This window comes from Pocillopora verrucosa, chromosome 11 (genome assembly GCF_036669915.1).
Source record: "Pocillopora verrucosa isolate sample1 chromosome 11, ASM3666991v2, whole genome shotgun sequence".
In the NCBI taxonomy this organism is placed as follows: Eukaryota; Metazoa; Cnidaria; class Anthozoa; order Scleractinia; family Pocilloporidae; genus Pocillopora; species Pocillopora verrucosa.
The window spans coordinates 15,834,113-15,942,563 of NC_089322.1; the positions used below are offsets into that span (position 1 = coordinate 15,834,113).

The 108,451-nt window shown below is 37.8% G+C and overlaps 7 protein-coding genes and 1 long non-coding RNA gene across 11 annotated transcripts; 3 read left to right on the top strand and 5 right to left on the bottom strand.

The window, feature by feature from the left end:
- Nucleotides 1-1,396: 1,396 nt before the first annotated feature.
- LOC131771093 (lysine-specific demethylase 5A) lies at nt 1,397-22,001 on the bottom strand. Its single transcript, XM_059086845.2, has 29 exons — nt 21,765-22,001; nt 21,583-21,660; nt 21,241-21,300; nt 21,022-21,084; nt 18,915-18,983; nt 18,507-18,623; nt 17,027-17,140; nt 16,334-16,460; nt 15,146-15,420; nt 14,318-14,476; nt 13,702-13,821; nt 13,320-13,382; nt 13,081-13,170; nt 12,336-12,428; nt 11,851-11,939; nt 11,225-11,507; nt 10,244-10,438; nt 9,858-9,975; nt 9,468-9,534; nt 9,028-9,149; nt 8,427-8,577; nt 7,791-7,908; nt 7,101-7,247; nt 6,881-7,001; nt 6,663-6,750; nt 6,274-6,412; nt 5,487-5,666; nt 4,006-4,968; nt 1,397-3,378 (listed from the first exon to the last, which is right to left on the bottom strand). Exons 1-29 carry the CDS (start codon nt 21,918-21,920, stop codon nt 2,662-2,664), a joined length of 5,082 nt encoding a protein of 1,693 aa, XP_058942828.2. The 5' UTR covers nt 21,921-22,001; the 3' UTR covers nt 1,397-2,661.
- Nucleotides 22,002-23,372: 1,371 nt separating this feature from the next.
- LOC131771095 (coiled-coil domain-containing protein 77) lies at nt 23,373-26,200 on the top strand. The gene is made up of 4 exons (XM_059086849.2): nt 23,373-23,566; nt 23,665-23,989; nt 24,358-25,076; nt 25,899-26,200. The coding sequence occupies exons 1-4, from the start codon at nt 23,375-23,377 to the stop codon at nt 26,046-26,048; spliced, it is 1,386 nt and encodes a 461-aa protein (XP_058942832.1). The 5' UTR covers nt 23,373-23,374; the 3' UTR covers nt 26,049-26,200.
- Nucleotides 26,201-26,222: 22 nt separating this feature from the next.
- On the bottom strand, nt 26,223-42,221 carry LOC131771094 (IQ motif and SEC7 domain-containing protein 1). 2 transcript variants are annotated; one of them, XM_059086847.2, is made up of 18 exons: nt 41,884-42,221; nt 38,801-39,717; nt 38,292-38,457; nt 36,567-36,728; nt 36,234-36,315; nt 35,668-35,700; nt 35,414-35,576; nt 33,868-33,932; nt 33,623-33,706; nt 32,640-32,759; nt 32,302-32,410; nt 32,012-32,055; nt 31,770-31,847; nt 31,565-31,592; nt 31,101-31,313; nt 30,483-30,544; nt 29,703-29,820; nt 29,118-29,256 (listed from the first exon to the last, which is right to left on the bottom strand). In XM_059086847.2, the coding sequence occupies exons 1-18, from the start codon at nt 42,132-42,134 to the stop codon at nt 29,249-29,251; spliced, it is 2,703 nt and encodes a 900-aa protein (XP_058942830.2). In that variant the 5' UTR covers nt 42,135-42,221; the 3' UTR covers nt 29,118-29,248. The 2 variants fall into 2 exon arrangements, with proteins under 2 accessions (XP_058942829.2, XP_058942830.2); XM_059086846.2 differs by lacking the exon at nt 29,703-29,820 and having other exon boundaries at nt 26,223-29,256.
- Nucleotides 42,222-43,050: 829 nt separating this feature from the next.
- On the bottom strand, nt 43,051-51,400 carry LOC131771096 (phosducin-like protein). Its single transcript, XM_066158590.1, has 8 exons — nt 51,183-51,400; nt 49,860-49,985; nt 48,579-48,709; nt 48,000-48,105; nt 47,631-47,693; nt 46,888-46,938; nt 45,954-46,078; nt 43,051-44,928 (listed from the first exon to the last, which is right to left on the bottom strand). The coding sequence occupies exons 1-8, from the start codon at nt 51,357-51,359 to the stop codon at nt 44,832-44,834; spliced, it is 876 nt and encodes a 291-aa protein (XP_066014687.1). The 5' UTR covers nt 51,360-51,400; the 3' UTR covers nt 43,051-44,831.
- A 3,739-nt stretch (nt 51,401-55,139) lies between these two features.
- LOC131771099 (rap guanine nucleotide exchange factor 1-like) lies at nt 55,140-60,897 on the top strand. The gene has a single exon (XM_059086853.2). It carries the CDS (start codon nt 55,808-55,810, stop codon nt 58,601-58,603), a length of 2,796 nt encoding a protein of 931 aa, XP_058942836.1. The 5' UTR covers nt 55,140-55,807; the 3' UTR covers nt 58,604-60,897.
- A 3,060-nt stretch (nt 60,898-63,957) lies between these two features.
- On the bottom strand, nt 63,958-66,267 carry LOC131771112 (uncharacterized). Of its 2 annotated transcripts, none has more exons than XR_009339162.2 (3): nt 66,136-66,267; nt 64,954-65,115; nt 63,958-64,816 (listed from the first exon to the last, which is right to left on the bottom strand). It is a non-coding gene; the product is annotated as an uncharacterized lncRNA (long non-coding RNA). The 2 variants fall into 2 exon arrangements; XR_009339161.2 differs by lacking the exon at nt 66,136-66,267 and adding an exon at nt 65,299-65,594.
- Nucleotides 66,268-66,653: 386 nt separating this feature from the next.
- Nucleotides 66,654-79,793, bottom strand: LOC131771114 (cyclin-D-binding Myb-like transcription factor 1). Its single transcript, XM_059086867.2, has 14 exons — nt 79,264-79,793; nt 77,198-77,340; nt 76,451-76,703; nt 75,223-75,299; nt 74,632-74,710; nt 74,143-74,364; nt 73,279-73,432; nt 72,766-72,840; nt 71,981-72,049; nt 71,793-71,875; nt 70,640-70,825; nt 69,403-69,674; nt 68,431-68,860; nt 66,654-67,635 (listed from the first exon to the last, which is right to left on the bottom strand). Exons 1-14 carry the CDS (start codon nt 79,427-79,429, stop codon nt 67,004-67,006), a joined length of 2,841 nt encoding a protein of 946 aa, XP_058942850.2. The 5' UTR covers nt 79,430-79,793; the 3' UTR covers nt 66,654-67,003.
- A 60-nt stretch (nt 79,794-79,853) lies between these two features.
- Nucleotides 79,854-105,803, top strand: LOC131771116 (early endosome antigen 1). 2 transcript variants are annotated; one of them, XM_059086870.2, is made up of 44 exons: nt 79,854-80,013; nt 80,121-80,171; nt 81,563-81,667; nt 82,179-82,277; nt 83,561-83,881; nt 84,000-84,066; nt 84,548-84,654; nt 85,559-85,645; nt 86,038-86,096; nt 86,582-86,722; nt 86,817-86,879; nt 86,978-87,083; nt 87,313-87,399; nt 87,599-87,681; nt 88,198-88,291; nt 88,648-88,701; nt 89,628-89,729; nt 89,811-89,939; nt 90,482-90,616; nt 92,759-92,887; nt 93,645-93,779; nt 93,913-94,011; nt 94,742-94,831; nt 95,086-95,145; nt 95,551-95,658; nt 96,916-96,963; nt 97,334-97,393; nt 97,705-97,773; nt 97,936-98,025; nt 98,451-98,534; nt 98,971-99,033; nt 99,625-99,732; nt 100,244-100,333; nt 100,454-100,506; nt 100,894-100,963; nt 101,076-101,171; nt 101,752-101,841; nt 102,249-102,453; nt 102,556-102,610; nt 103,329-103,449; nt 103,891-103,989; nt 104,546-104,565; nt 104,904-105,015; nt 105,617-105,802. In XM_059086870.2, the coding sequence occupies exons 1-44, from the start codon at nt 79,972-79,974 to the stop codon at nt 105,650-105,652; spliced, it is 4,122 nt and encodes a 1,373-aa protein (XP_058942853.2). In that variant the 5' UTR covers nt 79,854-79,971; the 3' UTR covers nt 105,653-105,802. The 2 variants fall into 2 exon arrangements, with proteins under 2 accessions (XP_058942853.2, XP_066014831.1); XM_066158734.1 differs by lacking the exon at nt 82,179-82,277 and having other exon boundaries at nt 105,617-105,803.
- The last annotated feature ends 2,648 nt before the right edge of the window (nt 105,804-108,451 follow it).

Sequence of the window (108,451 nt, forward strand, 5' to 3'; positions counted from 1 at the left end):
CCCTCGTACAACCCTGCCATCCAAAACGGTCAAACAAGAGCAACCAACATTTTAGCTTTGGCTACCAGGCATTAGGACTGTCGAAGAAATGTTAGGCAACCATTCTACCCGCCTAGAATGTACTGTACGGTAAGTAGCTTGAAAATAGGCGGTTAGCGAAATTTTGCAAGGCTCCGCGTGGTTGAAACCCTATCAAACCTAAAATGAATATTAAATGAGGACAAAATCTATTTGCAATGCAAATCTTACACTCCGCGAGCCTTTTTGTCATTAGGGAGTTAAAGCTGTCAGAGCCTGAGAGATGAATTTTTTCCATAAGTATTTAGCGCGCGGGTCAATTTTCTATTCTTCATGGTTAGAACTGGTACGCGCGTTGATTGGTCAATTTAGCAGGCCGTATTTCTTTGTACAGCCCGCAAACCCAGAGATATCATAAATATCTTATCAACCTCATTTTTTCGGTCAGCACTGTAAGTTACGGAACCTCGTCCTTTCTGCTCGGATTTATGGCCCGCACGCTTCACGCAGGGGCTATAAATCCTAAAGAATAAATAATAGGTCAGTATTTAGCGAGTAGGTCAATGTGTTCAACGTCTCTCATGGCGGCAGATGTCTTAAGCATAACATGTGATCACAGTGTTGAGCTGTTTGTCTTCGGAGCTTCGGGTAAGATTACGCAAATTTATATCCGAAATTTTTAGTTTCGCTACGTTCTCGTTGCAATCGCCGTTGTGGTTTGCATTTTGCTGGTGAGGATTGCTGATAAGCAGAAGAAGCGCCAGGTAAGGGCGGCATGCACGAGGCAAGCACGAGACTAGTACATGGTACGCGCAGGGTCAGACCAAGGAGAGCGCGGGACGGGGGTGAGACGCACGAGTGGAGAGGTGAAGACGTGGAAAACAATCGCTTAATAGTCTTCACGCATAATTGCGTCATTTCCAGGAAATTCAGATTTTCTAAAGCTAGAATTGCTCTGGATATGTAAGATTTAGCTAAAGCTTCTACCATAAGTATAGGGATTTGAGGGGACTAAGGAGTCAAGTCCCCTTCGCAAGCTCAACTCATCCCCAGATTTCTTTAAGACTCAGGCAACCGGCGTAAACAGGACTAGAGCGCGATGTGCAAGGGGGGCCATCACCCAATTCGTAGATCAGGAACAATCAATCGAGCAGTCTCCCCTTCTCGGCGATATCCATTGCGCGAGTCAAAAGAAAATCAGCGGGGGGGGAAAAAAAAAAAGAAAAGAAAAAAAGAACTGATGTTGGCCGATTCACTCCTAAGGTTCTGAGCAGCGCGCCGACATTGTTTTCCCGCCGAATTGTGTTTTCACTCGCGCGACGGAATTCGCCGAAAAAGAAAAACTTCTCGTAGTCTAAACACTCAGTGAACACGAAAATTGTTTTCAAACTATTCTTTTAATTCGCGCAATTTATTCACAATACTTTAAATATTATGAAAGTTGTTCGCAGCAAACGATTTGTTGAACAGGTCTACAGTGGGCAGTAAAATTCAGTGAAAAACGAGATGAATTGGAGGTGGACATGATGGCACGGGGGGAACAGACCAAACTAAATCGAATACGAGGAAACGGTTTAGAAAAATTTACAATCGATTACATCAATGCTGTGGCTATTTACAAGGCTATAAATAAGCTAAATTTTTTTTGTTATGATAAATTTTGCAACAAAGTAATGATAGTCTTGGTCCTTTTCCGAATAACCAAAGGTAATGATTTCGAAACTTGATGTTATCAACAGATTGCTGTGGAAAATTTCATTTACAACAATTAAGATAATGTTCAAATCAATGTGCCAATTTCTCACCACAAATTACATTGATTGACAAACTTTTAGTGAGAATATGACCGTTTTAACTCAGCGCAAATTCTCCAACTTGAAATGCAACAGGCTCCAAAAAGAATCTGTGAACAGATCCGAGTGAACAAAGTTGCACTGTTGCTAAGTGAAAAAATACCGTTCCTTGGTGAAGTCGCGAACGACATTTTGATAATTCATTTCAACAGCTTGAAACCAAACTACACTCAGTTACTCTCTATAGGGCCATTTTCATCGTGTATTGCTTCGTTCTGATTAGTCTTAACTACCCAAATTATATCTCTAGCCCTGTGTTTCTTTAAAAAGGTCGTAACTGTTCTTTGTTTTGGTAAGTAAATCAAGGTAATTAGATATTCAGTATATCATAAGAACAGTCAGCAGTTATAATTTTATCCAGTTGGCAAACTTGCCTCTACTTCACGCAAAATTCTCGATACACTCGAGGCCGCTTAAACTACGTCGAGCAGCTTTCTAATTGGTAGAAGGAAATCGGAAATAGATAGAATCTTCCGAAAACGACCGAGTTTTAATTAATTATTAAATTAGGCACCTTTCGGAAGTGGAAACGGTTGAAACTCTGCCAAAAACTAACGCCGCTGGTTGAGATTTGCGACGACCCTTGAAATACACAAGTTATCCTACGTGGCTGACAGAGGATAACTTCTCTCGAATAATAATGGCAAACAGTTTTATAAAAACAGCCTTACCCGGTAACACGGGCCTCGGATTTGGTCTGAAAAATTGCGACAAAAATATGCTCATCAATATTCCGTCTTTAGCTGGAGCAAGTTAAATTTAGATTTTTTCCCATCTTGAATATGTGATTTTAAACCTGAGCCGTAGATCCCGTTTCAATATCCACGACGTTGTCATCGGTTTGCATGTCTTCGTGCGCACTTTCGTCGTCCGAACACAAATCGATTGTCGTGACTGGGCGCACCGAGTCACTGTTGCCCTGGCAATTGACAGTACTTTCCGCTGGCTCTTGTTCCTGCGGTTGCGTGGTCTCCGTGCCTTCAACATCTACTATTGAGACCGGAGGTGTCGGGGAGGTCGGTGTGGTACCGTCCACGTCAACATTCTCTGATTCGGGTGACGCCCCGGGTGGGGTCCCCACTGCTGAATTAGTAGAAGAACCCCCACCCCCTCCGACACACATCCGACAGTTGTAAGAATCAATAGCTTTTGCACGCTCCGGGCTTATCTCCACGCACGCGAAATGATACCACTTCTCACAGACGTCGCACTGCACCCATCCCACTTGATCCCCCTGGGGTCGTGTGCACGTCCCGGCTGCGCATATCTCATCATCATCGTCATCGTCTTCATCGTCTTCTTCGACATCAACCATCTTTTCTTGTTTCACTTTGACAATTTTTTCTTTGTCTTTGCGGCGACGTTTCTTTGGTGTTTCTGCTGTGGCAGGAGCAGAGTTTGTTGAACTGGCATTTGATCCTCTTCTCACCGGCTTGTCTTTTTCTTCATTGTCTTTTTTCTTGCGCTTCCGTTTGACTTTCTCTTTGATGGATTTTGTCTCGAAAAGCTGCCAACAAAAGCAAGATTGCTCATTACAAAGTAAATTTCAAATTAAAACCCTATTTTGCAATCTGTCAAACAGAGGTTACAGAACGCAAACACAGTTTCTAAGTGAAATTATGTTATCTTTTTGAAACGTGGTCACTGCTAAGTAACAGACCGTCGGGCTTGCTTCCTTGAATAGCAAATGATAAAATTCAAAATGATTGCTGTCGCATGAAGACAATTTCTGATGTGTTCGGAATATCTCAGGGACATTCACAGAATTCTATCCGTTTGGTTCTCAACTAACCCTTTAAACCCTGAGTGACCAGCATCTAATTTCTCGTTACAGTACTACTGCCGTATCATTCATTAAGATCATGAGAATAAAGGAAATGATCACCAACCTAAGGAGAATTGATTATAAAACGAATTCTCCTTGTCAGTACTAAACGAATTGTAGGGAGAGGAGTGGGGAGAATATCAATACTGATGTGAAGGTGTAAAGGGCTAAGTTGCGCACAGTCGTGGTTCATTTACATTTATAGTTTTATATTGCTTTGGTAAAAAAGCCGTTGATAACGATGATTTAAATAAGGTTTGTCCCCGAAAAAATAACACTCTCTTTGAGAATTTCTTTGGAGCTGCTCACCTGTGTTTCTTGTTCCTCTTGGCTTTTCTGACTGAGCAGTATTTTCCACAGCTGTTCCGTTTCGTCAAGCGACACTTCCAAAAGATCCCCCTCCATCATCATCGTTTCGGCTTGCCGTCGTATCTCCTCCGATAAAGTCGGCCTAACTTCGGCCTGCGGACTGTTGTTCGCATCGTCCGTGACAGACACCTCACCCGAGGCGGATTTGTCGGCGTTTTCCGGTTCAGGTCCCACTTGAGCAAGACGAAGTAACGCAGCCGACGCAGACAAGTTCTCTGCACTCACTCCTTGCGGCCAGGCCGCAGATGTTCTACTGAGAAACGCGAGTAGACTCACAACATCTTCGTCTGTCAGAAAATTTCTGGCTCGATCCTGCCAGTTCATTGCTCTTTCAGTGAGAAATTGTAGCGCCTCTCCCTCAGGGAGCCGGACAGGAAGCTTCTGTAGCGATACTAACAGCGACAATATCGTTTCCAGGCGGGGTCGCCTCGACCTTGAGCAGAGCGGGCACAGATACTTGAGCTCCTTTGCCGCTTCCAGCGCAGCGGAGCCTTTGCCCATGGATTTACCACCCTGGGTACGCGGAAGGGGAACACAAGAGCCATGATACCACTCCTTACAGAGCTCACACTGTAGCATAAACCCGTCGGGTCCCCGCCGGCATGTACAGTACTGTCCGTCCATGCTTTCTCCAAGCTGTCTTCTCTTATCTTCTTCTTTCTGTCTTGCCATGTTAACTTGTCGTAATTGCCGCATGCTTTGCATCTCTTTGATTTCCGCCTCTCGGAACTCAGCGATCTGTAGAGCAGGATCCCTCCCAATGTACTCGTCCAATGCCACCAGTTCAATTATAACCTCCCGTTCTTTTTCGGTTTTTTCTTTCTCGGCTTTGTCTCTTTTTTTGTTACCACGAGTTTTGAGACAAGCTTTGTATGATCCAACGTCTTTCCGGGGTGATAAGATCTGAACAGTGAAATACAAATTGAAACAAGTAATTGAGACAAGACACCTCTATATTATACATTTAAGGAAGATATTTTTGGTTCGTAAAGTACACATCTTCGAGTACAAAGAATTTTTCAAACCACAATATTCATTTCACAGACTCAAGGTTATAATTCAAATTACCTGTGGGTTACCGAGGACTTGCTCCAAAGCTGAAAATTTTTCAATCGATCCAACAAAGCGCAGTTTTATGTACAAAATAATTTTTCAAATTTTATCCTAAGCCATGACTTTCATTTTACAGGCTCAAAGTTATAATTCAAATTACCCAGTGGGTTACCGAGGACTCGCTCCAAAACTGAAAATTTTTCGATCGATGCAACAAAGCGCAGTTCAGTTTACACGAGGTTTTAAAACTCACTGCCATTCTGAAGAAAAGCTCTAAACTTCATCCCATTTTTTAAAAAATTTTTCAGAGTCTGCGCAAACCATGAGATCAAAACGATAGTGAACACACATTAAATGATATCTCTAACCTCCAACAGAGTAGCTGAAGAATTCTTTTTGAGAAACGTCCTTGCAGCACGGTCCCTCCAGGCGCGCGCTGCAGCTACTTGGGACTCCATCTGCGGGAGCTGTTCCAGACGCACGGGAATGGGCCTACCTCTCATGACCAGGGCCTCCAGGACATCAAGGTAAGGATAATAGTCATCATTCTGTGATTAACAAAGAACTCAGCTTAGCACCTGAAAGTGCTTGTTAATCATAACATAGTAAGGCGAGTTTGTGTTGAGGCCAACTCAGTCAAACCGCCAGAATTTGTCCCTAACGCCAAGCAACCAGGAACACTGACTCTTCCTCGAAGAGAAATTTAAGTCTCGCGCAGGGTAGCCATCTACGACCACCCTCCCCTCCGCCCACAATTCAACGCAATAACACTAGTTGATAAAAGAAAACATTGTGGAAATAAGGGTAAACACCAAAAACACAACACTTTGGCTCAAACCTGGACAACTTGATTTACAATTCAGTTTACAACCCACTTAGACCACGAGCAGTCTTTGCTTTTCGGCGAAGTTTGTCCCACGAGTCAAAAACCAAATTAATTGATGATAGCAAGCCCCGGGGGAACTCTGCGAGTGAGGCGCACTTCCAGAGTTCCGCTCAGAACCTTAATTTTTCTCCAATCGCGCGGCTGACTTAGCCGAAAAGTAGGAAGTGCTCGTAGTCTACAAACCACTCTTACTCGTTGTCCGCAACACGGTTTGATCTTTCAATTCTAATATCCTTAAACGGAGCTCGACATTTTCACTACCACCATACCTGCACTTGATCAACCTTGTCAGACCATTCACGTGCTTTGCGTAGTGCTTCTTTGAGCGCACTCACGTTTGGAAGATACAGCGGGACACGTGACGCTTCTTTTACTATTGCTTCCACTGTAGTCATCACATGACGGGGCCTATAAAAAAAGAGAGTAGTGCATTTAACATGAGGTGCTTGACAAATATACATCACTAATGTGACGAACTGTGTGTGTGACAGCTGAATATAATTTTAGGACCTTCATGGGCCAGAGAGCAGTGCGTGACACTGCAGCTTATCGGGTGCGTTATTTGTTTTGATTATCACACAATATTGGCTGGCAGAATTTGGTCATTAATATACTGGATAAACAGTAAAAGTATGAGTTGGACGCTGTTTGCTCTTACCTGGCTTGAAGACAAAGTTTTGCCTTTTCTTCCCACCGTTCACCAAGAGCGACCAGACCACGAAGCTCGCTAACGGCTTTCTCAATAGCTAGGCAAAAAAAATGCCAATAAATGTTAACATTCTAGGTTTCTGTAATTCTGAAAATTTTAATCATAAAAACGCATTCAATTACAACGTATCAGTCGCTACATAGGTTACGGAAAGTTCACGAACATACCAGCTTTTTGCGGAAGTGTGTTTCCAGTCTCAAGAAGCTCTTGAAGTGTATCGAACGAAACATCTTCAGTGTTCGCTAGGGTAATGTTGACTTGTTCCAACCACTTGGCAAGTCGTAACTCCTAGAGAATAGAAGTAACCTTCATGGTCAAAGAATTCACAAGAAACAACATCGTATACGACGGCAAACCATTATGGAGCCACGCAGAATCAAGTCAAACCTGTTTGAGTTTTGGAATCTCTGGTAAGTCAACATCTAGTGTGTTTCCATTGTCCAGGAGTTGTTGAAGTCTTGTTGCATCGGTTGTGCCACTTTGAATAACCTTCTGGGCTTCACACTGGAAACTCTCCACATGTGTCATAAGTTCCTGAAGAATTGTAAAAAATCACACCATCAATGAGGTACCAACCATTCAAACTTGACGTCCTACAGATAGGTGCCACACCACTTAAAAAGTGCTAGGTTACATTACTCAAAGATTATAAAATCCATGAGTGACATCATCTAACTCTTTGAGTCTAATTATTATCGCGTTGAGCAACGGATTAAGAGTTTTAACTCTTTAGGAAATCACCACAGGTGGCACAGATGATCATTTAATTATCATAATATTCAATTAAGTTAAAACTTGGTGGCATAAATGGGGAATAAGTCATTAGTGCGCGAAAAAAAAATCGATGCAGAGCAAGGGTATTTGGAAGCTAGAACTTTGAGCTCTCCGCCATGTTGGGTCGTGAGACGCGTAACGGTTACCAACTATAAAATGTCTACGATCCAAATGGTGCCTACCAGCAAATTCTTTCATCCATATTTCTCATTTTTTATTCTAGTTTTTATACATTTTGGTTGTTATTTCCCAATTTTCCTCGGTTTGACGACACCTAGGTATAGTACAGAGTGCGCCACTTACTTGTACGAGATCTGCTTCTCTTACTACACAAGGTAAGTTCTGTAGTTGCTGCATGAAGCCTTGAAGTTCATCAAGACTTAAACGAGTGGCTGCCACGGTATCTGCGCCACCGTGGGGTCTGTGAACAAAACAATAAATGTTTATAAGCCTGCTTTGATGAAATACTTGGGCCAAATTTGAAGACTACAATTGGTAGTCATAAGCATACAACTCAAAGATCACTAGCCTGTCGCGCAGGCGTCTTATTCGGGCGACTTAACGTTACAGGTTCGCAATCGTTTATTCGATCGGCTATGTTTGAGTTAGAGTGGACAGTGGGGGAGGGGTGCGGGAAAAGGCGAGAAATAGTTTGTTTATTGCCCCACCCCACTCCCACCCTCTCCTTCCTTTTTTCCCCGTCGTTCACCCCTTGGTAAAAATTTCTCGCTCTTCCCGGACTCACACTGCTATAAAAATAAAAGATGGCAGTTAAAATTTTCACCAAGAAAAGACTGGGAACTCAGTTGTCAAAATTGGTTACTGGTGATCATAGCAGGCATGATTAACCTCTCACTATTTTCCCCCTTTCTGAATCTCCTCATCACTTCTACACCTTAAAATTGCAAAACTGAAGTTGTGGTTACAGTCGTTATTTACCTTGTCCTGTGTTTCCTACTGACTAACTGCACAGCAACGCTGGCACATCGTTCAGCTTCAGTGACAGCAGCCTTCAGCTGTTGGAACAGGTCACAATCTGGAAACTGGCTCTGTTCCGCAGTGTTCACCAGTTCCTTAAGTTCTGATACATCTGTGAATAAGCATTGAGAACAAGAGTTATCACAGCCCTTAGAGATATGACAGGAGGGAAAAAGTCATTGCCTTGATGAGTCTTTGTTTCATCAGTATTCAGAAAAATGTTTCAATCGAGCAAAAAAGTTAGCAGAGAAGTAGCAAAAGAAAGGTTCTCTAACCATATGACATACTCAAGAGGTTCTCATGCAAAGAGTGGGGTCAAGCTGACCGCGTGCTACTGGGTAGTATATCAGGTTCATGGCTGTTTCGGTTATTCTACGTCTTGTAACGTAAAGCAGTAACCCCAGTAGCAGTAACAAATAATACGAGCGGACAATTTGCTCACGGCTCGCATTTTTCAGGAGCCACGTGTGCAACTCGCAAAAAATACACCGGTATCGTTTATTAAACTATCGAATAAGGAGCATTAACTGACATGGAGGTATTCGATTCGTCACAGACATACCAACTTTAGGATCTGATGGATCTAGAGACCTCTTTACTTCAGTTGCCCAGTTATCAAAGGAATCAGCTCTTTTCTTTAGACGCAGAAGCATTGATGGCAATTCTTGCAGAGTGTATCGATATCTGTTGAGAGTGAAGATCACCATGAGTATGATCAGTTGGTAAATTGCAGTTTGGAAAACACTCATGGACTTTGAAATCCATGAACCTTTCAACGCCCAGAATTGGTTAGCATAAAACCTCTCCCTAAAAATCCATACGGTATCTAGCAACCAGGTGATGAAAATACTCAAACTTATCAGATAGAAGTTTCTATCTCGATCTAACACCATTTTCTTGATACCCATTAACAAGGAAATGTGTAGCACCTAGAGGGGAGAGTTGGGAATTAGATCTTGGGAGTTTAAGGGGTACAGATGAAGTGGAGATTTCGAAGCAAACCTTAAGCTCTTGTCGGAAGGTTCACAGGGGCAGATGTCTGTGATACAGTCAAGACAGACGAGTTTCCCTGAAACGAAGAGAACGAAAACATTACTTCTCTATCATGAAAGCCATGCAAAACTTGTTAAATACAATATCATCAAGTAACGTAATGATCTTAGCAAGTGGGGTGTAGTTTAAAAAACTGTAGAAAAGATGCGTGGAAAAAATTCTAGCTACGCCGAAATTCGAACCCATTCCTCCCAGATGCTAGTTGAACGCTACTGCCAGCTGAGCAACGAAGCCTCACTTTGGGAACGAGGCACTACTTCCCCTGTAGGAATCTGGTCAAAACTTGTAACGAAACGTTCTTGACAATTAAACGAATGCGCTACGATTGTAACAACTCACCCAGACTACAATGGCACTGCACTGCAGACAGGAAACAGGTTGTTTTGCACACACCACATTGTCGTTCATCGTCTGGCAACAACTCAAATGCTTCACCTCGCTCAAACTCCGAGATGCCCTGTCAAGAAAAAGTTCCAAGAAGAAAAAACTCATTTCTGAATGAAGTCTAAGGTGGTCCATTATACGAAAGCTAGTTAATATTTTAACCCCCATGAGTGACTAAGCCATAATTTCTTTTCACAGTATCAACACAAAATCAAGCAGACGAATGATGGGAATAAAGAAAAGTAACAATCAGGGGATTATTACTTGATCCAATACCAAATTCTCAGAACTAACATCATAAGAATTGTGTGGCAAATAGTAAGGAGAATTACTGAACCAACCATTTTAGCCAGCCTATGCCGCCTGTTTGCTTCCTTCTCCACAACAGCCAACATCTCATCATAGACTGCTTTGGCTAAGTCTAAATCTAACCCATCAGGATCAGCAGCCATCTTACAAACTAACTCCTCATGAGAAAATACTGGGTTTCTGCTCATCTCACGGTAGTGTTGAATACACTTGCGTCCAATCGGGAGCTGTAAAGTGAGGAAAAAAACATAAGCTGAGGACAAAAACCAATAAAAACGAAGGACTTAAGGTTATCAGTATGACAGTTACTCACTTTGAAACTAAAGAGGGGCCTTTTTTAGTATTCTGTGACACAAACATTTTTTCATGGGTTATGATTTATTACAATTTCAAAAGAAGTCTTATGACGTTCATGACCTTCTTTCTACACACAGTGGTTTCCATTAAGAAATGAATTAGTAATTATAGTAGAGGCCAAGAGTTAATTCACCATGTCTGGGTAAAAACTAACTCAGGCTGTCAAAATTTAGCTGGAGCAGTCTTTGTAGTGGCTGGAGAATTCTCCAATCTGCAATGCCTGCCAGGCTTTCTGTTCCACTAGTCCACTATTTCACGACATCACAAAAATTACCATCACAAACTTATTACTCCTTTAACCCCGAAGATGAAGAGGCTCCTAATTTTTCCCTAGAGTATCACCTTTGAATCAAATGTGAAAGTCATGACAATAAAGGAAATAACCATTCATTTAAGAAGATCCAGATTGTCAAACAAATTCTCCTTGTCATTACCATAGGAAATATAGAGAGAACAGTGTGGAGAATTTAAAAACTAATCTTTGGGTGTAAAGGATTAAGAGACATAGAGGAGATTTGCAGTGTTCAGAGAATAAACTGGAATGTTTTCCTTCACTATTTTGTCAAATACATACTTCACACCATTGGTTTGCTGATAGTAATAGAAACACATTCAGGGAGCAATACAATCACAACAAAAATATCATCAATACTTACCCAGTCTGCTGTGGCAAAATTGACAGCTTCAGCCAAATTCAGGCCATTGTTGAATCCAGCATGGTATGCTCTGGGGAATGTGATTACAAACTCCCCTGCATATTGATTAGTTCTCACCACAGGTACACCCTTCGCAGTAAGTGCATTGGGATTAATAATGGTAACGAGTTGGTGAAGAAGGTCAGGTTGAGCTTCAAAGAGTTCAGGAGCTGCTTCCTTCATAGAACGTTCAAAATCTTCAGCATTATCACCTGGTACACCATACCATGTTTTGGGCTCACCCCTTAAAAACAAACAAACAACCAAGCAAACAATTAAAATCTCGCTTATCACCCAGAAGTAAGTGAAAAGAGTTGAAAGGAATCACACTGAACTTGTGAAAGCCAAAATATTTTTCTTAGCAAAACAATAATTGCTCATCAGCTTTTCAAAATTATCAACTGAGCAAAAATTTACATATTAGATGGTCAAAGATCATTAGTTCAAATTATCTTTATTTCACATCTACAACAATGTCAGAATGTTATCTTGCTCTTGGTGTTACCTTTGTGAATTAAATAAAAACTAAAGGAAAAAGGTTTACAGCAAACATTTACTTTGCTATAAGAAAAAAACAATGTTCTAACCAGTGCATGTAATTGATTGAATAGCTCCAGTGATCTTCATTATGCCAACAGAAACTGCTGAAACACATGCCAACATATATCCAAGGAACCTGTAGGAAACACAATGGAAAGAAACCACAATCAAACAATTGATTACAAAAAATTAAATAGTGTAAAAAAAAATTTTATGGTATCAACTCTTTCACTTCCAATATCAAAATATCAATTCTCAGTACTGTACTACATACATCGATTACAATTCAATAATCCTGTGCTGATTAAGACACAATGTAAATAAAAAAATAATGCAACAAAATAATAATAATAATAATAATGATAAAAAGAAGATCAGCAATGGCAAGCCAGAAGTTCCAGCTGCCAGGAAGTTGATCAGATGGATCTAACTTCTAAACTTAACAAACTTCAGCATAACATTTTCAGACAATGTATATGTAAATGCAAGCCACATTTTTTGTTTTTATAAGATTTAGTTGTCAATAACAAACCTTCATTCCTGATATATCAGCACTGATGTGGGACAACACTGATCTTTCCAGATTTGCAAGGTTATTGAGGTTCCAACCAGATTTGGCATAAAACTGAAAAACATCCACACAAAGATATAAGAAAATTAATAAAATCAATGCCCTCAGCAAAGAAACCTTTAAACTCTATGATACTGCTAATGTTGTTTTACCAGCTGAGTTAATAATTTACATTGGCTGTTGTGAAGAGTTTCTAAAGCTGGTGTCTCAAGTGTCAGCCCTTTACCTTTGTTCAAGGCTAATGCTGGAAACGCCAGCTTAGCAAATCTTTATGGTAGCCAATTTATATTTTCAACTCATTTGATGAAATCAAATAACTGTGTAATACCCCCTCCCACCAAAGCAGCACTACAGATTCCCTAAAACAACCAAAGAAATCATACATGGCATCAACAGAACCACATAACATAATAGAAACTCTTCCAAACTAAAACTAGCTATCAATTAGGCAACTTCAATCATACTTACCTGAATTACATGTATGTTTATCCCATGAACACAAAGCAGTTACAGTTCATAACTTGCCTTCACATGTCCTTTAATTTATACCCAAGATAACAATTAATCTAAAACACACAAGCACCCTGGCTAAATACAAGCATGCACAGAGTACACACTGTTCTTGTGAATAACTTGAACCATGCTGTATAAATATTTTCAGAGCACTTTTAAGGATGATAATATGAGAAAAAATTGAAGCCCTTACTTCCTCTTCATTGGTGACAGCATTAAATTTGGTTGGGAATCCACTGCCATGCGTTGCTGTATGCAGATCAGCACCATATTCAACTGTCACCTAAGGATATAATCAGGCAAACTGATTAATCTACAGTGGTGAGGATTTGAGCATTTTTCTGTGGTGTTTCTTTGATGCCACTAGAGATTGGTTGATGTCAAGATAAAATGAATCTAAAGAACATTTATTGTTTAGATGAACTAACTTACATCTTCATCCATTGTCGATACTAGCCTCCAGAACTCTTTCTCTACCACTTCAGTAGGTACTTGCTGAAAAAAATGCAAGAAAAAAAATTAAAAATTTACAACCTGCTTCATTTAGTAAAATGAAACAAAATGCACTAGTCTACACTTGGTATAATATAACACAGCCTTCAATGCATGTCCCTTCTGAAACTTTCATTTCTCATGATAATTGGTGAAAATTTCCCCATATTATCATAGGCCACAAGATATTCATAGACAGTTGATCATGCCTTGGTAGGAAGGTTACATCTCAGACAAAACAGATTACAAGTTTTTCTATGTATTCATGCAAAAATGTGCACATTACTATCAAGCATTTCTAGGAAGGGGAAACAAGAAATACCTCAGGTGGGAGTTTAAAGTACTCTTTCTTGAAATTATCTGCCATTTCTCCAAATGATTGCAATGTGTACTCTCTTTTAGCTTGCTCAAAGCCAAAGGCCTCCTGTGGCTTCTTGCACTCCTAGAGACAAGAAAGATTTAACAAAATTACTTTGAATAATCAAATAGTTGTAAAAAAATACATATATTCAGAAAATTATTCTGTAAGCCAAGCTGGTCAATCGAGCTGTCAGCAAAGACAGCAGCCAGCCAGTCACATAAATGAGCCCTTAAGTCAATCAGTCTTCTAGTAAGTCAGTCTGTCTACCACCTGGCCAGCTAAATCAGTTATTCAGTCAGTCAGTCAGTCTGTTGGTCAGTCTGTTGGTCAGTCAGTCAGTCAGTCACTCAGTCTATCTGACTCTCGGCCAACCAGCCAGCTAAACCAGACATTCAGTTTGTCTGTCTGTCTGTCTGTCTGTCGGTCAGCTAGCTGGCTAGCCAACTAAATCAGTCACTTAGTCAGTCAGCCAACCAGCTTGACAGTCAATAAATGGTGGTTATATAATATTTAAAAGAACATTTGGAACAACATCTAAAACATCACACAAGAAAAATGATGAATTCTCCATTCTTACCTCTGCCACACATCTGGGGCATCTCCAGTCTCCCCGTGGAACAGATGTCAAGGGCGGGATAAGACAATATGTGTGGTAGCTGTCGTCACAGCCATCACATAGCAACATGCTTTCTTCAGAATCACCTCGACTGCATACTTGACAAAGGTACTCATCAGGCTAGACAAACAGAAAAATTTTAAATGACTACATCATTGCTGAGTACAATTTGGGAAATTAACCCACTTTTGTTACCAAAATTAACAATATTCAAGGCTTCATATTTTGCATCATTGTTAAATGTGCCAGCCAGTCATGTAAACCATTTAAGTCTTCAAGCCAGAAAAAACTTCAACTACATGTATGACCTAATTATTTAGAATCAGCAGTTTGTGAAATAACTGGAGAAATCAATATGCAGTCTTTAGTTTTAAATAGGTGAAGAATGCATTGATTGTGTACTCCAGTTAAAGTGATGGAGAAAAATCTTAAGATATCCAAAAGCTAAATTTTATCCCTTTAGTCCATGTAATTAGCCTATAGACAAATGAAAATGGTGACTTCAGAAACATTTGAATTCCAATGGCTGGGTTGTAGCTGAAAAAATTAGGTTAGTGGATGAAATCTTAATTGAGGTGGCTCAAAGATTACAATGCTATTGAACAATTCTAAGTGCATAACCTCAGAGTTGCTTATTGTGCTTTTGAGCAATTGCCAGCCAAAAATCCAGCCTGCAAATTTTTCAGGCAGCCAGTACTTAGCAACAACCCTGAAAGGGAGAAACACTTTTGTGTCCTAGCATTAAAAATTCTAAGTGTATTTTTACTCCTTAGTAGCAGCTACACCTACCAAAAGAAGCTGAGAATTTGAATAAATGTTTTTCCTGCTGGCTTGTCTTACAGGTCTTCTCCTTGTCAACTCTGGTTCCTTCTGCATTAAATTTTCCAGTTTAACTTTAACACTTTGTTTCTGTCTTGCCACTCTTTGTTTACCAGGGGATGGTGTAGAATCACCATTCATCTTGGTTTTACGAGGAGATGGTTCTGTTTTCTCTTTCTCTCTCTCTTTCTCCTTCTCTTCCCTACTGCTTGTGATCTCAATCATCACTGGGCTGTCTAGAAGTCCTAAGAGTTGAAAAAATTATGTTTGTAAGTGACTGCTATAAATATGAAATAGCAGTAGTGAATTCTCTACAAAGTTTCTCAAACTACAGTTCAAGCAGCTAAGGTTGATTTGTGTAATTGTTTATCCCAGTAACACATGCGAGAGGGATCATAACTGTGTTACAACAATAGAAACAAAAGTGACTCATTACTATTAAGCTCTTGAATGATGTTTCCAAAGGGTCTTGATATCAGCAGGCAAGTCAAGAATTTAAAGAAAGCAACAACACTTTTGTGTTTGTAAGACATGTTTTGAAAGAAACGTCTGTCATCTTCAGTTGACAGACTGAAGTCAAGTCAAGTCAAGAATTTAAAGAAAGCAACAACACTTTTGAGTTTGTAAGACATGTTTCGACAGAAACGTCTGTCATCTTCAGTTGACAGACTGAAGTCAAGTCAAGTCAAGAATTTAAAGAAAGCGACAACACTTTTGAGTTTGTAAGACGTGATTCGACAGGAATGTCTGTCATCTCCAGTTGACAGACTGAATTCAAGTCAGTAAGCTCTTGAAAATTTCAAAGGTTCTATGTAACACTTAATTACAGCTAGCTTGTAGAGAGCTATACTGTGTTTTAATTTGTAAAATCACAGCTGCATAGCTTTATACAATGTGTAAGATGCCTCTCCACTCCAATGAACTTAAATCTCGTATGAGGAATCTCAGGGAACAAGCATGTTAATGTGGAGGATTCAAAAGGTGCCTTTCTGAGTTGTGAATAGCAGATTGCAATTTTTTTGCTTGAAATAGCTTGTTGGACTTTGAACTTCAAAGTCAACAAGGCCAAATTAATAGTTACATAATTATATAAAAAGTCCATGCAAAATTTCCTACAAGTTTGAAGATCTATACTTTGGCATTTGGCTAGATACATACCTTCTTTTATATTCACTTCTTGTTTTGGTAACAAGGTTCCCTTTGTTACACCAGCCATTTTGGGCCCTGGAGCAAGAAACTGCAGTTTCTTTAGCTCAGGGTTGTTTTCAAAGTCTACTGAATCAAGCTTTAAACACCAAAGTGAAACAGAATAAATCAGTGATTAGAAAGTGATGGCAAGAAGAACATTCAAGTCAGCATAAACATGGAAGCCTCAGGAACTTTTCACTGTAAGGCTTTAAATTCAACTCTTTTAGAATTTGCCTACTGAATTACAGAAATATCTAATGAAAATGTTTATCTTATCTGTAGGAGTGTCTAGCTTCTAATTTTTCCTTAAAATATCACCCCCAAATCACATGCTACGGTCACAAGAATAAAGAAAATGATTGGCAATCTAAGATTAGCTTTGATTGCTAAACAGATTACCCTTGTCAGTGTCGAAGGAGATGTAGAGAGAATGTTGATACTGATGTTGGGGTGTAAAGGGTTCTGTAAATAAAAACGTCACAGCTTAATTAATGCCTAACCACTGAACACCAGTTGATTTCAATGAAATTTTGTGACTTTGTGGCCAAAACATTTCCCCACTTGCCATGGCCACCAAATTAGTAGTGACTTGACTACAAGCACTACCATGACAGCTATAAACAACATGGGTTGAGATCTAAGTAAAACATACAGCTTACACACCTCTTCAGCTTTTACAACCTTCTTTGATCTTCGGGACATTTGGTAGTTAGTATTAACAACACCACCATTTGGAGCAAATTCTTTGTCTTTCTCATCTTTCTTGGCATCAGCACTCTATATGAGAGAAAAGGGTGTATTGACAAAAATATTTAAAACAATGGCACCATTCTTTTATTGCCTTAAGTTGAAGCACATTTACTAAAAAAAGGACCAATTAACTACTGCAAGACTTTTGTTCACATTAACCACTCATCAGTCCCAAAAATAACTAGATTCAAAGAATGGTGGTATTTTACACAGCACAAGACAACAATAAATAAAACAAATGAAACCCGAAACACACAGACAGATAAACAAACCACTCAGACAGAGTCACAGACAAACAGAAACACAATTGTTCACTTCAAAATTAACATAAATAATTAAAAAAAAAACAGTGACAACAATCAATGTAAAGTATGTCATTGACATGTTTTCAACAGTCTACAAGAGGGATAACTCTTGATAAAACCAAACAACTAATAGGTTGTTAGAAAAACCCATAATCTTAATTCAGCAGTATGTATTACACGACTTCCATCCTTAAAGGATCTTTAATAAACTTTTAACCCTTAAGAGTGATAAACAGTTTCTCCTTAAAGTAATACACTGAAATTTAACATTAAGGTCATGAGAATGAAGGAATTTATCACAAACTTAAGAGGCTCTTGATTGTTAGACAAATTCTCCTTCTATGCAACATGGGAAATGTATGGAAAACAGTATGGAGAACTTGTAAACTAATCTTAGGGTGTAGGGGTTAATCTTGCTTCTTCTTCTAATCCAGTTTTTAATTGGGTTTTCTTTTAAGAGATCTCACAGCTGCAACTTCTAAATATAGAAATATGTATACTGTATATATCTCAGAGAGACAGAAAGGCCAAGAATATCATGCAAGATCAGTGATCTCCCTTCTTTTACAAACACATGAAACAAATTTTCAAACCAGTAGGGCAATATCTTTTATCTACCTGATAATTTTAAAGAATTCCAAGCTATTTTAGTTACCCCATAACAGGAGAACACTACAATATGTCCCAAAAGATGGTGAAAAGAGAGATTGATGAGTACCAGCAGAGATTCAGAAGCTGGGCTGGAGCAGCCATGCTTTTAACCCTCTCACTCCTAGATCAAATTTGTAATTTTCCTTACTGTCAACATTACAATTCTTACAATGTTAGTTTGGAGAATTTAGTATTGGATCAACTAATTATCCCCAAATTGATATTTTTCTTTATTCTCGTCACTTATCTGGTAGATATTGTATTGATAATGTAAGGAGATATTATGTCTTAGTCACTCATGGGAGTGAAAGGGTTAAAGAGCAGAGAAGCCTAAAGCCAAAGGGAACTTGGCCCTATTTCCACAGGGGACAGAATGGAATGATGATGATGATGATGATGATATTGTATTGCTCCAGTAAATGAAAAACTTAACTGACCCCTGGCTGAGGATCCCCAGTGAATGCTCCTGCTTGAAAAATATCATATGGGTAAAGGTACTTTTCATAATTCATCCTCAGTAGAGATGGAGCTGACTTTCCAAGGAGATAACCCATCTGTGGAAACAATCAACAACAGCTTATCAATAAAATTTAAATAAAACTGCCTGAGTTGCTCATGGAAAAGAACACATCATCTCTATCTTACTTCCTATCTCACCAATAAATTACAGCCTTCCTGCAAATAATCACCTTTTTCTTTCAGTAATACTGTAATACTGATATTTCTTAGTAGGCTTTCGTAAAAATGCTCTCCACAATTACAGTAGAATTATTTGAACAAACAGCTTGTAAGGCATACCATCTTGGGCTCATGTCCATAGAGGGAAAACAAATCAGTAAGCATACCTTTCTTGCCACAACAGACCACTTTTTCTTCCTTGTAACATATTCAAATCCTCCCTCTTCACTTACAGTCTACAAAAGAAAGTTTTCTTCAACACTCAAACAGACAATAAACTATTAGGTCTGATTCCTTAAAATTAAGGTTGAGCCATTGTATAACAAAACTGTGTCCTAAACAATCCTCAATTAAACTGAACCCTTTACCTAAACATTTATATTTATGAACAGTGGAAGGACTTATTTATTGGAATCAACCCTCTTAGAGAGAAAGCCTGAGGCCCACTGATTGTGGAAGACCATGGTTTAGGTTAGCCTTCCTGTAAATAACCAGTCCTTAATAGTTCAGTATCATTTATTTACAGTACCCTTTACTCTCATATGAGCAAACAGTCTTTGTTACATTGGATGTTCAGTTTCCCATATTAGACAAACTCAAGAAATGCATGGATCAAAGTGACTTTACATGCATTATCAACTTCTCCCTGTGTATCACAAGGCAAACCAAGGTAATTTGAGTGGAGAATTTAGCAGTCTATCAGAACTTGCTTCAGATTTTTCCACTGCATGTATAGATAATACAAAAGAAACTATATTCTGAAAATGTTCACATGTTTGAATACATTTTCGATAATGATTCAGTACATTATCTAAACACATCCCATGGTATGATCACAGGCAACAAATGGTCAACCCAGAGCATATTCAAATCTAGCCACTTGTATAACCATTACTAACCAGGAAATAACCTGCTTATAAGACCAGTCTAAACATCAGTTCTGACAACAACATTTGTGTTTAAATAATAGCTAAAACAAAGTTGATTTGATCAAAGTGTTTGGGTCAATAAAATACATCTAAACATTTGATTTCTGGACAAAATGAATAACAGATAAGGTGACTGTTGATACACTTTCCATTGTACCAAACAATTTGATTCACACCAAATAATATAGCAAACACTCCTTAAGTGATTAAAAATGTTTGCTAAACAAGAGAAAGCAGACATAGTAATATCACAAGAAATTTTCCATCAAAATCCAAGACATTTCCATTTTGGTCATTTCGAATCTTTCAGCATAATTTGTATAAAAATATTACCTATCATCCTCACATGCAGCAAAGCAATTATATTAAAACACAACCATAGGATGTTGATCAAAACAGTTAGCTCATTGACACACTTAACAAAAAGAAGCACTCTTAGACCAAGGCATGGTTTCAGGTTTTGAAGACAGTGTCACACAAAAACAGTTAAACAAGGAGTTGGCAAAGGTGCAAAGATTTCCCTTTGACTGATAGGAATCAGTGAGTTTCTTGATCAAGAACATTTCAAAACTGCATTAGAATTACCTAACATTCCATAAATGGTTTTAACACAAAGTGATTTCTATAATTGTGATATAATTGAAAGAGCTGGATGAGAATTTATAGCAAAAAACTATGCATTTGTCATTAACAATGCTTTTAGTTTCCAGTTGTTGTTTGGTATGATAACTTCCTTTCTTCCAGTCTCAACCCAACTGAAAATGGATCTCTTTAAAACTCTGATTGCCTGACCAACATGCTACAAACTCTGCTTAATCCCCTTCAACGAATATTCACTGATGACAAATGTTATGTCATCCTAAATACGTAAACAAGCTGAAAACATTTCACTAAAACCAAATATTTCCTTGTGATGAAGGAACAATATGGCCAACTAGAAATTACCAACATATGGTCATGATTTTAAGCAGAAATGCTTGAAATTTTCAGAGAAGTGTTGTAGAACACACCCTTCCGTAGTTGGTACCTGGCTTTAAAACATGGCTACCAAAGGGATCGCTATCTTGCGTTTCGTGATGAAACAAAGAAATTTGATAAGAAGACTGGAAATTATGAAAGATTTACTAAGGCAAAGGAGACCAAGAAGTCTATACCCCCATTTAACGAATTATCGCTGAGATCGTCTTTCCTGGTCATGAAGGGTACAAACTTCCTGGAACAAGCCGAGCGGTGCTTGAGTGATCTAAACTTTTAAGGAGATGTAATAATTAAGGCTCCACGTTGCTTACACAGCAACTGGTTCATCAAAGACTTCGTAACGAAATATCTCCCCTAGTTTATTTACCTTATGAAGACGAAAGAGATCCAAACTTTTCCTTTCAACCGTTGGTATTTTAAAAGTTGTGCCCTACAAAACGAATCATTAAAATGGAGGAACCAGTTAGAGCGCTGAAAATTTGTTAAGAATAAGAGATGAGTTGTAAACATGGCTGCCATCGATCTTAAGGTTTCAAAGTTATGAATTTCTCATATACAAGATGGGTAACTCGTGATGTATATTTACCTGAAGTTCCCAGAATTTCGCGAGGCTATCCAAAAAGTTTAGTTTCACCCTTGTTCTCGCCTATATAAACAAAGTATCAGCTATAAACGATGATCGGTTTGGGAAAAAAAAGAAAATTGTGATGGGAGGGACACATGGTTGATTACAGCCTATAGTATAAGATTATTGATAAAACTCCGATCTTCATCAAAGAAAAGAACGTGCATCAACTTTTTCAGATGGAGCAGAATGTACAAATGAAGAATAGAGGCTACTTTATGGGTCGTTATGAGTTAAATAAAACGTTTTGTTACAAATAATATCCAATGGATTTCTTGAAAAAGACGAACAACTATGTGTTACCTCAAGTTCATTGAGACGCTGAACCCTCGGCGTAAATCTAAAAGTTTCCACATCTACTGAAAACGGAGGCTGCCATTCCTACAATTAAACATTGAAATTTGTTTTAAGTCCTCTCTTTCCCGAAATAATGCCTTCACCTGAGATAAATAAAACTTGGTAATCGAAAAAAGAATATTTCTAACCGGGGGAGGCCGGACTTTGCAGATGCCAGTTCTCTCCGCGTAAGGCCTTATCTTTGCAATATACGCCAAAGGGTCCTGGAATTCCTCTTCAGTTGGTTCGAAAACTGGGGCCTCTGGAGGTGGAGTGAAAACGAACTCTTCCCCTTCTTCCTCCATGGCTGTTGTTGAGTCAGGACAGGACCAGCCATTTCAAAACAAAGGACTCACATTTCTTACAAACCAACGCCATTTTTAAAATCGACTAATCATCTCATCTGACTGACGGCTACTGTGTCTTTATATAATAAAAGTCACATGACCAACTTTCCTAGTTGTGATTGGCTCTGTGGTTTTTTATGACGTTGAGTTCCGTTGAAATGGAACGGGATCCGACACATAAAAAACTCAAATTAACGTTAGTAAACAAAACATTTATGTAACAGGAATATTTTCTATAGACACAACTAAAGCCATATGGGAATTTATTAATCGGCTGTGGTTTAACGTTTCTGTTAATCAAGGAGAAGGGTAATTTTCGTGACCTCCCTGTGAAAACGCACGTTTCCTGTCAATGATATAACTTGAATACTAATTTCACGTGATTCATGTTGCCACAAGTTTCAGGTCAGTTTATGCTCGATTTGATCACGGGAATAATAATGATAATGATGATAATGATAATGATGATGATGATGATAATAGGAATAATAATAATAATAATAATAATAATAATAATATTAATAATAATAAAAACAATAATGATAAAAAGAACACCAGCCAACTGACTGTGATTGAAGTTATAATAATGATAATAATAGTAATAATAATAATAATAATAATAATAATAATAATTAGTACTCGAGTGGTGTACAGATCAAACAATTAGATATTCATAAATGACGAGTTTCGGAAATGCACGCCAACTGTAGTTCTCAGCCTAATTAACAAACAAGTCTAAAACTTAACTAAACTTTCCCACTCTTGCTCAACAACGTAGAATATTACTAGATTCACTGACCTCATTTCTGAATATTGGACAAGTTCTTGTAACTCGTATGACAAACGTGACTCTGGACGAAAAGTTCTCAAGGTTCTGTCTATCATCATCACAGCCAGCGTATAAGAGAGCGTCTTGTTCCTGTTTTAATTTACTATCATAACTCTTCACAATTTTTTCATCTAAATAATATTCAGTTTATTTTTCTTCACAATTTTTTGTTCTTTTTCTCTTCTCTATTCTTCTTTCTGTTTTTATTTTTCTTTCTCTTCTATTTGACTTTCAAAGGATCTTTAAACGCCTTACTCAGCGCGGAAGCACCCATACCGGAAATAGCCGTTTACAGGGCTCCTGTTGTTTAGAGGAAAGTGGAGGAGGCAGCTGTGTTCGATGTGGTACAAAGCTACTAAATTGAGAACAACTAGAAATTATTACCTTTCCTGAAGGCTTTCCATGGTGTTTGCCTTCAAGCCAGACAACATCTCTTTTCATCAACAGTTTCATTTTCTCAGTATTTCCTGTTTTTTCGCTTTTTTTTTTTTTGTTTTTCATGAATTTTCTTTTCATTTTCGCGCCCGTCATAGTCAAAATCAGCGGTTTTCCACTCGAAAGTTCGTTTTCCGCCAGTTTTAAAATGGCGACCAACTCACCGGAAACTAACAAGCGACGGGAATCTCCTTTGCCAACGGTAAACGAAAGGTTGGGGCATCTAAAGCCTTCCAGAGAGCTACTAGAATACTACAGAAGAAAAATTGCAGAATATGATGGTGAATATGAAGAGATGGTGAGGAAACTGGAACTGTATAAGTGCACGTATGAAGAACAGGTAAAATGAAGTTGTGTTGTTGTTGAGGCAAAGAGATCACTAATCTTAATCAATATATCGATGGACGCCGACCTAGATTTTTTTTAAAATTTCCGTAGCATAAGACGCAGTGGGAACTACGACAACGTGAAGAAGAGATAGCCGAGTTGCAAAAGGCGCTTAGCGACATGCAAGTTTACTTATTCCAAGAAAGAGAACATGTCTTACGGTTGTACGCCGAAAACGACCGCCTGAAAATTCGCGAACTCGAAGATCGCAAAAAGATACAGCATTTATTGAGCCTGTCAAAGGCGACTGTACCTGAAATTACTTACTTTCATCACCAGCCACCAGCGAAGGCTATTGTCGCGCAACATAAACCGAGAGACAAAGAGAGCGGGAGAAGGCCACTCCCTGGACGTGGCCCCGGGGGACATAAAAGAGGTAATAATGAGATATTTCCTTATCTAATCCATTTCTGTTGTAGAGATTTCAATGAAAGAAGGTTACTCGTAGTCTGTCACTTTCTACAACGCTTCTTGCTACCATATGTTTAAGATTTGTGTGGCCCTCTTGAATCATCCGAGAAATTTTGGGGAGAGGATGGTGATTCTCCCTTAGATCTTTTCTAAGTAAATTGAAGGCTTTTCTTCTGGAAAGGTTCATTTTTGGGTCAAAGTAGTCTTTCCCATCATCACAAGCCACTCTTAGGAGAAAAAAAAAGAGAATTCCCTCAAGAATTGTCATGGGAGAATTTGGATCAGGATCACTTGTTGATATATTTGGTTATTCATTTGGCTGTCTTATTTTAGACTCCACTGGAAATTATCGTCCAGCCAGAAGTACCGCTGAAGCTGATGAAAACCAGACCCTTTTGCTTCAAATAGAATCCTTGCAGGCTCAACTTGAGGAACAGACAAAGCTAGCAAAAGAACAGGTGGATGCCTTGTTAGAAGATCGCCGAGTACATATGGAAGAACAACAGGCACAGAGGGAGAGAGATTCAGACAAAATCAAAACAATGCAGGAAAAGTTGCGGAAAACACAGGATCTTCTTTATGATAGTACTAAGGATTTCCTAGAGCTGAAATATGAAATAAGAGCCAAGGAGAGACACTGGATGGTTGATAGAGACAGATTAGCTCAGGAGATTGACCACCTGAGAGAACAACTTGATGTGAGTGGTGTTAGTGTGTTAGAAGTATCAGGAGAGGTAATGGAGCCACGTCAAGCGCAATTGGTTGCAGTCCAGTCACTAAGACATCAACTTGAACAGACGCAGAAACTTGCAGAAATGTATAGGGAGCAATGTATAGGCCTTGAAGATGAGTTGGCAAGAATACGAGAGAAGACTGATGTTAGTGAAGACATTTTCAAGGAGCGCTCTGAGAAGATGAGCAAGAGATTGGCATTGATGAATTCCAGATATGAAAACCTTGAGAAAAGAAGAGCCATGGAAGTTGAAGGGTTCAAAACTGATATTAAAATGCTAAGAGACAAGCTGAAGAATGTTGAGAAGCAGCTTTATAAGGTAAGAAAAAATGTTTTACCATACATTGTAAAGTGTGATTGGACATTGCTGGAAATCTTGCTTTTTAAAATGCCAAAATGTGTTAAAAACAAAAATAGGCATGTGAGGAGTAGTCAAGTGTATCCCTGACTTCTTACCACATTTTGATACCAGCTGTGCTCTATTACTGAACAGACCCATGGCAACATAGAATCTATATAATTAACCCTTTGACTCTAAGATCAAATTTCTTATTCTCCCTACTGTCAACCATACAATTCTTATAATGTTACTTTGGAGAATTTAGTATTAGATCAACTAATTATCCCCAAATTGGTATTTTTCTTTACTCTCATCACTTATCTGGTTGATATTGTATTGGTATTGTAAGGAGAAATTCTGTCTTGGTCACCCATGGGAGCTAAAGGGTTAATATGATAATGGTGTTGTCATTTATGTGTCTTTCCTCCAATAGATCATAAGTATTAACTAATCATAGCATAGCTCAGCTTATCATATGCTAGATCATGCAACTTAACAACCTGGGACGGTTTTTCAAAAGCTGGGCTAAGCTCACCCAGGGTTGGTGTGAAATTTTATTCCAAGTCTGAAGGCTTTAAAAGAAAATTCATTTTAAATCTTTTTGTCTGCAATTTGGAGATTGGATGTTCCAAACAGAACTGGGAAAATTTTCCCAAAAAGGCTCTTGAACAGAGAAATACAGAAATCTGGATTCAAATTTAACCCTGTGTTAGTGCTAATCAGCCTCGAAACAATTGGACCTGTGCCTTAGACTTGAGTTCTGTTGTTAACATTAAACCATTTTGGTCTGTTCATCTCTAGGTTACAGTTTCCATGGGAGATGATTACGATGAACAAGTACTTAAAAATGTGCGAAAAACAGCAGGACGATCAAAGAAACTTGTTGGTGAACTTCACAATCTTAAAGCTAAGATTTATTCTTTGGAAAATGACATAAGGCATATGGGTTGAAAAGCATGAACAAGAGATGACAATTTTCCACTGTCTAGCTAAGTTTTATTTCTAGCTTCACATTTAGACACCATTTCATCAAGCATTTAGTAATCCATGTAATATATATATTTTAATATCTTTTGAATTAGTTTTTTTTAGTATCAATGTTGCATTTTTTAAAAGTATGAATTAAAAAAACTGTTGTTGTAGAATATTGTCTCACTAATTGGAGGCTCAGATACTCTCTATGTTAATGACCCAACAACTTCCAAGATCCAGTTAGTGTTTCTCATTACTTAATGCTATACTTTTCCTTGTAACTTAGACAAGAGAATTTGGTCTTATTTCAAATACTGCTGATACTCTTTAGCTTATAAGCTTGTTGGTTCTTATAACCTGTTTACAAGAGAACTTGGTGGCATTTCAAGGAGAAGTTACAACTTAATCACTTCTAGGGATTAGAGGGTTACCGGTAAGAGTTCCAAAATTTAAATTAAGCAGAAAAAATTATCAAGCTATTGGAAGACTTGACCCCCTCTATCAATTCCAGCCTTCAACCCCCCCCCCCCCACACACACACACACACACACACACACACGCACGCACACACACACACACACACACGCACACACACACACACGCACGCATGCACGCACGCACACACTCAAGAAAGGGAGAGGGGAAGGGGGGTGTAAACTTGTTTCCTTTATGGCAGCTGGTAATGGAACTTAGGTTGTGATAAGGAGCTGAACTCACCTCATTAACACATTTGGTTTATAGGGTCAATTTGGCAGGCCATATTTCACTGTGCAGCCAGCTAAATTTAAAAGTTTGTTTGCAATCTTCCCTCTCTATTTGAACCCAGAGATATAATAAATACCTGATCTCTTCTTGATCAGTACTTGGGTTAGAAAACCTCATTTTTTCCACTCGCATTTGGCTTTTTTTGTTTCAACCACAGGGCAAGTGGAAAAAAACTTGGTTTGTAATTTACACTATGGACTTTAAACTCAGTTACTATGACATATATCTACAACAACATGGTGTAGTTTAAAAACATTTAATGAGTTCGTGACCCTAATTTACTCCTCAAACTAAAATAGAACAAGCAAATTATTATACTTTCAATAGGCCTTGTCCTGATATTATAATTATAAAGAGAATCAGAGTAATCCTTATTCAATTATGTACACACTCAAAATAGTACATCTATGCAAAAATAGATTGCTCTTGACAAACAAAAATTTTCAATATATAATCCTCTCTACAATCTATTGTGACCTATTGTGAGAGTTTACAAACTGAGAACTCAAATTAATGTCAGGTTTAACACCTATAGTAGTTAATAGGTTCAGAAAATGAAAAAAAAAATGCCCATATTTCTCCCTTCACCAAGGATTCCCAGTCTGTAATTAGAGAAAACCTACAAAAATTGAAAAGAATACTAACCGTCTCACTCCCAAGAGTAACAAAGACTTAATTCCTTAATACTGATACAGTATTAAGCAGACAGATGTTGAGAATAAAGAAAAATATCAACAAGATAATTATTTAATTTTACCCCAAATTCTTAGAGCAAAAATTATTAGCAATGTTTGACAGACATGAAGCAGAATTATTGAGATCTTGGGACTGAAAGGGTCAATTATTACGTACATAAATTTGCTGTGAATTTTTAATTAAAGGATAACTATGTTCTTAATAAATTCAAAACACTCCACTTTTTGCATTGTCATCTAACCGATCACTGCCACTGTTTTAACACTGTAACTCTAGGGTGATTTTCCTTTGCTGTAGAACAAATTTGTCTTATTACTTCTAATCACGTAAAAATATCTTAAATGAGTGGAGTCATATCTGTAAGAATGTACGATGACAGCTGAATAAGATCATAATAAGCAGACAATATCAATGCTTACTGGTAACACCACAGCATGAATGTTAGGCATTTTGCTTTCAATAATATTTTCTTGTTTTGTTTGTTGTTGTTGTTTTTTTTTAAGGGGTAATATTTATTTAGTCTCCTTTGCAGCCTTTGTTGACTTTTTAGACTAAAGAAATTAAATGAATACATCTTGGAGTAACCAAAGTTTGAAAATTATCACTGGAGTCTCTAGTTGAAATTACTCCTTAACAGATCTGCCACTGTTGACTTGTCTTTCTACCAAGGTAGTGTACACACCTGTTGTGTAGAATACTTCTTTTCATGTTAATGGAACAATATTCACCACCAACATTCAATTTTAAGACTACAACCAGCCAGAGTGGATGATCAAATATTCTGACATGATCACTTCATTAACTGTCAAACTTAGAAAACCACAAAAGACCTACCCTGCCTATTTGAGTATTTGGGTAGCCTGTGAGCAGGCAGTCAATAGTTCACAACAGGATGCAGGTTTCTCTCCCCACGGAAAGATAAGATGAGTCATGGAGAGGTTTGCTGTAAGTCTGGCACTATCATTACTACAGCTCTTGCAGACCTCTTGCTAGCTTATGTTGCTCAAGCTTTCCTACTTTTCCATGGGTAAAGAGACACTGATGCTGAAGTGCTAGTATAATTATAGTAATGGTCTGTACACAGGCTAGATTTTGGGTACCCTGTTGATCTTTGATATCTGGACTCACCAGCAAATTGCCAAACCACACACTTATTTCTGTTGCAAGACACATACAGTTTAACTGCTTTGGGCCTGACTGTCTTCTTTCCCTTTCGCCACAACAATCCAGCAGTATTTCCAGTGTTCACAGTTTTCTGAGTTTGACAGTATGGGATTCTCTATCGTACTGTTCTAACAGACATTTCATTGAATAATGAGCTATACCAAATAAGTTATGAAAATATAGCAAGTTTATATGAATTTCCTTCCTCTAAAATAGTAATTTTCAGGCAAGGGATAGTTAAGACTTCTGATCTGTCATTTACCACAGACTGTGCCATCTCTGGCAAATGGACACCTTTCACTATTCTAGTGATATATTTCCCTGGATAAAGTATCAAGATCTATAAAAAATGAATGAGGGTGATGAGTGAATGGGAAATTGGGTATTAATGTCATATGGGAGTCGAACAGTTTCTAGCGGGCATGGACACAGGGCTCATTTTTGGTGAGGGCCTTCCAACACTTTTGCTGTTGTATCTGGAGCGCCATTTACCAAACAATCCTTTTCTGTTAAGAGTTGAATTTGAGCCATGAAGATCGTCGGACATTGTCTGATCAGAACCCTACAGAACAGAAAAAGAGGGAAAGAAACAGATGAAGTGCTGTGTCTTTCACACCTGATATGAATGAAATATAAGCTGTAAATTTTGTTTTTCTCAACCCCAATGCCAAAAAGTTCATAACCCAAGTCATGCTACTGAAGACCCTAGCTTGTTCTTTCAAATGGCATCTCAGAGTTAGGTTTGTCACAGGAAAAGCTGACCAAAAAAAAATATTTTGCAAATCAATCAAGACATTTTGAATGACATAAAAAGATAAAAAATAAAAAGAAAGTATACATTAGATTAGAGTAATTAAAATCACCTTACGTCAATGCCTAGTTATAGTTAGTTATAAAGCTTGCTATGCAATTAAGATGACTCAAAATTGCTTCCGTTAACATCAAATTATAAACTAAAAATTCCACCAGAAACTTTTAATTAATGATTAGTTTCTCTTCTATACTCACTGATAGAACTAAGAATTCTAGTCTTGCTGTCTCTGGATTGGGATTTTTTTCTCTTTCCTTTTTCTCGTTTGCTCTTGGCATCTTTTCTGGCCTTTTCTGGATTAAGCTCCACAATGTACTGTTTTTTTTTTATTATAAGGAATTAGCAGCTGGTTAGCACTATCATAAGAATAAATCATCACTATTATGTTAAACTATCAAAATATCTTTTATCAAATAAATGATAACCTTCAATTTTTAACGTTAGTGTTATAAAATAAAAAAGATAAAAGCTGCAGAACTCTATCACAGCACCAGGAAGAGATTAAAAAAAAAAGAGAAAAAAGGGCTTGACGCTTAAAAATTTCAATTGCAAACACCAGGCTCTCGTTTCTTTTTTCTTTCTTTTTTTTTTTTGGGGGGGGGGGGGGAACGGGGGTAATGGGGTGGGGTATAAATTCACAGTCACATTGACTGCAGATTGTATGGTCTCCTTGCATTTCATTTTGTCATGAAAAATCTGGAAGGCTACTTGCAGTTAGTTTCACTTTCTCCTTATAATCTCAAAGGGGAAAATGTGAGCTGTAATATCAAAAGTGGCTGCTCAGTATCAGGTAAAGTCTAGGGAGTCTGTCAACACTGTAATAAGGTATTGAATGAAAACAAGAAGATAGAAACTGAATTTTGCAGGAATTTGTTCTGACAATTGTGCCAAATAGCAATCTTAGGAGTAAAAATGATAAAAATGACAGGAGAAATAATAAACAGAAAACCTGTTTTATATCTCTCATGAGTACTTACTGCTTCAGTAAAAGCACTATCTAAAGATGAAATACTGCTGCTTTTCTTCAGTTCTGAAAACTCTAGAGGCAAGTAAAAAGAGGTACTTTATGTCAAGACCAAATAAAAAGAGTTGGCAATGATAGAATGACCTTTGAGCTATTTGGTCAAGAATTGGGTATAGTTTAATGGGAAAACAGTTATGAATTTAATAGATGCTTATTTACCAACTTAAATGTTAAAAACTTTGACATTTATAGAGCTATCCGTCTTCTGAGCATATCTCTCGCGAAGGTAAACTTTGCAATAAAGTTTCTGACAATGGAAATTCTGAGAAGTGTTATGGATTTTTTTGTGCTTTAAAATTTGTTTATATCATTTTGGGGGCACATACAAAATTCCCTTTCAAAAAGTTGTAAAGTGCTCAATTCAGTCTGGCCAAAGTCCTCTAAAAAGTACTCTAAAGCACATTAGAGCATATTCCCACGGAGAATGCACTATATAAATTTATCATTATCATTATCAAAATAATAAGAGGTCAGTCTGAGTACCAGAAGCACAATACAGTTCCCACCCCTCCCCATCAAAAACAAAAATTCCAGAGTACCACTCTACCTAATATGGCCTAACATAACACACCTCCAGTCTCATTAATGTTCAAAAGTGAACTAGAAAGTTGTTTTGATCCCATCAAGCCAGTGTTTAAGGAATCCATTGAACCTGCACTGTCAATCAAACTGATTGTATCTGGGGATGGCTGCTTGACTTTCTTTGGTAATGTTAATGATGCGCGATTCATGTCCATCCCTGATCTGTTAAACCTGGCTCCAAGGTGCTTCTGTTTCTCTGTCGCTGTTAATTAAAGGTTAGGACGTAAATAAACTTTATGGTTCAACACAATAATACTCAGGCAAAAAAAAACTTTGCAAGAAATAATCCCATTCACACCCACTTGAACCTCTGTGATAAATATTAAAAGATGACATAAAAACTCTGTGCTTTATCACAACACAGATGTCATGAAACTTTTTTACAAATTTTTGTCTAAAATTAATTGTGAATAACTTGATCAAACAATCTACTAAAGAAGGTTAATTACTTACTAATTCGGTCACTTTCCATTTCATTTGTCTGCAAAAAAAAACCACACACATTCATCAGGAAAGTGCCAAACACCACATAATTCTAAATTCCAATTGGAACTAGAGACAGTGGAATGTCTTTTGCTAAATTTTTATTAATATTATTATTACTGATATTTACCATCCAAATGTCAATCGAGCAGTCACTACTTTAATGAATACAAACCTCCTCTATGCAGTCAACAAGTTCATCGACAAACACCCTTCTTGTTTCTTCATCCTTGGCATTAAAAAAGGCCAGAACCTATAAAATGATACCAAGATATAAGTAACACTAAGACTCCAATAAACAACACATGGCAAATCGTTAACTTCCTGAGATATTAAGTAGAACATGACTGTGACTTTGGTTTTGAATTGGTTGTCAAACATAGAGTGCAAATTCAAGCTGAATAGTTCTATACATACCCTGCTATCTAGTTTTGAATAAATCTGTATTCCAAAAGGATAACCTGCAAAGGAAAGATCAACAGCAACTCAGAGTCAAATCAGGATTCAACTGAACTATTTTTCTACATTCTACATAATACATACTTAGGTAGCTTCAACTGTTGGATATATTAGGGAGGTGTGCCCTTGGATTTGCCACATATTAAGCAAATTTGGATCCTTTTCAATTGACTATTCACGTTCGCAGTCCAGATTTTCTCACTTAGACTCTAGTCCCTTGCTGTTACACAATTGGTTCATTGACTTACAGTCCTTTGAAAAGGTGGATACTTTCAGTCCACACAAGGAGAAGGACACCTTGTAGCTGTAATAATGAATCCCCTCTCCGCGACCAGCTCTACCTCGTTCTTTAGTGGCCTGAAAAAGAATAACACTGATCTTTAAGTACCAATTAAAAGTGCAAAAATATCAGATAATTTCCTGTCATTACGAGTGTTGCTTTCACTTAACAAAAAAAGGTATAACACAGAAAAAAAAAAAAAAAAACGAAAGAGGGTCACACCAAAGCATGCTAGTTCACCAAAAATGGTTTTTGCGAAACACGGAGCAAAAAATTTAAACTGTTGAGTCAGGCATACTCACTCACCACTAGCATGTCATTAAAGAGAAAGATAACTCTGGGGTGAGCTTTCTCCTTCTTGTTTGGATCCCGCACGTTGTACAGAGGGGTCAGCAATCTAAGCTGTCTGTGAAGAGCAGCCAGTGTCTGAAAAGACAGAGATGGCACAATGTATGATCATAACAATCACACCTCAATAAGCAGACCATTCACCATAAATGTGGGTTCACTAGAAAGGGTTGGGAAGAATATTGTCTTTACATTTAAATTTCTTCTGTCTGCTCTTGGAGGCCTAATTCACTACTCAGTGAAACAAAAATAATTCAAAAAGCATTTTTAAATTTGTAACCATGAAGTACACATTCCAGGTACTATTGGAAAATAAACTGATTTTTACATTTTGCATTACTCAAGAGGTCTTCTCTCCAGAGACCTGGACACTATGGGGTGTGAAATTAATTTTTTTTTTTTCTGATAGCCACTTGGCTCCTAAATTCTTCGAAGTGGCAGCCAATTCAAAAAGTTGGTCGCCATTTTCAAAGACAAACAAAACCTTTTGTTACACTGTCAGCATTCTAGATAGACCCTCCAAAATTAAGTGAAGGAAAAGATCTTTAACATGCTACAAAGTGGACAATAGGATGTATGATATACAAAGTTCAAGCTCACTTAGATCCAAGATGGCGTCTAGTTATCGATTGAGATGCATGTGCCGCATTTTGGAAACAAACTTAACAAGGGAGTTTGTTGTGGATTTATCTTTGTAAATCTTTGATTAGATGATGAAACATGCTAGTCACCAATTTGGCAACTAATTTTCAGGATTTGGTCGCCAAAGTTAAAAATTTAGTTGCATTGGTGCCTGTATTAGCCACAATTTCCTCTACACCATGAGTACCCATCAATAACATAGATATTAAAAGCCTTCCTCATCATGTTGTCTCCATCTTGAGACGCTGTAAATTTTTTCAGGGTTGAAAACCCCTCTTCATTATTAAAGGACAACTTACAGTCCAAGGTGATCTTGTTCCAACAATCTTTTTACTCAGTTTCTCAACAGCATTGACATGATCTTTTCCTGGAGAAAATGCTTTCTGCAAAATTGTATATGGTGAGTAGTGAGAGCATGTATTAAATATGCTGAATAGAGAATAACCATCAGATCAGCAGGTCAAGAGCTTCTCCCGCACACCAAAAAACTGATCACCGACTAACTGTACAAGGCAGTGTTCCATTAAAAATTGATGTCAGTTACCTTTTTTACTCTATTGTAGATTGCTAACAAACTCTCTTCTGGAAAATCTCCACCATTGTTGGTACCTAATGAATATTAATACTGAGTTAACCTACAGGGTTTTGAGGTGCACATTTAATAAAATTGTTCTTGCAGATGAAACACTATCACACTGAAAGGAAATTGAAGGAAGCTATTTCTCCCAACAATATCAAATTGATGTAATATTAACCAGATAAGTGATGAGAAAAAGGAAAATCAATTTGGGGATAATTTGTCGATCCAATACCAATTTCTCCAAACCATCATTATGAGAATTGTATGGTTGACAGTAAGGAGAACTAAAAATTTTATCTTGGAGTTCAAGGGTTAAGGGTTTATTCAGCTCAGCCTTTATATCAACACTGATATTGTGCTGAAATAAAAGTTGAACTTTAACTTCATATTACTTGACGTAATTTTTGGCCGTTTACTTGCAAGGCTGATTACCCGCACCAGCCAATTATTGCATGCAGCAAAAAAAAAGCCAACAGATTACCCACACTGGTGGATAACCCGCACGTTATGTTATTCAACTTTTTGGTGGCAAAAATGTGACATTAAGGTGATACATTTCAGTCATTTAAAAGTTGTCTGATCTAAGTTTTGAAAACTTGAAAGCTTTTTTGTTGAGTTTAAAGGTCAAAGAAATTCAGACGCGTGCACAATTCTGTGTCAATACTAGCATGTACTTTATTGATAAAATTATAAAGTAAAAACACAAGCGGCCCATGCCCAAATCTCAACATTTCATACTTGACAGAATGCGAATTTGTGGCCACATTTTGTGCGAGAGATTGTTCAGCGCCATGTTGATTTGTTGAAAGAAAGCTGGGTGAGTGTTAAAATCTGAATTCTAAAGTACTGTCAGTGATTTCAGAAAAAAATTGATATCTCTGGTTCAATTGGGCCTAACAAGTCCCTTAAAATGGGAAAATTCTCTTTAACTCAAGCTGGTGTTATCTTTGGATTATTTTTGTCACCATCAAGGTTTTGTTTTCACGCATGCTGATAACAATTTGTTTGTCACGCAACTAATTATGCGTGAAATAAACTCGAGTCAGCATCATGTTTTCATGACGCTTTGTGGCACTCTTAATACAATAATATTCATTTGAGAGGTGGAGACGCATGTAAGTGACATAACCCGCACCACTCTATTACCCACAGTGGCATGCATTTAATGCAAAATCAACAGATTACCTGCGGGTAAACAGCTGGAGATTATGGTACTTCATTCAATTTATTAACAAATTGACATATGTCTTCACATAGTCTCAGTAAGCAAAACTGTTGATTGTTTTAGAGGTTACCAAATACAAAATGTTCTAGATTATCACTTTTCAAACACTGTAAGCCATAAAAACTGCTGCATTCAACTTTGAAAATCAGTACCATTAGGTATGTCTGTTTGAAACTAACAAAAAAAAATAGAGAGCTCCACCAAAACAGAGAGCTTCTAACATGATAATGAGTTATTTTGAAATCTCAGATGATAAAATGAGAAAAATATTAATAGGAAATGTACCCCTTAAGTTATTGATGAAGTCAGCTTCCGTCATCCTTCGTTTCACGTTGGGACTATGAAGATCAGTGTTCAACATCACAATGGCAAATGCCAGAATAAGGATTGTATCCACTGCGCCCTTTTCATTAACACGGTTACACGCAACATACTGTGTGGCAAACTCCTACACAAGACAAATATATTGGTAAGAACATGTAGCTCTTTGTACTTTGATCAGACTATTGATAGTAACATCAACTAGCATATAGCCTTACCAGCATGAGTTTTTCAATTTTCTGTGCTTCCCCCTGAAATATCAAAGAAAAAACTGTCAACCCTTTTACTCCCATAAGTGACCAAAACAGAATTTCTCCTCACAATATCAATATGATACCAAGCCGCTGAGAGATAAGAAGATAGAAAAATATAAATAGGGGGATTATTGGTTAATCTAATACCAAATTCTTTGCACTAACATCATAAGAATTACATGGCCTACAGTAAGGAGAATTACTCAAAAGATCTTAGGAGTGAAAAGGTTAACTTAATGCAATCACCAGGGCTGAGGTGCACTAAATTAAATTATCTGTTAGATACTGAGAAAGAAGGAAAGGAAGACAACAACAAAAAATAATTTTCACAATGTGCAAACCCAAACTAAATCATGGGAAAGAACAAAAACTTTACACAAGAGACTTCCTTACAGTCTATACTCAAATTGATAGAAAACAGGTTTTGTATATAAAAAGATAAGAAGCAAACCTACTGGTGATCTTTTACAGCATATAGTCAAATTGATAGAAATCAGCTTTTGTAAATAAACAGATGAGAAGAAACATACTGGTAATCTGAACGAAGTCTGGTATACTCGTAGAGCCTCATCAACCTCCATTCCAGTAAAATCCATTGACTGCACAAAGTACCTGTCATGAGAAGGAAAAAAAACAGAGATGAAAATTATGTTTTACTACATAATAATAACATTGAGCAAAGGTTGTAGGTGAACACAGAACCCTATGATATTCTCCTCCCATAATATTAGCATTCCTGATGAATACTCCTTTGGATAAAGCATCTCCATGTTAAGAATTATGCTAAGTTTGAATTATATTTTATGTTTTGTACCCTGTGTGTAAGAGGTTAATTTAAGTTAAAGCTATTGGTAGTTACTTACTTTAAAACTTCCATGTTGAATTCATTTTGCAAATTACCCAAGTACTCTCCAAGTTTCTGCTTACTAATGCCAGGTTCACTCAACAGAAACTTTGCAACCACTTCAGGACTGTCTTCCAACACTTGATGAGCCACAAGATAATTAATTCCTTTCTCTGGCTTCCTATAAAATTGCGTGTTCAAACCATATCCAAATCAGAGGTATATTTAAGGGAGATAAAAGGTGTTTTAAAACTTATTACACAAGTATCAATCTATCAACCAATCAGGTAGTTGCTCTGTAATTTAAACATTCAGTCAATTGGTCTGCAAGTCAATTAGCCAGTCAGCCAGTCAGTCAGTAAGTCATCCATTCTGTAAGTCAGTTGGTCAGTCAGCCATTCAGTCAGTCATTCAGACAGTCATTCAGTTACCCATTCATTCAGTCAGTTAGTCAGTCAGTCAGTCAGTCAGTCAGTCAGCCAGCCAGCCAGCCAGCCAGCCAGCTTGCCAGTCATTCAGTCAGCCATTCATTCATTCATTCAGTCCGTCAGTCAGTCAGTATGGTCTCAGGGCTAAAAATTGGTGGTTGCACAGTCACCAGTTGCGAGTTAAAACTGACAAGGGCCACCTAAAGTTAAGGTTTGAACACCCGATGTGCGACTATGCTACAGAATTTCAAAAAGTTGCAATGTAAATGCGAAGTACAAACATTTAAGTTAAAAATAAAACTCAATATGTAATTCAATTGGACTACCTTCCTCTTCGTTTCTTTGCCTGGACTCTAAGAATCATCCATTTTAGTGAATTTTTAGTTCTGAAGTGGAAATTCCGAGCCATTTTAACAGTGATTTCACAAGCGATCCACATTCACAACATATAGACACCATTTTGATTTTGTGATTGCCACATGACCCTGGACTTTTGTATTCTTTCCATTTAGTTAACACTCCGTTAAAAGCCATGGGGCATTTATTCAAGTTTTTCATTTTAAACTAGAGGAAATCGAGGGCTACTTCATTTTAGGATGGGCCACTAAGAAATCAAGGAAACTAGCCTGACTGGCCACCAAGTACTGGAGTTAATTTTTAGCCCTGTGCTTTGAGAACACAAAACAGTCAACAGTGACATTAGAAAGACCAGAGTCACCTCATTCATTCATTCTGTGAGTCAGTCATTCAGACAGTCATTCAGTTAATCATTCATTCAGTCAGTTAGTCAGTCAGTCAGCCAGTTGGCCAGCCAGCTTGCCAGTCAGTTATTCATTCAGTCAGTCAGTCAGCCATTCAGTCAGTCAGTCAGTCAGTCAGTTCAGCGACTCATGAGTACTTTTTCATGACAAAAAAAACTATAACCACAGGATGAATTCCAAAAATGATCAAATTATGATTATGATCCGAGAACAAAAAACAGTCAATGGTGACACCAGAAAGACGAGAGTCACCTGTTCATATACAAAATTAGCCAATCACTTTAGAGGAAACGAACAATGATTGGAACTAAATTCAATTGTGGCAATTAGACCTTCGGACAAAAGCAAACAAAGCTTACAAAGAATCTAGACTAGAGTCATAGAACATTTCTGCTAATTGGACTGGAAAATTTAATGTATATCATGTGAGTCGAGGTAGTTAAACTGTAACATATTTAAGAGAAAGGTAAAGTACATGTTTTTTTTTGTGTGTGTCTAGTGTTATGTTGAAAAAATCCATCCAACAAAAGGAAATGACTGAAAAGCCAAGCATACCTATTAAAGTGGTTTATACCAATCCTGGTCTCCAACTTCTGAGGTTTTGTTCCAGATTCAAATTCTGAATAAAGACTTGAAGTGTCATCATCAGTGCTAGAAGGAACTGATGTGCAGAGTCCATCAATACTGTCCACACTGCTGAGGTCTCTTCTCATTTCATCCCCTAGGTAAAGTTATAGTTGACGAAGTGATTAACATGTAATGTCTCCCAACAACATCCATACATTATCCAGCAAGCAGGTAGTGAGAATACCTGAACTCAATATGTAGAAGTTGTTATCATGATCTATCATAAAATTCTTGAAACTAATAAAGGAAATAAGAAGCAGCTGGAGGGGAGAATTGACAATCAGATCTTGGGAGTTAAACAGTTTAAGATCACAACCACGTTACCAACAGCTGACAAACAAAATCAACCTTAGCAATTTGCATGTAATTGAAATGAACAAATATGAAGTGCCTTGATTTCTTTGTTAGTTATGAAATACTAAGGACAGTTATCAAACCTGAGTCATCACTCTCATAGGTCGAGCCATCATCAGTGATTGTGTCTCTCCTTGGCCTCCCAGGCAGGTCTCCATTGAGAACCTCATTAGGCACTTTATCATCCTCCACAAAAGCATCGTCAGGCAGTGTCTCCACATTATCCATAACCTCCACTTTAACATAATGTTCCGTTTCACTAGTGACACTTCCTAGCCTTGTATCCACCTTCTCGTCTGCTGCTTCTCTTTGCTCATTCACTTTGGCATCTGTTTTATATCCTGCTCCAAAGAATATTGATGTAAGATCTGCTGGAGGATTATCCTGAGAAGAATTCAATGCCATTTCGCTGCTATACATTTGAGGTTCTGCACCAGATAAACTGTTGATATTGTCTATAATAAGTATTGACTTGACTCTTTGACTTCCTCTTTTCCTCTTTGTGATTCGCAGCACAGGCGTCACTTGAGCTTGTGAGGAATTCTCTGTCCTGGGACTTGTAATTTGAGATCGAGGATCGCTGTTTGATTTAGGTCTAAATGGATCTTTTAAAGGAGACCCTGAGTATGCCCTCATCCTTTCAAATTGTTTATCCATTCTATATTTGCGGTAGTATGATTGAATGACTCGGGCTGCCTTATGAGCAGTATCCTTGCCTCCATACTGTCGTTCCAGAACCTTCACACTTGTGTCTTGAAGTTCTGGACTAAGTTCATATTTTTTTGAAAATGATTTCTGTCTGTTCAAGCTGTCATTTCTTTTGACTGCTTTGAAAGTATCACGTTTTACTAGTTTTGGAGAGTTTTGTGGTGTTTCTGCAGCTGTTACTGTGATCATGGGAGATGTTGGGGTCTGAGGAGTTGTAACGACCTCAGAATTGCCTTCAGTTGAGCTATTTCTCTCTGGTGTATCCTGAGAAATCTTTCTGGAGTCCACCACCCTAAGTTAACAAAAAAGGCATAATCTAATTAACTCATCATACATTTGTAACCCTTTCACTTCCAAAATATCATCAACCCATCAACCCTTTAACTCCCAAGATCTGATTGTTAATTCTCCCCTATAGCTGCTACACATTTCCTTGTAAATTAGTTATGAGAACTTGGTGCTAGATCAAGATAGCAGCTTCTACCTGATAAAAGTTAATATCCTCATCGCCTGTTTGCTGAAGAATGTATGGATATTGTAGGGAGAAGTTTTATGTTAATCACTTCTGAGAGTTAAAGGGTTAAGTGGCAACCCCACTGAGGAGTCAGCCAATGCAAATTGACTTATTTTTCAGAATTCTTACTGGTTTTGAGTTTGAAAGGCGAGTATATTTTACACCTCCAATGCCAGGTATATGACTGTTACTCTCTAATTTTTTATGTACTAAATATCTAAGTAGGCACACAGACTTCAAATTTTGTGACATACTCAGTACATCATGCAGGAAATAAAGGGGGTTAATTCTCCTTACTATCAGCCATGCAATTCTTAAAATGTTAGGTCAGAGAATTTAGTCTTGGATCAACTAATGATCCAGGGGTTTCAATAAAAGCTAGTTACCAGCAGTCTAAGGCCGCCTGTTAGACCACTCTCTGTTGTACCATTAGCCTGTGAGGAGGCTCTCCTTTTTGAGTTCCACCTTAACACACAGCCACCTATTGTACCATCAGTAGCCCCTTATGTAAAAAGTTATTGAAACCCCTGATAATCCCCTAATTAATATTTTCCTTCATTCTCACCACTAGTCTGCTTGATATTGTATTGATATTTGAAAGAGAAATTTTTCTTCATTTTGGTCATTCATAGGAGTTAAAAGAGTTGAGCCAACTTGAAAATAATACTTAATCTACCCTTGAATGCAAGTATAAAAAAGTAAGAATTTAAATGTAGCTCAAGCAACCCAAATTTAGCTATTGATTTTTGCAGAGGGGATGGAAAATTCTTTGATCTCCACTGCCTGAAAGGAAAGCCTGTTTCTGTTTCAGTTAAGGCAAGGTTTAAACCTGTTCACTACTAAGATCTTAAGAGTGATTCTACATTCATAATATTTTATTGAGACTCCTTTAAACAGGGCTTTTTCAGTCATAATTATTCTCCATGCTATCTGTCATAAATTTCCCATAATCTTAGTTTTGATAATTTAGAGTTGAACCCAAATATAATCCACTTATTGACACTTTTCTTTATTCTCATCACCAGTTTGCTTGATATCATATTGAGATTGTAAAGAGAAATTACTTCTTGATCACTCAAGGGAGTGAAGGGGTCAATAAGTTATCAATCTTCTACCTGAACAGAGAAATCAAAGCAAGAATATTCACAGCTAAACATAAGGAAAAGGTCTTTTATTTTTTTTAATTATTAAAGAATGACATTCTAAGTTTATTTGTGGTACATATCAGACAAAAATTTGAAACTGAAAGACATGAAACTAGTCATTTCCTTGGATTGAATTTGCATGTCGATAATTTATGAATAATCTAATTCCTTGGCAATGTTTCAAATAATTGTTCTTTTGAGTGACACTGTCAAACTAAATTGGTCATATTTGTTTGGAAAATAGGGAGAAATTTTTAGCATTAAATTGGTAAGTGGCAAGCTTCCACAACAAAAATAACCTCTTACTATCAAAAACAATTCCACTGTTTATTTATTTGAAGCACTTTGGTGATTTATAATGGGTATACGGATAAAAGCAACATGATCTATTGGTAATAAACATTGCATTTACCTCAATGTTTTTTATGAAAGTAAACAATTTTAAATGAAAACACAGCGCACTTTAGACCGTAGCTCCACGTGTCTGCGCGGGTAAAAACAAAGCAATCGCCCACGCGCCAAATTAGTAGAAGCTGTTGCAATTTACTTTCGTACTTAAATTTCAAAAAAAAATTTTCAACCATTCGGAAATGGCGCCGAAGAAAAATGGTTTATATCTTTTTAATACGACCAGCATAAAAATAAAAATATATAAAAATGTTATGGAAATATGCAATAATTTCCCCTCAGGCCATGCGTAAAAATAAAAGAAATTTTTCATGAAGTATTTGAGCTTCGAAGTGAAAAGGCGACCTGTTTTGAGTTTATAACGTATCTTGTTTCTCTCTGATTTCCTCACCTGTTTTCACCATCCGCTATATTTTTTGCACCAGTGTTGACGTTTGTCAAGCTGTTGGCCCTTTCCCTTGCGATATAACGGTGGAGTTGATTTCGCTCCTTTTCAAGTTCCTTCACTCTCGACCTGAGAATTTCAATCTCTTCGTTTTTCTCGCGTATAACTTTATCTTGCTTCCAAATACATGCTTTAAGAGTGTCGACCAAGGAGTCGACGCTCGTCAGGGCATCTAGCGTTGATTCTATCGAACTCATTTTGACATCAGGTCGTGAACAACTAGCAATTCAACCGCTAATCCACACATTGTAGTAATAAATGATCAATCAGTACCCGCCATTTTGTTTACATCGCCTACGCGAAGATCACTGAGCCCAGAGAAAAGAGCACGTGATAAATCGTAACCAACCGTGTAGTGTAATTTTTAATGACGAGCTCACGAGAGATTTTCGGAAATGTTCGGTAGAGAGTCTTGCATGCGATCGGAACTCCACTTCCGCATGAAAACATTACTAGAGGAAGTGACCGCGAATTTGGCCTTTTGGATTTTTTCGGCGTTACACGGCGCTGCCCAGATATTTATAATGTTTCATGTTATCTCTTCAAATGTCTAAGTGATATTTTTAATCGCTCAAATAACTCAGAAAGTAGTTTTTACAGAAATTCACCATCTCTTTCGAGTAGAAATGCTTTTTGAAACATTCAAATTAAGCAATTGGGGCATGATAGGATGATGGGGTTCCCCACGCCAACCCTACTCTTAGACCAGAACTTTCTCCACCAACGCCATAAAATGTTGCCAAATATCAAGTTTGTATGCTTCAAAGACTTGAGCAGATTCAGTGAAACTTGCATGAGGTCACACACACAAAACTAATAATCACAGTGGGATGAACCCAGGGGATTTGATGGTCCCCTCCTCCCTCCCTTGAGGAGCTTATTGGTTCATTGCAAAAAAATGGATGGTAGTAATGGTACATCCATTTGAGGAGTCCTCGTCTACTTTTTATAGATCAAATAGTGATTTGAAGTATTTAGTTTTGTGGAGGAAGAAGGAATCCTCTGAACTCAGGAGAGCAGAGAACTCAGGGAAGTTGAATATATGAGGCATAGCTGATAAGAAGAGAAGAGTTTCTCATGAGCGGTTCACAAAGATACTATATCACAAGGGAGTTTTCTTTTACATCTATTTATTTTCATACAATAAGCTTAATTATATTTGCATTTTTATTTGTTCTTACCTATGATCTATTGGAGGACAGATGCACATAAATGACATCTCCATTAACAATGTGTAAAACAATTGACTCCATGTTGTTACGGGTCTGTTCCTTAACCCTTTAACTCCCAAGATCTCCTAAGTAATTCTCCTTACTGTCTACCATACAGTTCATATGATGTTAGTTTGGAGAATTTGGTATTGGATCAACTAATAATCCCCTAATTGATATTTTCTTTATTCTCATTACATGTCTGCTTGGTATTATACTGATAGTGTGAGGAGAAATTCTGTCTCGGTCACTAGTGGGACTTAAAGGGTTACTAGATCACAAAAGATGTAAGAATGTGGTAAGAACATCTGTGACACACTCAGCTGAGCCTTGAGTGCCAGTTTTCAACTCTTATCATAATTTGACGTCATCTTTGTTAAATTGTTGAACAGACACATGGCAACATAGCATCTATTAATTAACCCTTTAACTCCCAATATCTCATTAGTAATTCACCTTACCATCTGCCAAATAATTATCATTATGTTAGTTTGGAGAATTTGGTATCAGATCAATAAGTAATCCTATAATTGATATTTTTCCTTATTCTTATCACTTGTCTGCATGATATTGTCTAGATAGAGTAAGGAGAAATTCTGTCTTGGTCACTCATGGGAGTTAAAGTGATAAATTGATGAAAAAGCATTGAGGCTGTTGAATCAGATTCTGAATACTTACTAGTGATGTTAACACATTTATTTGATTATAGCAACTAAAATACCTGTCAGAAGTAGTTTACTATAGAGCAGTAAATTGAAATAAATCTTTTTATTTTTATAAAAAATATATTACTTCCAGAACTTGATTTGAAAGTTAGAGGTAAAAATGACCTGTCACAGTATACTGAAAGTTTAGTTTGAATGTCTTCACAAATGTTTGGTAAATGACAAAGAAAACCCAAAATATATACACAAAGCAGTTTTAATTAATATAATTTCCTCCTAATAAAAGGAAATTTAACTTCCTGAGCAAATTCAAAAGGTAGATACATAGATTGGCAGCATTAACTCTTCATCAGAGTGCAACCTTTTAAATTTGCTGCAGTTGCAAGCAATTGATAAAAAGCAATTCTCTTTCTTGTTTATGTTGCAAAACAATTTTTAGAAGCTTTATATACTTAGTAGATATATATATTTTTTTTACAATGATAACAAATGCTTATGGTGTGTGCTTAACTGCAAATTATATTAATTATTATCAAATAATTTATAATGGCTTTAAATTAGCAACCAAGGGTATGCTGTATTTGTAGAACAGAGCAGCTGATGACTCAAAAGTTCTGCAAATTTAAAATAATATTTTCCTATGTTACCTTAACCCTTTAACTACAAAGATCTAATTGATAATTCTCCACTAGAATTTCTAAACATTCTCTTGTAAATTAGTAACAAGAATTTGGTGTTAGATCAAGATAACAAATAACAACTTCTACATGATGAGTTTGAGTATTCTCATTAGGTACCAGTTTGCTGGCTAACGTATGGATATAATAGGAAGAAGTTACATACGCATATTGACAACTTCTGAGAGGTAAAGGGTTAAAGGTGATACAACACAGTAAATTGAATAAAATCGTGACTATTGCCATAGTTGTTGAAACTTCAGTCCTAAATACTGATATCAGTCCTTCTTAGGGCCACTCTCAGACTACACAATCAAAATTGAGTGTTAGACATAGATTTGTCAGTCTATGTCTAAATCACTATCACTATCATCCTCTTTTTTAGCTGTTACACTTGCTGTCAACTGGCATTCCAATTCCTCTGTTAAAATGTCATTTCTGAAAAAGAAAAAGAAATTGCATTGAAGATGAACATGTATGGTAATGGTGAACTGTAATAAGCTGTTCTTTAAAGTGCTAGTATCATGTTGAGGAAAAGCAGTTTCATAGGCATTGACATTATTCTAAACAATGATTTTGTATTATTTGTATAAATTAATATATTCAAGATAGTACCAATATTTTTAAATATGTAAGTCAATCCTTGCATAGAAGCCTTAGATAATTGTTATATTTAAAATGCAATATGCAGTATTATCAATTTTTGTAATAATGATAGATTTTTAACTAGTTTGTAGTTAGTTTGTAGCATAGAAGAGCCAGCCCTCAGATGGATATGCTAATAAACCATTATTATTATTATTATTATTATTATTTTTATTATCATACTACATGCTTTTTGATTAGTTGATGAGTGTGTTTAGAAGAGTATGTAAACCCAGTAGTGGTGTCTCTTTTTCTGTCCTTCCTGAGAAATATTTATCAATTAAATGCAATAGAGGACTTTTTGCTCTGTTTCCATTTACACCTCCCTCTTGTTTCCTCTATAACTTGCTAGATCTGATTATCAACTCTCCTCTCTCGCTGCTACACATTTCCATGTAAATGAGTCATAGGAATTTAGTGTTAGATTTGAATATTCTCATAACCTGTTTGCTGGATAACATATGAATATTATGGGGAGAAATTACATGTTGATCACTTGTGGGGGTTTAAGGGTAAACCACAGATCCATTGGTTCATTCTTTGACATGAAATTATTTCAGTCTGTTAGTACAGTTTGGATGGATGCAATGGCTTTGTGGGTGGTGAGATTGAGTCTAGATCCAGAATTAAAATATCAGATCTCTGACATGTCTGCTAAACAAGTTTAATTTGTTTGAATAGCAATACTCTTGTTCTTCTTGAGCTGAAGAGCCTTGCATGAGCCAGAGCTGTGATGGGCCTCTAGACTTAAAAGATTTCCATCTAAGTGCAATCTTCTCTAACTAACCAGTCAAGTTCCCTGCCATGTTGGCACTTACTCAATCAAGAAGCTCTCTACATCAGAAGCAAAGAAGTCTTGTCCAAAGGTATCTTCCAGCTTAACAAAGTTGCCAATAGTTTGTCCACCTTTGTAAACAAGTAAAGCAGGGAGGCCTTCTTTTGTCTGCGATGAAATGTGATAAATGCCAAAACAGGAAAACATATTTACAATTTCATATGCCTTGGCTGGTTACAGCTAGCAGAAACTGGCTAGCCAGATTGCTAACCTTAAAAATGAATGGTGTCAAGACATTAATAAAATAACATTTTCAGAAGTTTTAAATAATTTTGTAAACAGTCTATCAACATGGTATTTCAAATTTAGATTTGAATTGACCTGTTCACACAAATTTGATTTAAGTGACATTTTTTTTAATGAATTGTTTATGCCAGGCTGTTCTGATCTAATTCCAAGAGCCCATAGTTGTCATCTTTTACCTATCCAGTGTTCTCCTTTATCTTAAGCACAATAGATTAAAAAAGTATTTACACTGGTAAAGCAATCGTCTTACTTGTTGAATTTTGAAGAATTCCATGCAACTTAAGGCTATCATAAGATGCACTACAGGTTGTAAATTTTACCAGTTACCATCTGAAACGGAGAATGCTGCCATAGCAGACAACATCTGCAAGGGGATGTGGAGATGGAGTGGGAACACTCTATGCTGACAGGTGACCAGCATCATCTGCCAATCCTTGGATGGAAGCCATCCAAGGAAATGCAATGAAAAAGAACTAACTCTGAGATGGAGAAGACCCCAACAAGAAGACCTATGGACTATCAAGATGACCATGGGGAGGGGTAGGTGGGGCTGAGAAAGCAGTCCATGATTGAGAAGATGAAGGGACACACTCATAATGATCGTTATGAGGTCCAATTATTAACTTCCCACAATTCAAATTCACAAAGTTGGTACAGAAATTTAAACTTACAAAGTTTCTGCTAATACCAGTTTCCCTAGCAATGATCTTGCAAAATTTGACCTAATTTGAATCAAAGGAAAACAGCAACAATAACATGCATCATAATTGCTTTGAAATAGGCATGCATTTCAGCACCAAACAAATCTACACATCATTTCTCTGAGAAATAATAATTAGAATTTATTTTAAAATCATGAATATTATTACCATGCCACATTAAAAGGACCATGTAAAACAAGTTCTTCAAACAGCAATTATGATCAAACCAAATTTAAATGTACAACCAGGACCCGTCATTATTTGTTCAGAGGGAGGAAGGAGGGAAAAAAAGGGGGGGTCCATGGCTATTTCTGATTGGCTCAAGGGGGGAGGTAAACTTTTTATCACAAATTCTAAGGAGGGGTCAGCAGTTTGAGGTACATTTTATGAGTGATCCATTGCCCAAGGTGGTGTTGTGCAAAGTAATCATCTTGTGGTTGTGTGTGAAACTAATTTTAATAATTACTAGGTATATGAGAGGTGATATGAAGTGATGAGGGGGGGGGGTGGTCATTGCATTAATATTTATAATATTTAATAAAGAAGGGGGTCACATGCTATTTACATGGCCAGAAATAGTGGGGGGAGGGGGGGGAGCAACTTATAGAAATTTTGATTCTAAATTTTCCAACATATTTTTTCTTCTTCCCCTTTATATAAAAAATAACCAGTCTCTTAGGAGGAAATCATATAGAATGATAAACATTTCTCACCAGAGAGTACTGCTGGGCTAAACACTGCAGACAACCATTCATAGCTCTACAGCTTTGAAGATCCTTATAGCATAAAAAAGGAAAATTAAGAATTAAGCATGATACTTAAAATACTGCGGTATGGTTTGGATAAAGACATGTTATAAATTTTTATACCCTTTAACCCTTAAGAGTGACTAACAAATCTACTTTCTCCCAACAATATTGCCCCTGAATCAAGGTAATGAGAATTAAGGAAATGATCGCAAACTCAAGAAGCTCTTGATTGTTAGACAAAATCTCCTTGTCAGTACCATAGGAAATGTATAGAGAACAGTATGGAGAATATACATACTGATGTTAGGGTATGAAGGATTAAAATGATGTTACCTCACTGTAAAGATGAACCACAACAATCACATTTGGGTTTTCTTTATCTACAGCATCAAGAAACTGATCCTTGTTCTGTAATGAAATTACTTTTCCAAACTTGGGGCTGAAAAGGAAAAATTTCATGATGATATCAAAATGAATAGTAATAAGCTAAGTAAAAAAAGCGTTAAGCCACTCCTCATAAAACTGGTGGATCACACGACAATTTAGGATTACTATATTTTAATTAATCCTTTAACTCTCAAGATCTGGTTGTTAATTCTCCCACCTAACTGCTACACATTTCCTTGTAATTTAGGTACAAGAATTTGGTGTCATATCATCATGAAGATAACAACCTCTAACTGATAAGTTTGAGTAATCTTATTACCTGTTTGTTGGATAGTGTATGAATATTGTGGGGAGAAGTTACATGTAAATCACTTCTGAGAGTTAAAGGGTTAAACAAATAAATGAGAAAGGAATTTTTCAAGCTTCTTTTCCTGCAGTTTTCTCAGTCAAAGTCAAAGTTTACTTGTGAGGATCATTTCTTTACTTATTTTTCCTTTAATCATAAGAAAATGGAAGTGTTTCAACCTGTTTAGTTGAAGTCTTCTTTCCTGTTCTTCCTTTAACTGAAGTAATCTTTGCAAGTGGTATTGTTGAATGAATTCATCAGTATCAAGCTCTAGCTCCTTAAGAAGTTCCTTTTCTCTTTCATCATCAAGCTGTAAATAACAAAAAATATAATTATATTCATTTTCTAAATTGCTTATTTATATTTAGAGACATTATTTTCAAAATTTTTCTTTAACATGAAATGAAGCATTACTATTTTAACTACATTTTCCAAGAAAAGAAAATTGGAAAATATTGAAATGCACACGAGTTATTTACTGTAACTAACATGTCCATTGATATATAATGTATGGTGGTTGGAGCTCCAAACTTAACCCCTTACACCCTAGCATCAGTATACATATTCTCCATACTGTTCTCTATAGAGTTCCAGAGGTGCTGACAAGGAGAATTTGTTGAACAACCAAGAGTCTCTTTAGTTGGTGATCATTTTTGTTATTCTTGTGACCTTTGTGTGTAATTCAGGGGGGATATTATGGGGAGATGTTAGATGCTAGTCACTCTCAGGGGGGAAAGGATCAAATTAAGGCAGCCCAATGAAATATTGGGCAGGAAGGGGGAGGTAACATGCAATGAACTAACAAACATCCTCCAATCAATACTTTTGGAAACTTCATAAGATGGAAAGTAGTAAAAACAGCATTTGTTTGGCTTTCGATGTTGAAACTTATCTACAGATTTAAGTGTAAGCTCACACTCGGGTCATTGACTTTTGTTCTTACACTGATAAGTGGATATTTACACAGAGGCCTTGCTTAATCCAGGAGTTAGGTGGGTAGAAGACCTTAACCCTTTAAATCCGAGATCTGATTGTTAATTCTCCCCTCTAGCTGCTCCACATTTCTTTGTAAATTAGTTATAAGAATTCAGTTTTAGATCAAGATAACAACTTCTACCTGATAAGTTTGAGTATTCTCATTACCTGTTTGTTGGATAATGTATGGATATTATAAGGAGAAGTTACATGTTAATCATTTTTATGAATTTAAGGGTTAAATGAGATAAGATGAAATGTCCACTTCTCCCTTTGTTTAACGAGGGAATATGAGACAATTTGAGAGGAGAATATAGTAGTTCATCACAAGCCAATTAGGGACCTTTTTTCACTAACCCTATCTTATTATAAGGATAAGAAATGGCAGTTCTTTAATGACATGCATTATCAATAACCAGGAATTTATAAAATTTCCAAAGGCACTTTAGATATATCATATTGTTTATGTAATGATAACAACTTACACTGCTTTGGCAAGAGACAGAAAACTTCTGTGCCAATGCTCTAATTTCTTTCTCTTTTTCTTTCCGCTGTTCAGTCTCAAGTTGCTTATAGCGACGATAGTCTTGAATTACACCTTTTGGTCCTGTCTGAAGACTCAAGATCAATTATGAGTTAACAGAAAATAAATAAAAAAAGAAAACCAATCTGGCAAAGGGCTTAATAAAAGGGGTAAGTTTCTGATAGAACTATGGTGATGCGTCTGTTGAGGAGTGTAACAAGATAATTTTGGTTTTATTAACCCTTTAACTCTGTAAGTCTCATTATTAATTCTCCTTACTGTCTGCCAAATGATTCTCATTATGCTAGTTTGGAGAATTTGATATCACATCAATTAGTAATCCAATAATTGATATTTTTCTTTATTCTCATTACTTGCCTAAGTGATATTGTATAGATATAGTAAGGAGAAATTATGTCTTGGTCACTCACAGGAATTAAAGGGTTAACTAGGTTGATAAGGTAAATTTGTCACCATAACGAATTTCAAAGCTGATGTTTCTGGCATTAGTCCTCTGTCATCACTCTGACAAAGTGCTGATGCTTGAAATACAAGTCAGCATGTCAGCTTTGAAACTCTGTATGATGGCCAATTTACATTATCAACTCAGTTGACAAAATCAAAATTATCAAGTTATGGCCAAAATATGCCCCTTGACACTCTGAGGGATATCCTCTGCAAATTAATTCAACCCAAAGGAGAGTTACCAAGGGTACAGTTTTTTCCCGGTATAGACTGACTGATAATAACTTATTTATGTTTTCAGCTGGTTTCCTTTTTAGCACTTTGTCATGTATGACGTGGAAAAACTTTAGACCATGGTCCATATCGCAATAAACTGGACGGATTGAAAGCTTATAAGCCAATCACATTGGAGGATTTAAGATTCTTGCCCGCTGTGATGCTCCAGAAAAGATGAACTCTATTTGCAATGGATTTCTTTGATCCGAGAACTGCATGTATAATCAAGTATGGGGTGACACGGAAACCTTACCGTTGCTGTCGAAATTTTTTATAAACTTTTTTCAGACATCCAACAAAATCGCGATCAATTCGCACATTCGATCACAAGAATAAGTTATCTTAAGCTTTCACAAGGTCGTTAGTTGATGAAAGGAACTTTCTATCTCTTCAAAAGAGAAAGTGTATTTGCAGCAACTATTTATCTGTCTTTATAGATCTATCAAACCCCATAGTTAGCGATATGAGGTGAGGAATGAGTAAATTTATATTTCACAGCAATCAAACAGAAAATTAATCAATGTTACGTTGATTAAAGTTTCACCTTCGGAACTTCAAGTCGAAAATCCGAAGGAGCTGCTACATCGCTTAGATCGATGTTATCGTCTCTAGGGTCTTCATCGTCTAAAATTTTATCATCCTCATCTTCTCCTTCACTTTCAGAGCTCGATACGTAATTTTGGGTTTTTAAACCGAGAATTTTATCGTCCAAAGTTGTCATCTTGGATGACAATAAAGTGGATTTCCACTAACGCACAACGGTCAGCGAGAAAACCTTTTTCGGACTGAATGGTGGTGTAATAGTCACGATCCTTCGCATTTCATCTACATCAACCCTTCAGCTGACGCGGAACTCGATCGCCAATCAAGGAAATCATGTACCTTGAACTGATGAAATGACGCGCGTGATTAGTGCCAGTACAGGCATAAATGGGGTTAGTTTAGTCCATCATATATCTTAAACAAGCACGGTCACCTATCTTTCTTGTTTTATTTTTTGAAACAGACATTGATAGGGAACATTTCAGAAAGTCAAAACAAAGTAAGTTTACAAAAGATTACCAAATAAGGTTCAAGTTCGTGAATTTTCAACTTTCGCACATTTGTTTACTATAACAGATTTCTAAACGCGTTTCAGTCTTTTGTCGCGTTTTTGTTTGACAACGGTCGTTTGTCGTGTTTTCCTTTTACATGTAAAGCTTGCGCTGAAATTGATCCATTGCGCATGCACTTGGTTGACTTTGCTTGACGCTTAGCGTTGCCTGCAATTAACAATTGGTTCATACATCAGCGTGCGTTCATCGAGATATGAAGCACGCGGGAAGTTTGGAGAGCACGAAAGATGCGTAAGAGCTGCTCGAGGCGTAGCCGAGAGCAACTCTAGCCTCTTGAGTGCTCTCTAAACTTCCCAAGTGCTTCATATCTCGATTAACGCACAGCTGACGTGAGAACCAATTGTTTTATAACATTTTCAACCAGATGGAAAATTTTTTTCTCGAGGAATATGTTTGCTGACGTCATGAGCATGCACAATAGCAATATGAAGCACGCTCGCGCAATTGAATTTGATTAGACAAATTTACTAGCTATGTTATAATAAAGCTTGCGCACGACCATGAACCATACGTCGCTAAGCACCTCTAAAGTTCCCCCAGTCTACATCAGCCTGTGAGTAATTCCTTGGAAGAGAAAGCCAATGTTATAAAATGGTCTTATCTCAATCTGGTAAACTGTTGTTTTTAAAAATCATAAAAATTGGCATAATTTAATTTCTTAGAGTTGAAAATCATTCAAATTGTTTCATTATTTTTTTAACTCCCGGAGCAATTCTTGATATGCGGTTAACTTGGAAGTTTCCAAATAAAGACCTCCCTCATAGGGCAATACAAACTGAGGCTGAAAAAAATGGGATACTTTTAATTTTCCGGTCACTTGAAGCACACAACCGCTATTTAGCAAGATATTCCCTCAACTATTTGCTTTTAAAATATGTCTACAACTATCAATCCCCTGCAGTGTTTTCATATCTGACCTAATACACAAGGTATTCAAGGTCGCCAGCCTCCAATACTGATCACGAAGTTGTGTAAACTGCGATCAGTCCCTCCTTTTCGGCAAAGTCCGTTGTACTAGTCCAAAAATAAAATTGACCTAAAAGGAAAAAACGATGTCAGCGCGATGGCCTTCGAATTCGCCGAAAGGGAGGGGTTTTATTCTAGAACTTATGCTGTTGTTGTGTTTATTTTCCTCCACCCAAAAGCAAATTAAACTTCCTTGAATAACTGAACTTGCACATGGGGTAAAAAAGCGGTGAACAAAACACTTAAGAAAAGGCTGGGCAGATCTTATCGTGTTCACCACGTGCTTCAATTGTCTGTAAGGAATGAACTTCCTGTTTACTGAAACACGTACAACACTGACCTGCACCAGGGGCGGATCCTAGAATTTTTTGTATGGAGAATGCAACCCGCTCGAATGCAGAATCACAAAGTTTTTTAATACTAAAAAAGTTTTTTAATGCTAAATAGACACTCCGTCGTTTGGGAGAATATTTCTTTGAGCCAAGTTAAAAGAACAACCACAAATCTGTTGGGATCTGCCAAGGTTCGGACCCCGCCCCCTCCCCCTGGGTTAAGCACAGCGTCAAGGACCACTTATATTCAACATCCACGTGACATTGTTTAGAGGCGTAGCGGGGGTACTGGGGTACTCTTCAGTAAAGTGTAGGAGGGAAAAAATAGAATGATTGACTTTCCTCCGTAAATCTTGAAAAACTTAATTAGAATCTCGCATCTCGTCATTTTGTTAATATTTTGGATAAATCTGTCCAGATTTTCTGGCGCAATGATTTACATTTTCCTCTTTTGGCTCTCCTGTGGTCACTTAGTAATGAGTGTACTATTTAATTCGGGGTTTCGCCCGATTTTACTTTCATCACAGAAGGAAACAAAGACTTATGGAGCAAATGGACATCGAGCTCATGGCAGAGTTTGGACAAAATGTGCAACAAGTTTTGATTATCACTCTAAGAGTTATGCGAGGAGAGCACGTTCGCTTCTAGTACAAACTTGGGTGGTGCATCATTTTGAATTATGTTTTATAACATTCCGACCCCCGCTGCCTTCAATTTTTTTTTTGGTGATTATAAACAATAATTTGAATTTTGCGCTCAGTCTTTCTAGATATTGCGTTTTACATCCTGGTGCTATCAAAGTCTTCCTTTCATCATGTTTACACACCATTAGCAAAAAAGATTGACAGAAGAAACCATTAAGTGTTGTGGTTTCCTTACAAGGTTGATTCGCGAACGATTCATCGGTGAATCACAAAAGACCCAGTCAACACTCTTTCACCAACGACTTCCGGTATTTGTATCCGGAATTTCCAATTATGGAAACCCACGCAAATTTATGGCGAGGTTCGAGATTACATGATTTTCGCTCTTAAACCAAAAAGAAATGTGTAGAAACCGTCCGTAAGCTATCTAATGCTGATGTTTCCGTTTGGCGGTTATGTTCCATGTGATATTAGCGCTGAAGTGAATTCATTTTAAAAATGATGTCGTTCACTTTACCGAACGTGACAAGGATTTGTTGCAATTTACTTCCTTCTCATTATTTTAGAACTCGACCGGCTTTCGTGATTTTAATAAATTTCAATTCCGTGCATGTTTCGGTTTGCGTCGAAAACCACAAATAGTACCCATTGAACCGATATTATTATAATTATCATTTTAAAAGACCATTCGTTAATCCCACACGAGATTAATATATCACGGACTCCGTGCTTGGTAACAGATCACAGATCAAGGTTAACCTTTGTATGTCAGCGATGAAAATTACCTTTTTGGGTACAGTTTTTGATTTTGTTGCCATTAAACTTTGATTGGGCGCTGAAAGAAGCAAATCGAGCCTTTTAAGATAACATCTTTGAATCGTTGACAGTTAAGAAACAAACGCAAAGCTGCAATATTTTAAAACGACCCTTGATTACCAAACCTCGTGTATTGGATCGTTTCGATTCTGATACAGTTTTAATATTTTTAGTGTCTACTGATTATTGTCATCCAAGATTGAAAAACTTCACAAGAGAAAATATTGTCGGAACGAATCCTTGCATGTATCCTAATTTAAGATAAAATCGAACTAAATTTTTAATTGTCAAAGTTAGGTGGTTGACGTAGTTAGATTTTCAGAAGGGATCGGCAAGCGACGTCATATCCGTCTAGATTTTCAGGAGATCGTCCCAAGTAAATTATCATCCGACGGTCGGAACGGACAAATTCTTGTCCGTCTCTAGAAAGCACGAACAGAAACCTTGGAATCTGAACTAAAACATGAACAAGTAATTAAGTTTCTCGTTTACCATTAAAATGTGTGTTATGTGTTCATTATACAAGTAGCTCAAGTACTAATGTCACATCCAGCCAATCACGTGCCGAGAATTGGCTAATTACAAAGGTCAGCGGTCCATGTGCACGTTTCCTGCGAACGACAAAGGTGTTGTTTTTCACGAGAAAAAGCACTTTAACTTCTCCTTTCCCTTATATTGACGAACAGGTTGCGGGATACGGTGGGAGATAGTTTTTCGCTCTGGACGGCGCAGATGCCGGTTTTAGCATCCACGCTCTGGGGTAGATCTTATCGAGTAATGACTAATCATCGGAGCTCATTTGCGGCATGAATGACAACGACGTGACAGCCTGTACCAAGAATCAATATCTAGATATTTGGCGAAATTCGACTCTGAAATCCTACACTAATTAAGCGACCGAATTCTTTGCAAGATTGGAATCACGAAGCTTTGTAGTTCCCTTTGTTTACGGACAACGTTAGTGGAAGTCTCTGCGATCGCAATCGCCAGAATACCTTCGAGAAATTATCGTCTGGCACTAAGTATTCTAGCGGGGAGCAATTCTTTAATTAACGTAACTAGTCAGAGTGGAAGCCACAGAGGTTTTTCTCGACCATTGATTTCGTTGTGTTCATCTTTGAGGTGTTAACGTGGTGTGAATTTCATCCTCTTTGGAAATTCTTTGTACGACTGTTGTAAACTGTGTGCGAAATACAGACCAGAAATCGATCAAAGCTGGCGGCGATCGCAAATTATAACGATATAACTTTACTCAGGTAAATCGCCGAGTGCTCAGTTGACGCGGAATCAGAAACTATGGCATCTCCGATCAAGCGAATGATGAGTTTACGGGAGACGAAGTCTAACAAAGTAAATGGTGAATCGCCTTCCCAAAGTCCAAATCGAAAGCCAAAAATCTTGAAAATTCTACGCAGACAATCATTTAATCAAAGTAGAAAGCGTAGTAATGACGAAACCAGCACTCGTTCCGCTCCAGAAGTAGTGGACGATCAACAGAATGTACCGAAACCGGTTGTGAAATCGCCTAATCAAATACGTGATTTGGAAGCCTTTCAACAGTACCACAAAGAACTACGCAGTGCAGTTCAGTATTTTATTCTCATTTTGAACAATTTCAAGAGCAACATGGACATTGTAATGGCAAAAATCCCGGACAACACTTCGATCGTGTTGGAGTCAATCATCAATATCGACAATATGCTTGATACCTGTCTGCGACTTCATAGTAGTAACAGCGATCTGTTACCTTACAGAAAATCAATTCACAAACGAATGGCAGAGCTAGTTCGATGGAGCGATCAGCTTTTGGTGCGAGGAAACGTTAAAGGCAATCTCGAAGAAGGAATCGAATGCGTTAAAGATCTTGAAGCGAGCGTGCAGGAATTAGTGGATTTGGCAATTCCGCGGCTTAGAAAACGGGAACTAAATGATGAAATTCGAAACTCAATTTTCATGTTCGAAGGGAGCAGTGAAAGTATTCAAGTTGGTGAATCGGACTACGGACATTCGTCTAATCGAAGAGATTCGGGAATCAGCGAAGGGAGTCTTGTTGATAGTGCTTGTCAGGATTCCAGTTCTTCAAGGGCTTCTCCGGCTACTTCTCGTGATTCTGGTCGCGGTTCTTATAACTACATCCTTGATCAACCTGATACAGCTCATCATAATGGATACTTAAGCCCTCCTGAACCTCCAGTCCGAGGAAGGCAGTCATTCAGGAGCACATCAAATTACAACCATCAACGCAATCCTGCCACCTTAAAAAACTCTGACTGGTCACTCAGCCAGGCAAGCGATTCATCCAGCTATCGCTCGCTACCGCACTCACCAGTTAGTTCTCAGGATGAATTCAATGGCCATGCATTTCTATCAGCATCAAGCTCTGTTGAAGAAGAAGGATCATTCTTTTCTGCAGATGATCATGAAGAACCAGAGGGCCCTATAATCCAAGCCTCTTTTCTGGGATACATAGAGAATCATGAATTATCAACACCCAAAAAGAAATCCTTTCAAGTGTACATTGAACTTGTTGGAAATTACACTCAGCCTGCTGATGGGATCTTAAAACGGCCATCATCTGCTTATGATGGTTACCAGGAAAGTTTTCGGCGTAGCATCAGTACAAATGCAAATTCTCCCACCTCACCTGTGCTCAATAAAGAAATGTTTGCATTTCGAAACGTTGCAGATTCAGAACGTTCTCATTCTCTTCCCACCTTGCAAGCAAGTACAGGAAAACTCTCGCCTTCCCACCAAATCAAAACAAATGGAACCCTCGACTGGAACAAAAATGTCAGAACAGATTCTCAAAGGAAAAAGCTACTTCCACTTGAGGAAGAACGGTGCCGGAAACAAAGTAACACCAGCAGTAGCTCAAGCAGTTTGAGTGGAACAGAAGATGAGGACGTCAATACCCCTGCACTCGATTGTTTGGATGTTTCGAGGTTTCTTGTCTATCGCAATGATGACGATGGGCCAACGCTCATCGGTGGAGCTATTGATGCACTCATTGTCCACGCCAGTGGTTCAACAAAGAAAGACCTGGTTTATTATGAAGCTTTCCTCACAACTTATAGAACTTTCATTTCTCCAAAGGATCTTATCACCAAACTCCTCTACAGGGAGAGAAGGTTTCGAGAGAAAGGTTCAAAGAGAGCCAGCCAAAATGCTTTCTTCTTACTTCTCAGAGTTGTTGATGAATTGACTGGAAAAGTTGAGAGAAGCATCTTGGAGCAGCTAATGAAAGAAGTGTATCGCCTTCTTGTAAATGGAGACATTGTTCTTGGAAAGATTTTGCGTGACAAAATGTTACCAAAGTGTGACAATTACTACAAGTCGCGTTCTCCTTCAAGCAACACTCCTCCTACCCTCCCCATGGATCCAGCACAGAGGTACACAGTGTTGGATTTTAATGCTGAGGATCTTGCAAAACAACTCACCTTAATTGATGCTAGGAACTTCCACAACATTGAAATTCCAGAAATCCTTGCATGGGGTAAGGAACAAAAGGAGGAACTCTCACCAAACTTGTGCATTTTTACAGATCACTTCAACAAAGTTTCCTATTGGTGTCGTACGCATGTTCTTTCATTTGAGAAACAGAAGGACAGGGAGCAGGCCTACCTTAAATTCCTGAAAATCATGAAGCATTTACGGAGGTTCAATGACTTTAACTCATTCTTTGGAATCCTTTCTGCGCTGGACTGTTCTGCAGTGAGGAGACTCAACTGGCCCAAGAATTTGCCAGAGAATCTAGCAGAGTATGCAACATTGATTGACAGCTCGTCATCTTTCAGGTCATATCGGGATGCACTGGCACAAGCACAGCCACCTTGCATTCCCTATCTTGGACTCATCCTCCAAGATGTCACGTTTGTTTACCATGGTAACGCAGATGAACTGCCCGATGGCAAAGTGAATTTTGTGAAGAGGTGGCAGCTTTTTAATATTGTTGACAATGTGCGACGGTTTAAACTTACAAGTTATGATTTCGAGTGGAATGATCAGATTTCACAACTGTTTGCAGGAATGGACAATTTCTTGTCAGAAGAGGATCTGTACGAGAGGTCTCTTAAACTGAAGCCTCGAGAATGAACGTAACTACGTCTCCTAGTTCAATTTCATGACATTTGTGGATATATACCTCAAGGTGAAAATATTATAATTGCATTATGCAGTCCACATAATATTCAATCACATTTTGAAATTTTTTAGAAAAATGCCTAAATCCTTTTTTTTTGTTTTTATTGTTTTTCTTTTGTGCATAATTGCATGTTGATATTTTCCAGTGTACAGTCAGATACTTATGATATTTTGGCCTCCAAATTTGACTTCATTGGTACGGCCCCTTGCAGGCTTCATAAATAATTTAGTGGCAGCTGATTGTATATTGAGTGAATTGTTTCATGTTGGTGACTGGTAGCTTCTAGAGACACTGGCAATGCAAATGCCTAGGCAATATGGTGCAACCACACTGTATAGATCTGAGAATAATTCTGTATCGATCTGAGAAAAATTTTTTGTCTGCCTCAGTGGCACCATTATTGGTTGCTTGACAATAAGAGAGAGAAAAAGCAAGTTAAGAAAGATGGGAAAAGACTTAAATACTTAAATACTTTCCTTAAATTTTACTGTCTCACTTCATGGCTCTTGCACCAAACTGTCATGAAGGCAATGAAAACTGGTAACTACACAGCTTATATTGTGCCATGTTACCAAATTTTCATTTTAACTTGTTTTGAGTTTTAAAGAATGTGCGTGTGATGAGGTACTGTATGTATGTTTTTTCCAGGATGCTAACATTAACTGATTTTTGGGCACCAGGTTGAAAACCCATTTTATATCGAGTCTGGACAATTGGTCTATGGAAAAGCAATTGAGAGAAAATTGTGGAAAATAATTGATAGATCAAAGGTTGTCTTGTAAAGTGCATGAAAATAGAGTCACTGAATATAATCTTGCAGTTTTTCAGTTTTTAGGTTATGTTTGCATGCCAACATACTAAAAAAAATCTTAGACTGTCTCTAGTAACTCAGTGTACCTATCATATAGGATTTTTATAAGTCATAGTTTGCAAGAGGTACAGTTGCATGCAACATTTAAGGCAGGTTTTTTTATGACATAGCTAATGCACACTGCAATATTGCTTCTGCAACAATCTGTACCACAATTACCACACAGCAATTTGCGCTAGATGCCCATTAACAGTCATCAGTTTCGGATTGTTAATATTTCAGGTTTTAAATTACAGTGATAGTTGAGGGTAATTTAACAAAGTCTGGAATTGAGAGGAAGTATACAGTTGTTCTCAATATTTTTGGTCAATGTAGACATGCATAAATTATGTTTCTAGAGGGTGTTTTTATGTTTATAAAAAATTTCACTATATAGATAAACTATTCCATTATTATTAATATTGTTTTTATAAGCTTCTGAAACTGCAATATTATTTATGGCTTTTTGGGTCACGGCTTGATGGAATATTGGTGCTTTCAATTATCTTTTATATTTCAGGAAAGTTGAATGCAATCTATTTTGTGCAATGAAATAATTTTTATGAGAAATATGTGAGTGAGTGGTTAGGTTTTGCAGTCATTTTAATTATTAACAGATAACATATTTTTGTATTTTTGAAAACAATTTTGAAAAGACAAGGAGTTTTGAGTGATCACTTGAAATCTGAGGTAGATTTGTTTATTGCATAGGATGTGGAGTGATTGGAAGAGAATTTTTTTAGAGTGTGTTTTTCAAATTATTTTTTAACATGTACATGTAAATGCTTAAAATAATTGATGTGCTTGAAGCAATTGAATTGTCTGCTTTGAGTCAAGCTGGCACTCAGCAGGTTAAAAGATAATCTCTCTTTTCATCAATTTTATCAGATAATGTTTGTTTCAGGATAAATTTCCTTTTTGCTATATCCTGTCTGACTATGCCCACTTGACAAATTTTATTTGCATGCCTTGATAAGAAGAAAATAAGCTTTACTTTACGTAACTGGCTTAAAACATTAGTGCAGAGAACAGACAAATTGCTGCAAGTTACAGTGTAGTGAAGCCAAAGTAAAATTTTGAAAGTGAAAGTGCCTGTCTGTATGATGTTATTCCAACTTGTTTTTATGAAAGAAAAGTTACAATAATGTCATTCTCTCGGAGAGTTAACACTGTGTCACTGCAGGAGACAATTTTAGTCACAGATTAGATAAATAGCTTGCTGTGCGTCTTATTTCTCAATGCAATCAAATTTTAGATCTCTCAAAGGAAGTTTTAAGAAGCATCTAAGTACTCCAATTTTAATCTGAAAATAATTTACATTGTTAAAACTTTTTTTATAATTGATGAGAACCACAAAAGTTTCTTTTGTAATATTAAAATTGTGAAGAATTGAAATTTTGGTGTTTGTCTTTTGGGGTTAAGGGATTGAGGAAGGTTGTTGCCTTGTGATTTGCGTTAATCTATAAAAAGACTACCAGGAGAATGGTGGTTTGAATGAGAACAGATACCATGTTTTAATGACTTATTCGGTGATTTTTATCGATAAATACCGATATTTATTTTTATGGCACACGCGAAATGTTAAACATCCAATTCTCTCTTGTAATTAAATTCGCGGTGCAACGCTCCGCGTAATCTAAATACTTGTAGAAATGTTTCAAAAGCTCCGAAAGACTTAATTTAATCAAGTATTTGCTATAAAATTGAAAACCGCTTTTGAAGGAGTGGTTAAAGATTTTTCACTGTTCAGTTGGATCACCAGGATTAAAACTCAGATCTTATCATAATCCGGCTTTCGGCCTTTTAAAATAAATTATAATCTTTATTATTGATGTGTATTGTTACATATTCTTTTCAGCGATAATCTCATTTCTTGAACAGAAATCTCTTAACAGTATACAAACTGGATTAATTGAAGTTTCCACGCGAATTGGCGACAGAGTGATGTAGCAAAACAAACGAAAGTTCTAGGTTTTGTTCTTAAACCCAATTAAAGCATTGGGCTAATTCAGTAGGTTTTAGCGAAGTAACAAAATTTATGCAGCAATGTGTGATTGTTTACGCGAAAGCGTAATTATTTCTGGAAACAAAATAGCAAATTAGCAAGTTTCAAAAATGAATAAATTTGAATTGGAAACATGGAAACAAAACAAAACAAAAAACAAAAAAAAATACGGTTACGCAGGTATGAATCAGAAAAGTTGCTTCAGATGTCTCCATACAACAATTTCAACGTTGCAAAAAATTTGCTTCCTTAAATAATTTGTTCGTGTCGTTGATGGACAGTTACTCAACTGCAATTTTTGGTACCTCGTGCAAAGTTATTTTGTTTCGCGAATGATGACTAAAGTTATTATTGAACAAGAGCAGTTCTAAAAATAACGCTAAAGAATTTGAGCATTTTTTACGCAAGGTCAGTTCAAAACATTCACGATTCTGTTCCTGCGAACGACCACTTTGCGCAAGTTTTTCTCCTTGAAATTTCGACAAGACTTCTTGTTGTTCCAGAGATAATATTCAGTAAAAGTTTTCTTTACCACAGAAAAACTCCTTGGGCTATTTGTAGAAAAATTTCGTGCTCGGCTCTCAGCTTCAGAAACAAAAAATTTCAAACATGTTTGTGATTGAAAAGATGCTTCAGAAAGGCTCGTATGGAATGTTAATTGCTTTACTTCAGGGAAAACCCATACGTTTAGCGGAGGAGGGATTGGGGATGAGTGGGAAGAAACTCAAATGACTTGTGAAACGAATCAAGGGCCCGATCGAGTCAAATTTACGTGACGACAAGATAGAAATATGAAATAAAAATCTATGTATGTTTTCTAAAGTTTGGGAAAGAGCCAAAAAATTAATCATCTACCGGTGTGTGACTTGAAAAATCTACTCCTCATGCAATCTCACTCTCTCCTCCCCCCCCTCCCCTAGTACAAATAATTCACTTGAAAATTAGAAAAATACTATCAGATTGGACGGAAAGACGGGGCGGGGTTGGGATTTTGGGCCTGGTATTTCCCTGTTCTTTAAATAAGTTGTATCTTTCGAGAATTTTCCATCCAATTACATTCGATAATTTGTCTTCGCGACCGGCTGCAGTGGGGACAAACATGCCGCTTTCAGGAAAAGAAAAAAAAAACATCCAGACAATTCACATCTCATTTGAAAGTAAAAGAACGGCAACGTGTTTTTGTCGTTTTCCTTCTCAAAACGAAACATCGCGTGAGTAATCTTATGCCTTTGAGAACATTGTACATAATAGTTTCATAGTGTCACGCTTCACGTGATTGCGTGAAAGTAACTCCAGTTTATGAACTTTTGCGACTTAACGCACGTGCGATATTATAAAATTTTGCCAACATTTTGTCATTGCGTGCAATAAGCAGCGCAAAAATTATCTATCACTTTCAAAGAGGAAATTTTTATGACGAGAGACCGCCACACTTTTGCTTTCCAAGTTTTTCCTCTTTTTAGACAGGAAGTTGTCAAGGAAAGTTCTGTAGGAGAGTCATGAGGTTAAACTTGAACGCACGTTGTTCCAGCAGGTTCCAATACAGTGGATGTATGCAAAAGCCCATTACCAATGGATTCCTAGTGTAAGTTTTGCCTTCGTTACAAGTTCACCAATTTACTCCAAATATGTCACTGAAAAGGAAATTCTAAAATTTGGCGAAAGTTTTCCTAAATTACTTGAATGATTGAGCCGACGAAACGAAAATGTTTTTCTTTCCAGTCAATTTGCAACTGTCATAATTATGATCACGCAACTTCAAGAAGGAAAGCTTGGTTCTCTAATTGTCCTAACTCACTCGTTCTCTCTCACGTGAACACATCAAACTTCACGTGCCCTCCACAACCTTGCGAAAAATAAATAAATGGATACATATATAAAACGATCGAATATACTCGACATCGTATTTAGGGCAAAAAGTCAGCGCATAATGTTAAACTCCATTTTACATTTTTCACCGACGAAAACCGACTCTTCACTAGCTGTATTTTATTTCAAGTGCACGAAGTCAGCATAAGGCAAGCCCACCGGGCCTAGAGCACGTAAATATTATCAGACGAAGGGCTTAACGCACGTAAAATTCCGTGACAGTGGAGAACCCTTTCCCTCGCACCCAAATCCACCTGACTGATCAGGCGACCAGGTTGGTTTCGAAAGACCCCTCTTGGTGTCGCTCAATGAGCCTTGCCCCTTTAATCAGGCCAAAATCATGCAAAGATCGCACAATAGTTCCAATAACACTGGATTATGTGGCTTACTCTGTCCAAGGAACAATTACGCTCGCCAATAAGGCATAGCAATGCAAAGCACTCTCTCACTTCTCGCGTCAAACAAGTTTTGGACCAAACCTGCGCAAAAGGCCACAAATGAACTAGGACGGTAATCAAACAGGTTATCACATGGTTTTCCTCCAGCAATTTTGAGTAAACAACCTCTCTCATTTTTTTCTCTTATGTTTTTTATTATTTATTATTTATTTATTTTTTTTTTTTTTAAAACTAAAAATTGCAATCGCCCCGCGCAATTTCGTTAGCCTTAAGGAAAATTACTCGGGCTAAGTTATTTCAAATTTCACTCGAAATCATGCGAATACTTACACAAAAACACATTGAGAAGCTCTGATTATCAGTTTTCTCGTTCACCCATGTCAGCCGGCCCAGAAGTCACTGAACTCACAAGAGCCATAAGTAGGCTCCTAAGGGGGCAACCATCACGGGGACTTCGTCTGTCAATGTTTTGATGACTTCAAAATCCCCCTGGAAAACACGGGGGTTTACCCCACGGGAATCAGATACTATGGTTCCTTGCGCAACAAAATGATTTAAAGTGGTAATCGTCTATACACGAGACATAAAAATATAGTTCACGCCCGTCACATGAGCAAAGAAGAACCACAAATCTTGCAACAGATCCGATTAACCGGACAAAGTTTACAGGCCACCAGGGTCAACCTCATTAAAGTGTCTCGGCAAATGATTCCTTTACGAACGCTTTGAATAATACAAATAAATAAAATCGTTTCCTTGAATCCCAATTCGTGTTTCCACAAGGTAACAACTGACTCTCCAGTGGTAATAGAAAAACAGCGCAATGCAGGAAATCGCGAACAAACTTGTTACTATTGTCAGAACAATAACAGTGTGATCCTCGTCCAGCAGGGCAGTGGGAAGTTCTCCGAAATCCACCTCTCTTTCTGAGTTCTTCGAGAGCAATCTCATTATAAACTAACAAAAATTGAAATGTTCTTCCTTGGAGATTTGTTCATGAGGTTTTGACGAAGTTAGATTAGAATCTTGGTCGAAACTTGACCTGCAAAACAAATGTTACTTTTATAACGTTGCGCATTACCGAAAAGCGACACCTTCCTGTCTTATATAACGATCAGACACTGTAAAATCTCTGTCTGCCTAATCGAGATGACTTTGCTCATTGATCAGTGTACTTACCTTAAATACAAGACTTCTAATCGGAAATCTTCTCGACGTTATTCCTTTAAGTTGTCTGTTTCACAATATGACAGGAATTCAAACAAGATAAACCGGTCCGGGCTAATTACTGAACGGTTAGTTGTGTGCTTGCGCATGAAGTCGACCTTCTTGTAGCTTATTCTGGTAATACGAAACACGAGAACAAGAGATCAGTTTCAGAACCAAGGTTAAAAACCAAAGCCGCAGGCTGAGAGTGTTCAATAGATTTTTAAATCGTTCTCAAATAACCAGAACATCCTGGGTCACACGTCCTTGCTTTACCCAACAGCTACAGAGGCCACCGGAAAGTCGTATTTGACTTACCTACACGTTCGTTTTGACGGTGGAAGTAAGGGATTCGGTTTCTTTATTTAGGCTTTGTGTTCCATAACATGAGATTAAATGGTTTGTGAACCCAACCAAAGCGACGCAGCTTGAGAAAAGACGCTCCTTCTCGCGCGCGTGCGAGAGGTCAAGAAACGTGCGCGACGAAAAGTTATCCCCTGAGTTCGGTGCTCTCGCGCACGCGTGTCACTCGAGTTCTTTCCCAGGGTTGTTTGAACGGTTGACACATGTTCTAATGTGTAACCCGTCATACAGAAGATAGGGCACTTTGTTTTATCAACGTTCCTCGCTGCGAAGTGATATATTCATCGAATAGTGTTACCCTACGTTATCCACATCCACGGAAACATGTATGAGTAACACGCACCATAGAATACACGCGCTGATTCTAGGGCACGTAACCTTTCACTCGCGAGTGTCACGCGTAATCGGAACCGGGCTCCTGGGTGCATAAAATAATAAACGAGGAAAAAAAACACAAGCTTCTCTTTGTTTCAGAATAACATGCTGGTTCATGCGGTGAGATTACAATTTATCTTCCCCCTCACTAGGAGAGCTTTCAAAAACTAATTAAAAAATGGGTAATTTAGTGTTAACAACTGGGTTGAAAACGTAAATTAGCCACCGTAAAGGGTAAAAAAGCTGACGTTTCGAGCGTTAGCCCTTCGTCAATCGCTGACGAAGGGCTAACGCTCGAAACGTCAGCTTTTTTACCCTTTATGATGGTTAATTTACGTTTTCAACCCAGTTGTTAACACTAAATTACCTGCTATACTCTCCCACCGACGCAGCACCACAGTTTCTTTAGAAACTTACCCCTTTGGTGATGATGATTGATGATGATGAAATGATTTTTTACCATGAAATTGTTATGCGACCCAAAAAGCTAATTTTGTCATGTATTACATGTCACGAAATCTCTTTTTCAAGTAATACATGACTGCTTACAGCCGCGGTACCGGAAGTAGTGGTTCCAATCCCAGGTCAACTAACTAAGCACGCGGTATAAATCAGAAGTTTCTATGCAACTTTGAAAACGCGGATGAGAGGAAGGTGCCATTGGAACGGTCTCCACAAAGATCAGTAAAAGAATCAGTATGACCAGAACATTCATGTTTTCTTCGCGTTAGTAATAAATAACCAGTACCTTCACTAGATTCACGCATTCAACACAGACATCATACATAATCGGCTCAGGGGAAATGCTTTTCAACTGTGGAAGTACTTGATTGTTACACAAAATTTTTCTTGTCATTACTACAGGAACTTTGTACAGAAAAGTGTGGAGAACATACGCCTACTGACGTTACAAGGTAAAAAAGTTAATTCAAAACTTTCTGAGTCACCAGAATTTATTTTTATTGTTCTCGCACAGCAAGTCCTTTAAATTCTTCACTTGTTAAAAGCTAATGTCTTACTAGAAAGTTATGTGGTTTGGATGCTTAAGGAGCCTCCTTACAGGTTTGGCAATCCTTTCATTCCCAGAGGTGGGCAAAAAGAAAAATTACTCTTTGCAATATAAATAGATTTTAGAGTAGAAAGGCAGTGAGATGGGAGAAAATATCACCCTGAGGGTGTTTGATTTATTGCTAAATTCTCAAAGCTTAAATTAAAGAAATGTGTGGAAGACAGAGCTGAGAATTTATATTTAGATCTTGTGGGTAAAAGGATGAATCTCTGAAGTTTAGGTTTCTGTAGAACAATCTTGCTTCTCTGAAGTAACAGACGGATCGGAAATAGGCAATGAAATATGCAGCAATACATCACTGGCATCCATAATATCTCCCGGATGCCCAAGGGCACCCTGGACAGTCACCACATTGCCGAGAGGGCCATCAACACTTATTCCAGTAGGAACGGTACTGTTAGACGTGGGGGTGGGGTCGGACAGAGTCGTGTTTTCATCAGTTTGTGACTGAAGGATTTGAGAGGGAAGAGTCGAAGTGACGGACATGGGGTTTTCGGTAACCATCATCACATTAGTCGATTCAGCTGGGGATAAAACAGAAGGTTCGTCTGACTGCGACTGAAGTATCTCGTCTGGTAGAGTGACCTGAGGAACCATTACGTTCACAGATAACTCATTGGCATTGCTAGTGCGGCTTAGAGTATGCTGTGGAAGTGTCATAGCGGGTGATGGCGATAAAGTAGCAGGAAGACCTGTCTCTATGTTTGACATAACTGTGACGTGTACGTCCCCCAAGGGATCTGGGCTGACGATGACGTCCCTGTTTTCCGGGCCAACTTGATGCATGCGTACTACTGGCCTGTCTGGGAGGTGTGTTCCGTCTAACGTCTGGGCGATTGCCGCCGGACCTAGAGGCAAAACACACGCATGAAAGGTTTAAACATCATACATAAAATTGGGATCAAAGTCAGTATCTGAGCAACAGCGCACCGTCCCTTCCCCTCACCCAACTTTAACCCTAACTTGGTATCTGTCGGTAAATGTTGTTGGGTTAGGGGAGGGGTGGGTACGCAGCTGCTTAAATCCTGAGATTGATCCAAAATTAGCATAAGTTTACATTGCACTGTCAAGCGATTTGCAGCTGCGCGTACGCTCTTAATGTTTGTTAGAGGTTAAGTGCACCGATCTACTTGTTCGTCTTATCACATCTATTTTACTTTCTGTCCGAGATCCGTTAGTCTTTGATGCTACCTTCCAGTCTTCACAAACTGCAAATTCTACCTATGTTTAGTAAGGCTTTACGCAGGTGGACGATAAGCTAGAGCTTAGGGTTAGGGTTGCCTTGCCTGTGACAAGGACAAGTTATTTCGCGACATGCCGACTTTAAAAAGAGGTGTGCTTGCAGCCCTGCTATAATTAACGGCAAAAAGGGGAGAATCTCAAATTAAGTAGCCTGTTTCAGGCATTCGATTAGTAAAACGGAGCGAAAAAGCAAAGCACGATAGTAGCGGAGAAGTGAAAGGCGAAGGAGGCTTGGGTCGAGTCGGGTAAGTAATGTGTTCATTACGCGACCCGACCCAAACCTCTCCCGTTTTTTCACTCCTCTGCTACTTGTGCGCCGTTTACTGTCACTCTTCGTTTTACTAAATAAACGCCTGGAACAGGCGACGAATTAAGTTTTGAAAGCGTAGAACAACACCTACCCTGAAATGGAGGACTGGTGAAAGCCTGATTTGTGCTAGCTACATTGCTATCCTCGTCTCTATCCGATGTTGGGTGATGCGGCAAAGCAGTCTGTTCGCTCCCACCTTCTTTCGCATTGGATGCTTCCACCTGGAGCTCATCTTGCACCAGACTCTGGTGGCCTCCCAACTGACGGGTGTCTACAGTCTGGACAGCCTCTAGGCTGGTCTGGTCGACTGTGGCATGACTACCATCGCCCTGTGACACCACAGATGTTTGCAAATCGGCAGCAGGTTTTACAAACTTCGTGTGACTTAGACCTGCGCTGGTAAGTTCCGATGCTGTAATGGGACCGGAAATGTCTGTTTGTACAATGGCTTGCGTAAACTCGGGTCCAACCTCTGGGAGGGTTTGAACGGCGTGATGGGCCTGGAGAACAGTCACTACCTCCTACAACGAAAAATAAGTATTCGATTCAATCTATGCCAAGATCTTTTAAAACATTTTAGTTACATTTAAAGCTCAGTTAATCTTGAACGAGGCTATTTTTGAAGGAGAACTGTTAGAAATCTCTGTGTTAGACTTTAGGGTAAAGACAAGGGCGAATCTAAGAATACAACGGTCAACGTCGGGCATGCGCTTGACTCTTTGAACTCAGGCTATCTAGCTACTGGAATTCCGGTGATTTATCATTTTGTTTTGAATCGTACCAAAAAGGTGTACGTTTTCTTTAAGACCGTCTAATGCTGCAATTCCGGTATACTTCATCTCTATCTGTTTTGCTCAGCAGTTTCAATGTTTGCATATGCGCAGACAATATACCGCTGTGCATCCATGCAAAACTGCCTTGTGACTCAAGACTAACTCTCGATCCCAGAGTCTTTGCTTTTTTTGGTCACGTGGTAGAAGAAACGAGCGAAAGGCTACAGTTTGTAAAAAACGAGTGGCTCTTAGACGAGAATGTACTTAGTCTGCGAAAAATTACCAATAACCTGGTCATGTTGACTAGTATCAATTCCGTCAGATCCTGAGGTGAGTTCTCCCGTGTGCGCCTGCCTCACTAAACTTCCAGCCGGCTGCTGAATGATGTAGGTCTGTCCTGCAGGCGCTTGTATGATGTATGACGGTGTCCCTTGAACAGCGGACGCAGTGTGAAACATATCTTGTGGTGTAAGTGCATTGACTTGTACCACTTCGAATCTATTGTGACTGGTAGTGAGAGGAGATGTGTCGTCTTCTCTTGATACTGTTCCATCACTAGTGACTGGAATAAATTAAAGACAAGCTGAATTTCGGACAAGGTGCCGTTATATTGTATGTCATGGACAAAGTTAGCTTGATTAGGAAAGAAAATCGCCGAACAACTTGTCTACAAATCCATAAGTAGAAAGAATAAGGGAGATGGTAAGTTTTGAGCTCGGTAAAGAAATGGAGAGAGATGTTTTTAGTCTTGTCACGAGCGTGGGACAAAGAAAAATTCTGAGTCCCCAAAAGGAATTGAACTTCAGACCTACGGATTCCGCGCTCCGATGTTCTACTACTGAGCCACAGAAACTCTAATGTGAGCGAGGTCTATTACGAAGTTCATATGACACGTATTCTATTTACAAACATGACGCTATCGACATTGTTAATCCTAGCAGTATGCAGGACGCGTGTCATATGAACTTCGTAATAGACCTCGCTCACCTCAGAGTCTCTGTTGCTCAGTGGTAGAGCATCGGAGCGCGGAATCCGAAGGTCTGAGGTCTAATTCCTCATGGGGACTCAGAATTTTTCTATGTCCCACGCTCGTGACAAGACAAAAAACACCTTTCTTCAAATCCATAAGTGCAAAAAAAAAGAAAAAAAAATTACCATCTTCCTCAATATCCTCTTTTGGGAAGTCATATTTTCCCTCCAGTCCTCGCTCTCTGAGCAACAGACCACACTCTCTGTCGGTTTACCAGCGTAATATAAAGCCATGTGGGATGTTGGGATAACACTCATAAGTTTGTACATCACTCGCCCCTGGTTTGAGATCAACAAACCTTTCTCGTATTCTCCTAACATCCCAAGTTGCTTATGACGCCGGTAAACCGAAAGGAAGTGCGGTCTCTTACTTCTATAAAACAACCTTTAACTTTCTAGGGGTTTATAGGTAGGGACGACAGATTTTGACCAATAGGGGCGTTCTTAGCATCTCAGTTATTTAATAATAACAAATGACAAGCAACTCTCTTTAATTACCTGTTATTGTGTGAGAAATTCCCGAGTTTGTAATAGTTCCTGTCGATATAGGATTTACATGAACTGGTCTTGCACTGGGAACTAGGGACACCCGTGGCAAGTGAGTTCCTTTAAAGCGAGCTTCTTGTCTTTCTATTTTGTTTTGCAGTGTTGGGATGTAGTTGTGGAATAAAAAAGAAACTATAGCTGTGGACCAAACAAGACAACAAAAATGATTAGAATTATCTAAACGAAACAGAGCAATTTTCAATTCATTGTCGAAAGTAAACCGAGGTTGCATGGGTTTTACTTCACTTCGCCCTATGATTGGTCCAGTTAAACTCGAACCACTCTCCCAACCAATCAGATTTAAAACTATTGAAACCAATCGCGACTCGGTCGCCCACGTTTTCCCGCGCTTTAGACACTGGAGTTGTATTTACTTGGAGTTCCCGTTGGCTCTTAAAGTTTACTTCCTTTCCATCCATTTGCCATTGTGACTATTATGGTTTTGGTTTCTCGACAGTCAATCGAAAGGCGCCCGATTTTGAGAAGTAAGTCAACAAGACATCTTGATTTTCCACAAGAAATTGAGAAAAAAAAAATACTTGACAAAAAATAAAAAGTTTACGATGATAATTCCTCAAGTGAGGAAAAAATTGTTACTAAGGATAGAACAGTAAAATTTTGAATTCTGCCCAATAGTAGGAAGAGAAAAAAAAAGTCGGCGGCATCAGAGGGACGATAAATGCTGGAGTAGTATCTTAGAAGCCTTTTGTCCTTATCTTAATCATCTCGACAAATAATTTACGAGCAGGTTCTTATTATTAGTGCTGAAGGCTGCGGACGCGCGTTTCTCCGCCTGCGGGAAGATTGGAGACGAGTTGAGGTGAGGTTTGCCTAACCTACGTGTAGCCGTACCCTCTTCCCTCCCCCCAAGGTGAAACGGAAGTGACGGACAAATTTTGTCGGCGGTCTGTTTGAAGATTAGCCAGCTTCGGCCAAAACTTGTCGAGTCGCAACAAACTATCCGCACTTGTAAAATGTTGGTGATGACAGAAAATTTGTCTAAATAAACAACTTTTTCGCTAGTGCGGGTAGGCCCTACCTCTGGTTTTAAATGTTCTCAACAAATGGAAGCTTAAGGAAACAGACATTTAATGAGAGTCAATACCTTCAAATGTCCCCATATCACTTTCAGGAACATGTTTTTTCAACGCCCACCACTTGCTTCTAAGCCACTGAGGGGAACGGACGCTTGAAGAGAACAAAATTGAAGGAGAGAGGGTATCAGTACTTCATTACACGACACAATTAAATGATTTATAAAATTAAAGAGTGTAGGAAGTTGAGAAAACCGACCTGGACCAGTTGCTTGCCATCACCTGCCAATCTAAATCATTCTCATCCTGAAGATTCATTTCGTGGATTCTAAAACAACAAATATACATAATGACCTAACCCTTTAACTCCCAAAAGTGATTAACATGTAACTTCTCCCTTTAAATTCAAACATTATAAAGCAAAAAGGTAATGAGAATACTCAAACATATCAGGCAGGAGTTGCTATCATGATCTAACACCAAATTCTCATAACTGATTTGCAAGGAAATGTAAAGCAGATAGATAGGAGATTTTACAATCAGATCTTTGGAGTAAAAGAGTTAAATGTGGAAGCTCTGTATCTGCTATGTTTTGATTCATGAGCAGGATAAGGAAATAAATAGCCTGTGTGGCTGGCATACAAAACATGGGAGGATTGGGAGTTTATGCAAGCACGAAGCACAATCGTTGAGATTTGTCCTTCCCAAATCCCAAAAATCAAAATTTTTCCTGGCATCAAATCCCCCTCAACACTCCCCTTGTAAGTCCATTACACAGGATATGGATCAATTTTGTAGATTTGTACTCTTCCTACTTAAGGCCTTAGATTACTGATTGAAAAACCTATGTGATATTTAATATTTACTAGGCATGTTCATGCAACTAACTGATATCCATTTATCAGGGTGTGAGCTGGGAAATTGGGCACAGTAGTTGGGTGAAACTTTCAATTTTTCACTATAGTTTTATCAGGGTAGCAAAGATTTTTGAAAGCATTCCAAAACACTGACAGTCAGAAGAATTGTCTTTAATTGTTATCTTACCTGGTAATGAGTTGAATCTCATCCTGTTTTGTCCATTCTTGTCCTCCTTTTTCTTTCCAGTTTAAATAATTTAACCTGATCAAGGCAGCAAACACAAGGTCATATTTAGAAAATGAAGAAAATGAGACAATTCTTTACTGACTGCTTTGCTAGTCTAGAACAACAATCTACCTCGGCCCTGAAGGGAGATGAAGTGGCCTACTGGAACTGGTTCTTTCAGGGTCAGGAAACAGGAGATGCACAACACCCACTCCCCCTTATTTGTGAACAACTGGAGGTTTCTAACATAACTTCACGGTTCTACAAAATCTGCTGTATTGTTTGCTATGTATTTTCAGCAGTTCACATTATGATGTGATTCTTTAGTGGTGCATGCCTGCTAAGGAAATCCTGGATCCCCCCTCTGGGAAATAAACCTATCTCAGATGTTTGGATGGATATTATAGCCCTATCTGTGGCTAATTTGCTAGAAATGGCCATGGAGGTCTCAAAAACTAGCAATAAAATTCTCACCATTTGGAGCGGCATTGCTTTTCTGATCTTGTGCCAACTCTCTCAGCAACAGCTGCCCAAGATATCCCAGCTGTAATGAAATCCCCAGAGGTTGCACTGCTAAGTTCATGTACTGCATTGGAAAGTCTCTGCTCTTCCTCTACAGTCCACTTGCCTTAAATGTTAATTTTTGTTAAAAAAAAATTAAAGTGACTATGAATTCTCTCCACATAAATTAAAAACATCCTTAACAGATAGAAAATTCACAATTTAAATATTGGTAAAGGGAGGTGGAGGAGGGGGCCTTGAGACTTTTTTTCTGTAAGAGTCTTGTGAACTTTGAGAAATTCTGGACACCCTTCCAAGATCTGTCTTAAGTTCATTCAACAAAATGTAACACCATTGATAGCTTTGAGAAAAATTTCCAATTGATGAATGTTTTCATGAAAAAAGCAAACAAAAACAAAAAACTTTGAATTAGCAAAGCTTTACAAGCTCTGTGGTTTTCAGGAGGCCTCTAAGCATTTCTATTTTCTTCTTTTTCTCTAGCCTTGATCCTTTAATATATATCAGAATAATAAACATGAAAAAATTAGGCACATCTGATTGGCTGAAGACGAGTGCATTTTTCATGTAACGCTACGTGCAAATTACAAATAGTGCAGGTGCTGCCAAAATTTAATCCATCCTGACTTTCTATGACACATTTTTCATGTAAATTATTAACAAGTAACAACATGATTTTTGTGCAATTTGGTGTAAACAAGCACTACAGGCTTGTGAAATTTTTTTGTCTTTGAAAAATTTACTCATGCTTATTAACACCAAATTGCCATCAAAATCGCATTGTTACCTAGTACATAAATACTGATCATGAATTTTTACCAGAATGACAGTGTTCTCTCATAAGCCTGAATCTGTCCTTGACAGATGACGCACTCCGGCCCATGGCAGCCCCAATTGTAGCCCAGTCGTTACCATGTTTCTCTTTCAAAGATTTTAGCTGCTCCACCTCCTCTGAAGAGTACTTTCCTATATAATTTCGCCTGTCGTACATGCGAAGAACACGACGGTATATGGCAAATAAAGGACGTCTTATTCCCTTGGCTAAAATAAAAATTTTTTGAACATTAAGTCACAACAAATTGTAAGGAACCCTCTGGATAAATTTCTTTCCCAATGAAACTTTTTTGCATCACTTCAATTAGAGCTGAGCTATGAAAATTCATCTCTAGCATCAGGAATATTTTTTCATTTAAACATAGATTTATTTAGAACTTTATAAATTGATTTCTTGCTTTCAATGAAAAGGATGATTAGTTTTTGTAAGCATTTAACTTGACCTTGTTAAAATAACTGACAAATTGTTTTTACCAATTGTTCTGTAGAAATCCTTACGATCATCTTTAGTCATTTCAAATATGATTATGTTTGGATCTGGGATGTTGTTCACCTGATAAATGAAAAGAAATTGAAAAGTAAAATATATACTGCACAAGACTCAAAAGAAGCACGAGAGAATTCAAAAAGCCATCTCCATGCAGGCATTCCTTGTGAGCCTTGGAAATCATTGCAAGCCTCTCTTATCTTAAAAGAGTTAGAAAAGTTGAGGTATACAATTTTTTGTGTATTGCCATAAGTCAGTGCTCAAGCTATGTTGACCATCTAGCCAGAGCTCATCCTAGATTCCTTAGCATGAAGCAACTAGGAGGATCACTTATTTCCACTGGATGGGTCAGGGATGCATGTCCATTGCAAGGTTATCCCCCACCACTTCATCACAGTCCTTTTCCTGAAAGTTCATTGGTACTGAGTGGAGAGGGGCACTGTGAATGTTATGCATTTTGTCTAAGAACACAACACTTTGACCCAGCCAGGTCTTGAACATGGACCTCTCAACCCAGAGTTGAGGGCACTAACCATTTGAGAACAACCCCATCTTCCACCTTTTTTTAGCTCCCTTACCTTGCAGTACTCAAGAATGTTCTCTTTAAGCTGTTCATTCTCCTCTTTAGACCACATTCCTTGCCTCCACTTCACACCTAAATACATGTAAATGAGCAGCAAGTGAAATGTAATTTGTAGTTCATACTTTTTTCAGAGACATATTTTAAGGACTTTTTCAGGACACAGAATGATTTTACCACAACTCCAAATTTCACCATAAACACCTCATTCCCAACATTTCAAGATCAATTCTCCCTACTGCCTACAAAAATTTTTTATAACATAAATTCTGAAAACTTTATTGCTTGAGTTAAGCAGATCTCCAGGACTTTCTAGTGCTCAAAAATTTCAAAACGAAATTCCAGAACTTTCCAGATTTTCTTGGACCCATATGAACCCTGAATTTTTTTACTGTTTGTCTGCCTTATCCACACAGTTTATTACAAATAGAAACTACAGGGCAAATTGATGAAGACAGATAATCCACCATAGAGAATTTTGAAAGGCTGATGTTTAAAGTGTTGGTGCCACTTTTCCCCAAAGGAGGGCAAATAGTTAAAGAGGAAACTTCCCAATATTTGCTTGGCAGTTTATCTGGCTTGATCAACTTCTTTGTAATAATCAACTAAGTGTTTCAACTTCTTGTCAATGTAACACAACCATTTACTAAATTACCTATTTAGCCAAGCCTAAAAGTGGAACTTGCATTTGTTTTTTCCCCAAACATCTCAAGGGCATAACACCTTGCCCCAGCCAGGACTAGAACCTGGGTCGTCTGACTCGGAGCCCAGTGCACTAACCACTGGACTAAACTGGACAAAGCGTGTTGGTCGTATGATCATACAGTCATACGGTTGTACAGTAGTACATCCAAATTTTTTCAGCTTGATGGGTTACTACTATTTTGTACAATTATGGGGCTATGCGAGCTCCACTATGAGCTAGATTTTTTAGCTCATATTTCCCAATCTTTGTGAGTAAAATTTGCTTGGCTTCATGGTAGGAAATTCAAGGTTGTGTAATAGACTGTGCCTATCTCCACAGACCTTGGTTTGGGCTACTTCTTAAATGCAATGAATGACTTGGACCACCTCATTTTGGGTAGTAGCAAAAAAAGGCATATGCCATATGGTGTTTAAGAGAAATTTTAGAATCATTAGACACCTGGACCTAAAGTGAAGCTTGATAACAGAGTCCACCAAAAACTTCAAATATGAAGGTGTGTGTGTGACAAAATACTTCTGACCTTTGCCATGAAGATTATCTTTGTCCTCCTTAGTGGTAAACCATGCCTGGTTGACTGAATTATTGTTGTCACTGACAACAACTGGCTGGGAGGCTGGAATGATTGATGACTCCTGAGTAAGCTGACCTGCAGCGAGTGCTGCAACAGCTGCAGACAATGTTAACGTTGCATTTGCTGCTTCTTGAGCTGAGAGTGGGGCAAGCTGACCAGTGTTGTCAATGGTGGCATTGGTGAATGTCTGAGAGGCTACCTCCTGGTAGAAAAACAAAAAAATGATGATAGGCATGAGTCATCACCACAAAAAAGGTAAAATGAGACACTTGATTAATGTGCTTGTAATCTGCCAAAGAAATAATGATCTCTTTTCTTACACATAAAGAGGACTATTCCAGCACAGTGTTAACCCTTTCACTCCCAAGATCTCATTAGTAATTCTCCTTACTGTCTGCTATACAATTCTTATCATATTAGTCTGAATAATTTGGTATTGGATCAACAAATAATAGTCACCTTATTGATATTTTTCTTTATTCTTGTCACTTATCTGCTTAACATTGTACTGTTGTCTTAAGGAGAAATTCTCTTTTAGTCACTTATGAGAGTTTACAGGAAGAGACCTATACAACATATCTGCCTATCCTTGACCACAAATGACTGTAATTGTGATATTTTTTAGATGTATTCCAACAGTTATTTGTTAATATTAAAAAGAGCTTGAAAATAAATAAATAATGGTTAAATGTTTACCTGAGAAACAGCTAGTGAAACAGAAGAGGACATACTGACAAGAGTTGCCAAGTCAGCAAACCCATCTGAACTCTCAGGGTCAAGATGGAGATGTTTATTTACTTGTTCATCTGTTTGATCAGTGTGCTTCCTCTTTACTCCAGCTGTAAATCATGATGAATTATTAATACTAATTAATAATCATTTATCTTTTCATCAACGGTATTTTCATTAAAAGATTCTTCTATCACCCCTTTCCAGCTCTTTATTTCCTTCATGTCATAAAGTTCCACCTGCTCTTTAACCCTTTAACCCCCAGAAGTGATTAACTTGTAACTTCTCCCTATTATATCCAAACAGAATTTAGCAAACAGGTAACGAGAATACTCAAACTTATCAGGTAGAAGTTGTTATCTTGATCTAACACCAAATTCTTGTAACTGATTTAATAGGAAATGTGTAGTAGTAAGAGGGGAGAATTAACAATCAAATCTTGGGAGTTAAAGGGTTAACCATTTATAACCCAATATCAGTATAAAAATTCTCTATACTTTTCTCTATACATTTCTTATAGTGCTGACAAGGAGAGTTTTGTTTAACCCTTTAACTCCCAGATCAAATTCGTAATTCTCCTTACCATCAGTCATACAATTCTTACTATAAGTCATACAATGCTGTTTCAGAGGATTTAGTATTGGATCAACTAATTATCCCCAAATTGATACATTTTTTTATTCTCACCACTTATCTGGTTGAAATTGTGAAAAGGTGAAATTCTGTCTTGGTCACTGATGGGAGTTAAAGGGTTTAACAATCTAGAGCTTCTTTAGCAAGTGATTATTCCTTTTATTCTGCTGACCTGTCATGTGTGATTCAGAGATTAAATAGTGAGGAGAAATTAGATGCTTATCACTCCAAGAGATCATCACTCATATCAGAGAAGAAGACAAATATACTACCTGACTATAACACTTCTGGGTCAAAATTTATTAAGCTACTCCTTTCCAGAAAAGCTAATTAAACTGCTGATTAAAAGTGAGTAATTTTTGCTTAGTGAGGAGGATAGCAGAATATTCTCAACTGGTTGCAATAATGGTTTAACTATACCTGAAGAGGGTTTACCTTTTAACCCCTAAGAGTAATTTCTCCTTATAATATCACCCCTAAATCAAACATTAAGGTCATGAGAGTAAAGGAGTTGAACACCAACTAAAGAAGCTCTCAATTGTTGAACAAATTCTCCTTGTTAGAATCAAAGGAAATGTCTAAAGAGTAGTATGGAGAATATGCATACTGATGTTAAGGTGTAAAGGTTCACCAAACCTCCACTCTCTGATATTCAATCTAATATCCTTTCAAAAATGTTAAGTTCGCGAACACTACTTTGCCTTGACATATGTTAGCAGGATTATTATTGATGATGGCCTGCTTCAAATATTTGCAGAGGTTATCATGATAATAATTCTACTCACTTAGAGTGCTTTTTGATTGAGTGTCATAAAACCAAGTTCAAAGCAATCATAGCAGCCAATCATGAAAAGGAAAACATCTTGAGGAGCCATTTAATTAAATTAAAACAAGCAAACTTCCTGAAGTAAGGGATGACCCAAGCGCCCACTAGTTGCAGTTGGTTTAGTTTTGAATCTGATCGGTTGAGAAAAGGGGCAAGTTTCTGAACAAATCACAGAGCGAAGTAAAGCAAAACAAAGCAATCCCACGTTACTTTTGACACTTATTTGAAAATTGCTCTTCTACAGAAAGTTGTGTAAACAAAAAATTCAGGAAACCCTGAAAATTTAGAAAATCAACAAACAAGCCGAAGCCGAAGATATAATTCGTTTGTCTGAGTGATTGGTTGTAACATAATAAACAATCTCGAAATAGTCAAGTTGTTTTAAATGGTATTCAATTTTTGCGCAATTATCACGGGAAAAATCCCGCACTCCTTGATGTACCCGCGGGAAAGCGGACGATGGCCTTCTTTCGACTTTAAGTCGACTTTTCAGGACTATGAAATATAACCATACCACTTTCAAAAATATCATTATGTACTAAATAATACTTAAGAACAATTCAATTCTACTTACATAGCTCAGCAAGAGTTGTAACAGGACCATCTGGCGAAAACGTAGGAGTGAAGGCTAGATCTCCGCCATTTTCCTCAAGCGCCTTTGCGTCTACCGTACAAGCCGCTTCGTGTTGCAGAGAAACTCCGCTTAACTCGTCTTGGGTGTTAGTTCCATCCACTTCCATTATTTTCTGTTTTACTTCCGGTGAGCCAAAACAAAAATAATTTCGAATTTCGAGCTCCGATGAAATCCACGTCCGGGAACTTCAGACACGCCAAAAGTTGAAAATCCCGAATGTTCAAAGACCCGTACGTTTGCCAGTTCGGCCGAGTTAGGTTTTATCACGAAGTTACCTACATTAGATCGACTATTCCACCGCCAAAATTGAATAAACCTGAAAAAAACTTAAACTGTGCGTGGATGAATTGTCAATAAGACAACAACGATGACAAAAAAGACAAAATTCGCCCCATAAACTTAACGATTCGACCACAAAATTTGGTCGTATGAAATGTCTTTCGCATTTCAAGGGGCAGGTTGCCCCCGAAAACAAGGCGCCTTCAAATATGTTGACCAGCGGTTTTGCAAATTAACGGTAGCCACTATTTTGGATCCAAAAGGCCCCTCTACTAATTATCCACTAATTTTTACCCGTTTGATTCACAATTATTGAAAAATATATTTTGATTTTCTCATTAATTCCACGTTTATTGAAGGAAATCCAGGATGTTTAAACGCTGGCGTGATAAGAAAAAAGACAACGAACAGGTAGTAGTTTTTGATCAAGCATTCGATAGTGAGCTCGTTGGAGAGGTCACGACACGTACCTCAATATCAGCTTGAATGAAATTGCTTTCTTTTTTCACATTTCACAGCAAGAGAGTCCAGCGAATACAAAACAGGCTCAGTCTCCGAACGAAACCTCTGTAAGTGTGCGGTTTTCAGTTGTTTGATCAAACTTCTCTTTGATGTGATGGCACTTGAAAATGAAATTGGTCGATAGCGTGCACATGTACGTACGAGGAATTACCTCATTCGCGCGCGTCAACTGCAGTCGATCGAGGTCACACAATGAACTAGCACGTATGCATTTTCAATATGCATGTTCAGTTTACAAGAGTATGCCCGTGAAAATAATTTTTGATTTTTAATACGCCAGGTGTTAAGCTTGAGTTTGTAGTCCTTCTGAGACCGTCACGTCTTCAAACAATTAAGTGACATATATAGTGTCATATGTACTGTTGTACATATTATGTCTGCTAGACTTACTTGGATGCAGTTGGAAATCTAAGAGTACGTAGGGAATCAATATCCAAGCATTACGTTGAACGCAATACAGTTTATCGTATGTAAATTAAGCATTAAACTTGTTACAAATCATGAAGCTGTGTTACCACAATATTTTACGTCATGTAAGTTTGGTTTGTGACAGTTTTAATGCACGACAATGTATGCATTTTAAGAACTATTTGTGGTAAAATGAGTTTAAATATGATGATCATCAGCAATAAAAAATGCTTGAACAGTTTGCTCACATTAATGCATCTGCTCTTTCAGATGATAAAGAACATCATTTTTCTAGCAGACCATCAAATTGTATTAACTGTAGGGTCACAATCTCCTTTTTCCTGGAATGTGCTCTAGCTCTTATGGCTGGCAGCTTTTTCCTCCTGCTACCTGCCCTTTAATTTTTCAATACTCCTTCTCTCAGAATCTTTCAATCATTCTAACTTCATGACTGCTTTTACCAGGAAGTGAACCCCTCTGTCCACCATGTCATTATGAGGTGGTAAAATATTATCATTAGAATTTAAAAGTATCACAAGATAAAGTTGGATTTAAATTTGTTTGGGGGTTTTCAGGCTTTGTATGGGTTCTGGAAAACTTAAAAAGTCCTAGAACTTTATTTGATATTTTCTTGGACTGGAAAGTCTTGGAAAAAGACTATAGGTCCTTGAAAGTCCTGGAAATCTGCTCAACTCAAGTGACAAAGTTTTCAGAACTTATGTTTTAGAAATGTATGTGGACCTATAGGGAATTAATTTTACAATCTTGGAAATGAAAGAGTTTAAGGTGAAAATTTAAGTCCTGGAAGAATCAATCTGAGTCCTGGAAAAGTCCTGGAAAAGTCCTGGAACATTCCTTGAAATTTGTTTCTGATAAAGGGTACAAACCCAGGGTTGTGAAGAGCAGAGAATAGTCTGGTTTGCTTCCTAACATGCACTGATAACATGAAAAATTTAGTTTATTTCTTAGATTTACCCCTGTTGGTTTTGGTTTTGGTTAATTATAATTGTTATTTTGTTATCTTTGACAGGGGTTCATTTGTCCAGTATGTATGATCTCCTTCAACTCCCCAGAGGATCTTCAAGTACATTTTGAAACATCTCATGATGACAGTGAACCAGCACCAACTAGTGGGGTAAAAAATTATTCTCCAAGAAAAAAATTAAAAAAAAGCAATTAAGCAAATAGCAGCTGAATATCACAAAGGAAAAAGGTTTTTTGTCATTACCAGATCCTGATTTAATTGTTTACTTGATAATTTTTGACACAGCTCAATCTTTTGACATGCATGGTACTTAAATCCATGCTACAAACTCAAAACACAACAGGCATGTCATGCATTTTGACTTAAATTCTGTTGACAATGTGATACTAGAACCAATTAAGATGAAATTAGAATTAATTGGGAATTAATTTTATTTGATTATAGTTCATTGCTTCTCTCCCAAACCTTGTCTGTACATAAATAACCTGTTTTTTTTAATTTCTTCCATTGTCACATAGTCTGGCACTAGGTAGTAAGGAGGATAAATAAAATCTTAAGCTGCTCTGATTGACTTTTAACTTTCTAATGAAAATAGCTTTTTTGCTTTTTTCATTGATTAGTTTTTTTTCCTTTGTTTTAATTTTTTTCTTAATGTAACCAGGATTTCATCTGTCCTCTATGTATGAAAAAATTCAATGGTCCAGGAGAATTACAGAGTCATTTTGATCAGGTTCATGAGACCCAAAATGATTCATCAGCAGTAAGTAATATACTTCTGGGTGAACAGTGAATCTTATAACACCAAGATATGATAAGAAATTCTCTCAACTAGCTGTTACATATCCCCTTGTAAAGTTACTTGGAGGAATTCTTGTTATATCAGCATAAAATCCTCCCGAAAGGGTTGCCTTTTCTTGTCACCTGTCTACTGGATGATACATCAACATTAATCCTTTCACTTCTAAGAGTGACCAAATCTTGATTTCTCCTTACAACATCTGTGTAATTTTTAGAAAAAAGGTAATGAGAAGGGAAAAAAATATCAATTAGGGGATAATGTTTGATTTACCTGAAAAAGTTAACCTTTTTCAACCTTACATCAGTATGCATTTTCCATACTGTTCTCTAGACATTTCTTAAATTGCTGATAAGGAAAATTTATTTAACAATCAAGAGATTCTTTAGTTTGTGATCATTTCCTTTATTCTCATGACCTTAATGTGTGATTCAGGGGTGATATGGTAAGGAGAAATTAGATACTTGTCACTCTTGTGGTTCAAAGGGTTATAGGGGAGATTATCACTAAGTACATATTATTAACTACAGTTGTTTGGCACAACTGGTACTGATTAGGCTAGCCAAAGGTTCTTCAACCAGATCTGCTGCTGTAAGATATAATCAGGGTTGTAGCTAAGAAATTACACATCCAGTTGAAATTTCAAGAGAGGCAGCTCAAAGGTGACATATGATTGTGCCCATTGTGCTTTACTGAGCAATTGTTAAGCAAAAATCCAGCTGGCCATTGCCTCTTTTTCATCCGCCAAATTTTGCTTGCAGCTAGAGCTTGGCAACAAGCCTGCACAATAAGTATATTGCCCCTTAAGTAAAAATATAGCCGAGAAACCAATTCATAGATTTCACCCACTTTTCAGTCTATGGGCTTGATAAAAGTGTTCATTATCTATAACTGCATCCCAAGTCATATGTGATCAGTAATATCTATTGGAGGGTGTAGCAGGTTATTGTTTTGAGCAACCCTTCACTTAATTCAAGATCCATCATTTGGAATTGAAAACTTATATTTTTAATGTGTAATTATCATTACTATTACTATAATTATTATTATTATTATTATTATTATTATTATTATTATTATTATTATTAATAGTAATTGTTGTAGTAGTGGCATTACTGGTTTTATTGTTTAATTCATGTTTAAAGGAAATATAGAAGAAGTGCATCTGAAGTGATATGTTGTCTTCCTAAAAAAACCAAAGCATATCTTCTTTATTATTTCCACTTATATGTATTCCAACCTCCTAGATAAAACCATCAGATGCACACTTGTCAAAAAGTTTACCTGCAGACACCACAAAAGTTTGGAACGAAAGACATGGGTCTTTGCTGTCATTTGATGAGGAGTTACCAGTTCCCAGAAAAGAGTCGGAAGTTTCTCGCTTGTCGAATCAGCTCAAAGAACTGGAGGATAAAACTCAAGAAATTATGTATCTACAGCAGGAGCTTAATGAGTTGAATGCTTCATTAAAAGAAGAAAAGTGGTACTCTGCCGCTTTGAAAGAAGAGGTTGACAAGATGACAAAAGAGAAGGTGGAATTGGAGGAAAAAGTCAGCTCACTAGAGATGGTTAGTGGTAACAAGTCAGCCTGTGGTTTTAGGCCAAAAACATACCCTGTATTTTATACACAGTAAGTGCATACATACACTTCTTTAATTTAAGATCTTGTTTTCATTTTTGTTCCAGGAGAAACAAACGTTGGAGAAGGATTCAGAAAGGAAGCTTATGGATGAAAAAGAAAACAGTGTTAAATGTAAGTACCAGTTTCTTGGTGGAAATTTTACAGTGGTTATATCTTTAAATTTTGCAGCCTATTTCAGTAGCTTGCCAATAACACCAAATTATGGTGTCTTAAAATTGTTTTTGTCTAATGCACAGTTTTATTAGGTTTTTTAATAACTTGTAACAATTGGGAACAGTTACCACTGATAACTGAAATGTTTGATAACTAAAAAGAGTTGCAAATGCATAAAGGGGTAACTGTCTAAAGAAACTGTGGTGCTGCATTGATGGGTGAGTATAACAGGGTAATTTGGTATTATCAACTAAGTTAATAATGTAAATTGGCCACCATAGAGTTTCAAAGCTGACATTTCGAGTGTTACCTCTTCATCAGAGTGGATGACGGAAAGGCTAATGCTTAAAATGTCAGCTTTGAAATTCAACTCAACTCAGTCAATGATACTAAATTACCCTAAAAAGAATTGCAGTTCATTTCTGATTTTGTTTTGCAGCCATGGCAGAGTTTGCACAGCTTAAAGTGGAGTTAGCCAAGGCACTAGAAGCACACACTGGAAGTCAGAGTGAACAGATGAACTTAGCACAGAGAACTTCACAACTGGTATGAATGCATATGAAAACTTAGCTTATGACAAGTCAAGTTGAACTTGACAGTTTATCTTAGTTTACAGATGGCTTAGTATTCTTCATCTCAAAATGGAAGATGTGAAATATTATGTTCAAATTTAAGGCTCATGTAACTCTAGCCTCTTTACTTTTAATTAGTTATAAAATAATGCCTCTTAGAGGTGATAAACATGTAACTTCTCCTTATAACATCCATACATTATCCAACAAACAGGTGATGAGAATACTCTGGGTAGAAGTTGTTATCTTGATCTCACTCCAAATTCTCCTAACAAATTTACTAGGAAATGTGTATCAGCTAGAGGGGAGAATTTATGGTCATACCTTGCGAGTTAAAGGGTAATAAATGCCCACAGCTCAGCTGCAATACTTGAAAAAGCCTGTAAATGGGCCCTTGTTTTTAGCATTGGTGCACTAGTGTATCTTTGATTGGAAGTTTGAGGCACTGAGTGAAGCAAAGAGGAGAGAATTCTGCAAGGGGTCTGGGTCGTTGGTTATATTTAAAAAAAGGGAATTACAATCAACATTAGTTAACCCCTCACACCCTAACATCAGTATACACTTTCTCCATACTGTTCTCTATACATTTCCTAGGATACTTACAAAGAGAATTTGTTTAACAATCAAGAGCTTCTTTAGTTGGTGATCATTTCCTTTATTCTCATGACCTCAATGTTTGTTTTAGGGGTGATACAGATGGGAGAAAATAGTTACCAATCACTCCTAGGGGTTAAAGGTGCAAACTTGAGCCAAGTTGAAATTACATTTATTTACCTACTCTTAACTGATCACCACAAAGTCTTAATTTTATCTCATAATATACTGAGATTATAAATATTATTCTGACAGTATCTAAGAGTATCTGCTTGTTATGATAGGCGACAGAAAATGCTGGACTTAAAGCAACTTTGGAAGAGGAAAAAAAGCAACAGAATGCTTATAGTGAAGAAATAAGCAGGTTGAAGGTGAGTCATATTTAGTACTTGTGGTATAAGTCAGGTACTGAGTTATTATATGTTGTTATACGACATGTGAAGGGTAACTCTTGGTTAGTTTATCACCATTCTAACAAAGCTGTGGGAAACATTTTTTGATTTGATTTCAAGAGAGCTAAAACAGTTATCAAAATTGCCGACAGTTTTCAGGGTTTTTGCTAGCTTTTTGAGTTGCTGAAGGCCTGTTCAATAAGAAAGTTCAATTTTTGTTTTTAACATTTGCAAGTCAGAGTCATTTACAAAAAAAGTTAAGTGGGTAGAATAAAGACTGAAGGCCTGGGCTTAAGGGCCTATAGGCTGGCCGCACCTCTGGCTTTTTCAGTTTACAAAGTGCATTTACTCCTTGCTTCATGTCTTTTCAGGATCAACTAGAAGATAAAACAAGACTCAATGAAAACTTAGAAAAACAGCTTTTGCAAAGGTATGTATTTCAAAAGAAAAGTGAAAAAAAAAATATTGCACATGTTTTGCTTAAACATCCATGTACTGAACCATCTGTCTGTTTGTCTACCTAACTGTCTGCTTGCCTACCTGCCTGTCTGTTTGTCAGTCTACATAATTATCTGTCTGCCGAACTGTCATTTCCCTCTGACAAAGGGCTAACACAAGAAACATCAGCCTTGAAACTATTTACAGTGGCCAATTTATGTTGTCAATTCAGTTGATAATTCCAAATTGCTATGCCTAACTGTCTGTAAGCCTGTCTGCCTAACTGTCTGCTTGTCTGTTTATCTGTCTAACCAACTGACTGACTTTTATGCTTCCTGTCCAACTATCCCTGGGATCTGGGACTGTAAATTTTCTTTCTTTAAATTTCTGTATACCTCCATTACTTTTGTTCCTTGAATTTATTTTTAAATGCAATACAACCATTCCTTTATGTCTTTCTCTTCACTTTCTCCAAAGACCCTCTGGAGATGAGGTAATCACTTTACAGAATCAGCTCTCTACTGCACAGCAACAAGTGGCATCCCTTCGGCAAGAAAAGGAAGAGGAACACAAATCATGGCAGGAAAAATTCAATGCAACCTTAATAGAAGTCAACAGGTGTGATCATCAGACTATTAAGGATAACAATGTGTTACTTGCTTCTTGTTTTCATCTACCTCTAACGGACAGCTTGTGATTTCATATTTTTCAGCTTACAAATGAAAGTAAAGGAACTTGAAGTTGAAAAAGCAGCAAAAATTGAACAAGTACAGAGGTAAATGAATTGTCAAGATGAGGAAAGTTATGTTAAAGAACAGTTTATTTTTTGTTTTGAAATATTTGACTTGTCAGTGATGTGACATGATTTGACAGCTTGCAGACAGCAGTAACAGCATCTACAGAAAACAGAAAGCAAGCTCAAGAACAGAACCAGGAACAACAACGTAATCTTATCAACCTTCAGCATGACCTCAGCCAGGTAGGAGCAAAGTTAGGCTACAGCACATGCTCCATAAATGATCATAGGGAAAGTAACAATTATCAAACTAAGAGAGCACAACTTCCAAATGATTAATATGAAAAATTTCAAGTAAAAGAGAAATGAGAGTCTGAATTAATTTTTATTATTTACAGATTTCCAAGTTGGTTTTTGTATCTTGGTTGATATCAGTGATGACTTGAGCTGTTAAATGTTTTTACTTTTCCAGGCTAATGTTGTTCTGAAAGAGAGGGAAACATTCATTGAATATCTCCAAAAGCAGCTCAATGAGGCAAAAGGCAAACTAGATTCTGAGGTCAGTAATAGTTGCTTTTAAGCAGTGATTGCAAAATGCATCACTCAGCCTTTGAAAACGATGACCATCACTTGAAGACCCATCCAAAAACCACCTTATAAAGTTGAGTTCCCCACTGAATACTAATGTTATTAGTATTAATAATAGTTGTAGTAGTGGTATCATCATTATTGCCACTGATAGTGATTGCTCTCAACAGGTGACTTTAAAGGAAGAATCTAATCAACAAGTGCGAAACCTGCAAAACCAGTTGGAAGAAGAACAGAGACAAGCTCAAAACAGGTTTGTGACCATAACTGAAATTCTCCCAACAATATTGATAGATTTCCAAATCAAAAGGAAGTGAAAAGTGAGATAGAAATATGAACCACTGGATATGATTTGATAGTACAATAAATACAGTCCTCAGATTTGAAATTGAAACACTCTGTGGAGAATTCAAATTCACAACTTAGAGGTGAAATATTTCAAGAAGTTGTAAGCTAAGAAAATAATTTTTCTTTTAGTAACAATAAACTTATCTCAACCTTTTAATCCCCACGAGTGACGAAGATAGAATTTCTCCTTACAACATCCATATAATATCAAACAGACAGGTGATTAGAATAAAGAATAACATCAATCAGGAGACTGTTATTTGATTCAATACCAAATTCTCAGAACCAACATCATGAGAAATGTATGGCAGACAGTAAGGAGAATTACTAATAGATCTGGGAGTGAAAGGGTTAAGGCAGCCTAAAATCCCTTTCGGGTGTAAGACTGTCTGTTGGTTCTGTTATATTTCTTTGTATGTAGGGAACTATCGATTAAAGATCTTGAAAGCAGTCTCCAACAAAAGAAGGATGATATCGCAAGATTTGAAGAAGAAAGGACGGACCTCATTGCTAAGGTATATTACACATAAAGTCAGCACTTGACCGGTAGATTATTCCTGTTTCCATAACATAAAACTACTGAGAGTATTTTTGCTCCAGAGCAGTTTTCAATTGTGTTCCAAAAGTAATCCAGGATTGTATTCAGTTGGTTTTCCTTTACTTCGCTCTGTGATTGGTCCAGAAAACTCGCGCCTCTCTCTCTCTCAGTCAATCATATACAAAATAAAAACCAATCACGTCTTGGTTGCCCCCGTTTTCCCGCGCTTTAGGCATAGTGGTTGGTTTTACTTTGAGTTCTCATTGGTTATTAAAGATATTTTCCTTTCTTCCGACTGGCTGTTGTGATAACTTTGGTTTTATTAACTTTCAGATTGAAGCTGGCGGTGGAGCTGAAACAGTGATAGAACAACTCAAACAAGAAAAGGTACATTTTGTACACGTACATCGGTATCATTTCCATGATTGTTAGTGTTCTTGGAAGTTGCGGCAAGTTTCACTAACTCCTTGCCCAAATTTTAAATTAATAACTTCTCTAATTGCACATTTTTTTTAACTTGAAAATTATCGACTGCACTACGTTGTGGGATTAAAACTAACATCTCATAACAGGATGAGAGAGATGGTATGTTTAAAGCTTTGTTGTTGAGAAGAGAAAGCTGTGATAAGTCCATCTATTTTCATCTATTTTGATTATTTAATGGTACTATAGACCTTAAAGACCCAGTTTCGACCAATATGCATTGCGTACGGCGTTGGCTATCGGGAGCCATTAACTTGATGTTAATTATTCCACAAGCTTTTGGAAAACAATGCAAGCCTCGCTCTCGTGAAAACTATGACAAAAACAGACGCGCGTAAAGCTTACTGGCAAATACTGGGTCTTTACTATGAGTCTCCTTTAGCTCAGTGGTAGAGCATCTGAAGAACTAGTCAAAAGGTCGAAAGATCCACTCCTGTTAGGAGCACTCGGAGTTCCTTTTCTCCAGGGATGCCTGCGTTATTCACTGACTTACATCACCGTTCACTTATATTCTAGTTGTTCACCACAATTTTGAAACTGCTGATCTCTGTAGTGTACAGTTTGATTGTTATATACGAAATCTCACGTGTGACATTGCTCACTATCAAGTTATCTTTGGGTTAGTGGTAGAGCGTTAGAGTGCAGTGCAAAATTCATAAGATCTGGCGTTTGATTGCCTTTAGGAAACGCATTTTTTTTCTTTAATTTCACGCGCGTTACAAAATAAATCGCCGACATGTCTTCCTCGATGCAAACTCTCAGAATAAACAACAGGAAAATTTCCTTTGCTAATGGGAAAACTGATCCAGGAATAACATTTCTACTCGTAGGAAAGTTATCAGACCCGGCTTCAGCAGCTGGAAGCTACGCTTCAAACTCAAACACAAGAACATTCGAAGAAGATTGAGGAGATGCATAAGCAACAGAAAAAGGTTGGGTAGGCATTTCAGAAGATTACTTTAGCAATAAGTGTTTACTTGATGTATTTGTGTCCGTCGTTTATAATCGTACAGGTTGAGGAAGAGCTTGCGAAAGAAAAAGACAACACTGCTAAGCTTGAGAATACAGTGAGAGATCTTACATCACAGTGTACGATTTCGTTACAACAAACGGAGGAGTTCAGAAAAGAAGTGAAAGAGAAAGTGAGTACGATGAACTGTTTGATAGTAAAATGGCAGACTGACTGGTTTCATGGAAAGTTAAGTGGTCACGTTAGGTGTCCTCTTGTTAATACAAGACAGGAGCAAAGGCCTCACTTGTTACCAAAAGATGTTGTTAGAGCATGTTTACGACTGAGACTTGAGTGTTTCTGTCGATGTAGACAACCTCAGAAGATTGCGTCATGGTTGGTGTCTTCTGTGGTGCCAGTATCCTTGCAAAAAAAATTAAGGTCATTATCCTTTGTTTCACGATTTAGTCACTTTCGATGTGGATCGCAACGTTTAGACTGCTTAATTTTGGAAGTCGTCATTTGTCGAGGAGGTCGACAAATTACGCTTTTCCTTTTGAAGCATATTACCGTTCTTCGATGGGATTGGCGCATATAGTGCAGTTTGCAATCGAAACTTTGCGAATGACATCGGAGGTGACAACATCTCGAAAGAAACGATGTTACTTGAATATGAATAACCACAATATTTTCTACGATTTTAATTTAGCCCAACCATTCTTGTATTCTGTTCAGAGTGAAAGCCTCGTGGCTCTCGAAGCCGCCAAGGCCGCTGAAAAGTCTGTCCTGGATGAACAAGTAAGATCCTCTCAGGAGACTTTGCAGGAGAAGCTTAAGGAACTGAGTGCTCTTCAACAGCAGAATGTTAAGGTAGAATGAGTAGAAACCATAGTATGCGCTGGCTTTTGAGCAATGACAGAATTTGCGACGGCTTAACAATTAGCGCGCTGTTCTCTGGGTCGAGAGGTTTGGGTACGAGACCTGATCGGGTCTCTTTTGATGTGATGTCGGGTAGGATACTTTACTCAACAGTGCCTCTCTCGGCCCAGGTCCTGGTTGTTCGAAGGGTGGATAAGGCTATCCGTTGGATCACTCTCCTTGTAATGGAAGCACTGTACGATTTTGTTAACCCTTATCCGCTGGATAGCGTTATCCACTCTTTGAGCAACTGAGCTCTGGAGGAGTATACATGGGTACCGGCGAACTGTCATAGAAATCTGGGGGGGAGGGGTGGGTGATAACCTAGAATAGACTGCTATCCTATCCATGGACAGCAACAATATTCCAAGTCGCTTCGTGGTTGAAAAGCTGGGATTAGCTCTGGCTGGATGGGCCACTTGGAAAAAGTGCAACCGTTTTTGAAATGAAGTATTTGCATTGTGTCTATGATGTGGTTCAGTCTACCTCTCATAGATTGTCACTCCCTCACCCAGTGTAAAAAGTGTAGATATTGTAAGTATTGTATAGTATTAGAGTAAGCTAATTAATTTTAAAAATCGTAATGTAAATAGTGTAAGTACCCCATAATTTGTAGTGTAAGCTAGTTAAAAAAAAAAAACCTTTTGTAAGTAGTCGACCTTTAACGTGAGTATCGATAAGTATAAATGACAAGAGGGGTAGTACTGTAAGTAACGTAAGCATTGCAAGGCTGTGCTCTAGCGGCGCCCGGTCGCCTCAGGCGACTAACATTTGGTCTCGGGCGACTGAAAAAGAAAAGTGGTCGCCCGTCCGGGCGCATAGATTTCGGCTTGTGTGAAAACTCGAAACGAAACCAGCAAACGTATAGAAACGGAACGGAACGGAACGAAACAAAAAGAAACTCCATCGTGCTCCCCGGCTCCCGCTAGCCCGAAAAGCAGTTTCAACAGTGGAGCGCGTGATTAATAAAACGAAACCGTTCTTGATGCAAATTTGTGTTTATTTAATTAGCTTCGTCCGTGGCATGCAAGATGTTTATCAGCACCATATTTGGCGACTTGCTCTCAATTGTGATCATTCGATCAAAATTTGACGAAAATGAAACTTTAATATAAGAACCCTTTTGTTTCGAAACCTATTTTAGTGATCTTCAAAGAAATTTTCTTAGCGGTTTTAACATGTATGTGGTTAATTTATAACAGAATTTCATGATATCACAAGTTCGCCAAAATAGAGTACGTGACTGCTAAATATAGTAACTCGCTTCGCCGCCCGTGCCCGGTGAAGCGAATATTGAACGAGAGAGATTAAAGATGAAACTGTTTGGCAATTCTGCGGATTCCCTGGAACTGTAAGAAGTATACAACGCTACTCTTTCAAAACGTCACGGATTAATAAAGATTGTCATTCAGCAATGGTTTCCTCGGCCGGAAGTCGCACAAACTTGCAATCAAGTTTTAATTAAACATCCTATCAATGGTTTCGTCTACTTTCTGAAAATTTTAACTTTCTTGCAAATAGTAAGTTGCAATGACGAAGGCTTCCCGATTCACTGTAACTTTCTCTAATGAGAGCTAGATAAACTTTGAAGTCCATCCATGAATCAAAATCTTTGAATAAGGATTTTTTATTGTTAATTATTAACTGATTCAACTATAAAATGGATTATTAATTAATTAATAAATTCGGGCGACCAACCTGGAAGGCTGGGCGACCTACTTGTCATGGTTAGGCGCCCAAAGGGCACCCTGAAAATTTTCCTAGAGCACAGCCTTGATTGTTAGTATCGTAATTACTGTCAGTGATAAGATTACTGATAGTGTTAGTACAGTACTGACGTATGTAAGTTATAAGTTGATAAAGACATTTGTTTATTTAAAAAAAAACCTTTTTTAGTGGCTCATACCTTGACTCTGGCTCGAAAAGTGTGGCTTAAACCCATGAGTAAGGTCATTGTGTTGCATTCTTAGGCAAGACATTGGCGCAGTTGTAAAGCAGTTTATTTATACAAGTTATGCTGAGCATTCATTTGTAAGCTGTCGGTAATTCTGCTGGTGTCACTGGTAACATCTGATTCTCATATATTTTTGAAAGTTGAAAGAAGATTATGACAGCATAAGGGAAAGCCACACAAAACTTGAAATCCAAGTGAAGACCTCAGAAATGGAACTGGAAAATCATGCAAAAAGGGCAGCACAGCTTGAAGCTGAAGTGAAAGGAAAGGTATTGAATTATCCTATTATTTTTTCATTTGTTTGCGATATTTAAACAAGCAGGCCCAGTTTAGCTATAAAGCTGGTTGAAATTGCGGCCGGTGTAAACAATTTTAAGGTCAGACCACAACACAGGGAGCTACGTTCTCTCTGTTTTGCAACAAGTGTGTGGGTTCGTGAATGTTCCATTCTAACCAGTACTGTGAAGATGCAGGAGACATGGCCTATCATTTATTGTCCTCATCCGAGAAGACTAGAAAGTCCAATCTTTTGCAGATGTCATAGCAAAGGCAGCGTTATTTTGAGACCCTGAGTGTTGGTCCGGTTTGGGGCTTGAACCCTCCCCCACGACAGTACGGCGCTCTGTACGTGAGCTAACCAAACTTGCTAAGTAAGATAAGTTAAACTCCAGTCTGAGAGGTCTCATTTTTACCTATGAGTACAGAAAGCTGAATGGTGCCAATGTTTAAGGAAGGAATGTAAGTTCTCAGCTGCATTTCAGCCACGGGAATCAGAGGCTTGTGAACAGGCCCCCGCTGCAGGACGCTCGTCCCTTCGCCCGAGTTGGGGACCGTTTTGTCGGGGTCCAGCTCTGATAGTAATGAGTACTAGATTCTTTTGAGACCTCTCACGGCTCGCGTTGCTTAAGGTGTCATACTTTCCCGCGGGCAAAGACGCAATCGTGCCGAAGCACTTAAAATATGGGCCTGCTTGCTGGCTTGGGAATTGGTGGACATGTCTGGTGATTTTTTTTATTTTTTCTGTAGGTTGAGGTAATGACATTGCTACAACAAGAAAAAGCGTCAGAGAAAAGTTCCTTGGAAAAACAAATTGATGACGCGCAGCAATCCTTAAGCAAAAAGGAAAAAGAAATTTTGGTTTTAAGAGGAGAACTGCAACAGGTAATTGGCTTGATCTAACACTTCTAAATTAAAAAAAAAAAAGTTAAAAGTTGTGCATCATGATACAGACTTAAATTTTCAGACTCCATTCGCCATGTTCTGAAATAAATACCCATTTTTTTTAATTTTTAAGTATAAGGAAAAATCCGCAGAGAGTGTCAAATCTTTGGAGAATGAAAAGGAACAACTGTCATTGAATTTGACATCTACCAAGACTTTACTGGAAGAAAAGGTTTGTACTACGATAAGTCACAACAATTATAAAATGCAGAAGTCTCCACCGTTAACCATTAGACCGCGAAGAGTGACTAGCATCTAATTTCTCCTTACAATAACACCCCTGAATCACACATTAAGGTCATGAGAATAAAGGAAATGATCACCAACTAAAGAAGCTCTCGATTGTTAAACAAGTTCTCCTCGTCAGCACCTTAGGAAATGTGCAAATCACAGTATGGAGAATATGCATACTGATGTAAGGATGTAACGGGTAAAAGTATTTTAGTATAACACTGCACTGACTGTAGTGTGTAGGAGCGAGGGGGATGAAATATGATGACGTGTTCTGAGCAACAGCTGGGTGTGGATAGATGTTCCTCTGACTTTTTCTTCACTCTTTTCCATCCCTAACCCGTTACACCATAACATCAAGATGCATATTCTCTATACTGTTCTGCGTACATTTTGTAAGTTGCTGAAATAATTTGTTATAGCAATACAGAGCTTCTTTAGCCGGTGATCATGACCTTTGTTCTCGTAACCTGAATGTTTGCTTCAGGGGTGATACCGTGGGGCGAAATTAGATGCTTGTCACTCTCAAGGGCCATGTCTAATCTCAAGCAGTGTCTGGGTTTGAAATTGCGCGTCGACGCCGGAAAATGGCGTGTAATATTTTAAGCAGGTTATAGTTTACTTCGCACATTTTACTAAAGACTTTTTTCTTTTTTTTTTTTTTTGACCAGGAAAAACTTCTCTCCAATTTGGGATCTGAACAGCAGGATGCAAGAAAGGAAATAATTTCGTTAAAAGAGCAGTTAGCGTCTACTTCACAAGTAAGTTTAGGCGAAAGCAGTTCTTTGTTCTGTTACCCTCACATTTCATTTTTGTTCTCAAAAATTAGGTTCTACTTACAGCTTGATTTAAAGAACTTACTTAAGCAGTTTTCAATTGGGTGTCGAAAAGCAAAACCAAAGTGATCTCAGTAACCAATCGCTCTGTCGAAATGGAACATCTTTTCCATGTCAATGCATTGCGTTCGGCAGAAACGATTTACTTTATTGATTGTTGCTTTCGTTACGTTTCACAGTCCCTCAAGGAGAAGACCGATCAGATGGAAAGTACGAATAAACAATACGTGCAAGAAAAGGTCAGCTTAAATATGTTTTTTAGTATTTTTGCTCCGCTCCTAACATGTGACTTCGTAGCTCAATTGGTGGTAGCACCCTACTAGTATTAGGGGAGGGGGGACGGGATGAGTTGATCGCCGACAAAACCTTAATTACTCCAGATTTCTTAAATTTAATGACTTCATTGGAAGTAAACTTGTAAGGTTCAATTCGGCAATTTTCTTGGGGGGGGGGGGAGGGGGAGGAGGAAAAATAAGTTTTCCATGAAAGTATTCATCAATAAGAAACAAATGCTCTGTTTTTAAATCATAAGTTTGAGCCTTTTTTGCGGCAATATACCAAGGTAAGGAAAGCTAACGGTTACCACCAATGAAATGAAACCTCTCAATGTGTCTGCTGACTGTGTGTTTTTTTTTTGTTGATAGCAAACTTTAGAGGCTAAACTGTCAGAATTGGATGCGTCCAGCAAGAACCAAGTTTCAGAGTTGATGGGAACGCTAAAGAATGTCAAGGAGAAGTTAAAAGAAAAAGAGGTATTAGGACAACTTATATGAAATGAAGCACAGACCTAAAGACGCTTGTAGCGCTTATCGTTAAAGTTTCTTATCGCATTACCCATTTTTCGCATAAATGACATTCGAAACTAACCGTAACTTTTTCTTTTAAAATTTGTAAATGGGTTCAATTAACCCCTTACACCTTAACATCAGTATGCATATTCTCCATACAATTCTTTATACATTTCCTAAGGTGCTGACAAGGAGAATTTGTTTACCGATCAAAAGCTTCTTTAGTTGGTGATCATCTCCTTTATTCTCATGACCTTAATCTTTCATTCAGAGGTGATACTGTAGGGAGAAATTAGATGCTAGTCTCTTAAGGTTTAAAGGGTTAAAGTAAAGTGGAAAACCTCTAAATGCCTGCCGTTAGTGACCAGCCCTTATTTATCACTTGGGGGAGGGGAAAGGGGGGTCGGAGGATTTTCGAGGGGATCACGTGGTTTTCAGGGGAACCGGAGGAGGATCAGTCGTCGCTAACATATAATGGGGAAACTATAGAAAATTGACTTGCAATTGGGGAGGGGGGAATCCATAAATGAATTCTGTGAAACAACCGAACTGTTACCCCTTTTCGCCCTTCCTTCCCCGCCTTCCCAGGAGGAGACGTCATTCCATCTAGCGAGAGGAGGTAAACCTCTTGAAATGTAATTTCTGACGTTTGAGTGACATGGGAACGAATTAGTCAGAAATTAATATTCTGACGGCACGTTGAAGAGGTTCGCATGGCATCACGGTAGTTTCGGATTATTTAAGCGTTTCACGGGGAAAATTAAGTCATTCTACGTCGGTCAGTCTTAGGTTTGACCACTTTCTTTTTTTTATTTAATGTAATTTTGTTTTACAACTCTCTGTAAAATATCACTGTTTTCATCGAATTTTCTGTGTGATTAGAAGTGTAACTAGGTTTATTTTAGTTACCTTTCCACGGGGTACAGTGCTGCTGCATTAGATGAGGAATACGTTTCCACATATTTTTTGAACACTTGTAAAGAGTGGTTTTTTAGTGGTTTTTCGTATTTGGCGTAGCACAGCCTACTTTAGTATAACCCTTCAGTTTCAGTGAATACTTGCAGTACATTGCAGATTGCAGTAGGATGTGTAGACTACAAGACTATCTGACTCATCCTAAATAAACTTTCACATTGAATATCTCGCCTGAGTGTAGTCAGAATCCTCACACCTCGGCAACGGGGTAACCTTCGCCAAGCGTAATTGTGTATTTGTTTTCAGGAAATGTGCAACAAGCAAGTCGAAGAATGTCAACAGCTTCAGTCAAAGGTTGGCCCTATGTCATCATGAACCAGCTTTATCTAAAGTTCAACGTGCAAATTTCCCTTACTTGCTTCTTTTAATGTTAGTGGTGAGAACTCTGTGCTCAATCAAGAAAAATAATCTTGCACTAATGGTGGTCGATTTTTTTTTTCCGCTAAAAGTGTAAAGCATACTATTTTTAACAAATAGAAATCATCCATTTTTTTTGGAAGAGAGGAAAAGGAGCATGTGTGTTTCCAATCTTATACTGATTAAATTTCACTGATAATGGGTTAAAATAACTTCCTGAGGACTTTGCTTTTTATTGTTACAATAGAATATTATGAAGAGGTTTGTGTAGAAAATATGACTGAATTCTTATTACTTTCTTTATCAGATTCAACAAGTTGAGCAGGAAAAATCTTCCGTCCAGGAAGCCATGACAGAACTTGGGAAGGTTCGTTTGTTTTGCCTTAACCACCCTCTTAACTCCTAGAAGTGATAAACATACAACTTCTCCCTATAATATCCACACATTATCCAGCAAAATCGTAATGAGAATACTCAAACTTATCAGGTAGAGGTTGTTATCTTGATCTAAAGCTTCATTCTCGTAACTAATGAACAAGGAAATGTGTAGCAGCAAGAGGGGAGAATTAACAATCAGATCTTGGGTGTTGAAGGGTTAATGAAGTCAATTCTGTGTTTTTTTTTTTCATTTTGTTTCCTCTACGAATTAACTGTTATGTTATTTTTGTTTTGCATCAGACTCATCACGAACGGATTATAGTTCTAGAGAGTGAGTTTAGTGCCAAGGAATCAAAACTACATGAGCAGGTAAAAATTACATGAATGTATAATTTGTCATTTAATCTTAAAACATCCATTCTAAAACATTCGCGATTACCACGTATTTCATGGATGAGAATTGGGTGTAAGTAGTTTTAAGCAATAGAAATTCATAGTTTGACACAAATTTTTTTTTTTGGTTTGGAAAAGATTGCTGAAAAAGAAAAAATTGCCGGTGAACTGCAGAAATCTCTTGAGCAAAAGGAAGAACGAATGAACGGAATGCAAAGGAAAATCGAGGTATGTAATTAGGGGAGACATTTAAATCAGTCACAGGAGGTGATCAGAGTGGATGGATAAACGCATGAAGCTGTGAAAACTAAAGGGAATTCCTTGGAAGGACCCAAGCGCGAAAAAAACTTGTTTAACCAAGATGTCCTTTGAATTTATTTCACATCTGATTGGTCGACATTGTGGCGAAGAGCGTATGTTGGCCAATTAGAACATAGAGAAATGCAAGAAAACGGCATTGGCCACATTTCATAGGTTTAAATTTTGCAGCTAATTGGTTGAGAGAAATGCAAGGAAGTTTCCACTAAGGAGTGGAGAGGCTGAAGCATAAAATATTGAAAGGAGATACTTAGGTAATTTTCTGCGATGGCGACTATTGAAATATTTTTGGTTAAGTTTTTCCTGACGTATACTCTTTAAATCACCTATTGTAGGTTCTTGAGGAGGAGCTGAAAAAAGAATGCGAAAGCTGCAAAAACTATGAAGCTCAGCTATGTAAACTGCAAATTTCCTCCAAGGTAAACGGTCATGAACAACCCTTTACTCTGTAATGACAGACATAAGTTTTCTAATTGGTAAATTAGCATGGCTTTAAAACTCTTTGAAATTTCCTCTGGTATTATAGCTGAGTCAAGAAGTCAAGGGTTTAGCAAGGAAGAGACCAGTCCCCCCTCCCCTTTTTCTTAAGAAATTGTTACCCCCCATCTTCCTTAAGTGGAAACTTCTGCTTTCACTCTCGGAAGTAACTAAAGCAGAAATTTATCAGCCCTCTCACAACATCACACCCTGAAAATACGCCGCGATTTGCGCGTGACGTTAAGGAAGGGAATATCCCAAGCATCAGGCGGGGACAACATGACGGAAGAATTGCCTTATTACCTGCCTATGGCTTTTGTATTTAGTAATGTTCCCCAACATTCTCAAGCTAATTACGAAATTGCTCGTTTTTTTCAGGAGGCACAAGAAAAAATAGTTCGGCTTGAGAAGGAACAAGAAGACGCGCGAAGTGACATTAAGGTAATCTTTTACTTCCACACCCCCAACCCTCTCCCTAATTTTTACTGCCGCTCAACGCCTTGGTACAAATTTCTTTCTCTCTCCAGCCTTCCGCTGCCATAAAAACCAAAGATGGCGGTCATAATTTTCGCTAAGAAAATACTGAGCACTCGCTCCCCAAAATTATGCCTGCTTTGCTGGCTAGTTTTGGAAGTCAGGCATAAATGTTGTCTTGTGTTAGTTAGATGGAGTTTTAGACTTTGGGAAGTAGTTATCATGGAAACATTAGGCTCATTTAGTTCACGCAGTTCTCAAATCTTAAATACCCCATCCAGTGAGAATTGGCTTAGAACCAAAGTGAAGGTTTTTTATTGGAAATGATACAGTGTATAAAGCAGCTTCCGGGAACATACGAAATTCGATAGGAATTTCATTTTGTCATAAGGTGTGTCACTTCTTCAATCGTGTCAGAAACTGAAATCTCTCTAGGACATTCGCTTTTAATTATTATCGAAAAAAATTTAACGAAGTTTACCTTGCATAGCTTTAACGAGAGTTTCTTGTATTTTTGTATTTTTAAAACTTGACGGGTCGTGTATTTCTCTTTGTCAGGACCTTCAGAACCAAGTCACAGCTGGAGATGAAGAACTGGGACAATTCAAGAGACAGGCGGAGGAAATTGAGAGTAATTTGAGACAGACTGTAGAACAACTCAATGAAGTAAGTTTTCATCCAATGGTTTTAGAGCAATTTTTTATAAGTGTCCAAACTTATCCTAAAACCTTTTTGCGCTTTGTGATTGGTCTAGAAATCTGACAACATTCTCTCAACCAATCGGATGCAAAGTTAAAACAAATCGCGACTCGGTCACCCGCGTTTTCCCGCCTTTCAGTTAGTTTTTCCGTCTGCGTTTTCCTGCGGTTGACGCAGTGTGCTTGTACTCCGAGTTCTTATTTGGATGGGCTGTGATTTGGTTTTACGACACTCATATTATTACAAATTCTATTACTAGACGACATAACTTCCTTATAATAACACTATTCAGGCCGTGATGCAAGGTTGGTGATACGAATTCTCAATTACCCAGGAGTATCGAAAAAAAAAAGTCTTGCGGTGAATTTGTTAGAATCACTTAAACGTTCTCTCGCATTTGTGGAAGATTGTTGCGTTGCTTTTCTCTCCAGCCTTTTAAATAATTTTTTATTTTATTCTTTGCTTTTGCTCTTGTCAGGCTAAGAACGCCCTAGAAACTCAAGTGTTACATCTGGACGGCGACCTAATAGCTTCAAGACAACTGACACAGAAGACCAAAGAGGAAAGAGTATGTATTTTGAACTGTAATATAATGCTCTGCGAGTATATGTGAAAATTTTGCTTTTTATTTACGGTTTGGAGTTAATGTACCAGTGATAATATGACGTTTGGACCCATTATTCTGTAGGATTCCTTTGAGCAAGAATTAGAAAGTCAGAGAGATGCTCTCAATGAATTGAGGTAACAGCGACTACACCGCGTTTTTGAACATCTAGATGTAATAGTATCGCTATTTTCATTTTGAGCGAATTTCAATTGAGCATGTAGACCTAAGTTATTACGTCATCACGACAGCCAATCGGAACAAAGATAAATTTCACAAGGAGCCTATAAGAACTAACTGAGAACGGGGGTGACCAGTGCGCGATTGGGTTTAAGTTTTGTATCAGATTGCCTGAGAGAATGGCGTAAGTTTTCTAGACCAATCAGAGAGTAATATGAAGAAAACCAATGAGATACAAGATAACTTTCGACACTAAACGAGGGGCTGCCTACGGCTACTTTTTCTACTGCCGGTAGTAGCGTGTAGAAGACCCTCTGAAACTTTTGATTATATGTTTTCTCTAGAACTTCCTCACAAACAAAAATAGCGGAATTGGAGAAGAACGTTGCAGCTGAACAAGACGCAAAGGAGAAGGTAAAACAGTACAATTACCCATTCATGGCACGTGTAATATCATAAACTCCTTGCTTAGGTAATTAGAAATTTTTTTTGTTATTTTGAAAGAATGGCATGTTGTGATTTTCAGGCACTGCAAGAGGCTCAGGAAAAGCAACAACTCTTAATTAAACAGAAACTAGATCTCGAAAATAAGCTGGCTAACTCAGAAAAAGACTTACAAAAGGTAACGAGGTGAAGTTATTTGACTCTGAGTTTGTTTTGTTTTTTTACTTTCGTGCCCGTTTCAATACCTACCTAATATTCGCAGTAGGGAGAATTTGAATTGTTAAGTTGTTCACTCGTTTATCCGTGATGTGCTCTTTAAATAATTTATGTTGATGACTATGTATTCCCTAAAGTACTGGTTGGGGAAATTTGACGTTTAAGCTCCTAACTGGAGAATTTCAGGTGAACATGATGTTCTATAAACACTTACAGTCCTGGCCCCGGTTGTTCAAAGGTTGAATAACGCTATCCACTGGATAAAACTCTATCCAGTTGATAACGCTATACGTTTTGCTATCACTTATCTGCCGGATAGCGATTTATCTTTTGGATAGCGTTATCCGCCTTTTATACAACTGGGCCAAGGTATAAACGTAAAAATCTTTTAGCCGGTCTGCATACGAATTAATTTCTCTAACAAAGAGTACAGTTTTTGCTTTTGAGTAGCGCCATTCTAAAGATTTTACTTATGTTACGCAAACAGATTAAGGGCAACCTTCCTGACCGAATTTTGACCGAAATTCTTCTACTGTTTCCAGGCAATTGAAGAACATGAACAAACTAAAGAAGTCTCCAAACGAGTTCAGTTGTTATTGAAAGAGGAGACAGCCGCAGTTCAGACTAAGCTGGTGAGATGTTTTTCCTTTTTCTCCTTTTTTGGTATATTCTTTTCCTACTTCTTCAAGAAAGTGTAGAATAGATTCTATCGAAAAAGAGATCTCTTACTTGTCATTTTAAGCTTCTGCTGCAAGTCAAGTACTTCATACTCTAAATGTGTATTACGGGTAACCTTGGTAGCAGTTTTTTAGACGCTATTAATCCACACCCCCTCCCCTCCCCTCCCCTCCCCCCTTTTTATCGTTGACCGGCAAATGCAGTAAACGAGGAGGTCAAAATTAACATGCGTCTGTTCTTTTTCATTTGTCCGTTTTTTGGTTGTTTTCTAATTTCTTATTTGTTTCTTTCGTCTCTCGCTTTTTATTCTTTTCTGCGTTTTGTCATTTTTCCATTTTCCATTTCCGTATTCTGTCTCCAGGCAAACGAAACACAAGAACTTGAAGAACTTAAAAAGTCCAAAGAACAGATGGAAACGAGGCTCAACATTCAAATATCCTCTCTGAACGAAAACTTAGCGGCTGCGAGGACTGAGGCCGAGAAATTCCAACAGGAGACGAGAGAGGCTGGGGAGAAACTTGCAGATGCTGAAAAACGAAATGATGATTTACAGGGAGAAATAGCTGGTAAAGTTTTCTGTGATAAAAGTTTTTCTCGGGGTCTCCTTACTAGAAAGTTGTGACATATTGAGGATTAACCATTTTTTCTGATTTGTTCTTATTAATTAGTTTTGGAAGCAACTGTCCAAAATAACTTGGATGAAAGAAGAAAATTACTTGAGAGGTATGTAAAGCAGTAAAACTGAGACTGTTAGCGTGACCAATTGTCACGAAAGCGTCACGCAACGAATTGTGATTGTGTGACAAAATCAACGAGACCCTCACTACGTTTTTACGAATTCAAAGTGAACATAAGTTATCGTTTACCCTTCGACACCTAAGAGTGACTAGCATCTAATTTCTCCTTACAATTTTACCCCTGAATCGCACATTGTGGTAACGAGAATATAGGAAAAGACAACCAACTAAAGAAGCTATTGATCGTTAAATAGATACTCCTTGTCAGCACCCTTGGAAATGTATAGAGAACAGTATGGAGAATATCCATTCTGATGTTAGTAAGGAAAAAAGTGAGGCAAAAGTCAAAAGGAAGTCTATCAAGTAGGGAATAGAGAGCTGAGCAGAACACATCTTGCACCTTCCCCTCCCCTAACCCAACATTAACCCTAACTTGTTATCAATTGACTGTTGTTGGGTTAGGGGAGGGGTAGGGGTAGGGGTAGGGGTAGGTGGGCAGTTGCCCAGATACTGGTATTGATCCCACATCTTAAACTCGACAGATTGTTTTTCTTTAAGTGTGTGGCTGGTAATTGTTAAACAAGTTCTCCTTGTCAGCTCTTTAGTAAATATATACAGAACAGTTAAGAGAATATGTATACTGATGTAAGGATATAAAGGGTGAACAGAATGCATTGTCAACTCAACTCATCGTTCTTCTTTAGGTGTGTAGCTGGTGATGAGGCGATAGAAAAACAGAAAAAGGAAATTTCTGAGCTGAACAGAAAAGTTGAAAATGCGCAGGCAGCCATGATGGAATTGACACAAGAGAATCAGTCGTTACAGGTACACGGGGAAAGGAAGACTCTTCAGATGTAATGCATTTGATTTATGGCGTAGAAAATTTAGGATTAGTTTCTCTGACCGGGTAAGCCTGCATTGCTGGCGTCTTATTTAGTGCGAGTTAACGTCACACGCTCGCGATCGTTTATCCGACCGGTCACATTTGATTTAGATTAAGAGTGAACGATGGGGGGAGGGGGTGGGGAAAGGCTCTCGCACCTCTGATTTTCACCATAAAAATACTGAGTACTTTCTCGCTAAAATGATGCCTTTTCTGCAGGCTATGACCAAGTCGGCAGTGGTTTTGCTCATCAATGATCGATTGACAAATTCCTTCCGTCTTCATGATTGGTCACAAAGATAGTAAATCAAATAACAGAGTAGCTTTGCGTGAATTGTATGATTTCAAATGAGTTAATTATATTTACTTATTTATGTCCTCAGATAACAACAAATCAAAAGAACGCGAGACGGTGGGAAAGTGATAATGATGTTGCGGCCTGTAATGGCTGTGACAAACAGTTCTCCTTAAAAATTAGAAAGGTTGGTTTTCCTGTGCCCCTTCATTTCCCTTGATGTGTTTCACATGTTTCACGTTCTTGAAGAATGTCTTTCTTTTTCGACTTGAAATAGCCACTGTACCTATACTATGGAGGCAGACATTTTCTTTTGGTCCTTTTTCTTTACTTGAAATTGGCTACGAAGCATAAGATGTCAAAACTAAGTGAACGTGAACAATGCCGGCGTAACCCTTTTAAACTCTAAGAGGGCTCAGAATCTAACTTCTCCTCACTGTAATACTGCTTAAACATTCAATAAGATCATGAGAGTAAAGGAGATGATCGCCAACTTAAGAAGCTTTTATTGCTAAAAGAATTCTCCTTGTTAGTATCAAAGATAATGTATAGAGACGCGTATGGAGAATATGGATTTTGAGGTTAGGGTGTAAAGGGTTTAAAAAAAATAATAATAAAGTTTGTGTCGCACAAGAGCCTGTTATCACATCCTCTTAACCTCGATACAACACTTGCCTTTGTTTCTCTTAATTCATTTTGCATTTCTCCTTCACGATTCTCAATTTTACACTCCTTTTTTTCAGCACCACTGTAGAAATTGCGGGTGAGTTGACTTCATTTTCCGTATTTTCAGGGGATTTCAAACGTTACACTTTCTATATTGGTTGTTTTCGTTGTTTAGATTAAACCTTAAAACATGTAAGAGTGACTAGCATCTAATTTCTCCTCACAATATCATCCCTCGATCAAGCATTAAGGTCATGAGAATATAGGAAATGATCACCAACTAAAGAAGCTTTTGATAATTAAACAAATTCTCCTTGTCAGTATATTAGTAAATGTATAAAGAACAGTATGAAGAATGTGTATACTGATGTTAGGATGTAAAAGGTCAAAAAGAGAACTAACAAACTTGTTATTCTTGTTTTATTTCCTTCAAAGGTTAATTTACTGTAGTGACTGTACAGCAAAAAGTGCTCCACTGACGTCGAGCAAGAAGCCTGTAAGAGTGTGTGACAAATGCTTCGATGAAGTCACGTCAGGCACAGCTAAAGTAAGCTTGTTGATTGCGTGACATTTGAACAATAGAATGAACTTACACGACACCGAAGGGAATACTTTTGATTCACAAGTCAGGAAAAAGTCAGAAAAACAAATGAAATTATTCAAAATCGGGGAAAAGTCAGAGAATTTTACTCTGGTACAGGGAAAATTTACATCTTTGAAAAAAGTCAGGGAAAAGTGAAATTTCAAGTGAATATGATATCGTTCATCTTGTCTTGGCTTTCTTCAAGATGAGAAGTATAAAAACTTTCCTTTTATGTGATGTTGATCTTACTCATGTATTCGTTACTCATGGATTCGTTAGTAAGATTGTTCAGTTGGTAAGGGAAAGTTTTCGTTTGTTAGAGAAAACTCAGGAAAATTCGGGGAATTTCAAAATCTTATCACTGTAGTAACCATATGATGGTAGGAAATGGGGTTCAATCCTAGGTCGATAAGCATCCGCTGGTTCGAAAATGAGCCCACGCTTCTTACCCGCGCGAAGACTTGAGGCGAGGAACAGCAAAGGAAAACAGCTATACACGAAAATGAATTTTTAATATAAGTATGATCATGCCTTCAAATCTAACTTGAATTTTTGCACTTTTCAGTCTTATTCTCTAGGTCCAAACCAAGGCTTCAGCTAAGAAGACTTCTCAAGAGTAGATCTTAGTAGAAGAGATATATTTTTTCGCCAAGAAAGGACGTCACAATATGTATTTTGCATATCGGTGTATTTTTACCAAGGTATCATAAATGATAGAAATGGAGGTTATTCACTTTTACTATTGAGAACTTGGATCAATATCAGTATCTGGGCAACTGCCCACCTACCCCTCCCCTAACCCAACATTTAACCCTAGCTTGTTATCAATTGACTGTTGTTGAGTTCGGGGAGGGGTAGGTGGGCAGTTGCCCAGATACTGATATTGATCCGAGAACTTTACCTAAAAGGAAGGATGGAAAGTATAAAAAAATACATTTTGCATCGTATAAGAATTAATGAATGTATTTCCTTAGTTAGGACGAAAATGTGAATGTGGAGAAGTTTTTAAACGACTTAAATTGATTAATGACCATTAGTCTTTGTAAATATCAAAAAATGTTTGATATATAGGTGTTTTTTTTGTGGTGGTACTTATTATAAGATAAAACTGAGAGGTAAGGAACTTATTGAGCCCAAGTGATAAGATTTTCACTGCGAAAAGCTCAAAAATGTTAGCAGCATTTTTTTGTACGATGTTTCCAAATGCATTGTCAAGGTCGCTTTTTATGGTCTTCTATGTTTCTTTTAAAGAACTCAGAAGTTACCTCCTGATGGATGCAAGAGTAGTGAATTTGTGATGTGAGGCACGACAACTAGTTAGTTAAAGCGTGATAAAGTGCGTCTCGATTAAGTATCGTAAAACCAAAACCGAAGTCATTACAACAGCCAATCGGACGAAGGATAATATTTTAAGAGTCAATGAGAACTCAGAGTAAAAACTACCAAATTGCCTAAAAAATGGAAAATGCGGGCGACCAGGTTGTGATTGGTTTTAGTTTTGCATCTGGTTGGTTAAGGAGGTAACGCGAGTTTTCTGCACCAATAACAGTGTGAAGTAAAGCAAAAACAATGTAATTTCAGACTACATCGACACTCAATTGAAAAATTGTTCTATACAAGGCTACATGAGTTCGAAGACGTCTACTGTTTTCCGTTCATAACAACTTTGTAGAGGAAGCTTTTGATCAATTATTGTTCACGCTTCCAGTATCCTACACAATTGATGCAGATGACCAGCACGATTGGGTGTTTATTTAACTCTTGGGATTCATCAGCCTGCAGTGCAGACATCTCATCGTAAAGAGCGTGTCAGCGCTACAAAGGATGGTCCATTAGGCAGCCATGTTTGATTATCATCATTATTCCTTCCTTTCCTTGCCGCCTTGTTTGATATAGAATTGGAATCGAAGTAGAAGGGAGGGAATGGGTAATTGCCACCCTTCCCCCCTCCCCCGATTCCCTATTGCCAACCGTCGGTATAAAGAGTTTTCTATCCACAACCTTAAAAAGATAAAAATTTAAACTAAGGATAGTTTTCTAAAATCATACTCGCCTGAGTTATAATTAATAAAGAGCCTTTTTGGACACTGTGTCAATGGAGTCATATTTGAAACCAGCGGTTTTGTTCACTTAGTAGATAGAGTGAAGAACATTGTTCACATTCCTCTTTTCTCCGAGTGAAGAAACATGATAAAAGATCAAAACAATAAGCAGCCGCTGCAAGGACGAAACTAAACAAAAGATTTAATGAGCAGACCAATTATAGCACTGCACGTGAATTTTAAGACTGTATAATTCAAAGCCGTTTTATGCAAAAAAACAACGTGAATTCACCAAATTTTGAGAACCGAGACCCAACAACATTTATTCACTTGAACTCAACACTGCATTTGTGGGTTACGCCCAAGGGGAAATCTTGCGTCCCTAAAGGAGGTAAGCATCTATTCGAACTACTCACAAAATTCTTTGGACAAGTGAAAGTTCATTTTTGATCGAAGTTTTCCTGGACGTCTTAACTTGCCAAACCAATGATCAAAATATTTCGGTATAATACAAAATGCTTACCTGACATTTTTTCTCTCAAGAGGACGTTACAACTACAGTAGCTCCCGCACATCTTTCCTCTTCTCTAAACTTGCCTTGTGCTTCATACCTCAATGAAAGTACAGCTGCAGCGTGAATTAATTGTTGCCAAATTTGCATAGGGCAAAATTCTTTCTTGACAAGTGCCTAGGAAAACAGTCATTCATCAACAGCTTTTTGCATAGCTTTTATTGATTCGGGAGAAATAGTGTGGTGAGAGCTTACCTTACTCAGACACACTATTGAATGTCGTCATGCAGAGGAATCATGATTGGTGATTAAATTTTAACTAACATTAGAAGAAGCCAACTTTTCATGTGAAATAACAATAAATCTTGCACACATTTCCTTTTTTATATAAATACACGTCGGAGAGTCGATAAACATGTATTGGAGAGTGAGCAGACGTAATTCAACAGGCCAGTCTGCTACAACACTTATGAACGCCATAATTAATGTCGACATACTTACCAACAGCAACATCTCGAAATGATGCACGTTGCGGCCTGGAATCTGCTAAGATATAGGCTGTTAAAGGTAAGTAAAGCACTATAGATATTATTTGTATAGAGCTTGACAACCGACCGATAATCCGATAACAGACGATTAACTGCAAAAATTGTACTTGTAAACGGCTAGCCTGTGGAGAGAATTAGCAACTGGAAACGCTTCTGCATTCACAGGCTGATATACGGCTAAAAGCAGACCGAAAATAGTTCAACTTTCGCCCGATGCCCTAAACACCATGCTTTCAAGCTTAAAAGATGTTATATTTGGAAATCTGAAAAAAACTTATCATTTGATTTTTCTCAAGTGA

Coding starts and splice junctions, on each gene's coding strand:
- LOC131771093 (XM_059086845.2), bottom strand. CDS start 21,920: ATGGAGGAAGAAGGGGAAGAGTTCGTTTTCACTCCACCTCCAGAGGCC. Junction 21,301..21,582: donor AGCGTCTCAATGAACTTGAG/GTAACACATAGT, acceptor TTGTTTATATAG/GCGAGAACAAGGGTGAAACT. Junction 7,909..8,426: donor AGTAGGAAACACAGGACAAG/GTAAATAACGAC, acceptor TTTTGTTCACAG/ACCCCACGGTGGCGCAGATA.
- LOC131771095 (XM_059086849.2), top strand. CDS start 23,375: ATGGCGACCAACTCACCGGAAACTAACAAGCGACGGGAATCTCCTTTG. Junction 23,567..23,664: donor AGTGCACGTATGAAGAACAG/GTAAAATGAAGT, acceptor AAATTTCCGTAG/CATAAGACGCAGTGGGAACT. Junction 25,077..25,898: donor TTGAGAAGCAGCTTTATAAG/GTAAGAAAAAAT, acceptor GTTCATCTCTAG/GTTACAGTTTCCATGGGAGA.
- LOC131771094 (XM_059086846.2), bottom strand. CDS start 42,134: ATGAGTTCGATAGAATCAACGCTAGATGCCCTGACGAGCGTCGACTCC. Junction 36,316..36,566: donor TTCAACATGGAAGTTTTAAA/GTAAGTAACTAC, acceptor TTCTCATGACAG/GTACTTTGTGCAGTCAATGG. Junction 31,314..31,564: donor AATGGAAAGTGACCGAATTA/GTAAGTAATTAA, acceptor TTTAATTAACAG/CGACAGAGAAACAGAAGCAC.
- LOC131771096 (XM_066158590.1), bottom strand. CDS start 51,359: ATGACAACTTTGGACGATAAAATTCTCGGTTTAAAAACCCAAAATTAC. Junction 49,986..51,182: donor TTCGACTTGAAGTTCCGAAG/GTGAAACTTTAA, acceptor TTGAGTCTTCAG/ACAGGACCAAAAGGTGTAAT. Junction 46,079..46,887: donor CTGGTATTAGCAGAAACTTT/GTAAGTTTAAAT, acceptor ATTTCATCGCAG/ACAAAAGAAGGCCTCCCTGC.
- LOC131771099 (XM_059086853.2), top strand. CDS start 55,808: ATGGCATCTCCGATCAAGCGAATGATGAGTTTACGGGAGACGAAGTCT.
- LOC131771114 (XM_059086867.2), bottom strand. CDS start 79,429: ATGGAAGTGGATGGAACTAACACCCAAGACGAGTTAAGCGGAGTTTCT. Junction 72,841..73,278: donor AAGCAATGCCGCTCCAAATG/GTGAGAATTTTA, acceptor TGCCTTGATCAG/GTTAAATTATTTAAACTGGA. Junction 68,861..69,402: donor ATACTAGTCAACATGACCAG/GTTATTGGTAAT, acceptor TTTTCGTTGTAG/GAGGTAGTGACTGTTCTCCA.
- LOC131771116 (XM_059086870.2), top strand. CDS start 79,972: ATGTTTAAACGCTGGCGTGATAAGAAAAAAGACAACGAACAG. Junction 97,774..97,935: donor AATCAAAACTACATGAGCAG/GTAAAAATTACA, acceptor GGTTTGGAAAAG/ATTGCTGAAAAAGAAAAAAT. Junction 98,026..98,450: donor GAATGCAAAGGAAAATCGAG/GTATGTAATTAG, acceptor CACCTATTGTAG/GTTCTTGAGGAGGAGCTGAA.